Source organism: Apodemus sylvaticus, chromosome 13, assembly GCF_947179515.1.
Source record: "Apodemus sylvaticus chromosome 13, mApoSyl1.1, whole genome shotgun sequence".
NCBI classification, from domain to species: Eukaryota; Metazoa; Chordata; class Mammalia; order Rodentia; family Muridae; genus Apodemus; species Apodemus sylvaticus.
In genome coordinates this window covers 39,101,159-39,245,337 of record NC_067484.1, presented here as the reverse complement: position 1 = coordinate 39,245,337, position 144,179 = coordinate 39,101,159, and the positions used below count along the sequence as shown (strand labels likewise).

General features: G+C 39.9%; 1 protein-coding gene and 1 non-coding gene across 2 annotated transcripts; one reads left to right on the top strand and one right to left on the bottom strand.

The window, feature by feature from the left end:
• Positions 1-54,727: 54,727 nt before the first annotated feature.
• Positions 54,728-120,003, top strand: Slc27a6 (solute carrier family 27 member 6). The gene is made up of 10 exons (XM_052155847.1): positions 54,728-55,664; positions 70,798-71,001; positions 84,851-85,009; positions 87,377-87,501; positions 102,607-102,801; positions 109,124-109,214; positions 112,108-112,306; positions 114,817-114,914; positions 115,888-116,018; positions 119,171-120,003. Exons 1-10 carry the CDS (start codon positions 55,184-55,186, stop codon positions 119,345-119,347), a joined length of 1,860 nt encoding a protein of 619 aa, XP_052011807.1. The 5' UTR covers positions 54,728-55,183; the 3' UTR covers positions 119,348-120,003.
• Positions 120,004-122,598: 2,595 nt separating this feature from the next.
• On the bottom strand, positions 122,599-122,730 carry LOC127664256 (small nucleolar RNA SNORA17). Its single transcript, XR_007973121.1, has one exon. It is a non-coding gene; the product is annotated as a small nucleolar RNA SNORA17 (small nucleolar RNA).
• Between the last annotated feature and the right edge of the window lie 21,449 nt (positions 122,731-144,179).

Sequence of the window (144,179 nt, the reverse complement as noted above, 5' to 3'; positions counted from 1 at the left end):
ACTTCTGTGCTGCTAAGTGGCCGGTTCTGGGTAGTAAAACGAGTGGGGATTTTCTTCAACCTCTCTTCCTTATTCTCTGGAATTCTCTGGAAACGATCCTCTAAGCATTTAACAAATGAATCAATTTGTTGAGCAATGAGCTGCTCGTTTTCCTCATCTCACTTTGTCATCCTAATATTGCACCCAGACGATGCTTCCAAGGACCCAATGGCTCTTCTATAGAGGTCGGTGCATCTTCTTAGCAGGCAGTGAAAACTTTTCTCTTCCTGTCCCAGCGACAAGTTACAGAGACTTACTTACAGGCCAGTGCACCTGAGAGGAGGCGACTCCTTCTTTCAACCAGCTCCACTACAGGGTGGATTGCTTTTTTGCCTTGGTCACGGCAAATCCTGGATCCTCAGTAGCCCTGCCTTAGCTTGAGAAGCTATGGTTTCCAGTTGACAGTGGCAAGCTGGCATCAAAACCCTCCACCCCCTCTTCATCTAGTGGAATTGGCATCCAGAAAAAAGCTCCTGACTGGAGCTTCAGAGGGAGATGGGCCGGGCCCCAAAACAGAACAACTGAAACTCTTCCTGAAGGAATTGGCTTCGTGTGCAAAGGAGCCCGAAGAAGCTCAAGGAGACGCGGTCATAAAGGTTGCCACAGTGAAAACTAATGAAGAAGAGGTCCGCCGGCTCATTGGGCCCAGCCGGAAAAATCATCGAGTCGTCTCAAAATATGTAAATAAATAAATGAAAGGGGGGAAAAGAGAAAAGAACAAAAAGAGAAAAGGAAAATACAGGAAAGGATATGGTATTCTTCAGTGGAGAAAATACAGGAAAGGATATGGTATACTTCAGTGGTGAAAATACAGGAAAGGATATGGTATACTTCAGTGGCGCTGCACTTTCTCAGCTAGCATGAAGCCTCATGTTTAATCCATTGCATTACAAAGTAGTTAGATAATCTATTTAAGGACTAGGAAATCTGAATACTTGCATAAGAATTCTGCCGACAAAACAAAGCTTTTATCATCTGGGTTTCTGAGCAACTGTGTGTTTCAGAACAGTGGGGAGATCAGCAGAATAATTAAAGAAAAGGGAAGGAGTGGAAATATCCCAAACCAGGGTGGCTGTGTGCACTGGGTGTTCCCTGGGTGTGCACTCAAACTCTTCTCTTTACAAGTAGCCTTAGAGATAGTGGGTAGACATCACCAAACTTTTTCAGACAGTTGCTAAACAAACAAGCAAATAATAGCAATACCTAGGGTGGGCTCAGGAGAAGCACGTGCTAGATTTGTGTGCTGGTCAAATGTCCAGTTTCTGATAAAAAAAAATTTTTGAGACATGCCAAATCATATAACAAACCTTGAGACGTCTTTTGTTCCAAACACTGTTCCTTCACTCGGTGCTTGCAAATGTCTAATAGGGAAATGAGAGCGGGACTTAATCCAAATGAGCGTGTGAGGAAGATGTCCGTCAGGAAAGCCATCCAGTTCAGAGAATTTAGAAAAACGAACGTAGCCCTAAATGTGTGGAGCGCCAGGGATCCACTCCTACACCTTGAGTATTTTCCACCACAATGGTCCAAGAAGCATCCACTTTTACCCTTGACAGTGCGTCACATGACTTTGTAATTAACTCTACCCTGCCTTCTACCATTGCTTTCTGTGTCTCTTCTGATGTCCTTTGACGGAGACTCAAGGATAGAGAAGCCGAGGGAGAACAGGATGGGACCCACTAAATACCTTACAAAGGCTTTCTTACTTCACAAGATTCTCACGTTACTAGATTTCTTGAATCAAAAATTTTCATTTTCCTTTTTAAATAATCTCTATCTATTGAGTATATTTTCTTACCATCATCTTTTGAAGTCTCAGTTAAATTCAGCTCTTAAAGCCAATCTCTACTGACTGCACCCACGCCCTAACATACAATCTGTAAATCAAACAAACTGTTACTAGAATCCTAGGCCAGAGGACCATTTATTGAGGTCCAAATAAAGCATGTTTATCCACTTATTTAAAAAAAATCATTATATGACTGAAATATTCAATGGTGATTTAATATTGTGTATATTATACATATTTAAATTCTACCTGATTACCTTATATCAGTATTACTGATTTAAGTATCTGGTTAATGTTAGATATTGATTCGTGTCATATAGTATTGTTTAGACAGTTACTAAACAAGCTCTTGGACTATCCAGAACCTCACATGTATTTTAAGAACGCCTGAAGGTGGGGGTGAAGGCCTTTCTACTCTTAAACATGCTCTTAATGGCTTATTCCTTCTGATTATGATCTCTCATTCCACAAACAGAAATACAAGAGGTATTCCTGTCTAGAGTTTGGTTAATCCTTCATGTCTGCGGTTCTCAACATGTTCATTACCCCTTTAGGGGTCAAAGGAACCTTTCACCGGTATCACCGAAGACCAGTGGAAAGCACAGCTATTTACCTTATGCTTTATAACAGTAGCAAAACCACAGTTATGAAGAAGCAACAAAAATAATTGTATGGTTGTGAGTCACCACAGCACGAGGAGCTGTAGTAAAGATCTGAAGCATTAAGAAGACTGAGAAGCACTGCTTTGGGTGACTCTGGATGTCTTCATGTTATGTCCTTCCTAAGGTCTGGCAAAGACAATTGAGGAATAGATGATCCTGAGGGTCAAATGCACAAAGATGGCAGAGTGTGGGAACATTAGACGCAATGCCGACCACCTCTAGTATTTATAGTCTACATAGGCAAGGCCTTTTGAAAACTAATGGCCTCTTTTGGTGAAATAATTCCTATTTCTAAATTCACTTGCTCCAGGTTTAGTTCACAATACTATTGAATAAGCAAAGTCTGGGGCAATGATAGAAACCCCGCAAGGAAACATAATGTTTTGCAGTAAAAGCCTTATGCACTAAAGCTGTCAGAGCTATACAAACAGAAGCTCTGTGGCTTTCTGCTTAAGAGAGGAGCAATGGCAGAGGTAAATCCTTACAAGAAGGCCTGGGTGCTTAAATTCTAACAAGGTACACTGTCTAACCTGTGAACTGTAAAGCTCAGAAGGAAAGGATACCACATTGTGAAGGTGTGATCCTTACAAATAGGCCGGCAATGAAGGAATTTCAATCCCAGTCAAAGCCTGCCCTAAGATATGTCAACTGCCTTATGCAATGCATCGATAAATACTACAAGACTGCATTGCTGCTAAGAGGTCATCCCAGCAACTCTGGCATCAGGAATAAAAGTAACAAACCAGTGTCATAAAACTATGATGTCTGAGCATCTACATTGACTGTATTTCGTTTTAAATTTTCTCTTGGCTAAACCTGCGCAGAGGAGGGGCATCTGTCAGATCTCTGGTAGTGGGAAGGGTCAGGAGGCAGATTACTGAGGCCAGCCATGAAGGATATATAGAAGGCAATGAGTCAGATTCGTGAGAACAGAGTAGTCTAAGAGGAAGATGTGAGATGCACAGACCCTAAGAGTGAAAATAATCATGGGGTGCATACTGTCTGCATGTGCACATATGCATGCCCACTTGGGTTCCTGTGTGTGTGTGTGTGTGTGTGTGTGTGTGTGTGTGTGTGTGTGTGTAAAGATAAGGTTTGAAGGCAATACTGGTTACAACTGTTAAGGGATGTAACTAGAGATGTTAGGTAATCTTCAACTATCTAGTAATAGCCCACAGGGCTTCCAGCAAAAGCACAGTTAATAGAAATGATAAGAAATGGATGTCTTCTATACATAGTTCAAGAAATAATGTCAAGAGATTGTTGTTGATGATGGTCATAGCATTAGACACCGGAGTCCATCATCTGTCCTGATATATGCTTCAAGTGTCAGGAAACTAAACAGAGGACACACTTGGTGGGTGTGCTTAGGAGGAGATGGTGGGGATGAGAGAGATCAACATTACTAACACTTTTACACATTTCTGTTTACTGTTTATAAGATACACAGTTTCTAGATATTTCTTCATCTCTGGTTGTTTTCACACAGGGCTTGGCCCTTAAACTTGCATTAGGTAGACTCTGGTGGGAGAATCTGGGACACATGCATATGAGCTGCTGGAGGGTCACCTACGTCAGCGAATGGATGATGAAGGGCTCACTGAGCATGGCCCCAGACTCTGCCTCTTTACTTGAAGTATTTCAATAGAAAAAGATTCAAAAAACGAAAAGGCATTTTCTATTGTTTGGCTAATATCCTCAAATCCTTCCTTTGTCGGATGCATGCAGTCAGAATGCAGCTGAAAAGCTTTCACAGAGAAAAATGGCTGCTTAAAAATGAATTTCTTTTATCTTTAAAGACAGAGAATCCGCTTTTCTAATCGCCATGGTTAAGATAAATCTAAGGTCCTCAGTCATATCCAGAATATCCAGGAACAAAACAAAACAAAACAAAAAACAAAAAAAAAAATAGCATTTTACATACCCTTGATGGTAACTTAATGTGATCTTCAGAGAACTGCCTTGGCTATTGCTGCAGTGTGTGTTAAGATGTCTGAGGTTTGAGAGGAAACAGATCATCTTGGGAAATCACTCTGGCTGACAAGGGAACTGTAACTCAAGCCTTCAAACTACATCAATCATGGGGGTGCGGAGCCCAAGCTAGTGCCATATGAAAATAGTTGGGGAGTTGCCAGCTCCTGAGTGAAGGCCTGTGGCAGTAATGCAATGTTTAGTTTCAGGGGTGGGACTTTTCTTTTAAAACAGTCTGAAAAGACACGTCTTTTCCTTATATTGCTCTGGTTGATATTTTTAAACACTTGCTAAGAACATTAGCTCCGGGAAAGAGTTGTGCTGTTGTTACAGGATCTTAAAGGTTTGAAATAGGAAACACATGCATGCTCTAAGCATTACTGTAGACCAGTTATTTTATGTAAATGAATTCTGTTGTTGGGGATTGTTCTTCTCAATGATTTGTGATATTTGCAAATAATCTAATATATTCTTCGTCTCCTAATGGCAGAGGGAAGGAGGGAACAACAGGAAGGGAGGAAGCTAACAATAGAAGAGAGAGAAGAACACAAACTGAATATCTAGGGACACAGTGGGTTTAAGAGGTGACAGTCTTCAAAAATATTAACCCAGAATTCCTCCTGACAAAAGGAACTGCAGGGATGGAGTGGTGCAGAGACTGAAGAAAAGGGCATCCAAAGATTGTGCCACCTGGGGATCCATCTCATCTGCAGACATCAAACCCAGACGCCTGATGCCAAGAAGCGCTTGCTGACAGGAGTCTGGTATAGCTGTCCCCTGAGAGGCTCTTCCAGAGCCTGACCAATACAGATGCAGATGCTCGCTTGCAGCCAGCCATTGCACTGAGTACAGGGACCCCAATGGAGGAGTTAGGGGAAGGACTGAAGGAGCCGAAGGGGTTTGCAACCCCATAGAAAGAACAAAAATGTCAACTAACCAGATCCCTCCCCCACAGAGCTCCCAGGGACTAAACCATCATCCAAAGAGTAGATATGGAGGGACCCATGGCTCCAATGGCATATATAGCAGAGGGTAGCTTTATCTGGCATCAGTGGGAGGAAAGACTCTTGGTCCTGTGAAGGCTTGATGCCCCAGCGTAGAGGGATACTAGGGTGAGGAAGCAGAAGTGTGTGCGTGTGTGTAGGGGATCACTCTCATAGAAGCAGGGGGGGGATGGGATGGGGGTTTATGGAGGGGAAACTGGGAAAGGGGGTATAACATTTGTAAAGTAAATAAATAAAAATCCAATAAAAAATAAAATAAGAAGAGGTAACAGTTATGAGCACAAAGTGACAGCAGGAAGATGATTGGAAAGGAGGAAGAAAGAACATTTTAAAAGCTGATGATGTCACAGTTCTCATGGCACTGAATCGAGAGACACTAGAGAAAGCAAAGAGTTGAGTGACTTGACTTAATTTCCAATATTAATGACCTTCCAGGTGCATAAATATACACTCTCTCAATACTTACTACTATCTCCCTGTACACACAAAGTATGGTGGCCAGACACAGTATTATGTGCAGCAACAAGCAACAGCATACCCACCCTTCTTTGTAGGTTGTGGTCCACACATCTGTCAAATAAAGTTCCTTTATCATTACAGGTCCTGCAGTATGTGGCTGATAACACTTTGCTTTAGGATGACCGTGTACAAACCACATTTAAGAGCAAGTAGGCCTCATGCCCAGCAGAAAAATGGTCAACACAAAATGAACTCAGTGGAATCTTTAAACATTCTTTGTGTCCTAATTTTCTTTTAGGTCTGGGCATTTAAAAACAAACAAACAACAACAAAACCTTACAGCTCCTTAGAGTATATATTGTGGCTTCTGATTTTGCATTTTTGTGGGATTCTTGTGTGTACAGGCATGTGTGTCTTGGCATCTGTACTAGCTGGCTTTGTGTGTCAACTTGACACAAGCTAGAGTTATCAGAGAAAGGAGTCTCCCTTGAGGAAATGCTTCCATGAGATCCAGTTGTAAGGTATTTTCTCAACTCAGGGCTTGTAGTCTTGCATTCAATAAGAAAGCAAGCTGAGCAAGCATGGGGAAGCAAGCCAGTAAGCAGCACACCCTATAGCTTCTGCATCAGCTCCTGCCTCCAAGTTCCTACTTTGTGTGAGTCCCTGTCCTGACTTCCTTTGGTGATGAATAGCAATGTGGAAGTGTAAGCTGAATACAAGTTTCCTCCCCAACTTACTTCTTGGTTATGATGTTTTATGCAGGAATAGAAACCTTAAGACAGCATCTATATGTGTTTCTTGCCTTTTTTTCTTTCTTTTAAAGATATTTTTTATTCTAGATTTAATACACACACACACACACACACACACACACACACACAAAGTAAAAAAAAAAAAAAACCCAAGAGAAGCAGAGACCCCATATTTTACACACACAGGAATCCCCCCAAACCGCTGAGCTCTCTTCTGTTCAGTTGTTTTCACGTTGCTTTATTTTATTGTATTATTCTTTAAATGCCTGTTTTAGAGACAGAAAGGGCATGGACTCAGATGAAAGGGGAGGTCAAGAGGGTCTCAGAGGAGTTGCTGGGAAGAAACTGTAATCAGAATATATTATTTGAAGAAATTGTTTTAAATAAAAGAAATATCAAATACATATGCATCAATACACACATTTGGCATTTTATGAGACTCTAAAGTGGAAACTTTAGGGTTCTTTGGGAAGTTGTTGGATGGTGTTTTGCTGGAGCAAACATGTGAAGGAATGATCCCTTAAAGTGGACACAGGCATGAAAGGCTCAGGCAGACTCATGAAGGAATGTCACAGACACAGGAGAGAGGATGTTTTGCTAAAGCAAGCACATGAAAGGACATGTGATGATGGATACTTTGCTAAGGACAGGCATGTATTGGTCTGCCTTACATTGCATAGTTGAGCTACATTTGTTGGGACTCCGTGGGAAAAAAAAAACTTCTGGTGGAGTGCTGTAGCTTGTTGCTGCTTCCAAGGCTTTGGGCTGACTGGATGCATGTGCTGAGGCAGGACCAGCGCTGAGGTAAGAGACATGGAGGACACGTGATGTTGGGAGGGTGTAGATAGGACTCCACAGACAGATGGAGACAGAGCTCGACTTGCTGGTACAGTTAGCGGTGCAACGCTTGTGGATCTCAGGTCTTTGCAGGTCTTCTCTTCCCTGAGAGAAGCACAACCAGGAACTTCTCCTGGTGTTCCTGCCGGTCCTTCCTGTTGACTTGAGCCAAGGCTGAGGCCTGGCTGTCTCTGCTCAGTCATGTCACCACTGTTACTAATCGGATTTTACCAAACCGGACTGCTGGTGTATCCATAAAGTGTTTGGGAGTGGATCGAACTACTGCTAACCTGTGAACTGACCTGCCAATTACCAGACAGCACAGATGGGAGTTGTTCCAAAGAACCTTTCTCTCTCTTTTTTTTTTCTAAATTCTTTGTTTACATTCCAAAACACTTTCCCCTTTCCTAGTTCCCCCCTCCCCATATGTCCCATAAGCCTTCTCTACACCCATACTCCAATCACCTCCCTCCTTTTTCTCTGTCCTGGTACTCCCCTACAATGATAGATCAGGCCTTTCCAGGATAAGGGCCCTCTCCTTACTTCTTCATGGAGTCATTTGATATGCTACTTGTGTCTTGGGTATTCAGAGCTTCTGGGCTAGTTAATATCCACTTATCAGTGATTGCATTCCATGTGTATTCTTTTGTGATTGGGTTACCTCACTTAGGATGATATTTTCCAGTTCCAATCATTTGCTTACAAATTTTATGAGTTCATTGTTTTTAATTGCTAAGTAGTATTCCAACCCTGAGATTTCACCTCACACCAGTCAGAATGGCTAAGGTTAAAAACTCAGGAGACAGCAGGTGTTGGAGAGGATGTGGAGAAAGAGGAACACTCCTCCACTGCTGGTGGGATTGCAAGAAGGTACAACCACTATAGAAATCAGTCTGGAGGTTCCTCAGAAAACTGAACGTGACACTTCCGGAGGACCCTGCTATACCACTCCTGGGCATATACCCAGAGGATTCCCCAGCATGTAATAAGGACACATGCTCCACTATGTTCATAGCAGCCTTATTTATAATAGCCAGAAGCTGGAAAGAACCCAGATGTCCCTCAATGGAGGAATGGATACAGAAAATGTGGTATATATATTTACCAAAGAACCTTTCTAAACAGGTCCAATGCACGACCATTATCCTACCCTTTGTTTTCCATTACCTCTGGTGGGTGGTGGGTTACAAGGGAGGTTAAAACATTTAAAAATCATCACTAGAAATAAGAATATTAAAGTGACAGATTCACTGCTAATATTGCAAGGTGCCAATCAATGGTGATATTATTTAATACTTGGCATTGTATTCATTTTAAAACATTTTTTCTTAATATTATGATCGTGTAAAAATAGAGGAGGAAAGTTAGCAGTCATTTATGGCTTTGTTCGAGGGAGATGTGCAGCTCTGAAGGGATAACCTATTGCTTCGATAAAGTCGTGTGTGCCCTAATCATGTGAAGGCTGAGAGAATTCTCCATTATGCACACACACCAGAGAAGATCGGGCCTACTATGGTTTGGGCTTATAAATATCCCTGCATGGGAAAAAAAAACAGACCTCAAAAGTAAATGTCAGAGTCAGATCCTGTGCCGTGTGAAACAAGTGGTCCATCTCTTTGTGGTGGACAGTCCCAGAGAAAAATATGTAGCATTTCTAAATAAGCATTAGGTCAAATCTGTAAAGAATTGTGAGATTTCTTTTCACTGTCAAAGAAATCAACAGAAAATAAGAGCCAGCATGTATGAAAGCTAGAGTGCAGAAGAAGATCACTGTTAAATGAACTCCAGGAAAGCTGGAGTTTGGATTCAGGGTTTCAAAGACAGCAAAATATGAGTGTGCAGTTCATTCTGGACTATATATATATATATATATATATATATATATATATATATATATATCAACTAGAACATCGTTGCCATGAGAAGTCCTCTCATGATAAGTCCCCAAAGATCACTATCCATGCTGACTAACTTTAAAGAAAACTTAAGATACAATGCTTCAATTAGATTTTCACTCTACATTTTGATGATTTTTTATGGTGATTTTCTTTAATTTGATCAAAAGAGGCTGCAATACAAATACCCTTGACATATTTTACGGGGAAAGCCTGCTCTCCCTTTCCCTCTCTCTTTCTTTCTTCCTCTCCCTGCCTTCCCCCCTCCAACTCTTCCTCTATCTCCATGGCTATGCAGTTAACCCTACTTGTCTTCTGGGAATGCCTTGGGATGATTTATGAGTTTATCAGTTCCTTCAAACGGTGTTTGTACTACAAATCCATCTTATGTATGTTGGAGATTTGGTGTGGTTGGTAGTTAACGGTATCAATATTAGTTAGCTGTGGCAGTTTTATTTGGTTTGTTTAACACTACTTTTCTTATTATAAGAGTAATAACTTTTCCTTTCAGAAAAAGATTATCAAAAAGTAGAAAGTAGTAAAAAGATCTTCTCAGTCTTGAGGCAATTCTGCAAACATTTTGTGAACCTTTTCCCTAGTTTAAAACATTTACACGGGTGTGCAGAGTCACTTGTAGCTATACCTGAGTGGAGAGGAGGGAGTTAGAGCACCACAGTAAGCACAGTTGACGTCATTCCCTGAAGAGAAATCTCCAAAAAACAGAAACGCATGTGCAAGAGCTTTATGGGTACATTGTGGGTGGAGAGGAGTGGATTTTTGTTTTCTCTTTCTTTTTTTTTTATTTTCTAAATTCTTTGTTTACATTCCAAATACTTTCCACTTTCCCAGTTCCCCCCTCCCCATATGTCCCATAAGCTTTCTCTACACCCATTCTCCAATCACCTCCCTCCTTTATTTCTGTCCTAGTACTCCCCTACCATGCTGGATCAGGCCTTTCCAGGATTAGGGCCCTCTCCTTACTTTTTCATGGGAGTCATTTGATATGCTACTTGTGTCTTGGGTATTCATACCTTCTGGGCTAGTTAATATCCACTTATCAGTGATTGCCTTCCATGTGTATTCTTTTGTGATTGGGTTACCTCACTTAGGATGATATTTTCCAGTTCCAACCATTTGCTTACAAATTTCATGAGTTCATTGTTTTTAATTGCTGAGTAGTATTCCATTGTGTAAATATACCACATTTTCTGTATCCATTCCTCCATTGAGGGACATCTGGGTTATTTTCAGCTTCTGGCTATTATAAATAAGGCTGCTATGAACATAGTGGAGCATGAGTCCTTATTGCAAGCCGGGGAATCCTCTGGGTATATGCCCAGGAGTGGTATAGCAGGGTCCTCTGGTAGTGTCATGTTCAGTTTTCTGAGCAACCACCAGACTGATTTCCAGAGTGGTTGTACCATCTTGCAATCCCACCAGCAGTGGAGGAGTGTTTCTCTTTCTCCACATCCTCACCAACACCTGCTGTCTCCTGAGTTTTTAACCTTAGCCATTCTGACTAGTGTGAGGTGAAATCTCAGGGTTGTTTTGTTTTGCATTTCCCTAATGACTAATGATGTTGAACATTTCTTAAGGTGCTTCTCACCCATCCATTTCTTCAGGTGAAAATTCTTTGTGTAGATATGCACCCCATTTTTTAATAGGTTTATTTGGTTCCCTGGGGTCTAACTTCTTGAGTTCTTTGTATATAATGGATATTAGCCCTCTATCTGATGTAGGGTTGGTGAAGATCTTTTCCTAGTTTGTTGGTTGCTGTTTTGTCCTTTTGACAGTGTCCTTTGCCTTACAGAAACTTTGCAATTTTATGAGGTCCAATTTGTCAATTCTTGATCTTAAAGCATAAGCTATTGGTGTTCTGTTCAGGAACTTTTCCCCTGTGCCCATGTTCTCAAGGGTTTTCCCCAGTTTCTTTTCTATTAGTTTCAGTGTGTCTGGTTTTATGTGCAGGTCCTTGATTCACTTGGAGTTGAGCTTAGTACAAGGAGATAATGGATCAATTCACAATCTTCTGTATGCTGACCTCCAGTTGAACCAGCACCATTTGTTGAAAAGGCTATCTTTTTTTCCACTGGATGTTTTCCGCTCCTTTGTCGAAGATCAAGTGACCATAGGTGTGTGAATTCATTTCTATATCTTCAATTCTATTCCATTGGTCCACTTGTCTGTTGCTGTGCCAATACCATGCAGTTTTTAACACTATTGCTCTGTAGTATTGCTTGAGGTCTGGGATATTGATTCCCCCAGAAGCTCTTTTACTGTTGAGAATAGTTTTAGCTGTCCTGGGTTTTTTCCTCTTCCAGATGAATTTGAGAATTGCTTTTTCTAACTCTGTGAAGAACTGAGTTGGGATTTTGATGGGGATTGCGTTGAATCTGTATATTGCTTTTGGCAAGATGGCCATTTTAACTATATTAATCCTGCCAACTCAAGAGCATGGCAGAGTTTTCCATTTTCCGAGGTCTTCTTCAATTTCCTTCTTCAGAGACCTAAAGTTCTTCTCATACAGATCTTTTATATGTTTGGTTAGACTCACACCAAGATACTTTACATCGTTTGTCAAAACTCAGCATCCTTACATGCTGAAAGTCTTGGAAAGAGCAGGAATTCAAGGCCCATACCTAAACGTATTTAAAGCAATATACAGCAAACCGGTAGCCAACATCAAACTAAATGGAGAGAAATTTGAAGCAATCCCACTAAAATCAGGGACTAGACAAGGCTGCCCCTCTCTCTCCATATCTTTTCAATTGAAGGTCTCGCTAGAGCAATTAGACAACATAAGGAGGTCAAAGGGATACAAATTGAAAAGGAAGAAACCAACTTATCACTATTTGCAGATGACATGATAGTCTACTTAAGTGACCAAAAAAACTCCACCAGAGAACTTCTACAGCTGATAAACAACTTCAGCAAAGTGGCAGGTTATAAAATCAACTCAAACAAATCAGTAGTAGCCTTCCTATACTCAAAGGATAAACAGACTGAGAAAGAAGTTGGGAAATAACACCCTTCACAATAGCCACAAACAATATAAAGTATCTTGTTTTCTCTTTCATATGTGAGAAAGTGTGGAAGGTTAGCACGCTAAGCGGAGCAGCCATTGCAGCAGAGCCTCAGGTAGTTTATGTGCGCCCCCTTCTGGTTCCTTAGAGATATCTCACTCAGAATAGGGCAATAGTTTATCTTTAATGTTGGAGGATATATCTTGACATACACTATTGTCAGACTCCAAAATTCATAACTGATGTTGCACTCCCTTAATTTTTTAAAGCTTATTTCTTACCTAGTTGATACAACTTGAATCCCTTGAAGATGTACACTGCCTTTTGAAATTGAATACTGAACAATAAGGTGTAAGATACTCAGTGTCTCTTCTAAAATATCTCTGGAAGGACTGTCTCAGCTTTCTGCTTAATTTTGTGGGCTAGAATTTTTCCATTGGCTATACCATGAGTCTGGGAAGTCACTGTTCATTCTGGCTGTCAGATAATTAGTGAGGATTTTTTTTTCTCTTAGTGGATAACGCATAGCCACTAGACATCTCTGTCATAAGCAGTGAGCCCACTAAAACACAGCATCAAGGATCTACAACTGGGGAGTTACTGTTCAAAGTCAAAGGAAAACATAATACATTCTGACATTATAGAAATATCTAAAGATAGTGGTAAGTCATGTGGCCATGCTGGGTCCTGAGCCGGTGTGGGAGAAGGAGGCTGTGGGTGTTCTTCGTGTTACACAAGTGTGAGCCATTGTGCGTTGGAAGGGCTGTCTCTGCAGGACACTCATGAGATCATGGAGTCTCACAACTTTTCAACGTTACAGGCCTCATTAGGATGGAAAATAAGTTAATTCTTTGGTGTCACAAAAGTATGATCTATCACACCTGTTTTCAAGAAAAATAAGTTAAAATAATTCTACCCTGGCGGAAGTCTCGTTTTGACTCTCTGGAAGACAGGGTTACTCTTAAGGATAGGTTGATGCTCCCCTTCAGGCAGCTTCCCCAGAGGAAGCCTGCTCCTAATCACCTGACTGTTCAAGCTAAACTGTGCAAAAGCTGTGGACCATAGAAGAATGAAAATTACCCTTGTGTATATTAACAAATGTGGAGAGCAATTCCTCCAGGACGGGGAGGCAAGACTTTCCTAAGTGCAGCAACAAGTTGCAACGATGGTGATAAAACAATGAACTTAATCTTAAAATTGAGCATGTGAAACTTTGTGCAAAGAAAAACCCTCTTACATAGTACAAAGTGGGGGGGGGGAACCCAAACTCTTACCTATTGTATTTTATGGTGATACTAATGTCTTGATTTTGACAAATTCACCTTTAACTAGTTTTATACAATAGCACTTCCATTTAAAGAAATTGATCTTAACATTCAGTTAATTGTGGAATGTGTCTAGTTAACATTTTCCATCTGTGCCACTAGGTGGCAGCACAAGCAAGGAGGCGTTTTGATGGAGTAGCCCTCCTCTGAATTAGAAACATAAAAATTTGCCATTCAAAGGTTAAACTTTCATATCTAGCTTGGAAGAGGTTAGCAATTATTTCTAAATCCAAGAGTAAAATATGTTTTCACTCCATAATATCAAGTTTGTTCTTTCACAAATTAAGCTATCTGATTAAAAACAACAACAACAACAACAACAACAAACAAAAACCGCTCCTTTTTAAATCAATAAGAACATAGCTTCATACAAATCTCGTGTGACTTCTCTGAGATGCTGACTCATAAACTAAACACATTCATATGAGACTGCTAAGGTGTCCTAAAGCTATGCTCAGATTCAGCATTGGCTATCAGCATTTTGAATTTCTGTATTCCATGACTACTCTGTTAAAAACAAGGAACTAATAGCTCATTTTTCAACTTTCACATGTTGGCTTCTTCGCAATCTTTAGGAGCCGATCCACTGTATAAATTGGTTTTATCCCGTAGCATATACCTCCATGCTGCAGAATTCAAGGCACTCCCAGAAGCGTGGAAGTATTTTCTCTGTGAAAGGGAACTGTTTGGTGAATTGATGCTCCTTTCCCAGAGGTGATAAAAAATTCCACCTGCTGACAACACCAGTGTGCTGACTTTTGAAGCTTTGGTGCTGAGATGTGTGGGTGGGCATTGTTGTCATGGTGACCTGAGCCCTTTTTATTGATTGGTCCTAGCTGCAGGCAGTGTAGTTTCTGGTACAGCTGATCAATTTTCTTATCATGCATCTCAGATGTAATAGCTTTGACAGAATTCAGAAGCCACGGTGGTGTAGACTGAGCACTAAACACTAATCATAACATTTACTTTTTTTGAAGCAAGTTTGTCTTTAGGATGCGTGTTGGAGGTTCCTCCCCCATTCAACAGCTCACAACATAGGTTGTCCTTATGGTGGTTTCGGCATTCACTTCTTGTTCAAGTTGAGAGCTCACAGAGAAATAGTTTGTCCCTGTTGAGTAGGACAAGATGACAGTTCTAAATTATGATTTTTTTAATTTTATTTTTTAGTCATCTTGCAAGGCTCTTACTTATTTTTTTTTCCGTCTCTACAACTTGATGAAAATACCAAATGAGGTCCCCACTGAATTCTTTAGTGACTCCTCAGGAAGTGGTAAGACAATCGGCTTCCATGATTGCTTTTCATTGGTTGCTGTGACTTCCAACAGTCGCCTGTATGCTCGGCCTCCTTGAGGTTCTTGTCCTCTTCACAAAACTTCTTCCGTTTTAATTTTTAGTTGAATAATTTATTGCGTGTTTATGTGTGGGTGTGGATGTAAGATTGCCACTGTGTGGAGGTCAAAGGGCACCTTCAGGAAGCAGTTGTCCCCTCCCCCTTCTTCAGGCAGGGTAGCTGGCTTGCCAGGCTTGCAGAGGACTCCTCTGTCTCTGCCTGTGCAGACACTGTGGAAGTTTACTACTGTAGCTGGCTTTTTGCTCGCGTTCTGGGAACTTAACCCCGACTGCCCTCTCTGAGCCAATTGCCTGGCCTCTCCCTTGCAGAGTCTTGACCTACCTGCTCAGTATGTTTACTAGCAGTTCCTGAGCAAAATTTCTTGTGGGTGTTGTCTCTAGCACTTAACAACCCATTTTTGATTTCATTAAGATAATCGCTTGACATGGAAGCTGTTAAGTCCCTGCCCAGAGAGAAGAAAGACTCAAGGTTCATCTGCTCACTCACCTCAGCAGACAGTAGCAAGCCCATATCCATTTGCAAACGAGGAAACAGTTTTATGCATAAGGCTGTGCTACACCATCTTGTCACAATTACTAACCACCATGAAAATGGTAGAAATGTGACTTGCAAAGTAACCACATTGCAATAATTTCCTCTCACAGGAAAGATATGAGAATTCAGACTTGATTTCTAACCACTATTTTAGTTGTCTTTTTTAAATTGTCAGAAATGTTGTCTGATAATTTTATTACATTTCAGACACTTTAAATGTTCGTTTCTATAAACAAACGTTAGCTATTATGTGAAATACACACAATAATATTGGCTCTTCAGGCACGGCCATCTGTGGCCCGTAAGCCACATGTGATCAAGTCCAGCAATAGATCCAATACAGCACAAAATCATAAACTTACTCAAAACACTAAAATAAAAAGATAGTCACTTGAAATTTTCTTTTGGTCTAATAGTGACTCTAAATCATAAAATGAAGGGAAATGAACAGCAAGTGAGACCACATTGGATAAAACATCAAGTGACATTTTCACATACAAATGATATTTTTTTTTTGAAAATGTGTTCCAACATCAAACATCCGATTTCAACAATATCAAAAACCACAATTACTCTTGCATTATCCTACTACTTAACAATTTTTATTATATTTCTGTCCCACCCAGATAAAAGGCCACAGGAAATAAGCTCTGTCAGACGTCACTGTTATATGTCTGGCTTTTGGAACAGCCCTTGGACATAGTGACTGCTCACTGAATGTGTCCTGGCTGTATCGACATAGAAGCTGGGGTGACTACTCACAGTGCGGTTGTGGTGTATTTCATCAGCACAAGTGGTGTGGATGGAAGGGCCGAGAGGGTGACAGTGCTGTTCCCATCACTGCTGAGGACTCCTGCTGCAACCACATAGTCCTTGGAGTTCCATTGATTCCATGTGTATAATAATAAGATGGTTTTTGGTCATATCTTTGCCTCTATATGAATCATTGGTTAGACAGATTAGACCATGTTTTAATAATCTGAGATCACACAGAAGAAAAGTATCCCCTTCTCGCCAATCATGGTTTTCCTAACCACTGATTAGGGAAAAATCTTGCCTGGGGACTCTATTATAATGGCCAGTCCTCAGCGTCTTGCCTGAGCCTCTTCTGAATGGATTTTCCTGAGCTTACTGGCTGTAGCAGGAACCCTGGGGAGAATTGAGCAAATGCAGACACAGGAAAGGATGACGCGGGGACAAACTCTGACCCTATTTTCCACATATGGAATTTTTTTAACTCTGGTGGGGAAATACACATTGCGTTATACTTTGATTGTATGTGGTAGTAAGTTTCGTAAGGGCAGCAAGTTAGACCACATTGGATAAAAAAACATAAAGTGAAATTTTCATGTAACAATGCAAACCAACATTTCATTCAAGTACATAATGTCCTTGAGGCCACCATGCAAGGAGTGTACAGGGTGGGATCCGTGGCTCCAGATACAAATGTAGCAGAGGATGGCATTGCCTGACAACAGTGGGAGGGGAGGCCCTTGGTCCTGTGGAGGCTTGGTGCCCCAGCCCGTGTAGGAGGATGCTGGAATGGTAGGGCAGAAGTGGGAGGGTGGGTGGATGGGAGGGGAAACATCGTCATAGAGGCAAAAGGGGGATGGTAGACGTAGGATGGGGAGGTTGTGGAGGGGTAACTGGGAAGGGGGATATCATTTGAGATGTAAAGGAATGGAATGATTAATAATAAAAAATAATGTCCTAGAGACAAATCCCTGTCACATCCCGCATCTATAAACATGCATGAATTTATTTCTCCCTATAAAATCCGAGGCCAACCAATGAGCGATAGCAACACATCTTTCTAAGGTTGTCTTAGTTGTCTCCAGTTAAGTTCATTTTCTTAAAAATGATATAATTTTGGATGGAACACTTCCATTGTTTATATGGTCAATATATTTTCTTATACATTCTTCTGTTGATGGATTCCTAGGTTGGTTCTTTAACTTAGCTATTGTGAATAGTGAAACCATAAGCATGTTTACACAAACACCTCTGTGATGTGTTGACTTGAGTTCTTCTGGAAAGCATCCAGGAAAGGTGCAAATTATCCACCTATGGTAGATCTATTTTGAGTTTTTAAGGATCATTTATCCTGGTCTTCATCATTTAGCATTGTGGTGGAAAAAAAACTTTTAAAATTATTCTTCATTCTTTCTCAGACCTTGTGACAGGTCTGCCAATGTCCTCCAAACTTGTCAACTCAAGAGAATGCCAACTGCTTCTGGAAGGTTCGAAGAAGGAGGCAACCATTCTGATCTAATGTTTAGGACCATGAGGAGTACAAGTCATAAAATGAGTGACAAAAATCTTACTGGAGATGTGACATGATTAGAAAAGTCAGGCTTGTGTTCCTGCTGACAGGCAAAATGGTAAGAATTCTGAGGGAGTCAGAAGAGAGGATTTCAGTGGCTGGTAAGGGATGTGGTACACCATCCTATCTCTAACGATCTCAGAGGAATCCCATAGATGACAATTAACAGAGAATCACAACTGGCCCTGTTTGTCTGATATTTAGGCACGACGTCTTGTGATTGGTGTTGGTTCCCTGTCTTAGCCATGCTGCCTAAGCAATTGCTGACTGCTTTTCTTCATGTTCAGTGTTGTCACTGGGCCCAAGACACACTTGTTTCTCAGAGGAGATCGTTCCCCTGTTTCCTAGCTGGTCTTGTGATCTTGTCCTTGCCAGAGAGTAGTAGGCTTTGAATCCAACACCCAGGGTGGCTTTTGTATGAGCGTATCATGTTTTAGCTCCCTAAATCTAACAGATAAATGTCTTCTTACTTGGTAGACAGAGTAACAACAGCAACAAAACAAGTAACAAACCTGGAAACGGATGGATTCAGTGCCTAGTCACATACATATAATGCCCTGTCTCATTCATCGGCTCCTCTTTTCTCTGGTGTCCTTTCAGAGGCCCTCTGTTCACCCTACTTCATTGCACGGGGCAGTGTCTCCTGCCCTCTTGCAGATTAGTTCTTTCCTGGGCCAGACGCCTTACTTCTTCTTAAGTTTACCTACCAGTCAAGCTTCTCCACAAAGGCTTGTGCACCTTTCTGGACTGTTTGCTTTCGATACTTGCTCAGTCTAAGCACTCACCCTCCTGAGATGGTGTCCAAGCTGTATTTCCCCACATAGCGCTCTCTGGTATTATTTGCAATATTTGTTTTACTTGTTGGTTTTGTTGCTTTGGCTTACTTTTTTCCATTTCTTTTCTTTTCTTTTCTTTTCTTTTCAGGGTCTGGGGTGGGTAGTACTCAGTGCTTGGAGTTGAACTTGCAGCCTCACACATGCTAAGCAATCATTGTAACCCAGACTACACTCTGAGTTCTCTTCCTTTACAATATGCTTCCTTCCTTAAGGTGGTTCTCAACACGTGGGTGGTGACCCCTTTGGGGATCAAGAGATGCTTTGGAGGGTTGCATATCAGATATTTACATTGTGATTCACACCAGTCACAAAATTACAGTTATGAAATAGCAATGAAAATAGTTTTATAGTATGGGGTCATCATAACATGAGGAACTCTATTACAGGGTTGCAGCATCAGAAAGGTTGAGAACCACTGCCTTGGTGGAACCTAAAACCCATAATGACGAAGTGTTACTTTAGCTTTCTTTTTTAAAATATGGAAGTTGTATTCAAAAGGTAAGATTCACATCTATCAGATTCAGTCATTATTGTGTCACTGAGGGTCAATAGAAGTTGACTCTCCTACAGAACTTACATACATAAGCTATTTTAATAATTTAAAGAACAGTATCCTTAAGAGCGAGCACATTTTATTAAGTATACAGTATATACTTGAAAGTAATGTAAATACATGTGCAATTGATTGCATAATATTATTATATAATGTGTAGTTTAAATTAATGTAAACATGGGTATAATTAATTATATGGTATTTACTTTAATGTAAATATATGCGCAATTATTTTTATAATGTGTACTTGAAAATGCTGGGTTGGGTGTGTGTGTGTGACATTTCTCCATAGCCTTGTGTTTTTGAACACTTGCTCTCCAGGTAGTGAAACTCTTGAGGAAAGTTGCAGATCCTTTAGGAGGTGAGTTTTGCTGGGGAAAGTGGGCCACTGGGGTGTGGGACTTGCCTAGCGTCTGGGCTGCTGATGTAATGTGACTAGCTGCCTCTAATCCTGTGGTTTCCCATTGAGATAGAAGGTATGCTCTGGATTTGTAAAAAGAACAAACCCTGCCTGCCTTCGATTGTGTTACACAGACATTTCATATCAGCAATGAGAAAAGTAACCACTCTTCATACTCATGTCTATGCACTCGTCCACAAGTATGTACATATATTAGGATGTGTCTAACGAAATCACAGCATGAAAGACTAATAGGCTAAGAAGAAAGAGCATTCAGAGGGGCGTGGAGGTTGGCTGCTGCTGCTGAGGTGGGCTGTACCGTACTGTGCAGCCTTCTCTTGGCTTTGTGTCATGTCGTACCTTTGCAACCTATCCTCTTCTCGCATGGTTTTTCATTTATTTTATCTTATCATTTTATTTTATTTTCTCTGCAGTACAGCAGTTACTTCAGTGAGGGTTAGCTTTGTTAAACAGTGCTATGGTCAAGAAGAAGTTTGATGCTCATCTGTCAAGGATAATCACAAATCAAATATTAAGAAGTCCCACGTATGACTGACTGCACTTAAACCATTCAGTTGTAAAGTAACACATGTGTGTCCTCTGACTAGATGTGATCTGCCTCCAGTGTTTCATTTCATTCCCATCCCAGGGTGGCTGGAAGGTGATGTTTAGTAAACATTTTCGCTGAAAGAGACATTATAAAATTGCATGTATTCAAGGCTAGAGAGATGGCTCAGCGGTTAAGGGCACTGACGGCTCTTCCAAAGGTCCTGAGTTCAAATCCCAGCAACCACATGGTGGCTCACAAACATTTGTAATGAGATCTGATGCCCTCTTCTGGGGGTATCTGAAGACAGCTACCCAGTACTTAACATATAATAAATAAATAAATCTTTAAAAAATGCATGTATTCATAGTACTTTAGAAAATAATCATGATTCTAACAAAGATAAGAGAACACAGAGCCTTTTGGATGCGTGCTAAGGATTGAACCCAGGGCCTCAAACACAGCAAGCACAGGCTTACCACTGAGCCAGATCTCCAGCTCGAAGGGATTTTTTTTTTTAAATCTTGATTTGTTTCGTTGCACTTTCAAATCTATACTGTTTTATCATATAATTTATTATGTAAATGAATATCTTAAAATAATAAATATCTTTTTTCTGAAATGCAAACATGAATTATAACAAATATTATTATTCTAAGGAGTCACATAGCTGTGGGATGGCCCGAGGACTCTCCTTGCTGATGTCGGCAGAGGAGACTCCCCAGGAGGATGCAGGGGACTTCTCTGCAAAGGCTTTTTTTGAAGATGGGTGAGTGTTTGTGGCTAATCTTAAAAGTAAGGAAAATTACAGAGTGCCTCTCCAAACATCAAAGGGTTCCTTTCTATGAAAGAATTTGCTTTAGCAATCCACTGAGACAAATTCAAAATTATAATTGTCTGTATGCAGTGACACTCCCTTTGAAATACATACAATTTATAAAGACTGTGTCTGATACTGAGTTCTCAAAAGGTCAAATGCTGTTAATTACATATAATAACCAAGTTCAAGCTAATATTTAATAACAATTAATATGGCTCATAAATCACCATACACAGGTACACATCCTTTGAAAAAATGACCCAGATTGATAGACATTTCTAGTTCTCTGTGTGGGAAACAAAACCAGCCAAGAGCTGATTCTTTTTTTAAGCCCATGTTATTCATTTGATTTCCCATAACAAAGATTATCCTGACGTAGTACACTGTATTTGCAAGTATTTTATCATCATATAAAATTTATCTGTGATGATTACACATATCAAAATCAAAATTAAACTTTAAAATTAGGACTTTAAAAATTAAAAATAGCTTTAATTTCCTGCAACTGCAAATAATAAGTATTAATTATTTTTCAGGGTTAGGTATTATTATAATTATTGTTAGGGCATAGTGACTCAAAATAGCATAAATACCAATTCAATAAGAACTACTGAGATTAAAAATGACCCTTTCCTGGAAATAATCTTTCATGAATTAATAGAGCTTTTATTTTTCTTTGAGTTAATACTCATAAGAATGGATATTACTAGTGAAGACTGTGGTATCCTCTCCATCCTGCTAATGATGAGTGTGGTACCCTCTCCATCCTGCTAATGATGAGTGTGGTACCCTCTCCATCATGCTAATGATGAGTGTGGTACCCTCTCCATCCTGCTAATGGCAAGTGTGGTACCCTCTCCATCCTGCTAATGGCAAGTGTGGTACCCTCTCTGTCCTTTTATCACCATAGATATGAGCACTGAATGCAAATCACACATAAAATCAAAGTGGGAATGAAAGTCAGCTAAAGAGTTTAATGAATTTATTTTTTACTAAAATATGGCCAGTAGAAAAGTAACACCCACCAATGATGTAGATTGTTGTGTTTTACAGACATGATGGGCTGTTTGGTCAGTTTTATTTCTAGGGCTCTTGGCAGTCTTTTCTTCTCCTTAGCCCAAGTCTATCTTGTCTGCTTCTGCTGTTCCCTGCTCCACCAGTTTCTTTCTCCTGACAAAGCTGTTTCTCACTCAACTATGAAGGACTCAGCTAGCTGCCTTGACACTAATACAGCTCCATCCACTGACTGGATGTGTTATCTCTGCTACTGCTTCATCCCTTATCACAAGAGAAGGAGAAGAAAAACAAAAGAACAAGAAAAAGAATACCGTAGAGAAGCCATTTATAGGCCCTGATAATGCTTACCAGGAAAGCCATCACAGGAGTGGCTCTAACTGACTAAGCCGTCCTCCACTGCCTGCTTAGGTAGCTAGGGAAGACGTTTTTTGGCCCATTCTGATCATATAGCATATGCAAACGAAGGCTTGTGTTTAGAGCAATCACAGGAACCCTTTCCTAAGCCACTGTGGCAGGTGCTCCCCACGTGGCCTACATAGAAAAGCTTGCAGGGTCATCTAGAGTTCAGTGAGGATCGTAATGGTCAAATAGCTGATAAAAATACTGTTTGAAACAGGCTTGCTTTCAGGAGCTGAAGCAATCCACTGTGATCATTGATTACTGCAGTTTCCTGTAGGCTCTGGCAGCATCAGAACAGCCTGGCTGGCTGTTTGACTGATAGATCCCCTTTGGCTTCAAGGCAGGCAAGGCAATGAGGAGATCCAACAGCTGTTAATGAAGGAAGCTAGTTGCTCCAGCCCATATCTTTACTTATACATAGGGAACACACAGCAGGAGGCCTTATATATACAAGGCTTAGTAACTTGTCATTAACACTGGTGATGATTTTAACAATGTTTCAATGATGCTCCCCTCTGTGTATCACAGACCCTCTTCTTCTGTTTCAACACCATGCCCCTAAAACCTTTTCCCACTAAGGTATTGCTACAATTCCAACCTGCCCTTTTGTATCCTAGATGAACAGATACAATAATTATTATGCTTATTACTCGGCCTTTTACATGAGTAAAACTTCTTTTTAAAATTATCAAGTACATGAAAAGTATCTCCAGCCTCACACTACAAGAATTTTGTAAGGTGTTACCTTATAACCAGAAAAACTACAACAAATACTTTGGGTACTGAAACTATCTTGAGTAAACTGGTCTCTAGTCATGTAGACCAGCCAGAAACTCACTGACCACAGAGAACAGCCAAAAATTTCTGTACAATATGTCCCTGACCTCCCGGTTATAAGAACGGTCTGATCACTTAACTGCTATCTTTCTGCATCTGTAAATGACGCTTGTTTGCCACAGACGTCCACGGCTGCCTTTCTGTATATATCACAACTGTGGTATTTTTGCCTTTTAAAAGCTGAATAAATTGGGGGTCATGGGTGCTTCCTGCCTCTCCCCTTAGGGAAGCCCCACTGGCAATGAACAAAGGCTCCATATAACTTGACTCATTCAGGTGTCTCTGTGACTGTTTTCCTCAGGGGCCCCACACATTATTACCATCAATATTTAGGTAATATCCTAAAGAATCAGGGATCAAGTATGCTTTGCTTTATTTGAGAGGCTTCAAATGTCATGCATGTGGTAGATCTTAATGTATGAAATGAAAATTATATTTTTTCATTACACATATTTATTTCTGTGTGTTTGTTACTACAGTGCATGTGTTCAGGTCACAGGACAGCTTCTGTGAGCTGATGCTCTCCTTCCCCTGTGCCGATTCCAGGGACAGAGCTCAAGAGCTCAAGCTTGCCTGAAAGCATCTTTGTCCCTGAGCCTTCTCCCTGGTCCAGAATCACATTTAATAAAACAGCCCAGCGCTCTTAAAATGTTCTTGCTTACTTAATTTCATGTCAAACTATAAGCACAAATTAACTAGTCTGCAATTGCCCTAGCCCATATCACTCCATTATTAACCTGAGGGGGAGGGAAGAGAGCACATGGGACTTTCAGGGAGTGGGGAACCAGAAAAGGGAAAATCATATGAAATGTAAATAAAAATATATCGAATAAAAAAAGGGGGGTGGGAGAACTCTTACAATATTATATTGTATCTATCCCAGATTTTTGTTTTGTTTCTTTTTGAGACAGGGTTTCTCTGTGTAGCCCTGGCTGTCCTGTAACTGTTCTGTAGACCCCACTGGCCGCAAACTCACAGAGATCTGCCTGTCCAAGGGCTGGGATTAAAGACCACACCCCAGCGCCTTCCCAATTTTAAGGAAAAGAGGAAGAAAAGCACACCTGGGTCATGATCTGGGTCGTGCTCCGATCACTAAACACTAAACATCCACCAGCATCTTCTACTATCTGTTCCATACAGCCCTGTGTGTGTGTGTGTGTGTGTGTGTGTGTGTGTGTGTGTGTGTCTGTCTGTGTGCGTGTACATGCATGCATGCACACTCTTGTACATATGTGCATGTGATGTTTACATCATATTTTAAAGTATCTTTAAGTATAACAACTGTGAGACTTAAAGCGTTTCGAGCTCCGCAGAGAACACGATCAGGTCCGAATCTATCCTAGATAGTCAGGAGGGAGACTGTGTCTAAGCACTGAATGATACATGCTATGGATTATTTCTTTGAATCTTGGCAGGAGTCAGCATAAGTTATTTTTATTTTTATCTTTTATTGAAAATAGTTTTTTTTCTTCATATAGTCTATGCAGATTATGGCTTCCCCTCCCTCCACACCTTCTGCTTCCTCCCTATCTCTCCCCCTGTCTAGATCCACCCCTTTTCTGACTCTCATTAGAAAATTAGGCTCAGCTGGAGAGATGGCTCAGCAGTTAAGCTGCTCTTCTCTCCAGAAGAAGAGATCCTGGGTTCATTTCCCAGCACTCACATGGCAGCTCACAACTGTCTGTCACTCAAGTTCCAGGGTATCCAATTCCTTCACACAGATATAAATGTAGGTCAAACATCAATGCGCATAAACTAAAAACAAATGACTTATTTTTTTTAAGAAAATAAAACAAACAGACTTCTAAGGTATAGTAATGAAATAAAAAAAGATGTGCTCCAGCCAGGGCTAAGGCAAGTATTGCTTGCGTTTAGGGTGAAGGTGATACAGCAAAGAGGCTTATTTGAGTCATATTGGAGCTGGGCTTTAAGAGGAGGGCTCTTGTCCAGGCCGTGGACAGCGGTGTGCCAGGAAGCATGCTGAAGCAGTGAGTGGCTTAGTTTGGCAGGAATCAGCATGAACTAAGGAAGAGAGAGGTTGGGGGGAGGGTGAGAAGTAATAAATCTTGTGAGTGATTTAATCTACCTTGCAGAGTAGCTGGCTGGAAATTCAAATTATCCATTCATTTCAATCACCACTGGATAGTCTAGCAGCTAAAGAGCTTCTTTGGTTCTTAGAAAACGTTTTGGGTATCTCTTGAGGATGCACCAATAACCCCAGCATCATTCTATTTCATCTCTTGAGATGAGCAACCATACATCTACTTACTATAAATGCTAACTGCAAATAGTCTTAGAAGGTTTATAACTTGTAAATAATGCACCACTTGGCTTCCATAGTGATTAGAAATGGATTGAGTGAAAAGAAAGAAAATTAGGTGAAATAATGGTCAGTTAATATGGTGCCTGCTTTCCATTTCAAGAGTTGATGCTGTGGGCGCTTACAGAGACGAGGGAGGGTGACTGACTCAGGACTGTGGACACAGCAGAAAGATGGAGAGAAAATTCTATAGTTTATCCTGTATTTGATAATGAATCAAATTATCCTATTGAGCTAATAGGGCTCCTACAGCAGTCTTATCATGTTGGGATTTGTTTTCTTTTGTTGTTGTTCAGTACAATATGGTTTATATATAAAACATATATTATATATGTATATATATAAAACAGTATTTATTATATATGTGTATATATATATATATATATATGTATATGTATATATGTATGTATGTGTAAACAAAAGTAGCATGGCAAGGCTATTATATGAGCCCTGAAGCTTCGATAGGATAATGCCCCAGAAAGGGAACCTATGAAAGACCAAAGTAATGATTGCACCAATGATAGAACTGAAGTACAATTTAGTTAGCCAGTGAAATGTGTTGGATTACTAGCAGGGGTGTGAGTGAGCACTTACTCAAAAGGACATGGATAACTCAGAAGGCAATTGCATCACCTGGAAGCACATTTCAACAGGGGCAATGACTTCAGGGTACTCTGAAGGTAGCTTGGCAGGTCTGAGAATCTTCCCTCTGAGGCTTGCTCAATCTCTTCCCCAAGCCTCTGGTTACTTCTCTACAAAACTAGAAGATGTCCTCAAGAATCTTCCAAGTTTCAGAGGTATCCCTCAGAATGGGAAGCAAATCTTTGCCAGTTATATCTCTAAGAGATGGCTGGTTTCTAGAATATACAAAGAACTTAGAAAACTAAGTGTGATGAATATTAATAGTGAAATAAACATTAATAAACGGGTATAAAGCTAAACAGAGAGTTCTCAAAAGATGACACTGAAAAGACTGAGAAACACTTAAAACTGTTCAACACCCTTAGCCATCAGTAAAATGCAAATAAAAGCTACTTGGAGATTTCACCCAAGTCAGAAAAACTGAAAGAAATGACACCATATGCTGGCAAGGATGTGGAGGAAGAGGAACATTTACTCAGGCCTCCGTGGGTGTACAAGCTGATACATCCAGTATGACATCAATGCAAAGGTTCCTCACAAAGCTGAGAAGATATCTACCACAAGATCCAGGTATCATCTTCCTGAGCATAAGTCCAAACATCTCTGTATCTTGCTGCAGAGATACTTGCCCATTTATGTTTATTTCAACTCTGCTCATAATAGGCAGAGATTAGAAACAGCCTAGATGTTCAACAACTGGTGACTGGATAATGGAAATGTGGAACATTTACACACCAAAGTATCATTCGGCTATTATGAGAAGAATATTATGAAATTTGCAGGTACGTGGATAGAGCTTGAAACAATCACTAGTGGAAAACCAAGACCCGGAAAGAGAAACATTGTGTGTTTTATTTTAGATGTGGATATTAACTTGTAGTCTTTGGGTACATGTGTTTCATTCAGAACATCCATAGTAGCTAGGTAGTTTGCTAAGGGACCAAGGAGTTGGCGGGGAGAGGAGGGAAATGTAGGGTTATAAAGGAACACAGAAAATTAGAACAGGAAGATTAACTGAGAGGAAGAAGAGAGGGTGGAGTAAGGAAGAGAATTCAGGGAGGGCAACCAACACTAAAGCCCTTTAAAGAGCCACATGGAAACCTACTACTGTAGAAACATCCTAAACCACGTTCATATTAAAAGGAATTTAAATGGAGTTACCTTATAATAAGAAAAACAATGCTCCAACTAGACATTATATGCCATCAAATAAAACCCCCAGTGCCAGGAATGGATTACATATTTTTTTTTGGATTTGTTTTTTTTTTTTTCAAGACAGGGTTTCTCTGTATAGCCCTGGCTGTCCTGGAACTCACTCTGTAGACCAGGCTGGCCTCGAACTCAGAAATCCACCTGCCTCTGCCTCCCAGAGTGCTAGGATTACAGGCGAGCGCCACCACTGCCTGGCAGATTACATATTTTTGAGTTACTGATCAAAGAGGTTCAACAAACCCTTCAAATATTACTGTCTACTTCCATTGCTTACCTGATGATAAGATTCTATTGTTGGGGATATCACTTACTTAGATTATTGAACCTGTCGCAATTGTGCTGGTACTCATAAAGAAGCAACCCTTACTGACTCGCATCCCGAGTCCTGGAAAGTATTGTGGACACTACTGAAGGAGAAAAGCAATCATCAACATTACCCAGATACAAACCCTGAGAATCACAATAGCAAGTTTCCTGAAAAATACGTCCACCAGTGCAATAGTGGTACAAATGTTACAGGAGTAACCAAACACTTTTTAAAAATTAGATTTGAGGCTTGCTCCATTAGACCTATCCCTGACACTGTCAATGAGAACTTATGACTAACTAGGCTATAGTTCCTAAGGGAACTACTCCTCTTCTGTTAGATGAACCTAGCTATAAAATGCCTCCAATGGTACATATGCATTGACACGGACAGCACTCAGCTTTCAACAGAGAAGTCTCTTCTTGCAGTATGGTATTATCAGAGATACCCACAACTGAATAGTGGGCAGAGTACAAGAATATTTGGACCGTCCAACACGGCATGAGTGTCTTTATCACACCCCTTCCCTCAAGGCTCAGGAGTCTATGCTCAAGAGGAAAGGTAGAGGTAAGGACCAGAGGTGGTGAAAGATTTCCAAGGAAACAATGTTTCAGACACAACAAGACTGGTGGACAAAGAGCTCAGGAGACAGGATGCAAAGGGCCTGTACAAATTCAAGCCATTCACATACAATCTCAGCTCTGAGAGGGGAACACAGGCACAAAGTGTTAACCCTAACCAAGATGCTGTTTGCATTTGATAATTGCCGGGAGAAGAAAAGTCCGTGTTTTCTGATTTTGCTTGTTCATTTGGTTGTTTTTGTTGTTATTTTCTTTTGTTTTTGTTTAGTTTGGTTTGGTTTTGGGGGGTTATTCATTTTGTTTTCTTTTATCTTTTTGTTTTTGTTTTTGTTTTTATTTTTTCCTCAATAGAATGACACCAAGTATGTAGATCACACTCCAGGGTAGATCTCACTCTTTTTGAACAGTTGGTCAACACAAAAGAGATTCCATGTTTTGTTTGAAGTTTGGTGCTGTTTTTCCTTTGGTTGTCTGGGTTTTTATTTATTATCATTATTATTATTATTAGGAGAGAGAAAAACATGAAATTGGATAGATAGGGAGGGGGAAGGAGTTGGAGAAGGGGAAAGCTTGCAATCAACGTATAATGTAGGAAAAAATCTAAACTTAAATTTTTAAAAATATTCCAAGTTTTCACTTCCTTTGGTGACCTTTGGTTTGTCTACTGAGCCTTCTCCTCTCTGCTGGGGGTGGGGGGGGATGTTTCAGTTCTGAGGAAACTGCTGTGCACTAGGTCCCTGCACATACTGAGATACTCTTCACAGTTGCAGACAATTGCTGAGGGAGAGAGAATCCCTTGATTGACAACACAGAAGCTGGTACATTTCCATTCTTTGATGGATGGCTCATATCCATGCACTTATGGGCAGCTCTAGCTGGACTTAATGGGTTATATTTTAAAGGCATAAAGTTGAGAAAGGTCATGTTTTGGGAAATATGAAAGAAGTTGGAGGGGAGAGGTTTGGGGTAGATATGTTCATATCTCGTTGTATACATGTAAGAAATTCTCAGAATTAATGGGGGGAAATTTTAAAACAAAACAAAACAAAATTAGGCTTCTGAATAGTCTAATTTGTTGAGTAACACTGTTTTTGATATTTTAGAATCTATTCCAATACACACACACACACACACACATATACATACATATATATGTACTTCTTTTATCACTGGTTTACTAAACAGTGCTTGAAAATAATATTCAATGTACATGTTTATTGAAAACTTATTTAGTGTAAAACTGTTCTCGCTACCACACAGATCCCAAACAAGTTTGAAACTCTTTTCCTTCAAAGGGGTGAACATCAATTTCAAGGGAAAGGAAAGCATATAGCATGATAATAAAATCTACACTCAGAGTCCTGTGAAATCAGCTGTGTAATTAAAGAAAAGACAATTTCATGTCTTATGTCACAATAAAATAACCTTCTAACTTATGAAAAAGTGTGTTATTCAGTATTATAGTCCATAAGCTAAAACTCCAATGTACCAATCCTGGAGACTCTCACGAGTAAGATATAGGACAATGCTCTACTAGATTGGTCTTTAAACATCTTCTAATGACCCATGTGTTATAGATTCATTCCTCAGAGTTGCTCTACATGGGAGTGGCTGAACCTTTAAGATATGATGTATGTTGGAAGGTCTTCACATCACAGGCCAACCCTCTCCCTTTACCTCACTTCACATCCAAGCCATGAGGTGACCAGTTTTATCCACCTTGATAGTTTTCCATGATGTGATGCCTCCCAACAGACCCAAGGCAACAGGACTGAATGATCATGGAGCGAGACAGACTTTTTCTCTCTGCCTATTTATTTTCTCAGTAACAAAAAGCAGATTGACACAAGGGAGTGTGTAGTTTCCCTTTATCCACGTTTTGATAATTATTTCTGTGTCTCTGGTGACATTCTTGTGGTTCCCTTTCCTTCCAACAACACTTTACTAGGAAGAAAGAAGAAAGAAGGCCCTTCAGCTAAGTCACTGGGATGAATTCTCAGCTGCCTCTAAACTGTGAGAAATAAGTCTTTCTCCCATTTCTGTCTAAAAAAAAAATCCTACAGAATTTTTGTGAAGATTAAAAACTTGATAAATGCTGAAGAGAAAAGTAGCTACCAATTCAAGAGTCTCTTATTAAACTCTATGTTTAACTCAGACACAATGATTTAAACACACACACATATACACACACACACACATACACACACACACACACACACACACACACACATTCTTTACCCTCAGAACATGCATATGCATTTTGGTTGATGGTTTTATAGTAATTCTTTCTTGCTCTGTGAATCCTAGCACACAGCATGAGCCCAAGTAGTGGAATGACAATTAATCAGTAGATAATTTAGTGTTTTCTGCAATGGCACAAAGAAAAGACCTAGTGTGGTATATTGGAAGATGCTTTGTAAGACATGCTCACCTCTATAGACCAAGATCAGCCTGGCTCTCAAGACCTTCAAGTTAGTGACACTCAATCATAGAGAGAGCTAAGAATGAGAAGCTGAGACAATGTGATGATGTCCGTCTTTGCTGTGGTCTATAAAACGCTGACTTAACTTTTGGAAGCCCTTAAAAAGACTTTCATTTTTTGTGTTAGAGAACAAAAGGATGAAGCAACTTCTGGACATCTTTCTACTGCTGCCCCATATGTTTGTGTTTAAGATGCTTCCCCTTGTGCCCATGTGGCTTTTCTCCACCCCACTTCTACTGAAGACTATTTGAGGAAGTTGCAAAATGATTGTGAATCAGTTGTTTTGAAACATGTTACATGTGCAGCCTACTTAACAGCGCTCCTAATGTAACAGTTGTGACTGTTGATCCTACCGCAGTATGGAAGTTTTCTCTGGAGAAGTTTGTAATGGATTCCGATTTGATATGCAGTACCCCATAACTGTACCACTTCCTCAAGTGCTCACTTTGATCAGGCAAGACTATTCTTTCTTCTGGCCTAGGAATCAGGAAAATGAAAATGAAAACTTCAGTGGGCAACCATGTCATCTCAAAATACCTTTACCAATTAGACAAAACAAACAAATGAATGTTGTAAAGGATGTTGGGGAAAAGAGACTTTCATGTGGTGGGAGTTGCATTGGTAAAATTGTTATGGACAGAAGGATGGTGCTTCCTTAAAGAACTGAATGTAAGATAACCACACAGCTATCCACTTAGTAAAATTGATACATGTATTACATTTCTGTTTCTGTGATTGGATGTCTCCCACAAAAGTAATTTAGGGGAGAAAGGATTTATTGAACTTGCAATTCTAGTTTGTAGTCCATCACTCTGGGAAAGTCAAGGTTGGAACATGAAGCTGATAATCACATCTGCAGAAAAGAGCAGAAAGTGCACGTGTTTCTGCTGCTCATCTCACTATTCCCACTCTAATCCAGTCCAGGAACCAAACCCAAAGAATGGCGGCCACATTAACAGTGGTTTGAGTGGTCCCACATTCTATAATTAATTTCCCAAGGACATGCCCACAGGCCAACTTAATCTAGAGAATATCTTGAGGTTCTCTTCCTGGGAGAATCTACATTGTGTTAAGTGGACAATTAGAACTGCTATCACAAAACAAACAAAAGATGTAAACTCATTCTTTAAAAGAAACAGTTGAGTTCCCCACTCATTGTGATACACTCATAATGGCAGCTCAGAAGTGAAACCAGCCCATCTGCCCAGGATACATGGTTAAAGAGAATGGTTTATGTACACAATGGAGAAATAAATCATAAAGAAAAAATCCTGTTGCTTGTAGCAAAACAGATTGAATCAGAAGACATTATTTTAGGTAAAATATGCCAGACACAGAAAGACTAACACCACATGTTCTCTCTCATATGTAGAAATGGGAAAGGGCCATGAACTCATTGACACAGGGGGAAATTTCTTAAACTGAACTCCAATGGGTCACACTCTAAGATCAAGAATTGATAAACAGGACCTCATAAAACTGGAAAGCTTCTGAAAGGCAAAGGGCAAAGTCAATAAGACAAATTGGCAGCCTACAGACTTGGAAAAAAAGTCTTCATTAAGCCCACATCTGATAGAGGACTAATATCCAAAATATATGAAGAACTCAAGAAGCTAACCACCAAAAATCTAAACAACCTAATAAAAAAATGGGGTATAGAACTAAACCGAGAATTCACAACAGAGTAATCTCAAATGACTGAAAGCACCTAAAGAAATGTTCAAAGTCCTTAATAATCAGAGAAATGCAAATCAAAATGACCATGAGATTCCACCTTTTACCAATCAGAATGGCTAAAATTAAAACCTCTGGTGACAACACTTTGGTGATGTGAAGAAAGAGGAACACTCCTCCAATGCTGGTAGGATTGCAAACTGGTACAACTCTGGAAGTCAATTTGGAGGTTCCTGAGAAAATTGGAAATGAATCTACCTGAAGACCCAGCAATACTACTCTTGGAAACATAACCAAAAGATGCCCAGGGGCACATGTTTCACTATGTTCATAGTGGTCTTGTTTGCAAAAGCCAGAAGCTGGAAACAAGTCAGATACCCCATGACAGAAGAATGGATACAGAAAACATGGTTCATTTACACAATGGAATACTACTCAGCTATTAATAATGAGGACATCCTAAGTTTTGCAAGCAAATGAATGGAACTAGAAAATATCCTGAGCTAGGTAACTCAGACCCAAAAGGACATGCATGGTATGTACTCAGTAATAAGTGGATATTAGTCAAAAAAATGTACAGAAGACCCAAGACACAGTCCACAGAATTCAAAGGGTCAACAAGCTGAAGGGCCCAAGTGAGGATGCCTCAGTCCTACTTGGGAGGGAGAAGAAAGCAATCACAAGTGGAGGAGGGAGGGAGGGAGGGCCCTGGGAGGAAGAGTGGATAGAGGAGAGGCATTGGGGGTGGGGAGAGAGGAACCTGATCTGACACTGGGGGAGGGAAAAGGACTAAAGCCCTGAGGGCCAGCAGAAAGAATGGAAACAGGCGGTAGGAGGTTGGGGGGGACCCTCCAGAATGCACCAGAGACCTGTGAGGTGAGAGACTCTTAGGACTCAAAGGGAGGGACCTTAGATGAAATGCCCAACAGTAGAGAGAAGGAACTTTAGAGCCCACCTCCAGAAGAAAGACAGGGAAGTGAGAGAAGGAGTTACCATCCCACAGTCACAACTCTGACCCATAATTGTTCCTGACTGAAAGAACTGCAGGGATGAAAATGGAGAGGAGCCTGACAAAAAGAAGGTCCAATGACAGGTCCAAAGTGGGATCTAGTACAAGGGGAGGCCCCCAAGGCCTGACACTATTACTGAGGCTATGGAGCGCTCACAAAAAGGGACCTAGCATGACTGCCCCTGGAAAGGCCCAACAGGCAGCTGAAAGAGTCAAATGCAGATATTTGCACCCAACCAATGGACCGAAGCTGCTGACCCCTGCGGCTGAATTAAGGAGAAGCTGGAAGAAGCTGAGGAGGAGAGCAACCCTGTAGGAGGACCAGCAGTCTCAAGTAACCTGGACCCCAGAGATCTCTCAAACGCTGGACCACCAACCAGGCAGCATACACCAGCCGAAATGAGGCCCCCAACACATATACAACAGAGGATTGCTGGGTCTGGGTTCAGTCAGAGAAGATGTACCTAACCCTCAAGAGGCTGGAGGCCCCGGGGAGTTTAGAGGTCTAGTGGGGTGAGGGAGGGGGTGGAGACATCCTCAGGGAGACAGGGGGCAGGGAGGAAGTATGGGATGTGGAACAGTTGGAAGGTGGACCAGGAAGGGAATAAAAGCTGGAGTGTTTAAAATAAAAAGATGTTGACAATTACAATAGTAGTTATTAGAACCAGTAAGAGAGTGGGGAGCAGAGAGAAGAGAGAAGAGATGGATACATGCTATGTGCGTGTAGGGAAATGTGCAGGGATATTGTCAATATGTAATAAACATGTTAATAAAAATGAGAGTTAAGTTCCAGCCTCTGGCCTTGGGGAAAGGGTAATGGGAAGGATTCTCTCTGGAGAGTTCTCTAGCACATCCTAATTAGATTTCTTACAGAGACCTGAAAGTAGCTGAGATACTCCCGATTCCAGTCCCAAGCCAGCTCATTCATGATCTTGTTCTGTTTCTTCTCCCCACTACTGCACTGTGCCAGAGCTGTTCTCTAGACACTAAGCATGCAGTGGTCGGAAATAGCAGTTTTCATTGCTTGTTTGCTGTGATCATCAGCAATAAAAGCATTTGATGTCATAACTTAATGAGTACTTCCCTCCACATTTACACACTAAAACAACTGCCTGAAATGCACGTCAAGCCTTTGATAACTTTACTTTATTCCATTAAAAATATACTAATCATAGCTTATGAGCTGATTTCATGACTGATAGATGGGTTGTATATCATAGTTTATGAAAAATATGCTCTGCTGGGCCTGAAAAGATGGTTTGGTAATTAAGAGCACTTGCTGATCATTAGAGAACCAAAATTTGATTCCCTATGTGCCTAGGAGATTTGATACCATCGTCTGGTGTCTGCAAACATGCATGCGAGTACACACACACACACACACACACACACACACTCACACACACACACTCACACACACACTCACACACACACACTCACATATACACATTCACACACACACACACTCACACACATACACATACATTCACACACACATACACACACACTCACACACATACACACACACATACACACACACACACACACACACACCACAAAAGTAAAGTAAGTCTTTTAAAGAATATCGCAAAGGGCACTTTGTCTTTTATAATTTAAAAATCTGGTAAAATATATTTTAAAAATAAAACAAAAAATTTTCAGGCCATCCTCTCCCTGATCAAGATGATAGCTACTCTTGAACACTTAGTTCAGTGAATGTTTAAACTTTTTTCTTTTTCTCTTGTTTCTGGTTTTGAGAGGGCAGCCACCTCTGTAGCCCTAGCTGTCCCTCAAATATGTGACTCTTTTGTTCTACCTTCCCAACAGCTGGGATTACAGGTGTCTGCCTCTCAGTATGGGAGTGTTTTGGCTTTAGAAGTTCTTCCCATGAGAAATGAAACTCGGAGAATCGTGTGTTCTTTAGCCACCAAAGATTTCCGTAGTCCACACCCTTTTCCTCTGGTGCCCAGAATGAAGAAGGAATGAGACTCTTTGAAGCCTTTGGCCTGGACTAACAAATCTTTCTGGCAGCATAAGGCAGCATTGAGAGAGGCCCAGCGTGCACTGCACACTGCCAAATGGGCTCAAGAGTTCCAGATGCTGTACCCTATCTATCATGTGAGGCGGTAATGTTTGCATGAAATGGTTTCAGTACTGCGGATTTCACTGGCTTCATTCCATCCAGCTCCTTCCATTCTTGTCTTGCCTTGGTCTGAGTCTCCAAACTTCATGATAATCTGCTTCGGTTTCTCTTTTTGTAATCAATTGCAATCATTTCCCCTGAAGTTTAGCTAAACATTAGAAGCTGTGTCTCAAACAGAAGGGAGCCTGAGAGGAACAAACTTAATTTATCCTTAGATAATCCTGAGAGGATTAATATGGATTGCTGATGAGACAGGAAGTAGAAGAATCCTTGTTGAGTTTTCCCCAGGGTTCCTTTTTTTTTTTTTAAGTAACTTCCTCATTAATTCAGCGTCTATCATCAGAAACTCATGTTGGGAGACTTGAAAGACTGAATGAGGAGAAAGGGAATGCAGTCATAGACAAAGGGAAATGGAAGAACAGCACCATGATGCCTTCCTTTCTCATGTTCAAGGCCGGCCCAGGGTGGCTTTGGCATGAGCAGCATGCACAGTCATGTGTGAAGGCATGATACATGGGAAGACATATATAGTGTCTCTCCATGCATGACAGTGGAATGAAAAATGAGATCTGGTTGAATTCTTCCTTATCAGCAGATGTGTGTGCAGTAGTAGCCCTCCAGGCTGAACTACCCAGTGGGTGCCTTCATTCTTCTGTCATGTCCCTTGAACAGGATTGGAAGAAGGAGAATTTCCAACCAAAAGATGCAGATTAGAGCTGCTTGTTGCCTTTGTCTTTGTAACTCATGTTTTTACATTTCAAGCATTGGTTTGCATGGGCCATTTCAGATCAAATATAAAGTCAATGAAGGCATACTCACACACAACTAACTCTCAAGCAGAATATCACCAGCCTACAAAATCTGCACTGAATTAACACACATGTTGTGTCAGTGTTGTGATTTCTTATGTATACCGGGAAGCCAAGTCAAGATAAATATCTCCAGCAAATGAGCACATGGGAAACATTTGATGAAATAAATATGAGGCACAATTAAATAAGAAAAAAAAACCCAAAACAGAATAAAACGTTGGGCAACAGAGATGATTTGATGGTTAACAGAGTCTCTTATGCAACTTTGAGGATCTCCATTTGAATGCCAGGGATCCTTTCTCAAGAGAGTAAATATGGGTTCCCAACACCCTTCTTTAGCTTCTATACATATGTACAGATATGGATGCCCACACACACATATACAAACACCACACACACACATATACACGCACTATTAACACACTTAAATTGAAAACAAAAATAGAAATTTAAAAACTTTTTAGAAATTGCTTGTGTGTATTGGCATGCATATCCAAGTCAGAGAACATCTTATAGGGGTCAGTTGTTTCCCTGTACCATGCGCATTCTGTGGATTTAGCCAGGTTATCTCACCATAGTCATTGGGTCTCTATCATTCCTTTCTTATCTGGAGGTAGGCATATCACTTGCCAGGCCTGAGAAATTTTCTAAGAAATTTGTCCTTTTTCAACTTCATTATGATCACAAGAAACCAGTAGAGATCACAGACATTGTTCGTATAGTTCTTATGCAGTAGAGATTTCCATAATGTCAGTTAAGAATTAATAGTCATCGCCTATAGTTTCAGACTAGAATATGTTCAGGATCAACGTCTTAGTGTGTCTATGGCTTTGGTAAAACACCATGACCAAAAGCAACTTTGGGGAATAAGGGGTTTGTTTCTTCTTACAGCAATAGTCCATCTTCCAGGGAAGTTGGGGAAGTATGTATAGAAGCTAAAGAAGGGTGTTGGGAACCCATATTTACTCAATTCAAGGTAGGAACCTGGAAATGGGAGCTGATGTGGAGGACATGGAGGAGTATTGCTTACTGGCTTGCTCCCATGACTTGCTCAGCCTGCTTTCTTATAGCATTCGGGATCATTAGCTCAGGGTTGGTACTGCCTAAGGTGAGTTGGATTGTCCACTGTAGTCATTAATTAAGAAAATGCAAGACAGGCTGCCTACAGGCTAGTCTGATGGAGGTATTTTCTCCATTGAGAGTTTCCTATTTCAAAATGACTCTAGTTTGTGTCAAGTTAATATAAAACTATCACGCACAGCCGGTGCCTCTAAGCTTGGTTTTTGGACTGTGACGGAGCAGTGTGAAGGGGGAACGTGGTTTACTAACTTCTGTACTGCTGAAGTCTTAGGGTTTGGAAAGAAGAGTTCTGACTCATGAGTCAAGTATTAACATTCGCACCCATAAATTGAGAACCAGGAGGAAAAAATTAGAAGAGACAGTTTTTAATCTTTTATCCAAGTAATGAACAAATAATTGAAGTTATTCATGGTAGCAAATGCCTATAATCCCAGAATTTGGGAGCCAGATGTGAGAGAGAGAGCAAGAGTCCCAGGCCAACCGTGACTACACAGTGACATTCTTTCTCAAACAAGAATAGTGAATTTGGAAGCTTAGCACACACAACACGAAGGCTTTGAAGTCTTCTCTAATCAAAAATTCCAAAGTACTTCCATAGTTAGAAATAGTTACCCCAAGGCATAAGCCTGTTTAGGGGTTTCTTTTAAAGAAAGAAACTTGAAATCTGTTTCCAGAGAACTTCTGAAGAGACTTCATAAATTATCTCTGGTGATTAATTACCTGTGTAACCATGGCTTGCTGGCATCTTTGGATCTGCTTTTCCTTATCTTGGAATCCTGAGCCAAGTGGCACAACCATCCTATATAGTTAGCCAGAACAAACAATGGCTAATTTATACTAACAGCTTATTATGTGGCTGAGGACATTTTCCTTTACGTGTGTGTTACATTGTTGAGTGTCAGCAATAGCTGCTGCTAAGATAAAATTCACAGGCCTGCCTCACTCTGCCATACCATGCCAAGATCAGATGATATTTCTGTGCCCGTGCCTGAATCACTTCTCGTCTTTGAAAGTAAAATGAAAAACTCAAAGAAACTCATTTCAAGTATTGTTTCTTCTAGTAAGTTTGCTGAGTTTCCCCTGCAGATCAGCAATATATGTTTATATTGTATATTTTATTATATAAGAACTTTCCATTGAATAGAGGCAAAAGAGATGATACAGTATCAAGCTGACATTCTAAAACTACCTATCTATCTATATCTATCTATCTATCTATCTATCTATATCTATATATATCTATATCTATATATATCTATATCTATACCTAGATATAGATATAGATATATAAAGATCTTTTTTCATTCAAAGGATATATCAAGAAAATGAGCAGAAAGTTAACAATCGACAGCCTGCGAATGTGTGTGATAAAACCTTGAGTCTGACCCTCCTTAAGAGCTTCACATTTATGAAAACTGGTTTCCAAAATACTGAAGATCAAGCAATAAAGAATAGTAACAATTGCTAGGGCACAAGAGGAGAAAGAGGTGGGGCACTAAGACTGCCTTCCTTCGTTTGCTTACAGGGGAGTTTTGGCGAGCCATGCATTGGGAAAAGTAGACATTTCCGGAAGCTTCCCTGAAATGAGCGATGGAGCTCAGAATCCAGGGAGACGGTCATGGCTATACACATCCAGGCACGGTGAGGTGAGAGGCTACCCAGAAAGGACATAATCTGCAGTGTTGTTTAGACCACAGCTGAGTTCAGATCAGTCCCCATACAAGATGGACCTACGTCTGACAACAGTCAAACCAAAGCGTGAGAGGGGTCAACAGTCCATACTCAGATAAGACCTGAAACACTTCTCTCCTAGCCTAGCATTCAGAGTGGAAACCCCAGCACTCACCAGATATTGTGCTGATCGATGGTCAGAGAGGTTCTACCTGAGTACTGCAGATTCCATACAGCACAGCATTGCAGGTTTTCTCACTGAAGCTTAAAAATTAGTCTCAAGAGAGCTGGAGAGATGATTTAGGAACCTAAAGTTTTAAAATACATGAAGCAAAAAATAATAAAATGATGAAAGGAAATGTGCAGCTGTAGTTAAGGATTTTAACAATCCTCCCTCAATAAAATGTATAGAACATAGCATATTATTATATTATATTTTGTAGGACAATTAGTTTGAAATGCTATATAAGGCTTTAATGACATGATTAGACATATTGACCTAATTGAGATTTTTTAACTCTCCATCCACTTGTAGAAGAAGACCTGTTTTTTCTTAATGTCCTTGGAACAATTATGGAGCATAGTTTGTGTCACAAAATGAGTCTTGATGACTTCAAATGATTCCAATGATCAAATGTGTGTATTTATTTTTTTATCATAGTGAAATTAAATTAGATATTATTTGAAAAGCTAACATGGAAACTGCACATTTGTAGGAACCAACAACACTTTAAGAAATAAACCAGAGGTCAAAGATGCAACCAACAGGGAGTTTTAATGTATTTTGAATTATAATTTCAAAAGATGAAGTTACAAAACACACAGAATAGAACTATAGCATCTTCTAAGCAGAAAGCCAAGCAGCTGGAGTTCTTCTTCAGAGACAAGCCAGGAATAAAAGAACAAATTAGATCCAATCAGGGCTCCCTGCTGTAGGCTCTTCATCTCTTTAGTAGTAAAATTAAGCAACAGACTTGGGAGGAGTCCTGAGAACAATTCTATTAGGGTTGTGAATACCTCAGATCTTTCTGTGTATAAATGTTGATTTAAAAACAAAGTTTCCCTTCCCGCTCTCCAAGATATGGTCTCTGCAGCACAGGCTGGCCTTGGACTTAGTAGCTAGGGTGGGCTCAAAGTCATGACTGCCTTGTCTCAGCTTCTTTAGTATTACGATTACTGGTGTGCACTACTACGCCCAGAAGAGTCTTTATTTTTTAATCTCAGTTGTTATAATCAAGTATGAATTTTCTCAATAAACCTTCCCTAGTTCAATTCTTTATGAGAGTCAAACAGTTTGTGAGAACATATGAGGAAATCATCCAGGATGGTCCAAATGAGACAAGAAGTCGGGGTCATAAGTAGGATACATGGTCATAATGTACCAGCCTCAGCCTGGCATTTCAAAGACGACCAAAACTCGATGATGTAATCTGCATTTTCAGCTTATAATCTGCCTTCCAAACTCCACTGAACCCATATCCTAAGCCCCCTTACGTTGTCAAGTAAGTAAGAGGTTCTGCCATGTTGAACAATACACATTGACTCAGGACGTCACCCATTTGGGGATTCCTCTGCGTTCCAAAGGCAGCTATTGTCATTATGTGAGGACAGGATTATTATGCCACTGAGTCTCGACTTCTACCCTTAGTACTGAGATTCAGGAAGAAAGGGGAAAGAGGAGACCGGGTTTTATGTGATAGTACTAGAAAGTGTGATTATAAAAAGAGAAATAGGTATAAGAATATGTTCTATGGAGGTGTGGGGGAAGGGGGTGCCTCAGCAGGTCCATGCCTAGGCATCCCTTCCCACTGAGGGATCATAAACACACACACACACACACACACACACACACACACACACACACACACGATGGTAGAGTATAAAATAAAGTTTATTTAGGCATGGGGAGGCGAGTTAAGTGGGTAGTAGAGGCAGAGAAAGGCAGAGAGAAGCAGAGAGTAGAGAAGTAGAGTCTGGCCATGACCATGTGGAGAGAGGGGGGAAGGGAAGGGAGAAGGGAAGAGCCCAAGAGGGCAAGAGAGAAGCTAAGAGGGTATGAGAGGCAAGAGAGAGAGGAGGGGCAAGAAGCCCCTTTTATAGTGGGCCAGATCTACCTGGCTGTTGCCAGGTGACTGTGGGGTAGAACTTAGACAGAATGCTAACAGAAAGAACAATGGAGATAGCCTTGGGAGAAGTGTAAAGACATTACAAGCCAATCCTTTCCTGGTGGACCTGAGTATCAGCCAGGAAGGCTTTTTAAATATTTAGTACTAGGTCCAAGCAGAATGATTGCTGAGAGATAAGAGCTAGTCACAGCTCATTCCTACCCAGGATATGTATGGACATAAAAGCTGTACGATTATTGACCATAGTTTGTAGGTCTGGCTTAACTTCCCTTCAGATATCATGTAGCATCTCTAAATCCTGGTCAGAGCATGCTGAAGGAGGAGTTCACAGCTGATAAGAAGAGAAATGTATGCTCATGTATGTGAGCTTGGACATGAGTACTGTGTATTTGTTTAGATTAAAAGAAAATCTATCAAGGAAAGAATATCATTTGAGCTTTGGGGTCTTGTGCCATGTGACCTTGGAAGTCAGACAGGAAGAGCAACAGAGAACTAAATTTTCCATAACATAATTAGCTTGAGCCAGCCTGCCTATTAGGAGTGTGAATATGGACATGTTATATGGAATAACACAGAGACTAAACCCTCAGTGTTTGGTAATCAGGAGTAAGCATATAAAAAACCCTTTTCAATTCCATCCAGATAAACAAAGACCCTTACGTCCTGTGAGCATCATAGATGGTCCTGAAGCTGTGATTCTGTGTGCTTGATGGTACTGGACCATGCCAGGCATAGGCGTAGGGCAGACATGATTTTGTGTGGCAAGATGACACTTAGCTAATTAACATTCCTTCAGGAGGCTTTAAAAAATTCATAAATACATCCTGTGTCTAACCTTGGCCTGAGAACAGTGAGGTCTAGCCTTTGCTGCTCCCTCCCCCAAGTAAGTCCTCCAACCTGATGCTAGAAGACATTTGCTTGACACTCTACCTCTCTCCTTCTTTGTCTCTTCTGCAACAGCACCATAGCAACTAGCTTGGACTCTGTTTCTTGGAGACCCATAGCAGTGAGGGAAAAGCAAGCTGGTCTTTTTCTCAGGTTTTATATATATATATATATATATATATATATATACACACATACATACATATATATATATACACACATACATACATATATATATACATACATATATATACACACACACACACACACACATATATATATATATATATATATATATATATATATATAATTATTGGCACAAGAATGAGAAACTGAATTTGTAATTCTATTCATGACATTGCTACATTGAGACAAGTTCAGAGTGAACCCTTTGAGAGGCTCTCTGAGTTCCGAAGCTGGTTCTGGAAATCCGCAGGTTTGGCCTGATGTCAAGTGTCAGATATCTGTTGCTGCAACTCTATATTTTAATTTGGTGTTGCACTACATAGCTTGTGTGTATCGCTGATTCATTGAGCCAAACTTTCTACATGGCTCCTGTGGCAGATCAGGAGACACACTCACTCTTACAATCGTTCAAATAACAACAGCTCTTTGAAGTGTGTGGCCTAGATTTTACGCCATGTTACTGCCCTATCTCATTTCCGGAAGATTAGTTTGTTTAGTTTAAGTTTTGTTTTACATTTGTCTTTCTAATTTGGTATATAAATACATGTAGGAAATTTAGCTCTGTGAAAAGAATAAAGCATACGGAACCTTAAAAATGGACTCAATCCTCTTAGACTCTGATGCTTCACTAACTAAAGCTTATATAAATATATAAATAAAGCTTGGTGATTTCATGCCAACCAACATTTTCATTGTATACTGGAAAACACTTTAATAATGTTTTTAGAACACAAAATCAAACCCTGTGTGTGTGTGTGTGTGTGTGTGTGTACTTGTGTGTGTGCATGCGCATACTTGTGCTCAAGCACATATAATATATAATATATATAATGAGTACATATACATTATATAAGTGTGTATGTGTGTTATTTAACTTGCACAGACATACATATAGGAGATACAATGGATTTAGGTTCAGGCCACTGTAATAAATGCATTATTGTAGTGAAGTGACTCATAGGATTTTTTTCTTGTGGTTTCCAATTCAATATGAAAATTTTAAATTTCATTATACCGTTGACTACTGTGTAATTATTTAAGTAAAAAACAAACATACCCTAATTAAAAATAACTCATTGCTAAAAAAGTGCTGAAGTTTTGCTGGTGGACTTCTTACTTCAGGGTTAATTGCTGATCGTGATGAGTGAGGCAGGGTAAGACAGAGGCGGTTTTGTTATTGCTGAGAGACAGCAACGAAGTTGTCAGCATTGATTAACTTCTCTTTCCGTGGAAATCTTTGCTGTCACATACAAGCTAGTCAACAATATTTTCATCATTGTGGAATCTTAAAAATGAACTCAATCCTCTTAGACTCTGATGCTTCACTAACTAAAGTTTATATAATATTAAAATATTATATAATAATGTGGCTCTTGTCATTTAAGCAGCATCTCCAGCAGCTCTGCTTGGGGAAGAATTAATGAAAATAGTGTGTGTGTGTGTGTGTGTCCATGTACACGTGTATGTGTGACTGTGTGTGTCTGTGTGTGTGTCTCTATGTGTGTCTGTGTTTCTCTGTATGTCTGTGTGTCTGTGTTCACAAGAAATGACGCTCTAGCCACTAAAGTTTTTACCATTAGTCATTGCTTCACGCTCCACAAGAAATTCCAGTTTTTCTGTCATTGGGTCACAAGCAGGGTAACTTCTTGAAATGAAGTCACGAGACCTCTCAAAAGTTGCTCGTGACTTTAAGTCATTTTCGTTAAAACCCCTTTTAATGTTGATATTTTATCCTCAATGAGTACTGGATGCTCTTGGGACTTGGGAAGAGAGTCTCACTCTAAAGGTTTTCAACTTACTGTTCCAGACCTGTCAAGTGAATCATTGCCCAAGACCTTACAAAATGTCGCTCTTAAATAACAAGACCTGAAAATCCATAAAATAGCTTATAAAACAGAAGCTTTGTTAACTGACGTTCTTATATTTACTGAAATAAACATTGAAAATGTCAATTAAAAACATGCACATATGCTAAGTACAAGAGGTGGAAGGAGTAAGATTAGCGGCAGAATTTCTGAGTATATCTTCTAATTTTAAGACTGAATGATTTATGTATTTAAAATGCAATATATAGTTTCAAGTTTCTCAATATAACTTGAAAATAAACTACCTTATGTCTCAGCTCTACCACATCCTAGTCGTATTCTAAAAGGACTTTAAGTCTTCCAATAGAGACCCTTTTCCCTTCTGCTCTCTTCTAGAATAAACATAGATGTCTACCAATATATGAATACATAGAGAAAATGTGGCATATGTGTAAATGGAATATTATAGAGCTGTAAGAAAAGTAAAATCATTAATTTTTCATGTAAACTGTGAGATGAAATGTCAAAACATCTTATCTTTGTAATGACTTAGGATGTTGGACCTTAAAGATCCTTATTAGTAATTCACATATTTCCTTTGAGAGTTTTTCTGTTCAATTAATTACCTCATTTATTGATTGGCAGTTTTTAATTGCATTTTATTTTATCAGTCATTTATAGTCGAGATATTGACCCTCCAACTGATGTAGCCAATGCAAACTTACGCAGAAAGAATGCTACGGTACATAACTCCATACCTGACCTCAAATTATGCTGTAGAGCCACAGCGACAAAGTCAACATGATATTGGCATAAAAACATTAATGTTGACTAGTAAAGAGAATATGAAGAAATAGCACAGCTAAGACCTTCTAAGTTTTTTTTGTCAGGATGTGCCAAGCACTGTACTGGGGATAAAAACTATCCTGTTAAACAAATGGTGCTGACAAAACTGGATATACTGCAAAAAAATGAAACTAGATTTTTCTGTCTCTTGCTACTTAACAATCAATTCAAAGTGGATCAAAGACTTTAATTTAAAAGATGAAATCCTGTAACTACTAGAAGAAAACATCAAAATATATATCAAGTGTCAGGAGCCATAATGGGACAAGCTAATATACTAGCAAATGATCATCCTGAAATGCCTGTCTTGGATTATTATATAATCTGCGACAGGTGAGCCCCCATTCAGCAAGGCTGTGGGGGACTAATTTTAGGAAAGATTCCTGCTATTTATATGCTTTTCCTGTTATTATCATACATTTATAATAATCAATAAGTAATAGCACACTCCTTTGGAGCAGCTCTCTGCAGATTCACGAAGATGTATTTATTGTTTTATAGTGGTGCTATGTAGACAAATAGATGACTTAAGTTTTAATGATGATCCTATAAGAATTCCTAAAATTTTATTTATGATTATTAAGCTCTTTTATAATAGGACTGCTACTAGGTCCTTTTCTATAGTCAAACTGCAGTGAGAACTCTGCAGCCTCCCAAGTGTCACAAGTTAATTGCTCTTAGATGGCAACCAGAAGTTCTCCTACTCAGAGCACATTCCAAGAGGTTGTAAAACAATTAACTAAAGGTCATAAAAAGGGAACTTATAGGTCTTAGGACAGAAAATAAAATATTGACTGGCTTTATCTATACAAAACTTCACTTATAACTTAGTTATGGTTTTAAACTTTCTACGAACCTGTAGAGAAGACAAATGATAGCTAGATAATTACTCCTAATGGATATGCATGTAAACATTCTCTGTTGTAAACTTCTGCTTCAATTTATGACTTGGTATTTTGTGTGAACTTATGATGAACTTTGGAACATGTGATTATGCATTCTGAAAGATGTTTAAGGGCTAAGGATAAGAGAAATCAGACCAGAAGAATTGAGTGAGAGGAACAGAGCTGAGAGAAGAACTGAACTGAGGAGAAGGTTTTAGTCAGAAGAGATCAAGATTAGAAGGAAAATGCAGAGTGGAATAACTTAGAAACTATAGGTAACATAAAATAACTAAGAGAACAGTATGCAGGAGGCAGAGAGAGAGGAAAAAAGAAGATGTTGCAGAGAGCAGGAGCAGGCAGGCTTCTCCTTACCATGGACAGGACAGGTCCCATGGTAAGGACAAGGCAGGCTTAGTCTTATTAAGAGAAACAAAGTCTTTTTCTTACAAACATGGATTTAATTTATTTAGCATTGAAAGGGTAGAAGCTTTTTCTTTCTCAATGCAATAAATATTGGAGTCCATTTTTCATCCAGAATGAGTGAATTCTTTCTGCACCGGTGTTTGGTCTTTTGCTCCATATTCATATGTAAGTATGGATGTGTGTGTAAGTATGTAATTGTGAGAATGTATGCATGTGTGTGTGTATGAAATTGTGAGAATGCATGCAAGCTGGACCCAGCTGACTGCGTGAAAATATGTATGAAGCTGTTTGTATGAATTTATGTGAGATTATGCATATTCACTTATGTAGAAGTTTTTCTTTCTGCAAGTGTTTTTCTCTTCTCCTGGTTCAATAGAAACTTATTACTCCTAACTTCCCCCTAGACTGACAAGCAAGAGGCATTTGGACAATAAGGAAAAGGTTCTAGCAACTAATCTTTTACTTAATCTCCTGCTGTTTTAGGATGAGGTGCTAAGTGCCTGAGACTGCAGTCTCTGGCTTCAGAGGAACGCAGAAGGCAGGTAAGCTCCATTAGCCTAGTAACTTAGATTTAGATAAGTAAACTTTTTATTATACAATAACCCTAAATTTTTCGTAAGAAAAAGTCTGCCCCCCCCCCCCCGATGCTCTTCCCCCCCCCTCCACTGCCTCAAGAAGAACCAAGAAGAAAAGAACATCTTGCTGGGGCTGGCTTCCAGCAATCAAGACATGTGGATGCAAAACCTTTCTGAACCATATTCCAACAGCACCAGGATAGTTTCAAGAAATAACAAATGGACTAAATTAAATTTGAAAGTTTCTGCACAGCAAGGTAAACTATCAGATGATTCAATAGATGGTCTACGTAATGAGAGAACTTCTTGGACTATTCCTCTTAAAGAATACATCTTGGGAAAAGGCAAAAGAGGTTGTGACAGGGACTATGTAGATTAAACTTTTTTCTAAGCCAGGGCTGATTTTAATTCCTCCAAAGCCACAGCAACAACAACTAAAACTGTTTTCAGAGGGATTACATATGGAACATTAGAGGAAGCACTGATTTTTAAAATTCTTACTAGATGTGATTACTATCATCAGTGGAAGAATTTAGCAAATAGCAATTTTCAATTTATTTGCTTCCTTGTTTGTCTTTGTATTTGATTGGTTTTTAGACAACTTTCATACTGTAGCCCAAGGTCACCTTAAATAATCTTCTTGGCACAGCCTTCCAAGTACCTAAGCTATAATTGTGAGCAATTACAAATAGCTACAATATATTTACTACTGCCTAGTGTCCATAATATGATACTGGAATGTACTTTGAATGCTACCAGAGGAGAAAGGAAAGCACCAACAGAGCTACAGACTCTTTGATCTGCAGTGGTGTCCTGCCTGCAATATATGCTGGTACAGTAGTGGCACAAAAGTTGTGTGGATAATCAACCACTATCTGATTGGATTTAGTGCCCTCTATATGAGATGGAACCATGCACAACTGTTGGGTGGTCAATGACCTGGCACTAGCTGGGCCATGGATGGGGGGTGGGGACCATTTACTAGTGTTCTGCTAAAGGAACACAGTAATAAAATGACTCCTGAGAGCTTTCTACTGTGCTTGAATTCAGTGATTCCTCCTGCAGTAGATGGAAACAAAACCAGAAACCAGAAACTGAGTAATGTGGAGAGAGAGGGGAGAGAGAGAGAGAGAGAGAGAGAGAGACAGAGACAGAGACAGAGACAGAGACAGAGACAGAGAGACAGGGACACAGACAGAAAGACAGAGACAGAGAGAAAGACAGAGACAGAGAGAGACAGAGACAGAGAGACAGAGAGACAGAGACAGAGAGACAGACCTCAGACTTCGGAAGATGTGTTCATCAAATCCCTCCCCTTGGGACTTGCGGAACTCTGCAGAAGAGGAAGCAGAAAGATTCTAAGAGCCACGGGACCGGAGGGCATCAAAGAAAGGAGGGTTTCTGAGCACATCCGGGCTGATACACAGGAAATAGAGACTGTGGCAGTATGCACAGGTCTAAGCCCAATGCCCTCCCAGTGCTGAGAGGGGAAGTGGACACATTCTGCCATTCCTAGCCCAGAAACTCTCTCTCTGATTGGCAGCTGTTTGGAAAGGAAAAAGGATTTGCCAATGAACCTTCACTGGGTATAAAACCCACCCTTAAAGGGCAGCTCAATTATAGATGGCCAACACAAAATAAATTCAAGGGTATTTTTTTAGACTTTTCGTCCCACAATGCTTTATCTGGGCCTTTTTTTAAACCTTATAGGTCTTTTGCTTATATATTATAGTTTTCAATTTTGAGTTTCTATTGGATTTGTGTATGTGTGCAAATGTGTGCATATCTCTGCATCTCTATGTGTTCCTTGCACATTTTTTTGGCTAATATTTTTTCTGTTTGTTTTCTCCTGTTCTAGTTTGTATTTTATTTTATTTATTTTTATATACTTGCTTATTTTCTAATGTATGTGAGAGAGAGAGACAGAGACAGAGAGAGAAAGGAGGAATATGGATTTAGATAGGTGGATAGGAAGAGAAGATCTGGGAGGAGCTGGGGGAGAGAAACCACACCCAGATATATTGTATGAGAAAATATATTTTCAATTTTTTCAAAAAGGAAAATCTCTACTTCAACACTTAAAATGAATTTTTAAAGTTCTAATTATTGAGTTAATATATTGTTTATTGATTCATTATAAATTGCCCCTAAATTTAGTGTCATACAAAAAAGGTAGATGAAACAAATTGAGCATAACAGTGGCTATAAACAGGCCAACATTTTTTATTATTTCTACTATTATGCATATTTGAAATTTCTGAAGTAATAGAAACCTACAAAGTTAACACTGAAACCTTGAATCACTGACTGACATGTCTTTTCTCAGCTATCGCCCTTTCTGATGCTCATGAGGATGAGACCTGGAGCCTGGATTTTGTGAATGTCTGTGACTGCGAAGCCAGCACAAGGTGACTTTGGCAGAACCAACCATGGACTACTTAATTATCCACAGGAAAAATTATTGTTATATAATTAGAAAACCTTTTTTTTCTATTTACAACTGATTTTTTATTACTTTAATTTATTTACATTTCAAGTGTTCTTACCGTTTTCCCCCTCTCCTGGAAACCCCCTTTCCTAACCCCCTCTCCCTGCGTCTATGAGGGTGTTCCTTCACCCACCCATCCACCCACTCCCACCTCCCTGCCCTCGATGCCCTACACTGGCGCATCTATCAAACCTTCATAGGACCAAAGACCTCTCCTTCTACTGATGTCTGACAAGGCTGTCCTCTGCTACATACACAGCCAGAGCCATGTGTACTCCTTGGTTGGTGTCTTAGTCCCTGGGAGCTCTGGGAGGGGTGGGAGTGGTTGGATGATATTGATGTTCTTCCCGTGGGATTGCAAACCCCTTCAGCTCCTTCAGTCCTTTCTCTAACTGCTCCATTGGGGACCCTCACACTCAGTGTAATGGTTGGCGGCAAACCTTTGACTCTGTATTCATAAGATTCCGGCAGGGCCTTCCAGGAAACAGATATATCAGGCTCCATTCAGCAAGCCTTTCTTAGCATCCACAATAGTGTCCAAGTTTGGTGACTGAATCCAGGATGAATTTCCAGGAGGGACAGTCTCTGGATGGCCTTTCCTTCAGTTTCCGCTCTGTACTTTGTCTCAATATTTGCTCCTGTGAGTATTTTGTTCCCCTTTCTAAGAAGGACTGAAGCACCCACACTTTGATCTTCCTTCCTCTCGAGCTTCATGTGGTCTGTGAAACTTTTTTTTTTGTTAAGGAGTTATAAATTTGAAGAGTGCATAAAATGGAGCAAGCAGCATATTAGATTTTAGAAGTCTCTGATTCTTCCACAGATTAGGACTAAGTCATAGCCCTTGTGATATATTTAAAAACAGAGGCCCAGGGAACAGTCCCCTGCGACATTTAGAGCATTGTGGATGCCTCGTAGAAGTTGTCAGAGAGCTCTCTGATTTGCTTTAGTAATGATCAAATGACCTACATCCACACAGGTGTCGTATAAACTAGAATGAAGTTCCACAAATGCTCTGTCAGTCATAAAACTGTATATAAGTATCTTTCCCAGAAAGTCAATTTCACCAATAGTAAGAAAGGGGAAAAAATCATAACTAGCAGTATCTGGATCTAAAAACAAGCCATGTGTAAAACACGTGTGTAAAGTATCTCCTTAGGACTTTGATTCATATAAATTTCTGGTTACATTTACAATTAGTGGTGAAATGATAGTTAAATATTTAATGTGTTTGAGAGTTGCTCCCAGAACTATTATTATGGGGTGGTTTCGTTGGCACCATAAAACATTTTTATGTTTTAAGATGTGTTTGATGTGTCTAAGACATGATGCAATGATAATACCCCCAACTCCAATAGCACTCCTTGGCTATTAATACTGTTTGTTTCCTGAGGCTTTGTGGGGGAAATGTCCTAAACATAATTATTCACTAATGCAAATAAACATTGAATTACAGGAAAATTAAGCCTTCCACCAAACCCCAACTTAGTATCACATCCTAAAGGCAGTCATTACAAAGTGTGAATTTTGTAATGCTTCTGGGTGGAATTATGAAATAGTGAGTTCTGCAATCAGTATTTTCAACTCCCATTTGGAACATCATCATAAGGGAATATAGTACCTGTGTCTCCCTGCTTCTGTAGAAGGGTAGGAACCAAACTTCCCCATGAGCACCTTGCTCTAAGTGGCAGATTGCCTCATTGTGAAGATGTGAGCTAAGTTACTAGTCTTTTGGGTAAGACCAATTAGCCAACATACATAGCCTTTCCCCTCTGCCATCCTCAATAACAGATCTACCAGAATATTTTCCTCACACTCAATCAAGGGAAGCCTACAAGAAATGAAGCCACGGCTGAAACCTAGCTAGGAAAATTGGTCAGTGAGCCATCAGTAGAGATGGGAGGTCGGGTGAGCTGAGCAGAGCATTGTCATGGCTACACAGGCCTGAAAGTTTCCTTCTCTAGACACGATCAACCAAGATACACCATACATGATCAACCAAGATCTGCAGCTTCTGTAGGACTGCATTCTGGGGGAGAAACTGAAAAGGTACAGCCCTTCATTTATAGAGGCGTGCACAGACTTCATATATATGATGTTATCTGTTTCCCCTTTTCTTAAGTCCTGGCTGTATGAAGTACCGAGCCTGTTGTTTCACTGAGAGCATCCACTGCCATGATGCTTTTTGTCAAGCTTGCATCCCAGGAAATCATTCCCAGAACCCTTGGGTTTCACCCCAACATCCCTTAATCCTAAGGCTGACTTGCTGCAGAACTGCGTTAGAAAGCACAGGGGAGAAATGGCAATTGTGGCGGCCATGTTCTGAGGAAGTGAGTTATTGTCCAGCCTATAATGCCGTTTATTCAGGATGACGTTGATCATGTGCTATAGTTCATCCTCAGCAGAACTGAGCGTGCAGAAGGGACTGGAAGAAGGCGGTGCAAGAAGTGTAGCGAAGAATGACAAATCAGAAGTGAAGAAGAGGTTAACAAGAGTATATGGAGACTGGGAAGACCCTTCTCTTCCTGTACCGACTTGTATTTAACCATACTGATTTTGCTTTCATTCCCTTAGAGGAAAAAAAAAACCAATAATATTATATATCCTAGAGGGAACCTGTGTAGTATTACACTGTCCCTGGTCAAAAGAAGTCTCTGGACAAGTGTCCAGATAATTTCCGGAATCTTGTTTCTCTTTCTTTTACTTAAATCATAGATCTCTTCACTTGTAGCTATTGCTGTCTAATAGCCACTGTACAATAAGTTGGTATTGTGACTTAAGTTAGAGCCATCTTTGGTAGCTGTCTTCGATAATATTGAAAATGGATACAAAACTCTGGGGTGAGATAACCAATTCACATGCAAATACAGGAACGCACATGTCTTGTAAATGCTTCAAGATGTTCACAGAGTCCATCGTCCATGGGGAAGAAGTACACAGAAAATATGCCTGTGTAAGTTTTGATAACCTGAGCACAAAGATCTTAGTATGTTAGAGTCTAACTTTAACAGTCTGACTGTCTCGCACTGATAACTTCGAACATTCTCTAATCTGATTTGTATTGGCTATTGATGAAAATTAAGCTCAGTCTTTTGGCATGGTGTTAGAAGTTCATAGAGAAAAATAGGCATGTTTCCCCGTGGGAGGAGAGCAGCTTTACCCCGTCAGTGGGCCAGCCACCCCAGACACTGACTCCTCTGTACTCATTTTGTAACTCAAGGGTGTTTTCCAGGATGTGACTGGATCACTGAGCCAGGAGGCAAGCAATGCTGTTTCAGACATGCTCATCAAGTCTGAAATGCTTGCTGCTACAGCCTTTCTCTCCCACCCAAAAAGATCTTTTAAATTCAAAAGACCAAAGCTCGTATATAAAGTTAGAAAAACGTTCTCTTCATCTACGTGGGAGGACCTCAGAGTCTGTGAGTTCTGAGATCTTTCCTGTGACTTCTAACCAACCAGGGCAGCCACAGCCTGCGTTTGGTTTTATTGAGGGTCTTGTCATCTCATTTTTTGTTTTCTTTGTTTTCTTTTTCTCTCTTTGTTTTTTTTTCTTAAAGAAATCTGAAGTTGAGCTAGAAGTCAGCTGACACATGGAAGAAAAACCAGACATAATAAGGCACTGATAATTATTTAAATATACAATTAGCCTTGCATATATATACCTTTAAAGTGGGAGAGCTGGACTGATGGCGTCTGCTAGAAAAGAATTTATTAGTAAGAGCTAAGGAAATGAGTCAAGCTCCTTCCCAAGCAGCATGAGAAGAGTTTAGATCCCCTGCATTAATGTGGAATGCCAGGCCAGGTGCCATGAGCCTGCGGTCTCATCATTGGAGAACCAGAGACCAGAAGGACCAGCAGGCTTGTTGGCATGCCAATCCTGCCCATTCCACTTATATTCAATGAGGGACCCTGTATCATCATCATCAACATCATCATCATCATCATCAAACAATAATATTTCCATATTGATGAAGTCGCCTGACATCAACCTCTATCCTCCATACCAAGTGTACACACCAGTATGAGTGCAAGTGTGCATACATGAACACATACAGGCTTATAGATAATTGCTGTGTATGTAAATATGCAAAAACACATAATTTTTATAATTATACACACATGTATAATTAATGCTCCTCTGTGTTTTATTTTTAGTTGAATGCTCCTTTTGCACAAAAAAAGTTTGTATTCTTTTAATATAGCTGTTACCTTCCTACTTCAAGCATACGTATGAAATCCTTTGAACTTTGACAATTTTTTAAATGGCTGCTCTGGAGGGAAAATCCTAATGCTTATTCTAATCTTTCTTTGACAATTTCGTACATGTAATTAGTGCATTCTGATGACTGCAACTCCGCCTGCTCCCATGCCTTTCCCTTCCCTGTTACCCACTTCATCCGTTCATGTTCCTTTTCCAAAATCACAGGATATGCACCATTTCATACATTAAAAAAATATGGATGTGACTTAAAACATTAGATCAATATTTTAAGAAACTGGCACTCTAAGGGATAGTGTGACAAGGGACAGGCCAACACTAACTTAACCACACACTTTAAAAAACGCCTTTTGTAAAAGAAGAAAATGTAAGTTTTCGTGAGTGGGTCCAAACATTCCTCCTTTTTCTCAGAAAATAATCCTTCTGGGACCTAACTAGTTCATAACTGTATGCTCTCCTCCCTCTCTCAGCTGATTTCCCTTCGCTTATTTGGAGCCTTTACTGTGAATCTCATCAATAGTTTTCTAACTCTACTAAAGACCCCCTCGGATATCATTCTTTCACTTCACCAGTCTCCAGAGGCCCCTCATCACGCCTGAAGCAACGCCAGTAGTTGGGTGCCCACGCCATGCTTTCCGTCTTACTCTAGGTGGGACTGCGGGATGTCCAGCCTGAGGTCAGGCTTGAGGTGCGAGCTGGCCACTACACTCCCGTGTGGAAGGGGTGGACCATTTGCCCAACAAGAAGCCTGACAGTCCAAGCAGTCACTGTCACACTGGCTCGGGACTGGGGGGGAGGCGGAGGTAGGAGGCGACATTCCCAGTTCCAAGGACACTGGGAGGAAGGACACTGGATCGCTGGTTTTGGTGCCCAGCAGCTCCTTCCAATAGATTTGAGTTTGTGTAGGAGGGAAGGCAGAGCCTTGTCCTGGGCGGGGCGAGGCGCTGGCTGCCGAGTCTGCGTCGGACTAGGGGCTGTGGGGCGTGGCTGAGCAAGGGAGGGAGCCAGAAGGAAACCGCGGGCTTTCTCAGCCATCCCGGCTCCAAAGCAGATCCCAGATCCTGGTGCTCAAAGGAGCGAAGCTTTGCAGGGTTCTTAGAGCGAGCAAGGGGTGTCAAAGACATTCCCAGTTTGAAGCCCACGAGCCTGTTGGACAGTCGTGGAGGGTGGGTGCGCTAAGTACAAAGGTTTTTTTTTTTTTCCTTTTTTTTTAATCAAAGAAGACTCTGCTCTACAGCTGCCTCGCCCAGTGCCCCAGGCCTTATCACCAGCTTTCTGTAGCTTTCTTGGTGAAAACCTTTGATTTCTTTCACGGGATACACAAAGAAATCCCGAGCCAGAACTACAGGTGCCAGCTTTGAGGACAGGCGTCTCCAGTGAAGTTCTTGGCAAAGAAAGAGACACTGCTAGGACCCATCGGGTCAGCTGGAGATCTGGGCGCCCATGCTTCTGTCATGGCTCACAGGATTTGGGGCTGGACTGCTCTCCCTGCACTTGGCGCAGAAACTTCTGTTCCCGTACTTCTGGGACGACTTGTGGTTCTTGCTGAAGGTGGTGCGCTACGGAATTCAGATGGAGATGTACAAAAGGAGGGGGGAGCTGGTCACCGTGCTGGATAAGTTCCTGAGCCACGCCAGGAGGCAGCCGCAGAAAGCCTTCATCATTTATGAGGGCGACGTCTACACCTATGAGGACGTGGACAAGAGGAGCAACAGAGTAGCCCACGTCTTCCTGAACCACTCCTCCGTGAAAAGGGGGGACGTTGTGGCTTTGTTGATGAGCAACGAGCCCGACTTCGTTCATGTGTGGTTTGGCCTGGCTAAGCTGGGCTGCGTGGTGGCCTTCCTCAACTGCAACCTTCGCTTAGATTCCCTCCTACACTGCATCCGCACCTGCGAACCCACTGCCGTGGTGGTGGGCGGAGGTAGAGTATGGGCTGTGGTTTGCTATATGCAAAGCGAACCAACCTATTTCCTGCTCTCCCCTTTCTGTCCATACTTCCTGCCTAATACTTTGAGGTGGGTGATAAGGTATGTAAGTTATGCATATGCAATAGTTATTCCATCCCCATAGCTTAGCTTAGTTCCTCCCACGCCTCCTCCATCAGTTTGCTCTAGATAAGCAAATAGCAATACAACTAAAAAAATGTATTTATAAAATTTCTGCTTCTTGCTATTTTAGGGGGAGGGGCTACTGGTACTTTCGGTCCCTTCAAGAATTCAAAAGAGATAGGGTTGAGTCTCTTATTTTATCAGCTTGACAAAAATGTCTCATGAATAAGAAAGCTATCAATTTTTTAATTGTTCCCTCCCCCGTAGTAAGTAACTATCGAGAGAAAGAGTGCATTTGGATAAACATGAGGCTCACACATTTTTATAGCCATTCCTGCACTTCCTTTATACTCTGCAGGCTAGGATTTGACAGAGCAAGGATGGGCTGTCTGACAGTCAGAGGCAGGCTCTTGACAGACAATAGTCCTTTCCGTTGTTTTATTCTCCCCTTCGTTTTCCTTCTGTTACGTTCTTCTTTCCTGATATGAGTGAATATGTGTTCCTATTACACATATTCACAATGAAAAACATAAATCTCTGGTTTAATGAGTAATTAGCTAAGGAACCAGGGAGGCAGGCTACTCAATAAACTGAAATAGCTAGCATGAGAGTAGCTTGGTATGACTTACAAGGTTTAGACCATTTCTTCTTGTATGGAGTTAAAAAAAAGTCATGAAGATGTCCCTGGTAAAGAGCTTGGTAAAAATACTTAAGTAGCTTGCATTAATTGATATATACCAGTCCTTCATATAGAGTCCCATAGAGTACGGAACATAATCTAATTTCTGCTCCATTGATGACAAAAACTAGACATTTTCTGTTTGCTTTTCCCACATGTTCACACATAGCTGTGGACACAGGAAGGGCTGGTGGTCAGCACCACCACTCTTCTATGTCTCTGTGTCCTTCCAGCCTGTCTGTGGTTCAATCAAGTCAGGAAATGCTTATTGTCAGGCACAGGTTTCAGCTAGTTTAGGGCCGTAGGACCAGAAAAGCCAAAAATGTCCCTCGAGTGCTGTCTGGTGATCTCCTCAGCCTTGTGTTCCATTTCACTCTGTTAAGAGGCTTTATGTCCACGGAGGCTTCAGTGACCTATGGTAAGGAGTAGCATCAGCGAATCATGCAGAATTTTGACACTGTGGCTAAACAGTATTTAACAATCGCTACAGCTATGAATGTAGCAGAAACATAAGCAATGTTTATTGTCTGCAGACATACTCTGACATTTTATCCATGTGTTGCTACACATCAGGTAGCAGCTCTCTTCGCCAACTTGTGCTAGAAAATGTTACCTCCCTCCAGAAGGGCAAACTAAGAGGTTTGTCACACTATAGTGTGACAAGATCTTTGTGGCCAAGATGCTGAGCTCCGCATGAGAAACTCCTCTAGAGCAAAACACTAAGGAGTTCTCCTAAGGAACGCAGTACAGATCACCTCTCAAGCTGGCATGCAGACCTGGCTGTAGCATGAGGTGTTCTTTAATCATGTTCAAATAATGGTCCAGTCATGTGTTCTAGCTTTTACTCGGTTCTCCAGTAATTAATACATCCCAGCATCCCCCACCTCGTTTCTAGTACATAAAAGCTGAGACTGGGGACATAGTTGAGTCCAGCAAAGTACCAGACTAACACAAACACCTAAGGCTGATTTCCAGGACCCAAATTTAAAAAGAAGTAAATAAGTAAGAAAAGCCGTGTGTGGCAATCTCAGAGCTGTGAGACAGAGGTAGGTGGATCCCTGGTGTTCATTGGCCACTTAGCGTAACCTACTTCCTGAGCTCCCGGCCAATGAGAGACTCTCAGAAATTGGTAAGGGGGCACTCAATGAAAGAACACACAAGGCTGACCTCTAACCTTCACACAAGCTCATATACATGCATGTACTCACACACACACACACACTCATACACAATTATACACAAAATTATGCACACACAGGAACACGCATATGCATTCACATATCCACACACATTCATACACAAAAAATACACACACCCAAGCATGCACACACACAAGCATGCACACACACAAGCTTGCACACAAAGACTACTGCTTTGGGTTGCTGGGATTTTACGTCAATACTACGTAGTGAGTTTTTCAGCAAAATAGTTAACTAGAGAAGTTAAGCTTAAGTCTCACTAACCATTCATTTTAACATATCTCAAAACACAAGTTACATGAATTTTAAAGATGTGATAGTTCTATTTTAATTAATGTATGGGTGTGATAGTTCTATTTTAATTGATGTATCAGTCACTTTGTTAAGAACATCCTAAGTCCTAGGAAATTGTGTGCATTTAAAGTTTTTACTGTGAAATACTGTATTCTTTTCAGTGGCATTTTAAGCTGCACTGGTGAACAACATACTCATAATAATCAACTTTTAAATTTAAGAATTGTCAGATTCTGATCAGCTGTTCCTAATGGGGACTCATAGAATCCTAGAGCGAATGTACCATAGTGGAATGATGAATGGTTTAGACAGAGCAGCCAGGTAGACCTGACTGAAGTTCATGTATAGTTAACCTCTTTGTAGCTGGTGGAATCTGTTGTGAGTATCACTTTACTATAAGTCACTTCGTTATAAGACAGCAACAAGGACAACTACTTCACAGCCCAGTTCTGAGGATTAAATGATCTGGCTTGCATGACTTAGGCAAGTGCCCCATAGGTAGGAGCTAGACACTTAGTGGTTGAAAGTAATATATGATGTGCTTACCAAGCCTCTTACGCCCAAAAGAACAACAGGCAGGTTTTTTTTTTTTTTTGAAATGGTACTTTAGAAAAGTTATATACATTTTTTAGGGTGTGTGTGTTTGTATGTGTGCAAGAGTGCCTGTGAGAGTGCTCATGTGTGTGAATGCATGCATGTGTGTGTGTGTGTGTGTGTGTGTGTGTGTGGACCACAGGACAACTTGTAAGGCCTTTTCTTCATTTGCTATTCACATTCCTTTTGAGACAGAGCCTCTCTCACTGGCCTGTACCTCATCAAATAGACTAGCCTAGCCAGCCACTAAGCACCAGGGTCTGCCTGTGTCTCTGCCTCCCCAGTGCTGAGATCAGAAATGTGAACTGCGACACCCAACTTATAAAGATAGGCTACGAGGGATCGAACTCGGGCTCTGTGCTTACTTTGCCAAATGTCTGAAGCCCCACAAGTTATACACAGCATTAAACAAGTGTCATGGGTCAGGTCAGATACGGTGACAGGTACAATTTCCACCTTGGTTTAGCTTTTTGACCATCTTCAGAAGGAAGCCAAAGGCAAAGTATCAATTAAGGCATCAACAAACCTTGTTCAGTAACTCTGGTACCATTTCTCAAGCCTGACTCCTGTAATGTATTCCCAGTGGCCCTGAGAGGCATATGTGGTGATGCTAGGCACAGAAATCAAGTAGCTCAGTTGAGTAACTCCAGTAGATTTCAGAACCAGGATCCAAATCTTGGCTTTGATTTAATCATAATTCAGCTGTGTAGGAACCACCAGTTACATTGCATATAGCCATAGAGCCTGGATATCCAGGCTCTATAAAAAACATTACAAAATGGCAACCTCAAAATATCAGACTTTTAATACAGGATAATTAGAAAAACCATGTAGGATACTATTCCTTCCAACAAAGCTGAAGACTCAAATATATTTGCAAAGGAGTCTCCTCTCTACACTCTGGTCTAGGGGTCTGGATCAGGTTCGTGTTCTCTGCTAATCAAAGAATGAAAATGAAAAGACGGGAAAAATCTTAGGCCGGACAGGCGACAGCCTGGAGATTCTCAATACAGCAGACAGAAGCTGCTGTTAAAACAAACAAAAAAACCTTGATTAGGAAAGAAGAAATGCTACCCTTAATAAAAAATGCTGTGGATCTACCAGGTGTCCATGGCTTCCTTGTTACTCACCGTGTGTGTATGAGTGTGTGTGTGTGTGTGTGTGTGTGTGTGTGTAGCGCACGCGAGCACTACAAACAGATAACATTAAAACTTCTCCTGCTAGCCTGGTCTCCTCTACTTTAAATATGCTAGTACTTACTGTGTGAGTTTATTTTAAAAGACTTGAAATTTCTCTTCAAGTGAAGTAACTACTTCTGCTCACAGTAATGGTTATTGCCCTGCCCAGGTTTTATGAGCAGTTGCCCCCAGGCCGTGCAGAGGAAATGTTCAGGTTAGCCATTGAACTGTTGCAATCCTGCAATTACCCTCTAGCCATAAAGGCAATCCTTCTTAACATACAACAGGAAGAGAGGGGGAAAGGCTCTTTAAGTTTTATAGAAAATGATATGTATGAAAGTACAGAAAACTAAGGAATCCTATGAACGTTATTACCTACCTTGTACTCTGTGATACCCTCTCACAGGACATGGGAACATATTTTCAGGACATTGCTTTTTTTTTTTTCTTGTAATTATTAGAATGGCTGTGACCACATTCTTATTTTTCCCCATCTTGGATTTAGCAGGGTCAAGAAAGTTACCTTGCTACAAAAGAAAATAATTTTATTAATTTAAATGTATACTGTAATTTAAAAAGAAAGAAAGAAAGAAAGAAAGCTAGATAGAAACTGAGTGAAACAGAATGGCTCAGACCCATCTCTTCTCAACAGAACGGGAAAATGACTTAACACATCATGTGGAGACTGCCAAATGTGAAAGTCAGTATAATGAATAGGAATGGAGAAAGGATGCTAATTTGTAGAGGGTGGGGGTAGGGGTGAGGGGATAAATGTTGAAGTCCAGAGCACCTGAATTTAAAAAGGGCATTAGTGCTGTGCATGGTGGTGCACGCCTGTAATTTCAGCACTTGGGAGGCAGAGGCAGGTGGATTTGGGAGTTCAAGGCCAGCCTGGTCTACAGAGTGAGTTCCAGGACAGCCAGGACCACACAGAAAAACCCTGTCTCGAAAAGCCAAAAAAAAAAAAAAAAAAAAAGTTGAAAATTTTTGCTCTCATCTATACCTATAATCCTTAGCTTTGGTCTTCTCATTGTGTCCTGGATTCCTGGATGTTTTGGGTTACCAGCTTTATGCATTTTGCATTTTCTTTGACTGTTGAGTCAATGCTTTCTATGGTGTCTTCAGCACCTGAGATTCTTTCTTCTATCTCTTTTGTTCTGTTGTTGATGCTTGAATGACTCCTGAATTCTTTCCAAGGTGGTCTATCTCCAGAGATGTCTCACTTTGTGATTTCTTTATTGTTTTTACTTCCACTTTTAGATCCTAGATGGTTTTGTTCAGTTCCTTCACTTGATTGTTTGTGTTTTCCTGTAATTCTTTAAGGGATTTTTGTGTTTTCTCTTTAAGGGCTTCTGCCTGTTGACCCATGATCTCCTGTATTTCTTTAAGGGATTTTTGTGTTTCCTCTTTAAGGGCTTTTACCTATTGGCCGATGTTCTGTATTTCTTTAAGGGAGTTATTTAAGTCCTTCTTGAAGCCCTCTTATCAGCATCATGAGATATGATTTTAAATCCAACTCTTGCTTTTCCGGTGTTTTGGGGTATCCAGGACTTGCTGTGGTGGGAGAATTGGGTTCCAGTGTTGCCAAGTAGCGTTGGTTTCTGTTGGTAGGATTCTTGTGCTTGCTTTTCGCCATTTGGTTATCTCTGGTTCTAGTTTGTCTTGCTGTCTCTGGCTGGAGATAGTCCCTCCTGTAGGCCTGTAAGCCCGTGTCTGTACTCCTGGGAGACCAACTCTCTCATGGCAGGGTCTGTGCACAGAAGGCCTGGCTCCCTGGTACAAATGGCAGCTCCACTGAACATGTGCCCTGTGTGCTCCTAGTTGTTCCCCTACAGAGAGAAGGTGGATATCTCACCTCCATGCTCAGAAGTGAAACCGCTGCTGGGAGATCACTCTCTCTTGGCATGCTGTGCACAGAAGACTGTGGAGCTTCCTGACTCCCTGGTACAAATGGCAGCGGGAAGACCTCGTTTCATTTCTAAGACAGGAAACAGCCCTCACTGCTTAAGTGCTCTGACTTGTAATAAATGATGTTTATGAAAGTATACATAAATAGCTAATAGATTATTCATAAGTAGTATAAATATACATGAATAGCATACACTTACTGAGAGTTCTATGATTTATAATAAACAGTGTTCATAAAAGTGGCTGGACCACTACTGAGACCAGAGTGAGTTTCTGGGCCTCACACAAAACACTGGTATGAGAATGTCTGTATAGTACTTTAAGACATGGCTTACTTCAGCATCATTTTCTTAAAAACCAGAGCCTAGCCACGCATCTATAACAAGGCTCTTGAGCTGTTCTACACGGGAGAGTGATAAAATCTATAATCTCACTACAACTTCTTTGTGAACATTGTTTTGCCCTTTAAAGGTCATATATTTAGAGTTGATTTTCATATTGGGTTTATTGATGGAAATCAAACCATGGACCTTACCTTGAGATTTCTATAAAAATGTAAAGGTAAAATACTTACCAAGTATCTTACCTTTACATTTTATTTCATAAAAGATTTTATTTATAACACACACACACACACACACACACACACACACACACACACACACATATATATATATATATATATATATATATCAATTGACACCTTTCCCTAACATTTGATAGTATAGGTCTGTTAAATGTAGAACAGACCTATATAACAAAGACTTTTTGCAACATGCAAAGCAGAATTCATATGGCAAGTTGGAGGGACATGTGAAATTTTTGTTATTGATTTTACAGTCTCAGAAATGTGTCTAAGAGGTGCAATAAAGATGTAAGAAGGAGGAATCATTTTGTACTAAGAGTCCCAAAGGCTCACACACAGGAATGTCATTTACTCATGTTTATACTTGGGGTTCTCCCTAATGCTGTGCTTCAAATGTGCGAGAAAATTGTGCATGTTTCTTGAAAGACCCTGCTGAAAAAACAAACAAACAAACAAACAAAACCAGTAAGCCAAACAAGCCAGATACATTGAGCCTTCTTCTGCTTTGGGCTTTATTAATCATCACAGGAGACCTAATTCACTGATGTTCTCACACACTTCACTCTTAGGATCTGCATCTAGTGTAGCCTCCCAAGCATAGATCCCAGCTGCTTTAACCAGAAATCTATGCAGAGCATATGGTGTGCCTGGCAGGTACACTGAGCAGCAGGAAGAGGCTTTGGGCACTTTGTTAAGGTGTCTGCAGTACAGCAGGCATCAATGGTTTGTACATTAATGTATTTAAGCAGTGATATTCTAGCAGCTGCTTGTACAGGTTGGGCTGCTCTCCCAGAGGACCCACGTTTGATTTCCAGCACACACACAGCCTTGTCTATAACTCTAGTTCCAGTGGATCTGAAAGGAGGACACACTCTTTTGACCTCCACCAAGGGAGTACATGGTGCAAAGACATACATGCTAGCCAAAGAGCCACAAAATAAAATAAATGTAATTAAGCAGTATTCTTTTAAGTGATATCAGTATTTTGAATTTTCTTTCAATATCCAGGAAGCCTCTTTCATATTAAAATTGATAGTGATAAGTAATTAGCAATTCTGTATTCTTTCTTATAAGACTTATTTTCTTTTTATGGTTTGAGGTTAGTAAACCCAAGGTGTATGTGTGTACCCTCAGAGGCCAGAAAGAGCCCTCTTGGAGCTAGACATGCCAAAAGAGTACTGAGAACTGAATTCTGGTCCTCTGGAAGAACAGGAAATCCTCCTAACACTGAAGCACCCTCCAGTCTCTCTTTCTCCTTCCTCACCCTTTATTTCAATGTCTGTTATCACTGTTAACCACTGTTGAAAGAATTGTATTTGAGAATTCTACCTCAGCTGAATTTTAAGGATGTGAAATCATGTTTCCTTTGAATTTTGCTCACTTCCTTTATTCTTATAAACACAACTACTCTTTGTAAACCCTCACTACTCCCTAGACTCTATAGTCTCAGTTCCCAATCATACTGAAACTCCATACTGACATCCCAGTTCATTAAGAAGCTATAGAAGTTTAGCCGTTGACTTATAATTCCAGATGGCCAATTTGAAATTATGATAACAATAAGTAGTTGAAAGAATCAGTAAGTTCATATGCCAGAAAAAATAGTTTAAACAAAATAAAGAACTATTGTTTTGAAAGGCTAGCTCCTTTGTGCTGTCTGTGTTTCTTCTTGTCTTTCCTTCCTGCCATCCTTATGGGCTTTCGTGACTGCATGAACTAACCAGAACTCACATTTTTCCTTGTATACTTACATTTTGCTTTATTTGAATTTGTGATAGAAATAAACATTAATAAAACACGTTAAGTCCTAACCCCGAGATCCCTGGTGATGTGACACCCTGTTATTCATGTGTTTGTCTTGGGTTTCTTACAGATTGTATTTATGAGTTACCTACCACCATTTGACTCAATTTTTATTAATTAATTTCATCGGAAAAGACTTTTTCATAGAATACATTTTGTTCATGTTTTCCCTCTCCCTCAAATCCTCCTGACCTCCCTAACTTTATGTTCTTTATTTTCTCTTTCTCAAACAACAACAACAAAGAAAACCAGGAAACACACACACACACACACACACACACACATACACACACTCCAAACACAATAATGAAAATCCAGACAAACAAGCAAAAGACAAAAGAACAAAAGAGGAAGAGAGAAACAAAACCAGCAAAATGAAATTTTTTTAAAAATCCACAAAATACTATTGCGGTTTTGCTTTTTTCCTGGCCAACCACTTCTGGTCATGAGGCTCGCCCTGAAGTGTGGTTGCCACACCCAATGAGAGTCCACTGGGAAAAAATGACCTTCCCTTTGCCAGCAAACATCAACTGGAGATAGCTTCTTACTTAGACCTAGGACCCTGCAGTTACCTCCCAGTCTCAGTGCTAGGCCTTAGCTAAGCCTGAGCTAGGTCCTGTGCATGCTGTCACAGCGCCTGTAAGTTCATATGTGCATCAGTCCCACTGTGTCTGGAAGACACATTTGCTTGGAGTCATCCTTCACCTCTGGCTTTTATAATCTTTCTGCTTCCTCCTTCGCTTCCTCCTCCATGTAAATCCCTGGGAGGTGAGGGGAAGGATATGATGAAGACATTCCATTTAGGACTGGGGGCTCCAAAGTCTTTCACTCTGAACTTTGTCCAGTTGTGGTTGTCTGTGTTAATTTCCATCTACTGTAAGGCGCTTCTCTAATGTGGACTGAGCAAGGCACAGATCTAAGAGTATAGCAGAATGTTGTTAAGAGTCATTTTATTCCTTCAGCAGAATCATAGTATTAGGTTTCTCCCTAGGTCCAGGGCCCATCTAGCTCCAGGTTCTTGGCTACTTTAGCAATTATGGGTATGGCTTCTATTGAGTGGGCCTTAAATGCAATTTAAAAAAATGGTTGTTATCCCCATAACATTTGTACCAGCACTGCACCAGAATATCTCGTAGCCAGGTTACTGTTGTAGGTCACAAGTTTGTAGCTGGGTGATCTTGTGCACCTTTCTCTTTTGGTGGTGTTCAGAGTATCTTTCATCACACAAATACTCGTCACTAGGGGAGAAGCTTCTAGTTAGACAGTGACTCAACGTTTGTAAGTTTGTTGACATAAGTGTCATGAGGGCTTTGTCATCAAGTTATGGACTCAAACAATAACATTGGCAATAGCGTGTGATATTTGAGGATTTATATGGGGTCCCTTTGTACAATCACTCAACTAGATTTAATCAACTCCTGCCACTGGAGGTGTCACCTTGTGAATAAGATATCTAGTTGGGGCTTTGGCACCACTATTATTTGGTTGCTTAGCCTAGAATGTGTGTGTGTGTGTGTGTGTGTGTGTGTGTGTGTGTGTGTGTGTATGTGTGTGTGTATGTGTGTGCATGTGTGTATGTATGTGTGTGTGTATGTGTGTGTATGTGTGTGTGTATGTGTGTGTGTGTGTATGTGTGTGTGTATGTGTGTGTGTATAGAAGCTTAAGCTTCTACAGCAATAGATTTTCAAATGGCTTTTAGTTTTATTTGTCCCTCCCCATATTCCTTTGTTTACCCTTCACTCCCATATTCTTCCTTATTTAGTTCTCCTATTCTAGATTCTTCCTTCTCTCCATAACACTAATTTTATTTTCCTTCCATGGAAGATACTTTCCTCTCCTCTGGTCCCTTACCAGCTACCTAACCTCTGTGCCTATTTGGTTTACAGCACACATTTTGAAATCTTAAAAACTAACATACACACAAAACAGAAAAGGTAGAATACTTGTACTTTGGTTCTGGGTTACCTCATTCCAGTTGATTTTTCCCATAGTTCCATCTATTTAAAAACAAATTTTATAATTTTATTTTTCTTTGTGAATAATATTCCATTGTGTAAATGCATCACATTCTCCTCATCTAGTCATCAGTTGATGGAAATCCAGGCCATTTCTAAGTTTTGGCTATTAGAAATAGGTCAGTAATGAACATGGTTGAGCAAGAGTCTCTGTAGTTAATATATACTTGAGTCCTTTGGGTATTTGCTCAAAGGTGGTATAGCTGGGTCTTGAGGTAGTTCTATCTCCAACTCCCTGAGAAACTGTGACAAGGATTTCCGCAGTGGTTACATAAGTCAGCACCACCACTAGCAATGACTGAGTGGTTCCCTAGCCAGCACCTTCACCTGTATGCACTGCTCTTTGTTCTATTGATCTTGGCCATTCTGAGTGGGGATAAGAGGTTTAATCTGCATTTTCCTGATGGCTGAGGATGTTGGACATTTCCAAGAGCTTCTCAGCCATTTGTGTTTCATCTTTCCAGAACTCTCTCCTCAGCCCTATACTCCATTTTTAAGTTGTGTTATCCATTTTCTTGATGTTCAGGATCTTTTGTTTAAAGTTCTTTATATATCCTAGATATTACCCTTATTGTATGTATAATAGATAAAAAAATTTTTTTTCCCTTTCTGAAGACTGCTGCTTTGATGAAATGATAGTAACCTTTACATAAAGAAGCCTCTTAGCTTTGTCAGGTCATACTTATTGAGTGTTAATGACAGTGGTGTTGGTGTCCTGTACTATCAGTATCCTGTTTTAGAAAGTCCTTTCGTGTACCATAGGTTCAATCTACCTTTTACTTTCTCTTTTATCATGTTAAGGGTCTGGATCTATGGGGAAAGTCTTGATCCATTTGGGGCTGACTTTTCTACAGGGTGATAGACATGAGTCAGTTTTAGAACTTGCACATACAATCATTCGGTCTGAACAGAACTGTTTGTGTAAGATTCTGTCTGTTCTCCACTGTATTTTTGTCTCCTTTGAAAAAATCAGATTCCATAGATGTGGATTTATGTCTGGGTCTTCAGTTCAATTCAGTTGATCAATATGTCTATTTTTTTGCTAATACCATCCTGGTTTTATTACTACAGCTCTGTAATACAACTTGAAATCTAGGGTGGTGATTCCTCCAGGAGTTCTCTTATTATTTGGAATTGTTTTAACTCTCCTGGGTCTTTTGTATTTCCACATGATGTTGAAGATTGTTTTCAATGTCTATGAAGAATTATGTTTCAGTTATGGTTTTCTTATGCAAGTCTTTTAATTGCTTAATTAGAGTTATCCCAGGATTATTACTTTTTATTATTATTTTTTATTGAGGCTATTGTGAAAGGTTGCTGTTGCTATGATTTCTTTCTCAATCTGTCATTCATATATATGAAAACTACTGATTTTTGAGTGTTAATTTTGCATCCTGCTATCTTTATGAAACTGCTTATCAACTGTTTTGAGAGGTCTCTTGGTGTCAATGACTGTTCTAGCTCTTATTAGGTAGGTGATCCACTATGTGGTTGACAGCCCCTACTCTGGATCAGAGGCAAATGTGCTGGGTCTAGGGTTCCTGGTAGAGAATAAATTTGTTGGTTGGTAGGTGACACAAAAGAATAGAAATGGGCTAGGAGAAAAGGCTGACATTTGTGGGGAAAGGAAGGTTTACTGGAGAGAACTAAGGAGGCCTTGGATCAGCACCAATGGGCAAGGTCTCCAGAAAATGGGGGTAGGGTAGGAGAAAAGGCTTCTCTAGGCAGGCTGCAATAAGATGAAGAGAAATGGAGAGACAGACACGAAATATGACTCTTGCCTGCTGTTGCTTCTTTATAACTCATCTGACTTATAGAAATCTAAATTATAGAAACACCAGGAGTGTTTCTAAGTAGGTTGCAGTGCAATAGAACTGAACAGAGATTGACAGCTCTAATCACACAATCCTTCATGCTTCACATTCTCATTCAGGAAAACGTGTAACACAATACTATGGATTCAGATTCAAAACAAGATAGAGTTTGTGATTATGTTTCAAGTTTAATTTTAAGAATTGAATAACATATCGTGGCTTTTTATGTACAGACTAAAAAAAATCATATATTCTAGAGCACTTGACCAGGGTCTATTGTATATTAAACGATATTATTCTTAATCACTGTATTTCTTTGAAAGATTTTTTAAAGCATGTATAATTTTGTGTGTCTCTGTGTTAGGGTATATGCATGTGAGTAGAACTGCCCAAAGATACCAGAAAAGGGCCTCTGATCTTAGGACCTAGGTTATAGGGCATTGTGAACCTACTAATGTGGTTGCTAGAAACTGAACTCAGGTCTTCCACAGGAGCAATACATTCACTTAACCTCTGAGCCCAATCTCTCTAGACCAAATCATTGATTTCTTTTATGATGCATATATAGTTTTAGAATTATTCAGTTTGATTACCTGTTGCACTGGGTACCATTTTGAGACCTTGTTTTAGTAGCTTTCTAGAGATGCTGTGATAAAGTACCCTTAACTGGGAGTTTAATATAAGAAATGTAGTCTGCCCAGTTATGGAGGATAACAGTCTAAAGCAAAGGAGTTGTTGGGGTCATATTCACAGAAAAGTACAGAATCTTTCTTCACTTCCTCTGACTCTGGTTGCATCAGCTGGAAAAGGCCAGCAGGTATCATCAAATAGCACTACAAAAGGTGTTGTGGTAGATGCTAAATTAAAGAAAATATAGCATGAAGAAATTCCTCACACCTTGGAAATATTGAAAAGAGCCTAGCAGCTATAATAAATGTAAAATTTTGACTCTCAGAGATTCATGTTAAACTATGGCATAAATACAGTAAAAAATAATGTAATGAACATAGTTCTCTCTATGTTCTGGGAAGAAGAGTTTTCAGGAATGATGGATTTTGTTTCTTGTATGTACTGTTGGGTACTGGGTACCTTAATATCTAATGCTCCCTCATGAGGGGCTTATTACTCCCTCATCTTCCCTCTCTAGAGGATAACACTCTATCCTATCAAACTCTATCAAAGTTTTTAATAAGTTAGTCCCATCTCACACCAGCCATTGCTTTTTGTTTTCTTAATCCTGGAAAAAAGAGTTTCTTAAAAAAAAAAAAAAAAAAAAAAAAAAACCATAAAAAAACCACAACAACAACAACAGTATCCTGCTTCCTTGAACTGACTATACTCCAAGGCTTTCCAAGTGTGGAGACACGAGCTCTCGGGATCGTCTGTTCTCTTGTCTACTTGATTTGGGGTCTGTCCTTGACTTTAAACCTCAGGCTGCTGCTGAGTTCCTGGTCATTACTCCACTCTCAGCTGCCACATTGCTCCCTGCATGGAGAACGTTGTTCCTTTTCTGGAAGTTAGCCTTCCTCCCCCTGCACCCCCCACCCCACTGCTTCAGGGATTTGCAGCTTATCAGTGGTGCCAAGAACAGTCCTCTTTCTAAATTCACTTAACCTTTGGCTTCAAACTGGCTTTAAGATCACAATGGTCCTATGACTTCCAGAGCAGCCAAGGGATTTATCCAAATATGTTTTATTAAGGTTGAGTAATTAAGCACCCAGATGGACTCCCAGAACAATTAAGTACCAAGCTGTATTTAAAAGAAAATGTCTAGTGCAGTATCCTAAATTTAGATTTGAAGAGAATCTGGAAAGTAGGATTCATCCCACTGGGTGAGAATTAGACCTTACCACAATTTGGAGACAAATTTGAAGCAAGTTTAATTAAATATTGGACTGAGACCAAATCCATTTCTGGGTTTCCAGAAAAATGGCAAAGAGTCATGTTTTGCTTAGGCTTAAAATGAGAAACCATAGGGCCACCATATTTCCCCTAGAGTTGTACCAGGGACAAGCGTGTATCCTGACATATTTCCTTCTGCCTACATCCAATCAGGGGTAAGCATGCACCCTGATGTGTTTCCTGCCTTCTTACTTGCCATCTACATGTGATCAAGCATATCAGGCTCAGTAGGGACAACCTTGTTTAAGGGAACAAAAGCAGGTGGCCTGCTCTCTCTCCCAAATAATTCAGATATTTCAGGAAGTATCTGTCCTTGGGCAAGTGGGGCTTAGCTTATAAGTTAACTTTGACACTTACAGTAGTTTTACTTTAAGACTGAAAAAAATTATAATTTTAATAATAAGTCTTTTAGACTATTTAAAGCAGCTGTAAAGAGACATAAGGCAGGAGGAAGTAAGGCTTGTCCTGACTTTAGGTGAGACAATGTTTCTTCATGATAGGGGGTACTTGGGCAAATGGTCAAAATGTCTACAGAAGAAAGATGGAATCTTGCCCCTTATAAGGACAGAAACTACTACCACACCACAGTCCCTCTCTTCCAGATCTGACTGGCCTGGCCAAAGGAAGATGGGCAGTATAGTCTTTTAGCATAAAACTATCAAAATGGCCAACATTTATGTGACTCTTCTTCGTGTTGTTCAATCAGATGGTGAAAAATTGCTGTTTCAGTTACAGCTGTTAAAATAGAGCCACGAGGCCTGGAATGGTGACTCATGCTTACAATCACTGGATTTTCCAAACTGAGGTAGGACATTACAAATTCAAGGACAGACAAGGCAGATTAGAGTGACAGGCCACAAAACAAAACAAAATTTCGCAAACCAAATAGAAGCATAAAACAGCCTTGATGCCGCTCAATCAGACAGAGATACTTCGTTTCCATTTTATCTCTGTCCTAAGACAGGAAGGAAACCCAAGATGAAACATGTGAGATTTGAGTTTGCTGACCTGTTTCTAATCTTTTCTTTCTCAGATTTGCTTGGAAGCATAGAAGAAATCCTTCCCAGCCTCCCGAAACATGTCAGAGTTTGGGGAATGAAGGATTCTGTCCCAGAAGGTATAGTTTCACTCAAAGAAAAACTGAGTCTTGCTTCTGAAGAGCCAGTACCCGCAAGCCATCATGTCACCTCAAGCCTCAAGTCTACTTGCCTCTACATTTTTACCTCTGGAACAACAGGTATGCCCCCCCCCCTCTCTCTAGTGTTGTGTTGCATGCATGGATGTTTATGCTAGTGCATACATGTAGAGGCCAGAATAGGCCGTCATGTGACCTCCATTGCTCTCTGCCCTGTTGCCTTGAGGTAGTTCTGCCATTAGACCTTTTTGGGTAGATTTACTGGCTCTTAGATCTATCTGGTATGTACACGTGTGTCTGTGTACAACCAAAGCTCGCTCATGTTACAGGCACTGCACAGACATGATGCACATAAAAGTAATTAAAAATAATTATATCTTAGATCTGATGTGTTAGATCTCAGGTTCAGGACTAAACTAACTAAGGAACCTATTTAATGCATCACAATAGGCATGTCTGCCAGGTTCTCCCAATACCTCTCGGTTCCTATTGCAGAGTCACTCCTTCTCCTGCTAGAGAAGGGACTCCAGCAGGCCTGAACTTGGCAAAGATGACTTTGGCAGGCCTTGTCCTTCCTCCATTTTCTCTGCCTTGCTAAAATCTACTAGATTATATTCCTAAAGCTAGGCACCAAGGTTTATTCTATTATGTGGCCACTCCTCCTGAGGCTGACTACCAAGGCCCAGCTATCAAAGGGCAATCGAAAGCCCCCTTTGGTTACTTTAATTAACCTGTCCAATCAAAATTAAACACTTCATCCTGACACAGTGTTTCCCCTTTTATCCCCACAAACTCTCATTTGCCTATGGGCCACCCCATCTCCTTCCCATCTAGAGGCAGTCCTTTGCACTTTCTTGTACTATTTGTACAAATACTCATTCTCCCTTCACCTTTATTCCTTTACCCCTCTTCTCCTCTATCTCCTGTGTTTGTCTTTTATTCCCTGCCCTCTGTGCCTCTGGGGCAAATAAATCTCCTTTGTCCTGAGAACTTTGTCTTGGGCAGTCTTGTGCTGGGTCCTTTCAACCCTCGCTGGAAAACTGCCCCTTACCCTGAACTCTCCAGCCTAGGGACTGAGTTGGGCCCCTTCCCCAGAGTCTCTTCCCTATACAGCTCAGGCACTTTGGTTAATTCCAGTCTCTAGTCCTCAACTTCATTCTTGGTGCTCTTTTCTCATCTTAATTTCCCCCTCCCCCATCCAGTCTGGGCTATTCCAGATGCCTCTGGGTATGTTTTCCCTGGTATGTCTTTCTTTTTGTTTTCATTCATGATATAGTGCATGCCTTTAATGCTAGGATTTGGGAGACAGAGGCAGGCAGTACCCTGTTAGCTCAAGGCTAGCCTAGTCTAACTATGAGTTCTAGGCCAAAGAGGGAAACATAATGAAATGCTGTCAATATATTTTTCAGCCATATGTAACAAATTAACATCTGAGAAAGCATGTATGCAAGACCTAAAGTTCTCTTGTACGAGCGCCCTCAGATGTAGATGGAGAGTTAATTGCTTTGACTTTAAAAGGACAGTTGTTTCCATTTTGGCAAATCCCCATTCTCATTGGCTTTAATCTCATCTGAGATTTCCTTAGTATATAAGATCAAAGGACACTAAAATTTTTGAAGACATTCATCCACCCCGAAAACTTCTCAAATTTAGTGTTGAAGGGCCTCTCTTATCACTGTCTGTAAGCCAACATGGTTAAGTCCATGAGAATGTCCACTGGAGGGAGGTTTGCTTGTGTGAGGCAGGTGAGACATGATGAAGGATGGAAGCAAAAGATAAGAAAGAGAAATGAATTACACAGGTCTCAGAGAGGTGAGGGATGCCAGCAGGAGATCTAGCTCAAGTGCTGTGTGGGAGAGGGGACAATGGGCCGCTATCCCTTAGATTATAAAGATCAAGTATGGGCTAGATTAAAGAAAATACTCACAATGAAGGGAATTTTCATGTCTCTGGTGTTATCGTTAGATTTCTCCTGGTCAAAACTTACAGATTGTGAGGGTTTGACTCAGTAACGTGGGGGACATGTTAGTTACTGTAGCACACTGTCTCATGGTAATAGAAAGTTCTCTGAAGCTAAAAGGGACAACTGGGTTCCCAAAGAAATGGATCCTAAGATAGCAATTATATTGAACTAATTTGCAATATCACCTCTTCCTCAAGAAGGACACACAGCTATAAATAATCCCATGCAGTCTATCAAGGTGATTTGGGGACATCCCTGTTCCAGATATCCTTTCTTCTCCTTTAGTCCTCTCCAGCTGTCCTTGAGTTTGTTCTTTGCCACCACCTTGAGAATTCCTTCCACGTTTTCTTTACTTGGTACCTGACTCACTGGAGCATCAGCTATTTTATTCTTCTGTCTTTCCCAGCCCAGTTCTCCTAATAAGGGATACATAGAAAGGAACATTTTTACAAATTCTTTTTTTTTTCTTTTCCTTTATTGGATATTTTATTTATTTACATTTCAAATGTTATCCCCTTTCTTGGTTTCCCCTCTGAAAAACCACTGATCCATCTCCCCTCCTCCTACTTCTATGAGGGTGTTCCACCATCCACCCACTCATTCCCTCCTCCCTGCCCTAGCATCCCCCTATACTGGGGCATCGAGCCTTCACAGGACCAAGGGCCTCTCCTCCCACTGATGCCAGACAATGCCATCCTCTGCTACATATACAGCTGGAGCCATGAGACCCTCCATGTCTACCCTTTGGTTGGTGGTTTAGTCCCTGGGAGCTCTGAAGGTTTCTGTGTGGTTGATATTGTAGCTCTTCCTATGGGCTTACAAACTCCTTCAGCTCCTTCAGTCCTTTCTCTCGCTCCATGTTGGGAACCCCATGCTAATTTCAGTGGTTGGCTGTGAGCATTCGCCTCTGTATTTGTCAGGCTCTGGCAGAACCTCTCAGGAGACAGCTATAAAAGGCTCCTGTCAGCAAGCACTTCTTGGCATCTGCAATAATGTCTGGGTTTGGTGACTGCCTATGGGATAGATCCCCAGGTGGGGCAGTCTCTGGATGGCCTATCCTTTAGTCTCTGTTCCACACTTTGTCTTCGTATTTCCTCCTGTGAGTATTTTTCCCCCTTCTAAGAAGGACTGATTCTTATATATTCCATAGCATCTTTTATTCTGTCCTACAGATGGAAGACTGTTTGTAGAACTGTAAGTTGGAAATTATTTTTATTCAGGATTTGATTTTTGATTTCCTGTGTGATGGAACTAGGCAGCAGGTTCTAACCAAATCACACCGTGCAAAAGGTCTCACATGGGAAGTGTAGTTGCTGCCTCTGCAGGGAAGGAAGGGAAGAAGAGAAGGGGGAGGGAAAATTTGTTTTTTTGTATTAGGCACATGCACAAGAGGACAGGCAGCAGGAACAACAGTGTGTCACTTATGGGCAGCTAGTGATGATGCTTCTTGTCACTGGGGCCCCGGGAGCTGGCTGTGGAGATGCCTAATTGCCAACATTGTCTCGGAGTCTCTTTCGGGCTATCCCTGGAGGTGCCTGATGGCTAACACTGTGTACATGTTGATAAGTCTTTTATCTTTGTGTCTCTCGTCCTCAAATCTCCAGAAGTTCATAGTATGCTGATGACACTATGAAGGGCTTGTCTTCTTTAGTTATTTTCTGTGAAGCTAATAATTATTTTCAGTCTAGAAATTAATGTCTTGCAGCTCTATGTGTTTTTAAAATTTAATAAAAAAATAAAATTTAAAGCAAACAAACATGTATTTCTCCTCTTTGTTTCTGCTCCTCTTCCATCTTTGTTCATTCTTCCATCTTTGAAGCCTTTCCATTTCTACAGATTGAGTCTCTTGGATCAAGTCATAAATTTCCTATATTTTCTATTTTCCTTCTCTTCATTTTTTATTTACTTTTTGAGAGATTTATTTCCCCATCCTGTGCTCTTAGAATATTCTTTGAAACCTATTATTGTACTCTTGATAATTTATTGTGCTGTATCTTTCAAGTGTCTTTAACTTGTCTGGTTTACCCACATTTTTTAATGTTTTAGTTTATATTGCTTTGTTTTATGCTACTGAATTTCCTTAAATATCGGGTTCCTTTTGACTGCCAGTTCATGCTTAAAAGTGTAGGCAATAAAACCCAAAACAAGGTAGACAGCAGCAGAGGGAGTGAATCCCCGCGGCCATCTTTGCTACCTGCAGGGGCAGAAAAGCATCACTAGGTACTGTATTATCCTGAGCTTAAGATCTCTGGGGGTGCAAAGTGCCAGGGGGGCTGCCTGCGCCCAGGACCTGAGCACATAGGCAGTTGTCTGTCAGCCAGTCGGTCATGGGGCCTGTGTCCTATGAGGAGAGCAGCAGAGGGAGTGAATCCCTGTGGCCATCTTCGCTACCTGCCAGGGTCGAAAAGCATCACTAGGTACTGTATTATCCCGAGCTTAAGATCTCTGGGGGTGCAAACCACCAGGGGTCTGCCTACACCCAGAACATGAGCACATAGGTTCATCTGCCAGCCAGCCTGTCATGGGGCCTGCGTTCTACATGAGGATCAACAGAGGGAGTGACATCTTCGCTCCATGACAGAGCAGTCGGGGAACACCTGGTTCACTGAGACAACCCAAGTATAAAATTGCTTAAGGCAAGACTCAGCAGGGCTCCAAAGGCACAAAAGAGGAAGGCAATCTGTGCCAGAGGAAACCCAGTCATCAAGTGTCACAGAAATAACCTTAAAGGTCCACAGGAGGTTGAAGCACCAGCCAGTGACAATAAGACCATGTAACACCAGTGAGAACCAGATGGCTAAAGGCAAACTAGGAATACTACTAACAAACCAAGGTATTATGGCAGCATCTGAACCCAATTCTCCAACAACAGCTAGTCCTGGATACCCCAACACACCAGAAAAACAAGAGTTGGATTTAAAATCACTGGTCAGGATGCTGTTAGAGGAACACATGAAGGACATAAATAAATGTCTTAAAGAAATTCAAAAGAAAAATGATCAAAAGCTAGAAGCCTTTACAAGGGAAACACAAAAATCACTTAAAGAAATTCAGGAGAATATGGGTCATAAGTTAGTAGCCAATAAGGAGGAAATGCAAAAATCACTTAAAGAAATACAGGAGAACTTTTATCAACAGGCAGAAGTAATGAAAGAGGAAACACAAAAATCTCTCAAAGAATTAGAGGAAAACACAAACAAGCAAGTGAAGGAACTGAGCAAAAACATCCAGGATCTAAAAACAGAAGTAGAAACAACTAAGAAATCACAAAGGGAGACAACTTTGGAGATAGAAAACCTTGGGAAGAAACCAGGGGCCATAGATGCAAATACCAAGAACAGAATACAAGAGATAGAAGAAAGAAAGAATCTCAGATGTTGAAGATACCATAGAAACCATGGACTCAACAGTGAAAGAAAATGCAAAATGCAAAAAGCTTGTAACCCAAAATATCCAGGAAATCCAGGACACTATGAGAAAACCAAACCTAAGGGTTATAGGCATCGATGAGAGTGAAGATTTACAACTTAAAGGGCCAGCAAATATCTTCAACAAAATTATGGAAGAAAACTTCCCTAACCTAAAGAGAGAGATGACCATGAATATACAAGAAGCCTACAGAACTCCAAACAGACTGGACCAGAACAGAAATACTTCCCTCACATAATAATCAAAACCCCAAATGTACTAAACAAAGAAAGAATACTTAGGGCAGTAAGAGAAAAAGGGCAAGTAACATACAAAGGAAGACCTATCACAATTACACCAGACTTCTCACCAGAGACCATGAAAGCTAGAAGAATCTGGGCAGAGCTCATGCAGACTCTAAGAGGACACAAATGCCAGCCAAGACTACTATACCCAGTGAAACTCTCAATCACTATAGATGGAGAAACCAAGATATTCCATGACAAAACCAAATTTACACAATATCTTTCCACAAACCCAGCCATTCAAAGGATAATAGTAGGAAAACACCAATACAAGGAGGGAAACTATACCCTGGAAAAAGCAGGATATTAAACTTCTTTCATCAAACCCAAAAGAAGATAACCACACAAATATAAAAATAACATCAAAAATGATAGGAAGCAATAACCACTACTCCTTAATATCTCTTTACGTCAATGGACTCAATTTCCCAATAAAAAGACATAGACTGGATACATAAACAGGACCCTACATTTTGCTGCATACAGGAAACACACCTCAGTGTCAAAGACAAAAACTTACCTTAAAGTAAAAGGCTGGAAGACAATTCTACAAGCAAATGGTCTCAGGAAACAAGCCAGTGTTGCCATTCTAATATCAGATAAAGTTGACTTTCAACCTAATGTCATCAAAAGAGACATTGAAGGACACTTTTTGCTGGTCAAAAGAAAAATCTACCAAGAAGAACTCTCAATCCTGAACATCTATGCTCCAAATGCAAAGGCACCCTCATTCATAAAAGAAACTTTACTAAAGCTCAAAGCACACGTTGCTCAAAGCAAAATAATCGTGGGTGACTTCAACACTCCACTCTCCTCAATGGACCGAACAGGAAAACAGAAACTAAACAGGGAGACAGTGAAACTAATTGAAGCTTTGGACCAATTGGATTTAACAGATATATATATATAGAACTTTTCATTCCAAAACAAAAGAATATACCTTTTTCTCAGCATCTCATGGTACCTTCTCCAAAATCGATCATATAGTTGGTCACAAGACAGACCTCAACAAATATAAGAAGACCGAAATAATCCCATGCCTCCTATCAGATCACTATAGAGTAAAAGTGGTCTTTAATAACAGTAAAAACAACAGAGTCCACATACACATGGAAACTGAAAAATATTCTACTCAATGATACCTTGGTCAAGGAAGAAATAAAGAAAGAAATCAAAGATTTTTTAGAATTTAATGAAAAGGAAGACACAACATACACAAATCTATGGGACACAATGAAAGCAGTGCTAAGAGGAAAACTCATAGCTTTGAGAGCCTCCAAAAAGAAATTGGAGAGAGCATACACTAGAAGCTTAACAGAACAACTGAAAGCCCTAGAACAAAAAGAATCTAATTCACCCAGGAGGAGAAGAAGACAGGAAATCATCAAAATCAGGGCTGAAATCAATCAAGTAAAAAATAAGAGAACCATACAAAGAATCAACAAAACCAGGAGCTGGTTCTTTGAAAAAATCAACAAGATAGATAAACCATTAGCCAGACTAACGAAAGGGCACAGAGACAGTATCCAAATTAACAAAATTGGAAATGAAAAGGGAGATATAACAACAGAAACTTAGGAAATTCAAAAATCATCAGATCCTACTACAAAAGCCTGTACTCAACACAACTGGAGAATCTGGAGGAAATGGACAATTTCTTAGACAGATACTAAATACCAAAATTAAATCAGGATCAAATAGATCATCTAAACAGACCCATAACCCCTAAAGAAATAGAAGGGGTCATAGAAAGCCTTCCGACCAAAAAAAGCACAGAACCAGATGGTTTTAGTGCAGAATTCTATCAGAACTTCAAAGAAGACTTAGCACCAATACTCTTAAAACTATTCCACCAAATAGAAACAGAAGGAACACTACCCAAGTCCTTCTACGAAGCCACAATTAGGCTGATACCAAAACCACACAAAGATTCAACTAAGAAAGAGAATTTCAGGCCAATTTCCCTTATGAATATCGGTGTAAAACTACTCAATAAAATTCTTGCCCATCAAATTCAAGGGCACATCAAAACAATCATCCACCATGATCAAGTAGGCTTCATCCCAGGGATGCAGGGATATTTCCATATTCAGAAATCCATCAATGCTATCCATTATATAAACAAATGCAAAGAAAAGCACATGATCATTTCATTAGATGCTGAAAAAACTTTTGACAAAATTCAGCATCCATTCATGCTAAAAGTCTTGGAAAGTACAGGAATTCAAGGCCCATATCTAAACATAGTAAAAGCAATATACGACAAACTGGTAGCCAACATCAAACTAAATGGAGAGAAACTTGAAGTAATCCCACTAAAATCAGGGACTAGACAAGCCTGCCCCCTCTCTCCATATCTTTTCAATATAGTTCTTGAAGTCCTAGCTAGAGCAATTAGACAACATAAGGAGGTCAAAGGGATATAAATTGGAAAGGAAGAAATCAAACTATCACTATTTGCACATGATATGATAGTATACTTAAGTGACCCAAAAACCTCTACCAGAGAACTGCTACAACTGATAAACAACTTCAGCAAAGTGGCTGGTTATAAAATCAACTCAAGCAAATCAGTAGCCTTTCTATACTCAAAGGATAAGCAGACTGAGAAAGAAATTAGAGAAATAACACCATTTACAATAGACACAAACAGCATAAAGTATCTTGGGGTGACTCTAACTAAACAAGTGAAAGACCTGTATGACAAGAACTTCAGATCTCTGAAGAAGGAAATCGAAGAAGACCTCAGAAAATAAAATAAAAAAAAAAAAACTTATATGCTCATGGATTAGCAGGATTAATATAGTTACAATGGCCACCTTGCCAAAAGCAATCTACAGATTCAGTGCAATCCCCATCAAAATCCCAACTTAGTTCTTCATAGAGCTAGAAAGAGCAATTCTCAAATTCATCTGGAATAACAAAAAACCCAGGATAGCTAAAAGCTACTATTCTCAGCAGTAAAAGAACTTCTGGGGGAATCAGTATCCTAGACCTCAAACATTACTACAGAGCAATAGTGATAAAAACTCATGGTATTGGTACAATGTCAGGCAAGCGGATCAATGGAATAGGATTGAAGACTGAGAAATGAACCCACATACCAATGATCACTTGATCTTCGACTAAGGAGCTAAAAGCATCCAGGGGAAAAAAGATAGTCTTTCAGCAAATGGTGCTGGTTCAACTGGAAGTCAGCATGCAGAAGAATGCAAATCTATCCATTCTTATCTCCTTGTACTAAGTTCAACTCCAAGTGGATCAAGGATCTCAACATAAAACCTGACACACTGAAACTAATAGAAAAGAAACTGGGGAAGACCCTTGATCATGGGTACAGAGGAAATGTTCCTGAACAGAACACCAACAGCTTATGCTCTAAGATCAATAATTGACAAATGGGACCTCATAAAATTACAAAGCTTCTGTAAGGCAAAGGACACTGTCAAAAGGACAAAACAGCAACCAACAAATTGAGAAAAAAATCTTCACCAATCCTACATCTGATAGAGGACTAATATCCAATATATAGAAAGAACTCAAAAAGTTAGTCCTCAGGGAACCAAAGGAGGTTAACCCTATTAAAAAATGGGGTACAGATCTAAAAAAAGAATTTACACCTGAAGAAATTCAGATGGCCAAGAAGCACCTTAAGAAATGCTCAACATCATTAGTCATTAGGGAAATGCAAATCAAAACAACCCTAAAATTTCACCTCACACCAGTCAGAATGGCTAAGGTCAAAAAATCAGGAGACAGCAGGTGTTGGCGAGGATGTGGAGAAAGAGGAACACTCCTCCACTGCTGGTGGGATTGCAAGATGATACAACAACTCTCGAAATCAGTCTGGCGGTTCCTCAGAAAACTGGGCAAGTCACTTCTGGAGGACCCTGCTATACCATTCCTGGGCATATACCCAGAGGATTACCTGGCATGCAATAAGGACACATGCTCCACTACATTCATAGCAGCCCTGTTTGTAGTAGCCAGAAGCTGGAAAGAACCCAGGTGTCCCTCAACGGAGGAATGGATACAAAAAATGTGGTATATTTACACAATCAGCCATTAGAAACAACTAATTCATGAAATTCTTAGACAAATGGATGGAGCTGGAGAACATCATACTAAGTGAGGTAATCCAGTCTCAAAAGATCAATCATGGCATGCACTCACTGATAAGTGGATATTAGCCTAGATACTTTGAATACCCAAGACATAATCCACATATTAAATGATGTCCAAGAAGTCCAGAGGAGTGGCCCCTGGTTCTGGAAAGACTCAGTGCAGCAGTATAGGGGAATACCAGAACAGGGAATTGGGAAGGGGTAGATGGAGGAACAGGGGGAGGGAAGAGGGTTTATGGGACTTTCAGGGAGTGGGGAGCCAGAAAAGGGGAAATCATTTGAAATGAAAATAAAGAACATATCGAATAAAAAAATAAAATAAAATAAATAAAAACTTAAAAAAAAGAAAGAAGGAAGGGAAGAAAGAAAGAAAGAAAGAAAGAAAGAAAGAAAGAAAGAAAGAAAGAGAGAAAGAAAGAAAGAGAGAAAGAAAGGAAAAGAAAAGAAAAAACCCAAAACAAATGAACTCATAAATAGAAACCCCAGCCTGGTGTGATTTAGTTACTAATTTGTTTCCTTGCCTAGGCTTTGCTCTGTATTTGTGTGTGTGTGTGTGTGTGTGTGTGTGTACACAAGCATGTGCCAGTGCATGTGTGTTGAGGAGGGCGCCCCTAGTTACTTGTCTTAATTTGCGAGCTATTCAGATGCCTCAGAAAAGAATATATAGCAACGACAAATAGCAAGTGTTAAAGGGAAGTGAGAAGTTGAGAATGTCTGTACATTTCCGCTTATCTCCCTGTTTTGGCCTCTATTTTTCTTGACATTTCCAGAACTTTTTGATTTCCAGAGGGGGAAAAAAAATCTTAGCTGTCTATGTGGTTGTTGGGAAAGCCCATGACTACTATTGATTCACAAACAGAACTTCCTGCATGGTCTCCTATTATGCTTACATGTTTATTGTCTAATCTTTGAGGGGGCTAACTTCCTTATTCACGATCCTTTCTGGGATTCTGCAGAGGCAAACAACTTTCTTTTGGCTTTCCCTTATGTTTAGCTTTGTTGTGTGGATTCTTTGTTTGACTACACTCTCATCTCTTTAAGGAAACTCCGAAGCTGTTATCTTCTGTATGTCTCCATTCTCCTTAGGGTCCCCACATATGGTCAGTCTCATTCTGCCATTAGGATTTGAACTTGAAGGGCTTGGATCAGAATTCTCTAATGAGGCCATCTCAGCATGAATAGAGCAGCTATATATCCAAATATTCCTGTAAGTCTTGGTAGAAAACCAAGACTTAGCTTATTTTCTGTGTCTGGAGCGAGCCAGTTGTCATTACCATAGAGAATTCCCTTTTCATAAGGTCCTTTCTCCTTGTGGACCCTCCCCTTCTTGCATCTAATATAATAAATAAATTTTTACAGTTATTCTCCCCAATCTATGCTTGCCTTGTAATTATCTTTCTCTTCACACATTCTAGCCCTTATCTGTGCCTTAGCTATCAAGTCACATGACATATCCTAACTCCTCACTTCCTTCTTGGTCCCTATCGCAATGATCTTTTCAACTCAAATTACATTTAAAGAGTCCCAGTGTCAGGAGTGATAAAAGTTTAAGTATCAAGAATTGAGAGCCCACCTAAGATAGCCTTTCTCAAGAAAAAGTTCGCCAGGAAAGATGGAAACAAGTGCTTTGTGACTGTATTGGTTTTTAAAACACCACTGATGCATTTTCCAAAGTTCCTATGCTCCTTAACATCTTAAGCTCTTTGGCTTTTTGTTTGTTTGTTTCCTTTCTCTCTTTTTTTTTCTTCAAGACAGGGCTTCTCTGTGTAGCCATGGCTGTCCTGAAACTCACTTTGTAGGCCAGGTTGGCCTCAAGTTCATAGCTTCTCCTGCCTCTGCCTCCTGAGTATTGGGGGAAAGGCATGTGCCACCAAACCCAGTGTGTTAACATTTTACCTTAGAGCCCTAATCTTGGTTTAGTTTATTCTTCTGCTTGTCTTCTTCATTCAAACCTAAACCCCATTTTCCGAGAAGTTCCTATATCTTGCCTCCTTTATCAAAAATTTTGCCATGTGCCTTCTACTGCTTGGGTTAAGTTCATGAATTTATTATACATGGAAAAACAATGAAACTATAAGTGTAACAGTCAAAAAATTCACTAAAGTGGCTCAAAAGGTGGCAGGAACATTAGATGTAGTGTTGCTATTTTTGGATGGGACTCTCTCTGAAGATCATTTAATTTAGTTTCTGGTTTGCTCTGAGCTGCAGGACATCACAGGGAATGGAGGATGTGGTAACTAATACATCGAGTTTCTATGTAGCAGAAAAAGCATGGGTATTTGCTCTCCTGGATGAGGGACAGAAAGCTGTTCTTTATAGTCGTGGCTAGAGATCGTCTCACTTCACATATCTATGTGGTGTTTTGAGGAGGAAATTTGGAGAGATTTTTAGTACAGACGGTAAAAATCTAACCTAATGGGAATAGCTACAAAGGTGTCTTTTGAAAAAGAACATGATTTTAAGTTAGTGGTAAATATTAGCCCAACTTCATATGTGAGGTCAAGTCTGATCCCATTAATGAAGCAGAGCATGAAGCCTGTCAGGAATTTCAGAGCTGGTAGACTTGATAAGGCAGACTTGAGAGTTCCTGGAGGGCATGTGAAGTCTCCATGGACTGAGACTGTCTTTTGATTCCTCCTGTGGTATCTCAGGCTTGGCTTCCCTGCCTGCCTCCAGGAAAAGCCCCTGCTTGGCCTCAGCCCCTTAACATTTTATGAAGCCAATGAGTTTATTAACGAGATCGTTTTTGTGGCTCCAGGGATTGGATCCGGGGCTGCATGCTCATGAATGCTAACGGAGGGAGCTCTTTACCACTAAGTAATGTTTCAAGCCACAGTGAGGCAGATATGAGGTAGATTCAATGTGGAAGCCCACGAAGGATATCATTTGAAAAACTAAGATACTTTAAATGCCAGGAAGAATAGGATACTCTAAAACCCAGTGAATTACTTGAAGTGATGATATTTATCAACAGAAAGGCAAGTTGTGTTCCATGATAGAGACATATAACTTGAAACACATAAAAATGTTAATGTTCAAGCATCATACTGTATCATACGGGCTAGCTTTTCAGATTTTTTTGGTGGATGAATTTCTTACACTCACATATGCAAAGACCATAACAACAAATTTGAAAACAATAAAGAAAGTATCAGTCTATAGATGGCAGTACTTAAAGCACTGTGAAAGATAAAAATATTTTGGATATTACTTGCAACTGTACATTTTCATGAGAGACATTACATGTGGAAGAAGGCTAGACAGAGAAGAAAATTCCATTTGGCTCATGAAATGTATGGAAGAGTTCCAACATATTTCACGAGCCTGAATTTTTAAAGGATCATATGATAAGACATGTTTAAACATGACGAAGTGAATGGTCCACAGTGAGAGTCCTATTTGGAGGAATTGTTCTCTGGACTTCTGCTTTACATTTAGATTTTATTATGATCACTCTTATTTGAGGACACATGTTTTCAGATGTTAGCATTTCTTTAATTATTTTAGCAGATTCGTCAGTTTTCTAGAATTTCCTATATAATGTGCTATTCTAGATTCTAGAATAATTTGGGATATTTTGTCTCAATCTTTTGTGTAGTTGGTATTAGGATAATCTTTCTTTCATAGATCTCTATATATAATATTATATATATATGACATAAAATAACTGCATGTAAAAGAATGAGAAATAGTTTATTCTGAACACAGTATGAGAGACCATGATCCTACATAACAGATTCAAGATACTCTGGAATCTATAAGTCAATCCATTCAGAAAACACAGTAGGGGCCTTAGACAGGGCTACAACAAAGCAAAGAAATTTTTTCAATATGCTTCAGATTTTATTTTAAAGCATTCTTAGCTGTAGGTTGATGAACACTAGAGGCCTGCTAAGCTTAATAATATGTTCCAAAAGGCTTACACAATGATCATGAGAAAATTAACTCATATACAAAGGTACACATAAATAGCTATTTTATAAAGCATTTAAGCTAATCGAGATAATTTTTTTCTTCTCCAACTACATTCCATCTTTTCATAATTATGATAATTTATGTTGCTGAGGTCAATTTGTATGATCTTTAACCTGGATGGCAGTCCCTCAGAGAATGTGTGTGGGCTACTGATTCTTTCTTTCTTTCTCTCCCAGGTCTACCCAAAGCAGCTGTGATTAGCCAGTTGCAAGTGTTGAAGGGATCTGTTGGGCTATGGGCATTTGGTTGCACAGCTGATGACATCATTTATATAACCCTCCCTCTGTACCACAGCTCAGGGGCTCTCCTTGGAATTGGTGGATGTGTTGAGTTGGGTAAGTTTTTTTTTGATAAGTCATCATAATATTTAATCAGATATTATGTTCATTAAAGTTAAAAGTTTATAGAATTTGAAGGAACTGTATGCATATTGCACAATTTCAATGTATTATTTGTGGAAAGGTCACATTTTCATAACACAGCATATTCTTAAACAATAAAGAACAACATCCTGGGCATTTGCCCTTGTGGTATAGACTCCTTTTCTGGTGTTTGTTCATTCTCTGGTAGACTAGTTCTCTGATTCCCAGACAGTCAGTCACTGTGAGTACATGCGTCAGCTGCATTACAGCTTAGAGCAATCTGACACCACGATTACCTCAGCAGCATTCTGATGAGCAAAACAAGTCAAAGCTCAGACAAGAGTCTAGATATCAACATTGGTAAAACAGACTCAGCCTCTTCCAGGCAAGAAGAACAAGCTTGCACTACACGGACGAGTTGTAAGGCCAGTTTCTTTTCTTCCTACAGTCTGTCCCAAACACACAGGGAGTCTTATGATAGAGTGTATGATCCAATAGATTCCATTTGCAGACATGCAAGATGATGTTTCCCTTGCTAGCTTCCAAATAATAGAGTTCGTTAGTGAACTAGTGTGTTCCTGATCTATGATTGCAAGTCATTCAGACTGTGATCAACATTCACATGAAATGAAATAAGTATCAATTGTTCAAAGTATATATATAAGAATATGTATAGAGACATACACTGTTGTCAAAATTGGATTTTTAGAAGTGTCAGACCATGGTCACTTCTCCACAGACACAGCAAGATGATTATTCATACATGTGCATATAAATCACCTTTGTGAGAGTTAAGGAAACTGGAGGACTGACCAGAGCACCTGACTTTAGGATAACAGAAAGAAAGAGGGTGGAAGGATAGGATAGAGAGGGATAGAGAGAGGGAGAGAAGGAGAAAGGGGGTGAGGGAGGCAGAGAGGAAGGGGGAAGGAGAGATAAAGAAAAAGAGAGGGACAGAGGGAGATGGAGAGAGGGGAGAAAGAGAGAGGGAGAGAGGAGGAGAGAGATCCTTTGTGGAAGAGAGGCATTTGACCTAGGTCTGTTCTTGAAGCCTAGTGCCAGAACAGTGTAGAGAAATCCATTGCTAGCCCCAGGAACCCCAATGCCACACAGTACCTGTGATGGACTGAGCTATGGAAATATGTTAGGCTGTATCTCTTCTTGAACAATCAGGGTCAGAGCTGGAAGCAAGACTCCATCCATTGTGAATCAGGGCATGGAAACAAGTGAGGGTACCTGTTTTAGAACTTGGAAGCAGTAAAACATGGGGTAGTCATAAGACCAAGTGATTCTACTCATGGATACATGTCCCAGGGAACTGAAATCATGAAGTCACACTTGGCCGTGGGTGTGCCTATTATTGTTGATGGCCAAGAGAAGAAGCAACCCAAATGCACACTGATATATTAACGAACAAAATATTACCTATTCATGGATATCTTCAACCATAAAGAGGATGAGGTGTTGATATATGCTACAAGATAAACAGACCCAAACCACATTTTATAGTAAATGAAAAGACCAGATACAATATATCATACTAGTCCAGGGCAGGAAAGTTTAGAGGCAGATGTTCAAATTGATCGCCAAGGGGAAGTTGGGTAGGGGGAGTTGGAAACTGGAATGACTGCTAAGGTGATGAAGGCCCTTTTGGGGAAATAAAAACAAATGTCCTAGAATTAGATGATGATGAAGACACCTTTGTGACTATATGAAAAAGCTCTGGATTGTATACTTTAAATTGCAAATTATTTCCCAATTAAAAATGGACTCCATGCTAAAATGTTATTAAAACTAGGTTCTATACCCATTAATGAACTTTTTGCTGATGGGATTTTAGAATGGCTTATTAAATCTTGACTTCAGGGTATGATGAAGCTGCTTTAAAGTCTTCACAATAAACTGAATGTTTTTTGTGTAAATATAGAGTGAGGCAGTATCATTCATCTCTGAGAAGGATGGAAGACCCTCCCAGTGCCCAGGGCAGTATACATGTGCTTCCAGTACTGTGGAAGTACACATACATGTACTTTCAATGCTGTGGCAGTATACATGCACTTCTAGGACTGTGGGAGTATACCTGTACATTCAGTGATATAGTAGTATTCATGTAATTACTGATTTTGGTTTCCATTCCACAAATCGCAACAAATACATTTGCCATTGATATCAGGTGACTACACTAAGACATGGCTCTTAAAGGTCGTGTTTCCCAATGAGTTTGTCACCACTGATGGAGGATGAGGCATGACAGCCTGGGAAGCGAGTGGATCTGTTAGGACAGGACAATCAGCTGTGTGTCCTGTTAACTTCATGCCTGTTTTTAATCTCTTCATGTAGGTGCCACGTGTGTGTTAAAGAAGAAATTCTCCGCAAGCCAGTTTTGGAATGATTGCAAGAAGTACAACGTGACTGTGTTTCAGTATATTGGTGAACTTTGCCGTTATCTGTGCAAACAACCTCAGGTAAGAGAGTGTTGCTGGAGATGCTGAAGGTTTCAGACAGAATATGCTTTTTGTGGTTTTTGGTGCATGATCTCGCAGAAGAGAATTTATCAAACACACACAGGTGCTTGTAGTATACAAGATAGAAGAAATATAAAAGTCCAAGAAGATAAAAGATGGGCCACCCCAGGAAGTATCAATAATATGCTTTGTCCTGCAACAGGGCCAGGCAGATCCATAGTCTGGTGCACTTCAGGGTCAAGCCAACTCCAGTTTGATTATGAAATTAGATGCATAGATTTACAGAAAAAGAATTCCAAGTTGAAAGTAGATAATGCCTAAAAATTCTGGTCTTTGAAAATGACAGCAATTCTAGTTTCCTAGTTTTCTTTTTAGTACACGATTACATTGAGTATATTCTTGCTCCTTTCTCTTCTTTTAATGTTGAAAGGCAACGTTATTCTGCACTCACCCTCTTCCCCTCCCCCACCCGAGCACTCAAGCTGACATTCTTTTGATCAGTTGCTGCTGCATGAAAAATAGGTGAGTGTGGAGATTTGACAGAGCCTGGGGTTTGTCTCTGTGGCTTATTTGCTTTTTTCTGTCCTTGGCTTTGTTCTGATCTCATTTATCTTCCTAAATGCTACCAAAAAAAAAAAAAATCTGACTTTCTAAATGCTCTTGACAACTAAGATGTGTTTTTCTTTTTTCTTTAATCAAATCAGCATGATCCCTTTCCAGAAGTTATAGAGCATGCTCCCCTTTGCGAGGAGGCACAGCAGAGCCATGGCTCTGAGCTGCACCTCCTGCCTAAGGTCCCTTTCTCAGCATGGTTGCAAGGTTTGGGTGGATGGTGACTGGGACAGCTCTTCTCTTCTTCCTGGCTAAAACATTAGCACTGCTGCTTCCACTCACTATGAACAATCCAGATGAAACGAGACTGGGAGCCCTAAATAAAAACATAATAAATATGTGCGATTGCACAGGACAGATGAACACAGGAAAGAATGACTGAGACTATGGATAGTCTGTCTGATCGATGGGAGGCTTTTGTTCATGAGCTTGGAGTTCTTCATGGGGAGACTTCCTGTCTACTTGTCTTCTTGTCAGAACCCATCTATATTTTTTTTCTCATCAGCAAACCTGTACCTACTTAAAAGAAACATTTGGTTTTAGTATCCTTTCTCATCATTTGTGTGTATTTGTGTGTGTGTGTGTGTGTGTGTGTGTGCACATGCATAAGGTTTCAAACCATAATCTATGAAATACTCAGTTTTGCTCCCATTCTGTAAGCCTACCTAACTTGCTGCTTGCACTATCTCAGTATATTATTGTAGTGTTTGCAAAGGGAGCCAACTGTTGGATGATTTTCCTTAAAGAGGCATAGGTGTGTGTTGGGGACATGCATGCATGTTACTGATAAGTTTAGGGCAAGAGATCTTATCTACAATAGGAGTGAAGGAAGCAAAGTCCCTACCATATTCTGCTTATGCTCTTAGATGTCCATTTTGGAATGAAACCCTATTTTCTACAGCAAGCAACTCTGTGTGCTGGGCTATAGGCAACGATCATTTGGGTTTTTTTTCTGTGAGACTTGCTTCTGCCTCTATATTGTAGCAATGAACATTCTCAGTTCCTTAAAACTTAAAGTTATGCAGAATTTTCTGCATTTCAAGAGAAACTTTGAAGTGTCAGTTTCTGTGGGCATCTAAAGAGGATCTTCAGCCCTGTTGTATTAGAGTTTCTGAGTTGGATGGAGTCTGTCTTCTAGAAGAATGAGACTGTTTCTGGGAAGGAATTGCTGATCTGGTAGAAGGTAACTTCCCTTTGGTCCGTGCTGCACCAGATAGTAGCATATCAAAGAGGGTTTTGTTGTTTTTGTTTGGTTTTGTTTTGTTTTTTTAAAAAGGGCAACCAGAGCTTCAACGTTGGTGTGATTCTTTTGTGGTTATGATCACACCAGTCTGTTACTTTGTATTGAAAGTCAAGATGGACATGTCTACCGAGAGCTAAGCCATAGGATATCTGTGATAGAGGTTCTAACAGTATCAGGAAAATATGTCTTGCTGTTAAGAGGGACTTTAAATGGCTGAGGAATAGGTATTTTCTCTGGTTCTTAAATGGTTCTATCTACTCTAGCATCTATATATCTATCTATAAATCATCTATCCATCTATCTATCATCTATCTAATCTGTCTATCATTTATTTACCTATTATCTATGATTCATCTATCTATCATCTATCTATGTATCTATCTATAAATTATCTACCTATCATCTACCTAATCTATCTATATCTATTATCTGTCTACCTATCATCTATCAATCATTCATCTATCTATCTAATCTGTCTACATCTACCACCTATCTACCTATCATCTATCTATCAATCTATCATCTATCTATCTACATCTATCATTTATCTGCCTATCATTTATCGATCTACAGCTATCACCTATGTATGTATCTATCTAATCTATCATCTATCATCTACTACTTATCTATCTGTCATCCATCTTCCTCTCTCATTCTTTCTACATGTGTGTGAGACTATTTAAAGACTTGAGAGTAAAGATGTAAAGGGTTTTTACTGTGTGCTTTTCCAGAAATGTAGGAGAAAAGCTGTCATCAGAGCTCATGTTTGAATGCCACCTTTGAATGAAACCACTGATCTAGTTATAGTAAAATGAAGGTAGACTTTGAGACTTTTACAAGTTTGTCTGCAAACAATTATAAATAAAAGTATGTAAGTGTCAGAGAAAAATTCCATAGAAATGATTATTAAAAGAATTTGAGCCGGGCGGTAGTGGCGCACGCCTGTAATCCCAGCACTCTGGGAGGCAGAGGCAGGCAGATTTCTGAGTTCGAGGCCAGCCTGGTCTACAGAGGGAGCTCCAGGACAGCCACGGCTACACAGAGAAACCCTGTCTCCGAAAAACCAAATCCAAAAAACCAAAAAAAAAAAAAAAAAAGAATTTGAATCCTCGTACAGTGTCATCATTAGCTCCAGTCAGCCTTCCCTAATTCAACAACAGGAGTCAGCTGCTTCTATGCATTGGTTGAGTGCAAATATCTGCACCTGACTTTTTCAGCTTCTTGTAGGAGGACCAGCAGTCTCAATTAATCTGGACCCTCAGGATCTCTCAAACACTGGACCACCAAACAGGCAGCATACACCAGCTGACATGAGGCCCCCACCACATACAGTAGAGGACTGCTGGGTCTGTGTTCATTCAGAGATGATGCACCTAACCCTCAAGAGACTGGAGGCCCCAGGGAGTTTAGAGGTCAAGTGGGGTGGGGGGTAGGGACATCCACATGGTGACAGGAGTGGGGAAAAGGTATGGAATGTAGAACAGTTGGAAGGGTGGACAGGGGTTGGTGGGATGGGGAATAAAATATGGAGTATCTAAAAATAATTAGTAAAAACGGGGAGGCGGGGTGAATTCATATCACTTTTCTAGATGCACACTCCATATTGAGAATCTTGTCCCCACCTACTATGTAGAATGGACACCGGTGGCCTTTGGGGAGGCCCATGCAGATTGACTGGAATGTTTATGGGAACATTTCCTGAAGAAATATGGTTTTCTTTTCTTACCTTTGGATACTGGAGGACATTTGTTATAATCACAGCATGCATTCTGGGTGTACAGTCCACATCCCTTCCTCTGGATTCTGGGGAACGCTTGTTCTCACAACTTCTTTCAAATAAACCCCTTCAAGTGACTGGCCTGACTCTCCTTCACAAAGTGGCCTGGGACAAGAGAGTGTTCTACCCAGTGCTCAAACTCTCAGGTTTCCCATCTCAATTCCAGAGTGACAATGAACTTAGTAAAGGTCTCTTTGAAAACTGTGCCACTTAACTAGATAATACTATTTGTGTTAAAATAAAGATTTTGTATTTTGAACTTTACTTCTAATGTAGGGAAAAAGACATCAATCTTGTTCTATAAAAATGCATAATAATAAATATTTTTATCTTCATGGATCCCAGGGCCTGTCTAACAATTACATGACTCTGCCTATGCATCTCAAAAATGCCACAGGTGATCTCCAAATAATGACTGTCCTTTATCAAAACATTTGAAACAAACACGTTGGCCAGTTGTGTTCTTTGAAGACTATAGCTTGCCAAAACTTGATTTAGACTTCATAATAATATTAGACACCTGTATAAAGCAAAATTTCCATTCATGTGCAAATAGAATTTTTAAAGCTTTCATTTTTTTCCTTTCCTTCCTTTTATATATGTACATATGTGTGAGAGTGATTAAGTGCAGAAGTGTATACTTCAATAGGATTCACTTTCAGGCCTGCTATATGGATTTGTGATGTTACATTTTCATTATTGTAAGTAATCATTTTCATTTATACACACACATTTCTATGCCAGCAGTTTGAATCATGGAAACAACATTGTGAATAATGATTGTGTTAACTTTCAATAATTAACTCAATGATCTGTGGAATAATAACTTTATGTCACTTAGGAACATAATTTTGCTATGTTTTACATCCAGAAATATGCTTGGATTTTCAAGTATTTGCTGAGAATAATTTAAAGGAGTTTTGGATATCTGTCTAGCAAGTCAGCTGAAAGACCGCTGAGCTGGAGAATGTCTGCATGCCAGACTTTCAAGTGCAGAATATAGATTTAAGAGTAGACTAATAGAATATAAAACTGACCATACATGATGTGACTCAGTCCATGGAATAAAAGAAGCCGCACCTTTGTTATACAGTTAACACCAAATGGATGTAATAGTTAAATGTGAAGAGGCAAAGAAAATGTTCTAGTCATTATTATTATTATTGCTACTGATATGATAGGAGTATGCTAATATTAAATGAAGGGGTATTAACAAGAGCAGAAAAGATGATTTTTAAATACAAAATGATTGATTATAATATTAAAAAGAAAGTAATGCTGAGAAGAGTTTTCATAGCTATTAAAATAGTGTACCTGTTCAGTATGTCATTAAGCAGAAAGAATTCAATGTGCTTAAACACAAACTCAACTAAGCCTGCAAAATACTATGTCTTCTTATGGAATGATGTTTTAAGTGAAAATCTTTAGCTTTGATTTGTTAAAGTGGTAATCATCTCACTTTCCATGGCAGACAGTAATTTAAGTAATTGCATCAAAGTCTTAGCAACTCACCTGTCTCAGGTCTAGCCTCTATGAAGTATTCATTCCTGGGATGGCAGGCATGAAGACAAGTTTAGTAGTATTAATAATGGTGAAGATTTGAAAATAATGTGCTAATCAGAAAATAAATGATAAGGAAATAAATCATGGAATAATTATCCAGTGATTGTATAATCATGGGAAAATGTGTACTTGAAGGATAACAGCTGTCATAGCCAGGGTTAATAGGCAACATGATAACATCTGGAATCACCTTAGACAGTCCTACCTGTGGGGGATAGTCAGAATACGGTCCAGGAGTGGAGTCATGAGAGGAGAATTCTGAGTACTTATAAGAAAATTCCAAGACAAGAGTCTTGTGACCTCAGTTTCTTCAAAAATAATGAATTGTTCTTGGGTTGGGTTTTCATCATCCTTTGAGGCATAGGAGGTAGGAGTGAGTTTACTTCAGGTTATTCATTACAACTAGCTATTGTTATTTGTTTATATGCCTTCCATGGAAAAACATGTCCTTGCCCCATGTGGCTGTCCTTGTGATTATATTCTTCTGAATTCATGAGAACTTACTCAGGTGACCTTTCTGAATCCTCAGAGTATAATTTCCTGAGGCTCTGAATAGAGCTGCCTATTGCATTAGAGTTTAGTCTGCCTTGTTTCTAGAGGCCACTTTCCCAGGTCCAGCTGTCAATTGGAACCGTAAACAGGGGATTATTTAGCATCTGGACATTCATTAGGCTAACCAATGTGGGAAGACCCATCTAACTATGGGCAGGACCTGGGTGGAGGTCCAGAAGCACATAAGATGGACTGAGCTAAGCATTGATGCACAGTTCCTGAACTTTCTGATTGGAGGTGCTGTGTGGCCAGCTAACAGTTTAGAACAATATTCAGAACACAGCCACAAAGGAGAATATATAACTACATCACAATGTGATTTTAACAGTGCATGTATATGAATCTGTAAAATAATATTATATAGCATGATTTTAGGTTTTATTTCCTTTTTTCTTTAGTATACACATTTTCTGTAGCATCTGTAATTTTATCTTTTTCTGCAACATTACATATCAGGTCCATTGATCTTTCTTTCTTCCTTCCTTTTTTTTTCCTTTGGTTTTTTGGATTTGGTTTTTTTGAGAGAGGGTTTCTCTGTATAGCCCTAGCTGTCCTAGAACTCACTCTGTAGACCAGGCTGGCCTCGAACTCAGAAATCTGCCTGCCTCTGCCTCCTAGAGTGTTGGGATTACAGGGTGCACCACCACCGCTCAGCTCCATTGATCTTTCTTTATACTCTCTAAGGACAATCATCTGTTTTCTCTTTGCCTGCTTTCTTTTTTTATTTGTTTTAACGGGTACAGATAGCTTGCTTGCTTGCATGTATAACTAGTTCATGCCCATGGAGACTAGAAAAGGGTGTCAGGTCTCCCAAAGCTGGGTCACAGACAGCTAGCTATCAGATATCACTGGGTGCTGGGTATCAAATCTGGGTACTCTGCGAGAATAACTAATAATGCTCTTAATTACTGAACCATCTCTCCAGACCCTGATTTTGTTCTTTTAAAGAAGATACAAGTAGAATAAAGAAGGCTTGAGCATCAGAGGAACAAAATTGATATTTTGGACCAAGAGGTTCTGGTGATCCTTTTGTTTCATTTGGCTTTCTATATGAGCTGGAACATTGGGATGATCTTCTCTCATTTAAAGATATATATAACCACAGCCCATAAAAGTTCAAGTCTGTGGACTCTGATTTACAGACTCCTTTTTGTTTTGGCTTTAGTACCGTGCCAATATATTTCACAATGAGTCTTGATGAAACCCATCTCGAACTTGAAAAGCATCCAAGAATTATGCCTTAGAAAAGATTGCTGTCTGCTCAGGCAAAACAAATCATAAGGCTTGCAATGTAACCGTCCTATTCAGAAAAGTGCAAAGTCTGAGAATTAGTTCCATTCCAGATAAGCAGTACCTCCAGGCTCCCAAGAGGCAGGACCAGCATCGCTGCTCTGGGCTGTGTGAGAAGGAGCTGCTCTCACTGAGTAAGCTTCTTTCCCCATCTGCAGAAGTCACCTGAAACTCCTTTGATCAACGAATCAACTACCCAGTGAGCATATTTCAAAGGATTATATGGTCTTTGTTCTTTTTATACTTATTCCTATTGTTTTTAAAATCAAAGCTATCTTTTTTAATTCAAAGATCGAAAGAGGAGCTGGAGAAATGGCTCAATCCGCTAAGAGTGGTGCACAAGACCAGAGTTCATTTCCCAGCAAATAGGTCAGGAGGCTCAAACCACTATTACCCCAGCTCTATGGCTTATACCCACATGCAAACAACTAATTCATTTTTAAAAAGTTAAAAGATGTTTAAAGAGGCGGTTCTGTGGGTAATATTGGTAGCAGCGGAAATAACAGGGCCTGAGATCAAATTCCTAACACTCTCCTACAAAGTCCTGTAGGGCCTCACCTGCCAATAACCACAGCATTTGGGACAAAGACACACAGACGCTGGGTCTTCACTTGTCAGCCAGCCTAGCCACATGTGGAGCTTCAGGTTCAGGGAGAAACCCTGTGTCAAAAAGATGAAGTGGAAAGTGATAAAGAAAGATGCTCAGCTGGACTGGGGAGATGGCTCAGAGGGTAAGAGCACTGAGTGCTCTCCAGAAGGTCCTGAGTTCAAATCCGAGCAACCACATGGTGGCTCACGACTTTCAGTAATGAGATCTGACAATAATAATAAATAAATCTTTGGACTTGAGTGAACAGGGCTGGCCAGATACAATTCCCAGCAACCACAGGAAGGCTCACAACCATCTGTACAGCTATAGTATACTAGTATATATAAAATAAACAAATCTTAATAAAAAGATAATTTTTTTAAAAAAGAAAGATGCTGTGCATCCTTTTCTGGTCTCCACATTACATGGTGCTCACCCACCCAGAAGTATGTGCATACACCATACACACATACATCCTACACTCAGTTGAAAGAATACAAGTAATTTTTAAATGAAGGCATACTCTGAAGATAAGAACCATTTCATCTTTTAACCTTTGATCTATAAGTGATTTTAATGTATTTAAGAAAGGTTTCATTCTTTGTTTTATTCATGTGTCTAAATAAAATATGCATTTTATTTTGTGATTTTGTTTCGGTTTTAACTGTCATCTACTTGGTTTTCTGTTCACGTATCCATGTGCATTCATTTGCTGTGACTACAAAAAAAGAAAGTAAGAAAAGCAATTTGAGGAGGAAAGGATTGGTTTCAGCTTACAGTTGTCTGCCTATCGTGAAGGGAAGTCGAGGCAGCGACTCAAGGCAGGAACCGAAGCAGAGACCACGGAGCATGGACCAATACTGCTCTCTGGCTTGCTCTCCATGCCTCAGTTTGCTTTCTTAGATGACTGGGGACCATCTTCCCTGGAGTGGCACCATCCATGGTGGGCTGGGTCGTCTGCATCAGTCATCAATCAAGAAAAGGAGCCACAAACTTGTCTATAGGCCAGTTTTGTGGGATATTTTCTCAGTTGAAGTCATCCACAGATAACTCATTTGTGTCAAATTGACAGAAAAGTAACAATCTTAGTATAACACCAGTACACTTAGAGTAGTCTTAAAATATTATCATTTAAAATTATTTAAAGGCCTGGAGAGATGCTTCAGTGGTTAAGAGCACCTCCTGCTCTTCCAGAGGTCCTGAGTTCAATTCCCAGCAACCACATAGTAGCTCACAGCCATTTGCAATGTTATTTTGTGCCCTCTTCTGGTGTATCTGAAGACAGCTACAGTGCACACGTAAACACAATAAAATTATTTAAAATATACGAATTTTTATAGCTGAGACACATACAATTTAAACTTGGCTCAATGACTTGTTCCTCTTATAATAACTATAATTTCATTTTAAACAGCATTATTAAGACGGCCACCAATTCTTCTATGCACTGTAGTTGAAATGTCTCAATAGGATGTCTTAACCCTTTAACTATCCTGATGAAATTTACTTACTTATTTATTTAAGACATTCCCCTGGAGATATTTTTAGGTATTGTCTTCACAAGCATGAATATCATTCTGATTTCTGGCAGCAAAAACTAGTTTGTGCTGTTCTTAAAAGCTGAAGGTGAACCAAGGCCCACACTGCTTCTGTGCCTGTCTTAGCACTGTCATGATATGCAGTTTTGGTTTCATTCATAGCCATAGTTCATTTTGTCTCGTGGCTTTGGAGTTGTAGGATACAGAAATAAAGCACTTCAGATGCTCTTGTCCTAGTTCTGCAACTTGTAAATATGTGCTCAGTAGGAACATTGGCAAAGGAGACCTTACAGAAATTACAGTTATGATTGCAAAATCGGAAGATTACCCTATAGATGCAACTCAGTGCCAAAGCTTTGAAAGGCTGCAAGCAAGAAAGTTTTAGCATAGCAACGTTAGATATTTTGCAAGTAGGATTTGGGGAGCAATGAGTAATTTCTGGACCCTATATGTAGAGGCCTATGTTACAAGACTAAAGAGAGGCACCTGTGACCTAAGACACACCACCTCCGAGTCCACAGAACAGAAAAGAGACCCACAGTACTACAACCTCAAGGAACTAGATTGCTGGGAACCTGAAGAGACTTGAGAGTGAATTCCCCCAACACCTCCAGATAAGGTCCAGCTGTCAACACCTTCATTTCAGCCAATGTCAGCTTATGGCCTCCATCAATTAAGAGCTAATACATTTGGAAGGGCTTAATTGGCCGCATCTGAGACATGTTAGGCAGTGATAGAAAGCTAATGAGAGCTAATGAGAGGTTATTATGCTAGTATAGGAGAATACCATAAAGAAATATGATTTAGTGTTGTTGGGTTTGGATTACTTACAAGACTTGATCTGATTCATGGTACTCTGAGTATTGGCATATTTATGCCAGTCTTTTAGTAAATTATGTACATATTTCTGATTCTGTATAATAAGGAATGGAGTTGATAGGCTGATTGCATACATGTGTCCAATATTAACACCTGTCACAAAATGCTTAAGCACAGTTGTGGTACTAATAATCTATGACCTTCTATGCAATCTGTGGAGATTCCCACTTGACCTGAATTCCTGCCAATGTTAAGTGGAAATTTTGTAGTGCTAAAAAATAGGTTGACATTTTTTTGATATTTATTATCAACAATGTCATTTTGATTTTTGTGTCTCTGGTGGCTAAGGATGTTCTCTCACACTCATTAGGTGCTTGGTTGGAAGTATGGTTCCCATTTAACTTTTTGACAAACACCTAAGCAAAAGCAAGCATGTGGAAATTTCATAAAACTGCAAAAGGAGCACTGAGACCAAATCAATTTACACAGGTTATATACCTCAGGACAGAGCAGGTCATGAACTTCAATTCATATCAACAAATATATGTCATCTTCTATGTAATGTCCTTGAATGAACAATTAAATAGATAGATACATAAACATATACACACATCTTTCTGTGCATGAATATATTTATTGATATGAGAAAGAGAGCTTTTAAAATATTTTTCTGTATTTCTTAGTTAAAAATGCTTCTCATTTCCATGGTAATTTTTCTTCTCCTCCTCAGTGGGTGTTTAAAATTGTGTTATTATTTGTAAATTTCCTAGATTTGTAATAATTGATGTCAGACAGTGCTTTGGATCAGTTTAGGACTTGCTCCAGGCTAGATATGATTGGTGCATTTTGCTACATGTTTTATGGGCACCAGAAGAGAGTATTATTGTTCAGTAATATCTCCTAATATTGTGTGCACATAAATCCGATCAAGCTGACTCATTTTCTCCCTGCTTCTTTGTTCCGGTGATTCTTTTCTCAGCTATCCCACCAGCACCAGAGAGAGGCCAGCAATGGAGACTACCCATTGCCTCTCTGTATCTGCAAATATATAACTTTATATATTCTGACTATGTTCCTTTGTGAGAAGGAATTTAATGTTGTTATCCTTCCGATGGCTTACTAAATGCTCCTCTCCATTTGCCAAAGTATTTGTGTCGTTACAGCCAACCCCACGGGACATTCTCTGCTCCTGCCAGCTTCTTTTTCCGTGAGAGCTGCAGGGTCCTCTTTGCCAGCCTGACTACTCTCGAGTTTTGTAACTGCTGAGATTGCAGCTTGTTACCCGCTGGTTGGGATAAAATACTCTTGAGGAAAGCAGCTTAAAGGAGAAGGCTTTGTTTTAGCTCACTCCAAGGTCAGCCTATCACAGCAGAGGAATCAGGCAGCAGGAGCAGCTGCTCACACTCTGCCCATCCTCAAAGAAGAGGTCAAAGCACGTCTTGTCTTTGCCTCCGAGCAAATGGCTCACTGATTCTCAGCATGTTCCACTCACAGTCCAGGATCCCTTGCCCCACAAATGTCCCTGCCCATTGTTAATATGGGTCTCCTGCATCAATTAGTGAATTAATACATCTGCTCACAGGCAGGCTAAGAGGCCTGTGTCACAGGCGAGTGTAGATTCTATCAAGCTGACAGCACTAAGAATGTTTCTGAGGCTTAAGACCTGTTTCTTATACATAATATGAAGTTTGTTTGATATATTTATGCAGTGAGAAACTGTTTCCAAAAAATTATATTTTTACTTAATATCTTTTCTGACATATTTAAGTCTTCTATGATGCTATAGGGTTTTTGTTGTTGTTGTTGTTGTTGTTGTTCATTTCATCTGTGATTGGCCCCAGTCCTCACTTTTCTTTACATGAAATTTTACTTTTAATTATACGTTCATTGATTGTCTCTTCAGATATATAGTCTTTCTTTATGTTGTCTTTAAATGTTTTCCTCTGGGCTACTGAAGTTGGCTTAGTTGGTAAAGGCGCCGTCTGCCAAGGCTGAGGACCTGAGTTTAATACCTGAGAGAGCTGATGTCTGTGAGTTGTCCTCTGACAGACACATGCCGGCTGTGGCATGCACGTTCACGCACACATACCACACACACTCACACACTCACTTTAGAAACTTAAAGGCTTTCCCTTGAGTCCCTTGAGCACTCTAATTACTTTAAATAGTACAACATCAATCTTTAATTTGTCACATGCTATCATAAGATAGTATTTTCCCACTTTACAGAAAATGCATTGATTTTTATGAAACTTTAATTCAGTCGTAGACCTTGAATACCAAGACCCTAGGTATTGTTTCTAACTGTGCACATTAAGGATTCTGTAAGCATTATCAACACTGAAGAGCATATGTTTATTCACACATACATGTGCATAATCCACTTCCTAGACCTGTTCTTTCCTTTTGGCTATTTGCTGGCTTGTTGTTCTACCCATAAAACTGATATTTTTTATGTTGAGGGCATCCTTTGTGTTCTGTCTAGTACCACAGTATTAAATATACATGCTTAGTTTTAAAAATCTTTGTAAACACTTTTGAAAATGTATGTGAATGTGTGTGTTTCTGTGTGAGTATTCTAGGTGTGTGTAGAGTCCTCAGAACCTCTGGCACTGACATTACTTAGGTTGTGAGTTGGCCTAGGTGCTGGGAACTGAACTCAGTTCCTCTGCAAATGATCTCGGGGCCTCTGGAAGAGCAGTAACTGAGCCATCTCTCTGACTCATGTTTAGTTTTTAGTTTTATGAAGGTATGAATTGTTTTTTACAGTTTTCAACAATGCTTTCATAGGATATAAAATGGCCAGCCATAGCCTCTTTGAGAATAATCTTCCTCCCTCTCTCTTTCTCTAGTTTTCCACGTCTCCCTTTCTCTCTTTTTCCTTACCAGAAAATGCTCAAGCACCACACTAATATTTATTATTTTTGATATTTCCAATCTTAAGTGCATAGCCTGATAGTCTCTCAAACCCTTTAGAAATTGTTCAGGTAAGTTTATTCTTTTTACTCTTTCTTATTGCTCTGCAAGAACATATATTTTTCTCTGGGACAGTTTTCACATGATCCACACATGTTAGACTTCCTTTCACACATTCCAACCTTTAAAACCCTATGCTTTTTTTTATTCGATATGATTTATTTACATTTCAAATGATTTCCCCTTTTCTAGCCCCCCACTCCCCGAAAGTCCCTTAAGCCCCCTTCTCTTCCCCTGTCCTCCCACCCACCCCTTCCCACTTCCCCATTATACTGTTTCACTGAGTCTTTCCAGAACCAGGGGCCACTCCTCCTTTCTTCTTGTACCTCATTTGATGTGTGCATTATGTTTTGGGTATTTCAGTTTTCTAGGTTAATATCCACTTATTAGTGAGTGCATACCATGATTCACCTTTTGAGTCTGGGTTACCTCACTTAGTATGATGTTCTCTAGCTCCATCCATTTGCCTAAGAATTTCATGAATTCATTGTTTCTAATGGCTGAATAGTACTCCATTATGTAGATATACCACATTTTTTGCATCCACTCTTCTGTTGAGGGATACCTGGGTTCTTTCCAGCATCTGGCAATTATAAATAGGGCTGCTATGAACATAGTAGAGCATGTATCCTTATTACATGGTGGGGAGTCTTCTGGGTATATGCCCAGGAGTGGTATAGCAGGATCTTCTGGAAGTGAGGTGCCCAGTTTTCGGAGGAACCGCCAGACTGATTTCCAGAGTGGTTGTACCAATTTGCAACCCCACCAGCAGTGGAGGAGTGTTCCTCTTTCTCCACACCCTCTCCAACACTTGCTGTCTCCTGAATTTTTAATCTTACCCATTCTGACTGGTGTAAGATGAAATCTTAGGGTTGTAAAACCCTATGCTTTAATAGGAGTGCAGAATGGTATTAAAATCTAATTACAGATGCCTGGCATTTGGCGTGTAAGTGTTCTGGAGAGGGTTTTGCATAGCCGAGGTGAAATCATTTCATGGAGTCACTTCCAAAGTCGATATCTTTTCTCTCAACTAATTTTTTGATCACTTCCTGCTCTTGTTCAAAATTGCGGATCATTATTGTGATCAGGGCAAGGGTATTTCTCATCTGAAATGCGTTTTCATTATGTTTCATAGCTTCTCAACCCACACTGGTTTCCTTACATCTGGAATTCAGAGTAACTTTCCTAGCATTTAGGCAATGGGAAGCAAGTAACAGAAGACTCCCCGACAAGCTTCAGAGTGCCCACATTCTTTCTCGTGATTTCTTCATATTGAGCAGCATTTCTTGGGCCCCCTCTTACAGGCTTAACTACCTACTTCCTTCTTCCATTCCTAGTCACATCTTTGATGTATTCACGTTTTAGCTTCCGAAACAGCTTCACCTTCATTTCTGGTTATCCTTGAGCATTTAAAGACTAAGCTGTTTCATTTTAAACCATATCGGTGGTGCTTATTTAATATTGCTTTTATGTATTACCCACAAGCGGTTCTGAGCAAATTATCAATTTACCGTGGTTATAATGGTAATGCAGTCTTAGTTGAACTGAAGGGTGCATTATTCACATTAATTGATGTTATGCTTATTGAAAATAGAATAAAATCCATTTCTGCTTTAATTCAAAATACAAATAAAAGTTGAGAAGATCGTGCATTCTCAATATGAATTATGTCGAGTTGTCTTGTTTTCAGTCAAATTGTCTCTAAGGACTTAAGTTTTCATTTTACTTCCCCTTGGAATTGGAGGTTTCTTGTTGGGTGCAAAATTATACAGGTAATAAATGAAAATAAATATTTCATAATCCTTTAAAACAAATCCTAAAATAAATTAATCCTTTAACATAAATCCGAAAATACAATTTCTCCCTTCCTAGGATGTCTATGCTATCAAAGGAGCCTTTGTGACTTGTAATTTGGAAAGAACATTTTCCTCCCAGATACGGAGAAGAACCAGTACCCTCCTACCCAGCCTTGGCTGCTGGACACAGTTCTCCAGCAGAACTCTGTGGTTTCCTTGTGCCTGCCTCTGTCTTCTGCTACTGCACAGGCTCCATTTACTTTCAGGGAAGCTCAGTTGCCAATATAAACGACAGCAAGAAAGAGTGGGGACCTGGAGTGACTTACATGTGACATCCTTTCTCCTAACAGAGAGAAGGGGAAAAGAGCCATCGGGTGCGTTTGGCAGTTGGAAACGGTATGAGCAGTGACGTGTGGAGACAATTTTTAGACAGATTTGGAAATATTAAAATGTGTGAATTTTATGGAGCTACTGAAGGAAACATATGCTTCATGAACCATACCGGAAAGATCGGATCTGTCGGGAGAGCAAACTTCTTCTACAATGTAAGCACATCACTTTCTCTATAGATAGTATGTTGAGGGCCACACTCTTGTCTAGCACTCATATTTCTATATTGTGAAAAGTCGTATTATGCTTTGAAGCTGAGAACATTTGCAAAGGCAGTGGTGGCTGTGGGTGATCTGTGACATGATGCTGTGAATTCTGCAAACCCCAGCCCTCTGCCATGTGCTCCCTCTGTGCCATGGGAATGACTGCAGGGTGTGGATGACTCACTGCTGTGTGGGGATGACTGCAGGATGGGGATGATGACTGCAGCATAGGGATGACTGCAGGGTGGGGATGACTGCAGCCTAGAATTGACTGACTGCTGTGTTGGGATGACTATAGCATAGGGATGACTGTAGTGTAGGGATGACCATAGTGTGGGGATGACCGACTGTAGCATGGAGATGACTGACTGCAGTGTGGGGATGACTGCCTGCAGTGTAAGGATGACTGTAGTGTGGGGATGACTACAGCGTGGAGATGACTACAGTGTGGGGATGACTACAGTGTGGGGATGACTTCAGGGTAGAGATGACTGGCTGAAGCCTGGGGATGACTGAAGCATGGGGATGACTGACTGTAGTGTAGGGGATGAGTGCAGCATGGGGATGAGTGCAGTATAGGGATGACTGACTTCAGTGTGGGGATGACTGCAGCATGGGGATGATTGCTGTATAGGGATGACTGGCTGCAGTATGGGAATGACTGCAGTATACAGATGACTGACTATAGTGTGGGGCTGACTGCAGCATGGGGATGACTTTGTTTTACTTTTGTTCAGTTTTCAAATTTAGTATTTAATAGTAAAGCATAAGTCCTGAATGAGTCTCTCTGTTCCTCTTGAGTATATCTCTTCACTGCTCCTTATCTTTTTGTCATTTATAACACATAAGTTATATTGCTCCTAGTACACAACAGTAATAGTATTTTAAGAGTTAAAGAACCAAAGCAAGGTCTAGAGAGTTGGGTCAATGGGTAGGATGCACTACAGCTCATCCAGAGAACCTTAGCACTACATCCTGCAGTAGCTCAGTTACCTAACTCCAGCTCCATGGGATCTGATGCCCCCTGCTGGCCTCTTAGGTACCTGCACATCCAGGACATTCACTCACATGAATAAAGATAATATACATAAATAAAGATAATTTAAAATTTTTCAGTGATGTTGGATATTTAAGCAATGCAATAAACTGCTTAAACTAAGTGATATATGTGGAACCTATATCTATTAAATGTATAACACCATTCATTTCAAACACTTGGGAAAAATTTATGACACAGCACTTAGGAAATTAAAAACAATTATATTCCTGTGGAGATCCTTTTGTGACTTCAAGTCATTGCAGAGTCTTCCAACAAGAGCGTGCTGAAAAGCCTTGTGTGTACACTGCTAGCCTGTGTTCACTATAGCTTTCTCCTGGAAGACTGCCCTCATGTCAGTAATACACAGTAGCCTCATTGTCTCCATTTGAAAAAAAAATACTGATTTTCAATTCATTTTAGTTAACTTGTTTATACCATGAAAAAATTAAAAATTGAACCTAACACCATATGAATTGTAGTCTCTCTTTTAAAAAAAAATCATTTCAGCTACCTACTGTCTGGTTATAATAATTTTTTCAAAAAAATGCAATAGTCATTCCATAATTAAGCAAAGGGATTTTAAGTATGTTTCTTAAAACTTGAAAACTTACTGCTCAGAAAGGAATCAACTTCCAACTAGAGAGCTAATGCTATGAGTGAAGGAGAAAGCATGTGGTGCTGGCCTCCTGTCACCCTGCATGGTTACAGCTGCAATCTCTGCCCCTTACTGCATGAGGTAAAAAGATGGAATCCCATTAACGTGACTGATGTAACAAAATACAAATCAGGAAACAATATCCAAAGCAAACTCAAATCAAAGTTAGGAGCAGCCATTATCTTTTCTATGGTAATTTCACCTGGGGAAATAATTTAGAAAGGTTAAACATAAAACCCATTGAAGGCAGAAGTCTTGAAACAAAGGAAACTGCAAGTAAATGCAGAAGGCAGATAGTGAGATTGCATAATAATAGTAAGTACTTCAAATCCCAAGACATGCTTTCCATTACATGGAAATAATTTATTTCCATGCGAAAAATATCACAATGGGATGCTCTTTAAAAATAAGAGCTCAAATGAGGGGAGGTTTCAAGAGAGACACAGACCAGCGAAGGGATTAGAAACTAAACATGTTTAACTGAAAGGGGGAAAGGTGAAGAAAAATGAACCTATAATAGAAATGAACAGCTCATGAAAAGTTTTAAAAACAAAGCAGATTGTAAACATCATTAGGGAGAATATGACTAGGATTGAGACGTTGTGCACAGTTCCGGCCTGTGCTCAACTGTTCTCGCAGGAAAGAACTGATCACAGGGAAACATGATTCCTTTAACTATAATAAAATGCTCATAAAGATTTGAGTCTTTAACCAGAGAGCATACTAGGTTCCAGAGGATGAAAGCATGGTGCAGAAGAAGAAACAGGAAAGAATATACAAGAGAAATGAATGAACAGAGTGTAAAGTACTCAGTCATGCTAAGGAGAGACAGACAGACAGACAGACAGACAGAGATGGGTTGTGCAAAACATAGCTTGGTTGATGATGGGGCATGGTGTAGGCATCTCTCAAAGGCAAACAGACTGCCAAAGGCCAGACAAAGGAACAGAAACATGAGCAGGGCGGTGGTGGCGCACGCCTGTAATCCCAGCACTCTGGGAGGCAGAGACAGGTGGATTTCTGAGTTCGAGGCCAGACTGATCTACAGAGTGAGTTCCAGAACAGCCAGGGCTATACAGAGAAACCCTGTCTCGGAAAAAAACAAACAAACAAAAAAACCAGAAACATCTTCATCCTTCATCTGGGGATTTTAATAATGGTTAAATTGCTCTCCCAGTATAGGAACAACAAAGGACTGTTCTAAAAATCTTACAAATAAGCAGAGAATAAGATACATATGTATTGTAAGAATACTGTATTTCTCTGCAAAATACATTGAATGAGCACATCTGCTCAATTTGAAGATTAAATAAAACTTAGAAGTCACCTTCAATTTCAATAGTTAGATGGTCAGTTATTAATCCATTTACATACAGGAAATTAAACAGACCCACTTTATGCCTCTAAGTGTAGTGGAAAGAAAATTTGAAAATACAAAATATGTGTATTACTAACATAAATAGGAGACAGCGGAGAGGAGGTCTTTCTTCCATAGTGGTAAATCCAAGGATATAATATTAAGATAAAATATGGGGTTGTCAAAAAAAACTATTTCCTAATACTTTCACAAGTTGCTTAATCATCTGAAGTGTAAGCATCTCCTTGCCAAGAGCAAAGTCGGAGCACATTCAACATAAGACCACCTACAGTTCTGACATCACGTGCAGGTCAGGAACCTCCAAGACCACCCTAAGGGTTGACACTTGACAAGGACTCAGCTCACTGGAGGCTGTCACACTCAAGGTTACAGCTAAAGGAAAGGCTAAATGCAGCCACAGGAACAGCGCCCAGGCAGAATCCTGCAGAGTATCAAGGGCAAGACCATGGGTCTTCTACTCAGCTGCCCACGAGACCTGCATTCCTTCCCGTGCGGAATGAAGATGGCACAGCTCAGCTACACCACTCTTGGTGTGGCTTAGAGATGCCATTTTAAAATCTCGCTGTTGTTATGTAGTTGGCCTAAGCATCTCAGGCAAATGAGTGCATTCCTAAACAGAATAGCATAGCGAGGTCTTCCAGACAGCCATAAGGCATTGAGGGGGAAGACCAGACATCATTCTCAAGGCAGAATTCTCAGACACAGACACAGACAGCTCAGCTCCAGCGTCAGCTCTGCTGCTATTGGACTCCACTACCTGAGCTAGTTGCTTTTCTTTGGGCTAAATTTTCCTCATGTATTAATCAAGAAAAGACTTTTAGGTTCCTTAGCAATATAGATATTTATGTATCTGAATATAGAAAGGCGTGTAGGTGGAGCTGGAGAGATAGCTCAGTGGTTAAGGGCACTGGTTTCTTTTCCAGAGGACCTGGGTTCAATACCCAGCATCCTCAGAGTGAGTCACGTGTATCTTTAGGTCAGCTTCCAGGAGCTGATGCCACTTCGGGCCTTTGTGAACACTACGTGCACATGGCGCACAGACACATATGCCGGTGAAATACCCAAACAAACAAACAAAAAAGGAATGGTATGTAAGTAGAGAGGGGACTCCTGGAGCCATTATCGAACCATGTAATTATGGATAGAACAGTTCAGAGGAAACCACTTACCAAATTTACAAGACTTTATATAGCTGTGCTCTGGATATGTGCGCCAAGATACATGCATGATTTAATCTGAATTTAAAGTGTGGTAACTTTTTATTTGTAACACTATAGCATAGCCATATGGTAACCTCTTAAAGATAGAAAGGAGGAGATGCTTCTAGTAACACATTTATGCTTTAATCCAGACTACTTTTCAGAGATATTATAATGTATCTAACTTCACATGGAGTTAAAATTACCTCTGCTGTCAAGTGCTATTTGCCTAACGATAGACTCGCTGACAATAATTCATTATGAAACGGCTCTCACTGGTGTACACTGTTGCCAAATTAACTGAAAATAAATATCAGCAAAACAGATATCCGAAGTTGCTGGGAAAGTGTTTCAAAATATAAAACAAGAGAAAAAAAAAGTTTTGAGAAAAGGTTCTCTTTCTTCCCTATTGGAACAAGATGATAAAGGCTGAACTGAATGTCTGGAATCTCTCCACTGGCCATTAGGCAAGTACAGCAATATTGTGTTATCAAAGCAGCAAATACCAGCACAAAACGAACATGAATTTTAATAAAGAGCCTTTATGTAATGAGGAATAGTATGTTCTTTGCAGCCGCTTTGATGGGTCCTTGTCTTCAAATGGGACGGCTTTAGTCACTCCCTCCTAAAGCAGTCCAGTGTTTAAAGAGAACTCTTAAGATCTTAGCACTTTGGCTTAGACTAAGTGCTCAGTTGACATTAGATGCTGTCGTTTAAACTGAATTAAAATGATGAATTGTGGAAGGGTGAGAGAGCTCATTGGGTAAAAGTGTCCATCCCGGCACCACATGGCCGAGGGAGAGAATCAACTCCCACGCACACGTGCATGCACACGCACACACACACAGCCACATGTACATGCTCACATGCACGTACACATGATACCATGTGTGTGCCCATACACATACACAAAAACACACTCAGTGTAAATTACTATATATAATTAAAAATAAAAAACCTTTAGATGTTGAATTGTGGTTCTGAGTACATGCTGTTTTTATTAAGACTAAAACATCAGATCTGGTTCTACCTATACCTTGATATTAACATATTTATCTTAGTGATTCTATTCTCATTAATTTACTTGTTCTCCTTTTGTACTTTTTAATTCTTGTTTGCATACTTTTTTTTTTCTCTTCAGCCCTTCTTCTCTTTCCTCACTTACCATCCCATGTTATTTTATTTCACTCCATTTCATCCCTTCAATATTAAATCTCTTTTCCAATTCCATTTAATAAGGCCACAGGTTTAAATGCCCCCCCCAAAACCTCACTTTTCTTATAGATGAAATAAGGGGGTTGGATTGAATTTTTAGTTCATGTTCAGGTCAGATGGAATGAATGCACCAGCATGATACTGTGATGTGGCCACCAGGATGAGGCAGCCAGGACACGGGGATGGACATCTAGTTGGGACCCTCTGAAGATGAGCAGATGGACATCCAGTTATCCTGGCTTCTGTCCAAGAAGGAGATTCTGTCTGAATCATCTTCTCATGCCGTAGTGATAGACAGACTACCATGCTAGTTTGAAGGAGTTAACCTGACAGGCCTAGAGTAAAGCCAAACTATTGACAAGTTTCTCTAGTTTCTAGGCAGTGGGTCATGTTTCTGGAGGCCTAGAGGAAAAGGACACTAACAAAAATCCTGATGTTCTGTTTAAAACTTGCCTTTAGAGAAGATGTTTTCAGAGACTATGAAATGGGTTGTCCAGCCCATGGTTAGAATAATGAATAAATCAGAGGTGCCTTCTGTAACTCGCTCTCACTCTTCCGAGGGTAAAGTCTAGCAGTGTTCAGGTGAAGTAAAGCTAAAGGAAATGAAAATGAATGCCACTTAAAGAGGCCTGCTTACCAGTGCCTCCCACTTCAATTCCAAGTCTTTCTTTAATTATTTTGTCAGTCAAAAGATTCCTTGTTTAAATTGAACATAGATTCCATTAACAGACCGTGTTCTTGCACAAACAGCCAAACGCTCAATTTTATTCTTCACTTTGGGTTTGCAGCTTTTTTTCTCCTTTGAGTTGATAAAGTATGACTTCCAGAAAGATGAACCACTGAGGAACGGACAAGGCTGGTGCTACCGCGTGAGAAAAGGTAAGATGGGTTACGAAGTTGCTGTCTTAGACAAATCATCTGAATCCACACATGCTGAGTTCAGGAAGGAAAGACTGTTGAATGTGGTTGACTTTGAAGTGTAATGCAGGTGCACTGGCTTAACTGTTGGACATTGATCCCTAGTTAGGTCGTAAAATAGTTTAGCGGTGTGTCTTTGACTTTTATTTCTCCTTATCTACATCACATATCACCAATAATACTAAATTAATATTACACCCTAGGTACAATGGTCAGACCACCTTTGCTTTACACTTTGGTTTTGAGACTTAGAAACCAGGCAGCAGTGGACAGACTGATTGATCCAAGACTCGTTTCCTTCCTATGTAAATAGGAAGGTGACATTACTTATTTAATGGGGCTCATGTTGACAATTAAGAGATGTGTACAAATCTTTGTGGCTTCCCCTTTCCTCTCTGCTCCCTTCTATTTCTCTCAAGGTAGACTGTCTAAAATTTTAGTTTAGAAATTTTAATAAAAACAAAGGCCTCAGTCACCAGCAGATCATCATTGAAAATAGAATGTATAGAGATATGCACTTAGGAATGAGTAGCTACTGTCTATGTAAATGTATCCCAAGTTACAGAATGAGGCAATACCTCATACTGGCTCACGCTACACCAGACATGGCTCCTAGATCTTTGCTTCAACATGTTAATGCAAGTTGTCAACCTGCTCTGTTTACATTCTTGTTATGCCTATCTTACTGCTACAGGGGAGATTATAAAAGGAAGAGTTAATTATCTCCCAAGCTCAGAATAGCCAATGTTGCTCCATGTCTGGGAAGATGACAGAGGTATTGCTCTTGCAGAGGACCAGAGTTCACTTCCTAGTACCTGTGTCACAACGGCTCACAACTGCCTGTTACTCCAGCTCCAGGAGAGTTGAGCCTTTGGTCTTCAAGGACACCTGCACTCAACTGCACTACTGCACACACACACACACACAGAAAGAGAGAGAGAGAGAGAGAGAGAGAGAGAGAGAGAGAGAGAGAGAGAGAGAGGTGTGTGTGTGTGTACACTAAAACTAATAAGATCAATATCAAATATTTCTTAATTCAACTCCACAGACACTGTCTAAGAGAAAAAAATGAGGGCTGGAGAGATGGCACAGAGGTTAAGAGCACTGGCTCTTAACCAGAAGGTCTGGGTTCAATTTCTAACACCCACCTGGCAGCTCACAACTGTCTGTTACTCCAGCTCCAGGAGATTCAGCATACATGCACACATGCAGGCAAAACACCAGTGCACATAAAATAAAAATAAATAATAAGTTGCTTAATAAAAATAGGAAAAAAGTTAACCTTTGGAGGATTTGGAGAACTTGAGGTCTTTCTTAGCATGCTGTTTAGAACCCTCATAAGATCTGAAACTGGAACTTAAATCTTGGGATGGTGCTTCTGTAATTTCAGCAATTCCAAAAATGCTGACTGGGCCCACTTGAGAGTTCTCATGATCACTTGAACTTTGTTTTGTGTTATAGCATTGTCCCTTCATTATGTCAACTCTGCCTCATCAGGAGAGACATGAACACACTGTGACCTATACAGTATTTACAATAATTTGTCAGAGGAAAAGCTAGTATGTACACCCTGAGAAGTGAGGATGAAAGGAATCTTTAAAAATTCTCTGCACTAATAAATGCAACCTGACAAGCTTCAGAGTGTGAGAGGCCTTGAGGGCTTGTGGACCTCATTCTGAACTGTGTACTCTGACTGGCATGTGTGGGGATGGTACGACATTGGCAGATTACATGGTCTGCCTCCCTTTCTGCATTGGTAAAGTGGAGCTGTCGTCCAGACCTTTCTTGGAGGCTTTTGATGAGGATGAGAGGATGCATGGGAAGGACTCTAAGGACAGGACTGCTGCGGTGATGTGTGTGGTGTAACTATGCTGATGTCAGCGGCGGTGGGGCTGGTGAGGCTGGAAAGGACGAGAACGAGAAGCAGTGGAGCTCTGTGGCAGCAGAGCGGGTGTCATTATACAGAAGGAGGTAAGGGGACACAAGTGACTGTATGGTGACTGAGGAGCAGCCCTTGCTAAGAGCCCTGTGACTACTTCATCCATCGCTGCAGCCAACCCAGGAGGTAGACATGGACCTTTAAGGCTGCTGCTGTGATCTCTGCTTTCCTTTGTGCTAAATGTAACCTTGCCTTGCAGATGGCCAAGCATAACCTCCATTAAGTAGACTTGACTGAAGTAATGAATTTGGATCAGTGTCTAAGCATGGGTGCCATGGCATTAATAAGTGTCATGAGGCAGGAGTTCTTTCTAATGCCCTCCCCTCCTCTGTCAAGGATTTACAGAACAAACCACTAACTGGGTCAGGGACCCTTTGCTCCAAAGGCTTCACTTGAGTTCCATATCTATTTCTCTTTCTGGTCTTGACTGCTGATTTCACCCTTCTGAGCATTAGTTTTTCTCTTAATAATATTATAATTGTAGTGCCAGTTTCAAACAATTGCTCAAGTTAAGTACAATGATAATGGCAGAGCTGGTGTGGTCACTAATATGTAGTACCATTACCAGATTATTAAAATTATTGAGTTACTTGCTCTCAAAAGTACCTGAGTTAAAATCTGTACAATTCCAAGAGACATTACCCTTCATCTGTCAAACCAGAGTACAAGAGAAATTAAAATCATATTTGCTTTTCATGCGATTCTTTTGCCATTCATATTTTTTGCAAGGTTTATTAACAGATGTGCTAGATGTAGGCACCAAGAAGAAATGCCATCGTGTAGCATGAGAACAAATATAGAGGAAAATAGGAAGCTACAGTAGCTGGGTTTCTCAGCTATAACTTAGGTGTGTGTGATGTCTGCACTGATCATTGTTGGAGCGCATGGCTCCTAAAACAGCCCCTTCTCTTGCAGGAGAACCTGGTCTCCTCATTTCCCGTGTGAATAATAAGAACCCCTTCTTTGGCTATGCCGGCTCATACAGGCACACGAGAAGCAAGCTGCTTTTTGATGTTTTTAAGAAGGGAGATGTTTACTTCAATACAGGAGATCTCATGTTCCAGGATCACGAGAACTTCCTTTATTTTTGGGACCGTATTGGAGACACTTTCAGGTAGGAATGGCACCATGAATGCCCAGCTGGCCATGTGCCTGTGAATCCCTCTTCTGTGGAAAGTGAGAGCTTCTACTTCTGATAACTCAGGACACTCAGGGGCCTTTCAACTCTCCAATGATTGCCCGCACAAAGATGGGCTCACCATCTGTTTCTATATGAACTGTAAGTTTAGTTCTGATGTTAAACTCCATAGTTTTTTTTTAGAAAAAAAAATGAACTAGTCTATACCCAATCAGTAAACTTTACTTTTAGTATATAAAAGTAGAAACAGCATGTGAAGCTAGAGTTGGGGATATACAGAGAGGCCATGGGGTCTAAAGTCATTTCTTTTGTTTCGTTACTTTATTTTTTCTCCCCTATTAATTTATTTATTTATTCACATTGCATCATGATCACAAACCCCCTCCTCCCAGTCCCCCCTTCACATGGCTCCCCACCCCGAAAGCTGCCCTCCCCTTCTCCTCTAAAAAGGCTGAGGTCCCCCATCAGTACTACTCTACCCTAGCACTTCAAGTCATTGCAAGACTAGGCACATCCTTTCCTACTGAGGGCAAACAAGACAGCCTAATTAGGGGATCAGAATCCACAGGAAAGCAACAGAGTCAGGTTTTACCCCTGCTTTAGTTGTTGGGAGACCCACACAAAGACCAAGCTGCATATCTGCTACATATGTGTGAGGTAAAGGTGATGCTTGATCCAGCCCTTGCATGCTCTTTGGTTGGTGGTTCAATCTCTGGGAGCCCCCAAGGGTCCAGATTAGACTCTGTTGGTCTTCTTGTGAATCCCTATACTCTCTGGTTTTCTCAATCCTTTTCCCTATCTCTTCCACAAAACTGCCTGAGCTCTGTCCAATGTCTGGCTGTGGGTCTCTACATCTGTTTCAGTCAGCTGCTGTGTGGAGCCTCTCAGAGTATTGTCATGATAGGCTCTTGTCTGCAAGCATAAGAGAGCACCATTAATAGTGTTAAGGGATTGGTTCTTGCCCATGATATGCATCTCAAGTTGGGTCACCATTGGTTGGCCATTCTTTCAGTCTGTTCCTTGTCCCTGCATTTCCTGTAGGCAGGACAAATTTTGTGTTGAAGGTTTTGTGGGTGCATTGGTATCCTTATCTCTCTCTCTCTGGGGATTCTGTTTGGCTTCAGAAAGTGGTCATGCCACACTCCATATTCCCAACTTCTAGGAGTCTCAGCTAGAGTCATCCTCATAGATACCCTAAAGCCTCCCCAGTCCCAGGTCTCTGGCCCATCCTAGAGATGCGCCCCCATCTCTGCCAATTTCTGGTCACTCTCCTGACCCTCTCTCCCTGGTTCTCCCTACACCTGATCCCCCGCTTACCATTACCACAGACTCTGCCACCAAGTTCCCTCCCTTCATCCCTGCCTCCATCTACTTCAAAGACAGTTTTATTTCTCCTTCTGAGTGAGATTTAAGCATACTCCTCCCTTGAGCCTTCCGTGTTCTTAGGCTTCAATGGGCATCCTGTACTTGTGGCTCATATCCACTTAGAAGTGAGCACATGCCATGCTCATCCTTTTGAGTCTGGCTTACCTCACTCAGGATGATGTTTTCTAGTCCCGTAAATGTGCCTGCAAATTTCATGATGTCCTTGTTTTTATTAGCTGATTAGTATTCCATTGTGTAAATGAATCACATTTTTTCTTTCTTCCTTATCACTGTTTTCCCTATTGGAGTGGGCGTGGGGGTGGAAATGCTGCACCATACATGTGACTTTGGGGAGTTGATTCTCTCCTTCTAACTATGTCTGTTTCAGGGATTAAACTCTGATTCAGCGACAAGTGTCTCACTACTCACCAAAATGTCTTACCAGTCCTGAGATGATCTTAATGTAATGGAAAAAATACTGAAACTGAGACCACACCTTCCCATTTTTTAATGTTTTATTTTCTAATTTCTCAAGCTTGTCTTAGCCTACATAAAATTTCATTTTACTTTGTTACTCAATGGCTATAAAATAGTCAGAAGCATAGAGTAAGTATTTAGCAAGGACTTGTGTGAATAGACAAATAAGGAATAAGTAAGAAGTATGTCAAGATCTCATCATATAGAATTGTCTTCATTAAAATAGCAGAAGTGGAAAGCAATACTTTACATGCCCAGAAAGTAAGGTGGGTTAAAATGCTGATGTGATTATAGTATTTCCTTAATTCCTACCTCCAAGGACAAAGCTTTAAACTTAATTTTTATTATTGCACACAGTAGTGATTTTGTACTGATATAATCTTCATCATTCAGTTTCTCTTTAAAACATTTTTAGTGAACAATTTATACCCACAAAACTCTTAAGTTATTTTATCCAAATCATAGCTGCTGAGTTTATTGAACTCTGAACATAAAGCTTTTGTAGATGTGGCATGGCTTTTGCTTGGAAACTAGTTATTTTTGGCCACTAGGTGCTTCACAGAGCCAAATGCAAGTCACTAAAACTGAAATCAGGAGCTGACTCTTCAAATGCATGTGCTCTTAAGGTTCCCTCTGTCATTTAGGTGGAAAGGAGAAAATGTCGCAACCACGGAGGTCGCTGATGTGCTTGGGAGGTTGGACTTCATACAGGAAGCCAATGTGTATGGTGTCCCCGTGCCAGGTATGTGACTGCGGTTGACTTTGAGAATTGTAGAAGAGAATGCCCATGTATGTCTTCTTTAGGTTTTTATCACTTTCTAAATCAACATTTAAAATTTTGTATATTAAAATTAATATTTTAAAATATTCTCATCTTGCCTTGACAAGCAATGCCCTTGAATAAGCTAACAAACTTTATGGACACATTGGGATAAAAGGTATGGATGAATTTTAATGTTTTGTCTATTTGGAAAATAGTTGAAGCTGATCTTTCCAATTGTCGTTCTTTTCCTGTTATGATATGTGCTGGCTCATTCCACTAAATAGAAACATGTTCTAGTTTAAATGTTTAATAATTCCACTTGTGCCTGAAGTATGTCCTTTTATGCGAATGACAGTGTTTCCCGGCTAATGCTTTGGGGTGGAGGGGAGGCCAGGGATTGGAGTGTCTATTTAGCACCAAAGGAAGAAGACAACAGACTGAGAAACTGTCTCTGAAGACTCGAGAAATAGGCCTGCCCTCTGAGGTCTGCAGATCATATGTTGGGCAGTAAGCAATGAAGACTGAATTTTCATTAATAAAAGGAAAATACCCATTTCTACTTTTCTTAACTTCAGATATTCCCTGTGATTTTTTTCATTAGTGATTAAAATATGCATTTTTACTGGGCTGTAGTTAGCCCTCCATATGCTTTCTTTCATAGTATTTATGTTGATAGGATGAAAATTATGTATAACGTATTGTCTTCTATTCAGTCTGTTTCAATTCTGTAGGACAGACAATGAAAGACAAGCTGTGCTTATCCCTACTGTCCAGTTACTTCTAGTGATTAAATCATACGTGAGGGAAAACGCAGACTCAGTTTATGCCACTGCCCCATGTTACCTCTGCCAAAGAATGCAGAATGGGCGTCTCTGTGACCGGCTGTGTTTGACAGGACTGAGTTTGAAAACTCACCTAGTAATACATGGATTTTATTTTGACCTTTCCCCAGGTTATGAAGGAAAAGCAGGAATGACTTCTGTTATTCTAAAACCAAACAAGTCTTTAGACTTGGAAAAAATGTACGACCAAGTGGTGACATCTCTACCAGCTTATGCCTGCCCGCGCTTTTTAAGAATTCAGGTAATTTTACAACCTCAGAATTTGTCAAAGGTAGGAGCCAGAACCAAAAGGTGGGTCAGTAGCAAAATACTCTTCTATCTTTTCGAGAATGTGCCCATCTATTTATATTAGATAACTTTAGGAATAAAAATCAGAGAAACAGAGACTTGGTGCTCTTGGGCACTGTGTTGGAAGTTGCATGTGAAGGAAGGATGATGAAGGGTTTTTGTCCTGACTGTAGAGTTATTTCTTTCTCTTTACACAGGACCTTAGAACAAAGTGATGCTCTCAGCAAGGGTCACAAGTCAAAACTGTATCTTGCACATATCTTCTTAAGACAGCGGGGCTATTTGCCTAAAAGTGGGTTTCACCAGGTCAACACCAAAGTGTTTGTATGCAGACATCCTATGTGTCTTTTACCTGCCTTAACACAGGCATATATGACATATCAGGACAGCACAATCCAAGTTCACTATCAATTTGCCCATATAACTTATGTACTTACATGTTATCTCCATTTCTTTCCTATGCATCATCTTCTGTATAGCTTCTATATAGACTTTTTCTTTAATTGTTAGTTTATTTATACATTATATATATATAAACAAAAATATATGTATTGCACATAATATATATTCCTAAATATATAATTTCAACCTGCTCAGTTAATATAATGTTATCTATGTGCATATTATTTCAGGACTGACCATTAGCGGACTCCTTCTTGAGAAAGTCTATTTCATCCCATCCTCAGAATTCCTTGGTTGCCTATAATTCTTAGTCTAGAGTTGGGACCCTATGAGATTTCCTCCTTCTGTGTTAGCATATCTGTCGATATCATTCCTGTTCAGGTCTTGTTTGGGCAGCCATGTTGTTGAGACTTCATAAGTATAACTTACCTGACATTTCCAGGAGATCTAATCCTGTTCTTTTGGTTCGTACATTCTTTTATTGATTGATGTTGATCATAGGTGCTGCAGTTGATAGAGAAGCTCACCAAGATGCTAAACCTTCATTTCCAGGGGTTCTGCCTTCTTGAAAAAGACTGACACCAGCTAGCTCACTCCCGTTACTTTATTCAGTCATTTTACAAGGTCAATTTGGGCTAGGAGAGGTTCCAACTACCAAAGTTATCCTGCTCTCGCTGCCCATGAGAGCAAGCAACCCACACACATCTCAGTCCCTTTTGGCTAACCACAGTCAAAGATAAGAACTCCAGGTTTGTCAGACTGTCTTAGGACCAAAGTTTGTACGGCTGCACCTCTCCTATAGCACCAAGAAAAGGTTCTCTAGAGAGAACATTTCTTCAAGGTTCAAACAGTCTCAAAATAATATCCCAGCTTCTACTGATTGATCCAAACATGGCAAAAGCTTTGCTCAAACATTTCACTCAAAGCCAGACACAAAGGCTTTCCTGTATATATTGCTACAGCCTTTCCTCTTCCTCTTTTGAAAGTGTTCTCTGAGCTAGAGGTACAGTAGTTGTGTTGCGGATGGGTCAGGTGACACTGGTATCTCATGATCACTGCTTTGGCATTATGATCAATTACAGCTGTAATGGTCCTCATCTCTTGCAAAAGAAGTTTCTTTGTTGAGGGGCAAGAACTATACTTACCTGTGGATATAACTAAATGTTTAGAATGCAGTTAGGAATTATCCTGGTTTAATAAGGTGACAATTGATACAAACTTTATAAGATCCAGGACCTCACTACCTCTCGGTTGTTGGATAAACTTCTAGTACAAGGCGTAGTTTTCCTCCTTTTGAGAAGTTCTTAAATCCAATTGTCAAGCCTTTGGTTGCCACTAAAATGCGAATGTCCTTGTTGCACTCTTAGGGTTACTGTGCCATGCTGCTCCTTGTTGGAGTTCACGGGCACCTTACTAGTTTCTGGTCAGGAAACCCAAGAGTCCTAAAACTCTGTAGGCTGATACTGTTGCCCTTGGTTGTCTCTCAAAGGTTGTAGGTAGGGCCTTATTCCTGAAGAGACCATATACTGTAGAAACAGGAGCCAGAGCATCTGAGCAAAAAGCCTCTTTCCTGAGGATTGTTTTTATGGTACCAGAAGGTGTCATGCAAGTTTCCAAGGGAGGGAAGGAGCCCATAGCTACACCACACCCATCTACCTCGTCCTTCTGTAGCCAAGCCTCCCTCCCCATCCATTCTTGCATTATCCCATGAGAAATATACCTTCATTGAATAGAACACAGATCTAAAGGGTGATATTTTAAAACTTTAATCCTAGCAAAATTCACTCTCAGAAGCAGAATATTTTTCACATTGGGCTATTCTAGAAGCCTGGGCCTGCACTATACACCTTTAGGAAATACTTTAATATCATTAATTTTCCAAACAGAGCATTGGTCATTACAGTTAGTGATTATTGTTCATTTGGTACAATAAACAGAAAGCCTAGCATTCTCAGATATGAAGTATTTATGTAGCTGGACTTATACTACACTTTAATCCTAGCATTCAAGGGGCAGAGACATATACTGGTGGATCTCTTTGAGTTTGAGGCCAGCCTGGTCTACATAGTGAGTTCAAGGCTAGGCAGAGCTATACAGTAATATTGTATCTCAAAAAAAATTTTATAACAAATTATAGCAATAAATAATCTGAGAAAATGCAGAACTAAAATTTCTGACCACATGAATAAAACAATAGCTCTGTGAAAATTTTCAGTCACATTTATAACAAGGTAGTTTTGCTCATAACAAAAAATTTTAAATGTGATAATACTCAATATTGCTAAAATTAATCCAACCTTATCCTTTTGTTCTGCTCTAGAGACACAAATTACCAGAACTTCCTGAGAAAACTTGCATTATAAACTTTATTTTTTTTGTAACTTTAACTCCTATAACAGTATCATATATTCGACATATCGTTTTGGTATTGCCATGAGCTAGGATATGTCTTTCAAACATGCTTAATTTGTTGGTCACAGTAATAATTATTATTTATGCAATAAGTTAACATTTCAATAAGGTTTATAAACAAATAAGTGTTTTCTATTTCTAATGTCAAATTAATACCAACTATAGAAACATTAATTAGGTATAAAATACAATAAGGAAATGTGGCCTATTTTGTTAAACATTTTGCTCATACGTAGTATCTACTATGAATACTAATAACTTGTTCTGGATATATCTGTAATTAATTCCTAGGACAAAATGGAAACAACAGGAACATTCAAGCTAAAGAAGTTACAGTTGGTGGAAGAAGGATTTAATCCACTGAAGATTTCTGAGCCACTTTACTTTATGGATAACTTTAAAAAATCTTATGTTCCCTTGACCAAAGAGATTTATAATCAGATAATGTCAGAGGAGCTTAAACTTTAAGACTGCATTTATGGGACTTTAATGGCTTCCTGGGAAAGATGGAGGGAGATTCGTGAGCTTCTTTGTGGCCATCGGGTGGGGGGGGGGGGAAGATCCTTTCATAAATCAATCATAAATTGAAAAAAATGTACATGAAGAAAGCGTTTTGTATGCCGAGCTTTCAAGGCCCACACGGTTTCCTCAGCACAGTGAGGCCTGAAGAAGGAGCTGTTTGCCTGAGGGTTGTGAGGCTGACATGAGGATGCTGCTTACAGCTGATGACCAGAATCACTCAAAAGCAGCACACTTCATAGCATGAGCCCAGAAGCAGACTACAGTTCAAAGTACATCGATTTCTGAATGCATTTGGGAAGAAAACCAAACCGGCCATAGTATCACCACCTGACTCCAGGACTGTCAGAAATGTGATGATTTGCTCTGAATCAAAGATGGGGAAGATGGGGGAAATGCAGGTGCTGCATTTCCATCGCAAGCAATTCCTTGAGTTTAATAAGGCTTAAATTTGCTTCCACTGATATAAACTTCAGCTGATTTTTTTATTAATTTTAAGATTCAGTCAGTAACTAAGTACTTACCTTAAAATTGAAGATTTTAAGTAGTATAAGTAGTTAACAGTTTACTCATTTAAAATACTTTCTATTATGTAAAAATTCTAGTTTTCAGTGAATAGTAAAATTTTTATTGAGTTTATTTTTATGTGATTTTAATTCAGTAAAATCATCTTTATTAATATGTGATTTGGTCATCTTACATTTTTTATTATTTATTTTATGTGTGTGGCTGTTTTGCCTGCATGTATGTCTGTTTGTGTTTGTGCCTGCTGCCCACAGAGCCCAGAAGAAGGCATCAGGTTTTTTCAGAACAGCAGTTGTATAGTTGTGAGTTGCCAGCATTGGTTGCTGGGAATCGAATCCCAGGTCCTCTGGAAGAGCAGCCAGTTCTTGTACCCACTGAGTCATCTCTCAGTCCAGCAATCTTTGTTGTACTGTTTTTTTGTTTGTTTTTTTATCCTTGTTTGGGTGTTTTTTTTTAAAAAAAGATTTATTTATTTATTATATGTAAGTACACTGTAGCTGTCTTCAGACACTCCAGAAGAGGGCTGTCAGATCTCGTTATGGATGGTTGTGAGCCACCATGTGGTTGCTGGGATTTGAACTCAAGACCTTCAGAAGAGCTCTTAACCACGGAGCCATCTCACTAGCCCCTGTTGTACTATTTTAAGTAAACTCCAATCAAAAGAACCTGACTGAAAATACATGTACTAATATTTCCTTCCTCTCAAAAATACATGAAAGGGACAAACAAATATCAAACTATAAAAGGCCAGAGCAGGGAAACGGGTGCTTCCACATCTTTAGAGTTGTTGGGCAACTGTAGAAATAGAAGATCAGCAATATATTCCCATGAGCCACAGGAACCAATAGTGATACTCAACAGCTGGACCAGAGCAGAGCTCTGGAGTTACCATCACAATCAAAGACAGAAAGGGCAGCCAGTCTGAACAGGAATGTGGGGAGTTACCTGCAACATGGGGCACAAGGACACTGCACAAGGACAGTGCAGAGATCAGTGTGCTGGACGCTGAGCCTTTGAACCCAGTACTGCCTTTAATCTAGAACCACAAAACATCCCTCCGTAAGGTGAAGTATCATCTGTGGGAGCGCGGCATGGATTGGTTGTGGCTTGAGTGTGGTTTGTCTTCCTCCTCCAAGATGGCCTGGGCTGGCCACTTGGTTCCCAGGGTACAATGTGGATGTGTTAGGATGTTTCAGAGGCAGGGCCTTAGTGGAAAAGACTTCAGTCATTGCGGTGGCCACTCTTGGATTAGTAAGAATGTATAGCTCCTTTCAGACTCCAGTTCACCCTAGGGAGAATGAAAGTCTGTGCTCAGCATCTTCTGAACATTCCTCTTTCTTTTGTCCTTATCCTCTCATAGTATGACACAGCCTACAGGGTCATCACTAGAAGCCAAACAGATATGGCCACCTGATCAATAACTTTCAGCCCCCAAACTTGTCAGCTAAATAAGTGTCTTTTCTGTGTAAGTATCCAATTTCAGGCATTGTGTGGTAACACCAGAAAATCCATTCTGTTAGATGGCTTTATAGAGGTTAGATGGCTTCATAGAGGAAGGCTAAGAAGAGGAACGGGGTGCAATTAGACAACCATATAACTGTAAACCTAGCTTTCTAAGAGAACACTTGCCTATTCATGTTCGCTAAGAAAACCCATATGCCAATACATAAAGGGAATGGGTGGTTTTCCTGTAGTTAAAAGTGTCAGTGACTATACAAACCTCTACTAATGTGCATAGCCATTTTTGGCCTTTGCTGTTAAGGTTTTGCTCAGGATATGTGCTTTAAAGATTGTAGTTATCCTTTTAAGTATTGCAAGTATGTTAGCGTGTTTCTGCTAATTTCCACCACTGTAAAAGCCAGGGAGAGTGAATTGAGACAGTAAACAGTGCGTTTGTGTTGCAACCTGCACCACTGTTCCATTCTTTTGCTAAATCCATACACGTGAGAGGCAGGTGCTCGAAAGAGACAATCCATTCTAGAAATGGAGAGAGGGGTAGGAAGGGTCCTAAGCTCAGAGAGCTTATGGGACCAGACGCTGCTGAGAAGCACAGCATATGAGATCACATGATCAGCTTGTGGAACACTTCCCTGAACACACACAATCTCACTCCTGACTGTGGAAAGCTGAGAGAACTACCACTCGGATGGACAAGTTGACTCAGCACAAAAGCAAATCCTAAGGAGGGTTAACATTTTTAAAAACCTTTTTATTGATTCTTTGTGAATTTCACATCATGTACTCCAGTTCTGCACAGCCTTCAGACATTAGCATGTCCCTAGCAGGCAGCCAAGACGAGGGGCATCCACCTGGCTTTTGGTGCTGCTGCAGGGCCAGGGAATAGATGTGGCCCCCAGTGGCATCACAGATCAGAACCCCACTGCGGTCCCAGGTGGCGTCACTGGCTACCCACATCAGGCTGTTCCTCACCACAGCTCTGCCTCTCTTCACAGTATCCACAACCTTTTGTTTCTCCACCACTTACTCGCTCCTCATAGTGGTGCCTGGGGTCTCTGAGTGGGGTCATCTCAGGAGCAGTCTCAGGAGCGCTATATCCTGCTCATGTAATATGGCACTGAGCAGGGGTCATCTCTGGCATGGTTTGGCGCCCCACCTCCCCCCAAGGCCTGCAACGTGCCAGACTAACAGTCATCTTAGGTGGGCTTTTCTCACGGATTGTTAGGCTACTGATCATTCAGATGTTCACATTTCAGAACACTAAGCATAAACACAGCCTCGCTCCTCTCTGCCACCTACTGGCGAACATGTGCCACAGCCGCCACTCCTGCACCACCTCTAGGAACAGGGAGGAAAGACATTTTTCAAGTGCTAGGCCCTCGGAGAAAATAAACAGAACCATCTTTATAGTATATGAATGAATAATTGCATTAAAGTTAATCACAGCTATGCTGCACAAACGCAAATTTTCCTAAAAATGTTTCAGAAGGCTTCCGATGTGAATGTAAATACAAGTCTGAAAATACTTATAGAGAGATGGATAGATGTTTATGAGAGAGGGTATAGGTGGAGGAGGAGAGGAATCTAGTGATTTCAAATCACAAAAATTTGACAACTAGAGTATTAGTTAACAGATTACTTGGCTTTGGAAACAAGAAAATATCTCAACAAATTAAGTATATTGGTCACATGAAAATATAATAGACAAAGTATGTCTAATTTATCAAAACTAAGAAGAAGAAGCACAAATGAAGATTGGAAAATACTATATTTTAAACACTCTATGACAAAGGTTCTCAACCTGTGGGTCATGACCTCTTGGGTGGGCGGGGTTGAACAACTTTTTAGCAGGTGTCACATGAGGCCATCCTGAATATCAGAATTATGATTCATAACAGTAACACAATTACAGTTATAAAGTAACAACAAAAATAATTTTATGGTTGGGTTCACTGTAATATGCAGAACTGCTTTAAAGAGTTGCAGCACTAGGAAGGTCAAAAACCACTGATCTAAGACTCAAACCAATGAAAATGTTTCCTAGGAATGAAGTTGAAGTGCTGTGGTCTCAGTTATGGCACCTTAAAAACAGCCAGGATCCTTTGTCTTGGCTTTAATATTTAGGAAATGTTGATGCATGTTCTTTTAAGACCAAAGTAAAATATTGCTAAAAGGAAGCTCCTGTCTTCAGAAAGGAAGCAATGAAGGCACCTAGTTGGGTAGAATTAAAAGAATTTTTCATTTCTTCTTTCAGTGCAGAAGGTGGTTCAGTGGGATTAGGCCTTTGAAGAGTAAGTTAGGATCCTAGCCTCTCCCCTCCCCTCTCTCTCTCTGATTTCCAGATGCCATGAAATAAGAACCCTTACTCCAGGGCACATTCCCAGCCTGAGCTTCTGCCTAGCACCTGGCCCTAAAGCAAGAGTCAGTTGGCCACAGTTCTAATAAACTAAACCCTTGGAGACAATAATCCCAAATAAACCTTTCCTTCTTTCAGTTGACTTGTCTCAAGTATTTTGCTAGTGAAAGCTGACCGGCACAAATGTCTGTTGATGTACAGTTTAATATCGATAAAAAGGGTCTATCATTTGCTTTTTATAATACTTTGACAAACACAAACATTTGGAAGAAAAATTTTTAATGAATATTAGTTAAGTGAAAAGCAAGTAGATGAGAAAAAATGAGATTTTATTTTATAAACTTTATTATTAAAAAGAACCTTATAAACAAATAAAAATATCACACAGCAAAACATCTTGAACTTCCATACAGTTAGAGTAGGAATCAAGAAAGGAGTTGCATTAAATGGATCAAGGACCTCCACATAAAACCTGACACACTGAAACTAATACAAAAGAAACTGGGGAAGACCCTTCAGGACATGGGCACAGGGGGAAAGTTCCTGAACAGAACACCAATAGCGTATGCTCTAAGATCAAGAATTCACAAATGGGACCTCATAAAATTACAAAGTTTCTGTATGGCAAAGGACACCATCAAAAGGACAAATCGGCAACCAACAAATTGGGAAATGATCTTCACCAATCCTACATCAGATAGAGGGCTAATATCCAATATATACAAAGAACTCAAGAAGTTAGACCCCAGAAAACCAAATAACCCTATTAAAAATGGGGTGCAGAGCTAAACAAAGAATTTTCACCCAAAGAACTTCAGATGGCTGAGAAGCATATTAAAAAATGCTCATCTTCATTAGTCATTAGGGAAATGCAAATCTAAACAACCCTGAGATTTCACCTTACACCAGTCAGAATGGCTAAGATTAAAAATGCAGGAGACAGCAGATGTTGGCAAGGATGTGGAGAAAGAGGAACACTCCTCCACTTCTAGTGGGGTTGCAAATTGGTACAACCACTCTGGAAATCAGTCTGGCTGTTCCTCAGAAAACTGGGCATGTCACTTCCGGAGGATCCTGCTATACCACTCCTGGGCATATACCCAGAGGATTCCCCAGAAGGTAATAAGGATACGTGCTCCACTATGTTCATAGCAGCCCTATTTATAATAGCCAGAAGCTGGAAAGAACCCAGGTATCCCTCAATAGAAGAATGGATGCAAAAAATGTGGTATATATACACAATGGAGTACTATTCAGCCATTAGAAACAATGAATTCATGAAATTCTTAGACAAATGGATGGAGCTGGAGAACATCATACTAAGTGAGGTAACACAGTCTCAAAAGATTAATCATGGTATGCACTCAATAATAAGTGGATATTAGCCTAGAAAATTGGAATACCCAAAACATAATCCACAGATCAAACGATGTACAAGAAGAACGGAGGAGTGGCCTGGTTCTGGAAAGACTCAGTGTAGCAGTATAAAGCAAAACCAGAACAGGGGTGGGTGAGAGAACATGGGGAGGGAAGAGGGCTTATGGGACTTTCGGGGAGTGGGGACCCAGAAAAGGGGAAATCATTTGAAATGTAAATAAAAATATGTCAAATAAAAAATTTTAAAAAAATTAAAAAGAATAGAAAAAAAATTGATCTTACATTTTCAGTGATGTGTGTGTGCGTGTGTGTGTGTGTGTGTGTGTGTATATATATATATATATATATATATATATATATATATATATATACTTATATATTACATTTCATTTGAGAGGTAAATTTTTTACTCTCATACTTTAAGCCTTCTTTTAGGTTGCCATTAATTTTTTTCAATATATTTTTTCAATATATTTCAATACATTTTTTCAATAGTTTTACTGGCTGGTTTTGTGTGTCAACTTGACACAGGCTGGAGTTATCACAGAGAAAGGAGCTTCAGTTGGGGAAGTGCCTCCATAAGATCCAGCTGTAAAGCATTTTCTCAATTAGTGATCAAGGGGGAGGGCCCCTTGTGGGTGGTACCATCCCTGGGCTGGTGCTCTTGGGTTCTATAAGAGAGCAGGCTGAGCAAGCCAGGGGAAGCAAGCCAGTAAGGAACATCCCTCCATGGCCTCTGCATCAGCTCCTCCTTCTTGACCTGCTTGAGTTCCAGTCCTGACTTCCTTTGGTGATGAACTGCAACGTAAGCTCAGTAAACCCTCTCCTCCCCAACTTGCTTCTTGGTCATGCTGTTTGTGCAGGGATAGAAACCCTAAGACAATAGTTAGACATAAATTCATCAGATTTTGACATATTCAAGAATGAAGAGCAACAAAGAGCTTCAAAGAAAAGTGCAATTTTCTTAAATAATTAGTAAGTACCAGTCTCAACTTCTTGAGGAAAGTCAACCTGCTTACTTAATTCTCCTGAAATTTTCATAAAATTTTAAGTCACCTTTAAGTGACTTAATCACAGACATGATGCTACTTCTGGACCGGTGATATTGCTCAGTGAAGGGCTTGCCCATCAACAGCAAGGGTGGACTCTGTCCCCACAACTCATGTCAAAACCTAGGTGTGGTGTCAGTGTTTATACTCCCAGCTCTGGAGAGGTGGAGAGCTGGCAGACTCCCAGGCTTCCCTGCCTAGCCAGACTAGAGTCTCTAGGCCAATGAGAAATCCTACATCCAAAATCAAGAGTGGAATCAAGAGGGTAAAAGATCCTAACCCATGTCCAGGTTTGAAAATGTGATCAAAACCCACCAATCCCTGAGCACAAAAGCCCACACATTTCCAAACCTGAAATCCCGCCAATCCCTGGACTCAAAATCTGAGCAATCCAGGCTTGGCTTGAAATCTCACCAATCCCCACCCTGGAAATCTCTACCCTGGAAAGCTCCTCCCCCAAGAAACCATAAAGACGGTCTCCTTCTCCTGCTTAGGTCCTTGCTGCTTCTTGCCTGAGCAGAGGCAGCAACCCTCTCATGTCTTTCCCAATAAATCGTGGGGGGGATGCAGGGGACAGGGGGCATGTTGTGTGGTGTGACTTTGTGGAGTTCCTTGGCTCCCGACTACCTGGATAGCTCTCTTCATAGTTATATCACATCTGCTAGAGAAGCTTTTCTATCAGAGCTGTAAATTACCACATCTCCTAAACTGCAACACCCAAGGTAGTCTGCAGGCCTCCAGTGACATAGGTCACCTTTGAGTGACATACACACCTTTGATGAATACACACACACATGCATACACACATAGACATACACATATATACCCATATCCACTCACACATACATGCGTGTGTGTGTGTGTGTGTGTGTGTGTGTGTGTGTGTGTGTGTAAAGACACATAGATACACACACACACAGACACACACTGTTTCTTTGCAAGCTTGTCACCAGTGATGATTTCACTAGTGAGGGGTTTTAGTGCCATGCCTGCAGCCTCTGTACTAAGTAGCCCTGGCAAGCATCATTGCTGACAGATTAAAGAGCAACATTAAAATGGAGTACTAAAAGTGTCTGTGGAGTTTATGTTATGAACTTGCAATCCTTTCTCTCCTCAGAACACTGGCTGCATGGTTTAGAGTAACTGCCACCTCCCGCTGTAAACCGTGAGACTCTAACACTTTTACAGGTCAGACACAGCTTTGCACTTGCTAATGACACCCGTGTCACAAGTTAGCCATGTGGTGTAAAGGGCCTAAGTCTTAAAAGACTTAGGTAACACACCTGACCTTGTGAACAGCAATCGGTCTTCCTTCTCCTTGCAATAATTGTAGTTTCAACAATAACTGAAATCTTTATAAGCTTAAGGCCCCTGTCTTTGACAAATATCAGATGTTTCTCCAACCTAGAGTGTGAAACAAGGTTTGTTTTTGTTTTTGTTTTTGTTTTTTGAAACTTTTAAAAGTGTTTCTGGGTTTGTCCAGATTTATTGAATCCAGAACTCAGTGTCTTGTAAACACTAATTTGTGACAATACCTCTATAATTCTAAGTTGTGGTTAGTGTTGGATGCTGTTTCTTTACTTTGAACTACATTTCTCCTGCCTCTCAAACTTTCTGGCTTGTCTCAAAGAGGAACCAGGCCTACAGCCTCTATCTGGAAAGACATGGGACACCCATTCAAGCTGCTATGCTTTCTAGCTGAAATCTCGGGTATTCTTTTGTCATTTACCTGTTTCTGAGAACAGGTAGGGCCTGCAATTTTGGGATCACATAGGAATGCCAGAGAACAAAGCATTGGTTAAATATATGTGACACTGTTAGTAGCAGAAGACAAAATCAACTAGAAGAAAGGTTTTGTGAACTCGAAGATGGATGACTAAAAGTCATCCAGAGGACCAATGAGAGAAGCTACATTCCGGGATACTACAAAGTCAACTTCTGGTATAGACTTAAAAAAAAACAAGTATTAAAAATGGCTGTTGTTAAGCTGTATTAATGGAGTCCCAATTTAAGGAGGTATGCATCATAACATTGAAAGCATATCATGTGAAAGAGAAGTGGAAAAAATGTGTTATGGGCATTCTCTAAGAAGAAGGATAAAAGAGATAACTTAGTTAAGTAACCGATGTCTGAAAACCACCAGCCAATCCAGAGAAAAGATCGGCATCCAGAACCAGGAAGCCCTAAGGACATAGAAGTGGAGCACTCATCATCATGATGTGATTATTAAATTGTCAAAGGTTAGATAATTTGGAAGCATCATCAGTAAAATGGCTAACTAGTCTCTACATGAGAACTTACCTAAGACTATAAGAAGACTAAGGGTTTTTTGTTTGTATGTTTTTGTTGTTTTTAGCAGATAGTGTGCAGGTCTTTTGGGATGATATACTAAAAAGTCTGAAAGAAAACTGTCCATCAAGAACACCCCACTTGGAAGATATGTTCTTCTGAAATGAAAGTGGAATACTTATTTTAGTCAAACAGTATCTAAGGAACTCCATTGCTATTGGACCTTACTTCTAGGAGATTTTCATTCAGTTAAAATGAACATGTGCTAGGCAGTGCCTCAAGAATATCCAAAAGCACAAGTGTCAGGAGTAAAATATAGGCAACATTATAAAATGGTGATAGGCAAGTTACCTTCACTTCTGGTATAGACTTACAAAAAACAAGTATTAAAAATGGCTGTTGTTAAGCTGTATTAATGGAGCCCCAATTTAAGGAGGTATGCATCATAACATTGAAAGCATATCATGTGAAAGAGAAGTGGAAAAAAATGTAGTGTGCCCAACTCTTAACAGTTAAAGCAGGGTGCTAAAATAACAATCTTCTTTTCATAGGCCACGCTACCTACAGAGATAAGATCTGTAGATGTTACACAAACGAAAAAAGAAAGGTGCAAAGCCCATCAGCACAAAGGTCAATGAAGTACAGAGCCAGCAAGGCAGTAAGAAAGTGGACTCTAACACTAGTAAAAGAGCAATAACACGTAAGTACGTATCAGTAATCCAAATATAAATGTGTTAAACTCCCCCCAGGGAAGCAGGCAGACATGTAAAGATTCAAGATCCAAGTGCATGTCAGTCATCGACAATGAACTTGTTTTATAGTCTAGTACATTTACATAAGCTAGAAGAGACAGAAAAAGAGATGTTGAGCGAAACAGGTGAAAGAGAGTAGCCAGACTATGCTTCCTGAATGCAAAACAGACTAGCATTGCAAACTGCTGCTAGAGAGAAACGTGTATAAGTAATACTAAAACAAGCACATCAACAGAAAGATATAGCCATTATAAACATGTATTATCTAACAAGCGACCATTCAAGTCAATGAATACTGACAAGTTTAAAAGAAGAAATTGGCAGTCATAGAATAATAGAGATTTTAATATTCCACTATCAATAAATTACAGAATATCCAGCCCTGAGTGGCCTGGTGCTCGTTCTGTGTCCCAGGCTGACCTTGAATTCCTGCCAATTCCTTAGCTTCAGTTTCCAAGGTGCCAGAGTTACAGACCTACCTCTCCACACCTGGGGTAACTTTTTAAACAATGGACTTTTGCATTTCATTAAGCAAAAGTATAAAAGTAAAATGTGTCAAAAATATAAAAGAAAATGGTTGCCAAGACAAACACATAAAATAATCCCTAAAATGTGTAAAATATTGAGCTATAAAAAGCAAAATATATAAAATATTGAGTATAAAAATATTTCATAGTTACAGGAACTCATGAAGTATTCTTCAACTCTTATCAGACTGGAAAAAAATCAATAACAGTTGGTGAAGAAATGGAGAAATTGGCTTTTTTTTACTTTGCCCATGGATCATTGCACTTTATAATACAAGGAAGCCAGTTTATCCATTTCTATTGTATTGGTTCTTTTCCTGTTGCTCTGATAAATCACCGTGAGCAAGGCAGCGTCAGGAAGGAGAAGTGTATTTTAGCTTATAGTTCTGGAGAGATGCAAATCCATCATGTCAGGAAGGTGCAGCAGCAAGAGGCAGGCATGGTGCCAGGAGCAGGGAACCGAAAAACTCACATCTTCATATGCAAGCACAAAAGAGAGAGCCATCTGGACGTGGCAGGAAGCTCAGTGATGTAATTTCCCCAGCAAGGCGCCATCACTACCTTAGGGTTTCAATAGACTTGAATCACCAGACAGTAGTACTAAGAGATACTAAGTAGTACTAAGAGTACTAAGCCCCAAACTCCTGCACTTCAGACATAATCCTTCTTACCTCCATTGTGAAGAGGCAATCCAATTTTTCCATTGTAATCTGCAGCTATCGCCACTCCTAACACTGATATTTCTTTCTTAGCCTGTTGGTTTAAGGGCATTAAAAGCCCAAAATGACCAGGAGGAAGTCTGAGCTTCCAGTTCAATGGAATGTTTGTTTTGGTTCATTGTGGCTCCTGGCAGGACCTCTACCCCCTCTGAAACCAAAACTTCTAGCCTAGCAGAACCTAGGGTTGTGGGGACAGGAAACAAAAAGTTTCCTAGTGGGTCACTAGGAGTGATTATTCCCTTTTCCACCCCTTGATTCCTGGACCCATGTATCCTGGCTATGGGAGAAACTGTACTATATATAGGATGCTGATTCAAAGCATATACTGCCTTCTGAAGAAGCCTGCCCCAGCCCTCCAAGCTGCTGCCACCTAATTGTTGCTGTAACTGTGTCTTCAAAAGGCCATTCCATCTATCAGACCAGCTGCTTCAGGATGATGGGGAACATGGTAAGACCAGTGAATTCCATGATCATGGGCCCACTGTCACACTTCTCTGGCTGTGAAATGAATTCCTTGGTCAGAAGCAATGCTGTGTGAAATATCATGTTGGTAGATATTCTGTAAGTCCATAGATAGTGGTTTTGGCAGAAGCACTATGTGCAGGAAAGGCAATCCATAACCAGAATAAGTCGTTCTCCAATAAGAACATAATGTTGTCCTTTCCACAAAGGAAGTGGGGCAATGTAGTCAATCTACTACCAGGTTATTGGATGGTCACCTCAATGGTAATGGTGTCATATCTGGGGCTCAGTGTTGGGCTCTGCTGTTGGCAGATATGGTCAGCAGCAGCTATAGCCTGTCAGGCTTGGTGAGTCAAAGTCCATGTTGTTGAGCCCACACATAACCTGCATCTCTGCCACCATGTCTACTTTGTTCACTGGGCAATGGCAGGGATGGCTGGGGAAAGAGGCCAACGCTCTACAAAATGGATCATCTTATCCACTTGATTGTTGAACTCCTCAGCTGAAGTCATCTTATGATGAACATTTACACGGGACATAAATATCTTCACATTCTTTGTCCATTTGTAGAGACCTACTCGCATCCTTCTTCTCCTTCCCCAGATGTCCTTCTTACTAATTTTCCAGCCATAATCTTTCCAAGTGCCTGACCATCCAGATAATCCATTGGTTACAGCCCATGAGTCAGTCAACAATCATACATCTGACCATTCTTCTTCTAAACAAATTGTATGACCATATATACTGCCTAAAGTTCTGCCCACTGTGAAGATTTCCCTTCACCAGTATGTTTCAGGGTTTTCCCAGAAAGGGATTGTGATGCTGCAGCTTCCCATTTCTAGGTTGTAGCTGCATAATGTGCCGAACTGTCAGTAAACCAGGTCATAAATACACCTAACGTGATATCACTATCTTTTATTCAACTGTAAAGACATAAACAGTAAGAGTAACTTGGTGGGATCTTGCTCTAAGGTCACCACTCCCTTAATTCCACTTAATATTCTAGAACTTGGGGTTAAGCTCCATTCTACTTTCCATTTGATGATAGATTGCTGCTGTGCACATTTTATTTCATGACTTGGTGGGTCTGGATAACACTGAGCTCACAATGGGCAGTTCACGTGGCATGGTAACTTTGTGTCCTATTGTCAAGTTTCAGTTTCAACTAAGGTCTAAAAGCAGGCCAAGAGCTGTTTTGCTAAGGGAGAATAGTTGTCTGCAGATGACCATAGAGTCTTGTTCCAAAATCCCAAAGGTCTCTTCTGTGATTTACCTAGAGGGACCTGCCAAAGACTCCCATCAGCATCTCTATCTGCCACTGACACCTTAAGTACCAATGGATCTGCTGGAATTTTCCTAAAATTTTCCACAAATCACCAACTTTAAACCAAGTGAACAAGTAAGGGAGCCTATGAAGGACATTTCTCATTCAAACCACCTTCCTAGTTAGGGTTTCTATTGTTGTGATGGAATGCCATGACCAAAGCAAGTCAGGAAGGAAAGGGTTTATTGGGCTTACACTTTCATACCAAAGGAAGTCAGGATAAGAACTCAAGCAAAGCAGGGACCTGAAGGCAGGAGCTGATGCAGAGGCCACGAGGGGTGCTAGTTGCTGTCTTGTTCTCATGGCTTGTTCAACCTGCTTTCTTATAGAACCCAGGACCACTAGCCCAAAAATGACACCACCCATAAAGAGATGGATCCTACTTGATTAATTATTAATTAAAAATGCACTATAGCCAGATATTTTGGAGGCATTTTCTCGATTAAGGTTCCTTATTCTCAGAAAGGTGGTGAGCATCCCACAGTCACAACTCTGACCCGTAAGTGTTCCTGTCTGAAAGAATTACAGGGACAGAAATGGAGAAGAGACTGAGGAAAAGAAGGTCCAGCAACGGGCCCAAAGTGTGATCCAGCTCAAAGGAAGGTCCCAAGACCTGACACTATTACTGAAAGAAGCTGAGGAGAAGGGTGAGGTCCAGTAGAAGGATGAGCAGTCTCAATTAATCTGGACTCCCCCCAACCCCCCCCCCGAGATATCTCAAACACTGAACCACCAAGTAGGCAGCAGATACCAGCTGATATTAGACTCCCATCACACATACAGTAAAGGACTGATACCAGCTGATATTAGACTCCCATCACACATACAGTAAAGGACTGCTGGGTCTGTGTTCTTAAGAGATGATGCACATAACCCTCAAGAGACTGGAGGCCCCAGGGAATTTAGAGGTCAGCTGGGGTGGGAGGTGGGGACATCCTCATGGAGGTAGGGGGGTGGAGAGGAGGTATGGGATGTGGAACAGTTGGAGTATACAGGGAAGGGGATAAAATATGCAGTGTAAAAAATTAAGAAAGAAAGAAAGAAAGAAAGAAAGAAAGAAAAAGAAAGAAAGAAAGAAAGAAAGAAAGAAAGAAAGAAAGAAAGAAAGAAAGAAAGAAAGAAAGAAAGAAAGAAAAAGATGTGGCCAAGCCAAATAGCAAGAGGGCCCAGCTTACCCATTCATTATAAGGAGATTATTAAATGGAAATTTACAATATTAAAAAAAAATCCTTCCTCTCAGATGAATCTAGGTTGTGTCAATTTGACATAAAACTAGCCAGCATGCTAGCCACCATGATCGACACTTTAAAAAAAAAGTAACATTAAACCAGCAATATCATTTCTTGGAATTTATTCAACAGATTCACCTAAACTTTTGTTTGCAAAAATATTTAACAGATCATCAATTTGAGAGCTTACATAGTAGACAATAAGGCTATTTCAGTAAGTTATAATAACATATTAAAAGTACTGTAAAAGTCAAGTGGTTTTCAGTGTACTAATTTTGAAAGTATCTCCCACATATAATATAAAAACAAAGACTTCAAATACAGAGGTGTGGAGGAGACCATAAACCATGCTAGATAACTCTGACTTTTACTCTATACCACACACAAAACCAGAGATTTTGCATTACCTGAAAAATAAGCCAAAACAAATGGAATACATTTCTTTGTAAAGTCCAAAGGACATGAAATCATGCCATATGCAGGAAAAAAGACACAACTAAAACTCAAAGCACACATTGCACCTCACACAAAAATAGTGGGAAATTTCAACATCCCAGTCTCAGCAATGGACAAATCATGGAAACAGAAACTACACAGAGAAACAGTGAAATTGACAAATGTTAAGAACCAAATGGATTTAACAGATATCTATAGGACATTTTACCCTAAAACAAAAGAATATACCTTCTTCTAAGCACCTCACAGTACCTTCTCCAAAACTGACTACATAATCTGTTGTAGAACAGGGCTCAACAGATACAAGAAGATTGAAATAATCCCATACATCCTATCAGATCACTGCAGATTAAGGCTGATCATCAACAACAAAAAACAATAGAAAGCCCACATACATGTGGAAGCTGAACAACACTCTATTAAATGATAATTTGGTCAAGGAAGAAATAAAGAAATTAAAGACATTTTAGAATTTAATGAAAATAAACGCACAACATACCCAAACTTACAGAACACAATGAAAGCAGTGCTAAGAGAAAAACTCATAGCTCTGGGTGCTTCCAAAAAGGAACAGGAGAGAGCATACACTAACAGCTTGACAGCACATCTGAAAGGTCTAGAACAAAAGAAGCAAGTACACCCAAAAGGAGTAGAGAGCAGGAAATAATCAAACTCAGGACTGAATTCAACCAAGTAGAAACAAAAATAACTATACAAAGAATCAACCAAACCAGGAGCTGGTTCTTTGAGAAAATCAAAACGATAGATAAACCTTTACCTAGACTAACCAGAGGGCCCAGAGACAGTATCTAAATCAACAAAATCAGAAATGAAAAGGGAGACATAACAATAGAAACTGAGGAAATTAAAAAAAAACCATCAGATTCTGCTACAAATGCCATTACTCAACAAAACTGAAAACTGTAGATAAAATGGACAACTTTCTAGACAGATACCAGATACCAAAGTTAAATCAGGGTCAGATAAATGATCTAAACAGTACCATAATCTGTAATGAAATAGAAGAAGTCATTAATAGTCTCCCAACCAAAAAAAGTCTAGGACCAGATGGGTTTAGTGCAGAGTTCTATCAGACCTTCAAAGAAGACCTAATACCAATACTCTTCAAACTATTCCACAAAATAGAAGCAGAAGGGACACTACCCAATTCATTCCATGAAGCCTATTATTACTCTGATACCTAAATAACACAAACACCCAACAAAGGAGAACTTCAGACAAATTTCCCTTATGAATATCAATGCAAAAATATTCAATAAAACTCTCACAAACCAAATCCAAGAACACATCAAAATGATCATCCATCATGATCAAGTAGGCTTCATCCCAGGGATGCAGGGATGGTTCAATATAAGGAAATCCATCAAGGTAATCCACTATATAAACAAACTCAAAGAAGAAAAATAGATGATCATTTTATTTGATGCTGAAAAAGCATTTGACAAAATTCAACACTCCTTCATGGTAAAAGTCTTGGAACAATCAGGAATTCAAGGCCCATATCTAAACACATTAAAAATAATATACAGAAATCCAGTAGCCAACATTAAAATAAATGGAGGGAAACTTTAAGTAATACCACTGAAATCAGGGACTGGATAAGGCTGCCTTCTCTCTCCATACCTATTCAATATAGTACTCAAAGTCCTAGCCAGAACAATTAGCCAACAAACAGAGGTCAAAGGAATACAAATTGGAAAGGAAGAAGCCAAAATATCACTATTTGCAGATGATATGATCATATACTTAAGTGGCCCCAAAAATTCTACCAGAGAGCTTCTAAAACTGATAAACAACTTCATCAAAGTGGGTGGATATAAAATTAACTCAAACAAATCAGTGGTCTTCCTCTACTTAAAGTATAAACAGACCAAGAAAAAATTAGAGAAACAACCCCTTCACAATAGTCACAAATAATAAAAAAAAAAAAATACCTTGTTGTGACTCTAAGTGAAAGATCTGTATGACAAGAACTTCAATTCTCTGAAGAAAGAAATTGAAGAAGATCTCAGAAGATGCAAAGATCTTTCATGCTCATGGATTGATAGGATTAATATAGTAAAAATGGTCATCTTGCTGAAAGCAATCTACAGATTCAATGCAATCCCCATGAAAATTTCAACTCACTTGTTCATAGAACTAGAAAGAGCAATTTTCAAATTCATCTGGAATAACAAAAAACCCAGGATAGCGAAAACTATTCTCAACAATAAAAGAACTTCAGGCAGAATTACCACCCCTGACCTCAAGCTATACTACAGAGCAATCGTAATATAAACTGCATGGTATTGGTATAGTGATAGGTAGATCAATGAAATAAAATTGAAGACCCAGAAATGAACTCACACACCTATGGTCATTTGATCTTTGATAAAGGACCTATGACCATCCAATGGAAAAAAGATAACATTTTCAAGAAATGGTGCTGGTTCAACTGGTGGTTAGCACGTATAAGAATGCAAATTGATCCATTCTTATCCCCTTGTACAAAGCTTAAGTGCAAGTGGATCAAGGACCTCCATATAAAACCAGATATGCTGAATCTACTAGAAGAGAAAATGGGGAAGAACCTGGAGCACATGGGCACAGGAGAAAATTTCCTCAATAGAATCCCAATAGCTTATGCTCTAAGATCAAGAATTGACAAATGGGACCTCATAGAATTGCAAAGCTTCTGTAAGGGAAAGAACACTGTCAATGGACAAAACGGCAACCAACAGATTGGAAAAAGATCTTTACCAATCCTACATCCAATAGAACTAATATCCAGTACATATAAAGAACTCACGAAATTAGACTCCAGAGAACGAAATAACCCTATTAAAATGGGCTGCAGAGCTAAACAAAGAATTCTCAACTGAGGAATACAGAATGGCTGAGAAGCACCTTCAAAGAAAAGTTAACACCAATACTCTTCAAATTATTCCACAAAATAGAAACAGAAGGAACACTACCCAATTCCTTCTATGAAGCCACAATTACGCTGATACCAAAACCACACAAAGATACAACAAAGAAAGAGAACTTCAGACCAATTTCCCTTATGAACATCAATGCAAAAATACTCAATAAAAATCTTGCCAACCGAATCCAAGAACACATCAAAACGATCATCCACCATGATCAAGTAGGCTTTATCCCGGGAATGTAGGGTTGGTTCAATATACGGAAATCCATCAATGCAATCCACTACATAAACAAACTCAAAGAACAAAACCACATGGTCATTTCATTGGATGCTGAAAAAGCATTTGACAAAATTCAGCATCCTTTCATGCTTAAAGTCTTGGAAAGAACAGGAATTCAAGGCCCATACCTAAACATAGTAAAAGCAATATACAGCAAACCGGTAGCCAGCATCAAACTAAATGGAGAGAAACTTGAAGCAATCCCACTAAAATCAGGGACTAGACAGGGCTGCCCCCTTTCTCCTTATCTTTTCAATATTGTACTTGAGGTACTAGCTCAGGCAATTAGACAACATAAGGAGGTCAAAGGGATACAAATTGGAAAGGAAGAAGTCAAACTATCATTATTTGCAGATGACATGATAGTCTACCTAAGTGACCCAAAAAACTCCACTAAAGAACTCCTACAGCTGATAAACAACTTCAGCAAAGTGGCAGGTTATAAAATCAACTCAAGCAAATCAGTGGCCTTCCTATACTCAAAGGATAAGCAGGCTGAGAAAGAAATTAGGGAAATGACCCCCTTCACAATAGCTACAAACAGTATAAAGTATCTTGGTGTGACTCTTACCAAACATGTGAAAGATCTGTATGACAAGAACTTCAAGACTCTGAAGAAGGAAATGGAAGAAGACCTCAAAAAATGGGAAAACCTCCCATGCTCATGGATCGGTAGAATCAATATAGTTAAAATGGCCATTTTGCCAAAAGCAATATACAGATTCAATGCAATACCCATCAAAATCCCAACTCAATTCTTCACAGAGTTAGAAAGAGCAATTATCAAATTCATCTGGAACAACAAAAAACCCAGGATAGCTAAAACTATTCTCAGCAACAAAAGAAATTCTGGGGGAATCAGTATCCCTGTCCTCAAGCAATACTACAGAGCAATAGTGTTATGCTACTGTCTCATTGTTAGGAAGCACAAAAGACAAAAACTTGGCCTTTTCTTTGACCTAGACACCCTGGACGTTCCTTACCTTGAGCTACAGAACCTATAAAAGCTTTACTAGTCAGGCAGTGTTGTGTGACAAAACTTTTATGCAGGAAAATACAATACACACACAGCACAAACATCTGCTCATCCCATATAGGAAGCCCATAAGAAACCAAAGTACAGATACCACCAAAGTCCAGTTTTGTAAATTAATTAGTTTTATTGCGGTTACTTAAGAAGTACGGGTGAGGGGTTACATGTCTATGTAGAAATGAGTCAAAGATATACATGTAACCAATGCACACTCCAGAATGGGTGACAGCTCTCAAAGCTGAGAATGTGGATCACACTGCATACCCTGAGCAGGTAGGTTAGAGAGAATCTTTTCTAGGTGACTCTGGTCTAAGCATCTTCTGGGAAGTTGGTTTCTGCTTCATCCAGTCAGCTGGTCTGGTCTCAGTCTTCTCACAGCTTAGTTTGTCTTAAAGGATTTTTCTTTTTAGCTTTTTCTAGTTATACTGGCAGGGAGGGGCCTAGTGCATCTGATAAGTTTTAGGGAGATCCTGGGCTATTTTCAGTTTTTTATGATCATGTTTAAGGAACTTCCCTACTAGACAGAATGCTTCAATCTTGGAGGAAATTTATAGCACCCTCCACCTCTTTTTCCAGATCTTATGTCTGTTTGTTTTTGTCCTCTGTTTTTAAGTGATTTCTGGGTTTTAGAGCATATAGTATCAGCATATAACCACAATCAGTTACTTGTTGAGGCTGACAACATTAGTGAGTGACCTATGAACACAAACACATAGGATTAGAGAGTATATTGACAGACACATTATATCCTTTTGGTAAAACATCAGAAGTTGTTTTTGCATTAGGCTTACAACTGTCTCAGCCATGGGTTTGTCCTGGCTTAGAGTACCAGATGTGAACTACCTCTTGTGGAGTAGAGCTCAAATTCATTCAGAAGGCTGTTGGTTTTTAACCAGGATCATAAAGCCATGATTGCACACGCAAGCCCAGCCTGCCTGGCATGTTAGTAGTTTAGCACATAGGGTCCTTAGTCAAACAAGAATGCTGGTAACAGTTGTTCATCAGTGATCTACATGACCCCTTTGGGTACTACAAAAATCAGCTAGTGTGGTGGAAGTTTTCAGTACAGTCCCAATTTAATTTTGTCATGTCCTATAATGTCTTTGGCAATAGGTCTTACCTTTTAGTTTTGCATACAACCAAAAGCAGTAACAATAGCCTTTATGATTTGTAGAACCTCAAGGATTTCTGTGGCAAACAACTCACAGGGAAGAGGATCACCCCTGGCATTGGGTTTTTATTTAATAACCTTACAGCTTCTACAATTGTCCTTTTCCACCCATGAAGGGTATCTTTTGAATTTTATTTTTAAATTAACCAAGCCCAGTAGGGTTGTAAGGCAGATGGAAATACCATTGTCCTGGATGTCTCTTCAATAGCTTTTTGAATTCCTAAAACATTCAAAGGTTGGCATCATGTTATCTATATAAAGCAAAACCTTTTGTAAAAGATGAGCAGTACAAAATAACATCCTAATCATGATCCAATAACAAGCATCAGTCACAAGGTTGTAAAAAGACAACTTTGGTGAAGCAGTCTGATTGTCTGTAGCTATCCAGTCTCAGCAAATGTTAGGTAAGCCCAATAGATCACAGCTTAAAAGACATAAAATAAGCAAGGCCTAATACATCTTTTAAATAGTCCATTTATTTGTATTATTTTCCCCACAGGTCAAGGTTGGCTACAAAGCATGGATAGGCAAACTGTAACCCTGAGTCATTGTCTCTAAGCCATTACATTTCTATATCTTGGAGCTGTTTTATGGAGCCTGCCTTCATTTTTCCACCCATGATGAACTCGATGGGACTGACTTAATCTGCTTAGACTTAGTTATGATAGCCCTGCTCTTTCTCGATGTGTCTGCTGCTCCCTGGGTCAGACTGATCCTGGGGAGGCACTGTGGCTGCAGCCATAACTGTTGCCTCTCTATGCATCATATTCTGTATTGGAAAACCATCTCTACCCTTAGAATAGCATTTTGCTGGAGCATAATGTACCCTTTGTAGTCTGGGAGAATGATTACCACACCTGGGATAGGCTTAGTTGTCTTTAACTGCACTATTTTATCATGGCTGGCTTTTCAATGTCTTCCAGCAGCTCCTTAGCATACGGTTTTGGCTTTTGATCAATTTTTCCTTAGGCTTTACGGCTCAACATAAGTCTTACCACATTTTTCTTCAAGTAACCCAGATAGCTCTCTTTCTCTGTTTTATCTTTTTTTTTTTTTAATCGTCTCTAGGTTGCTCTCTCTCACTTTATGGATACTATTTACATGCTATCTAAGTTACTGAGATCTGACAAAGACTTTTCTACTTTGTAAAGACCTTGCCCCAGCAATGGGCTTAGCAAAGCTAGTAAATTTCCATGCCAATCTCTAGGCCCCTGATGGATCAACCTTTTCTAAATCTCCTCTGTGAACACAGGTTTATCTGATCCTAGAACTGAGTTTGAGCACAGCTTGTCTCATTTCATGTTTCTTAATAGTGCCTTTCCTTTCTCCATAGTCTCCCATTCCCAGTCATTCTTGTGGAGACCTCAGAGAGAAATAAGGGAGTAATGGCTCTGATAAGCCAATTCACTCGGGACTAATTTCCTTCATACTGTCTCAGGTTATGCCTTAAGGTAGTTATGTTAGTCAGTTTTTCTGCCTCCATAAGAGCAAGACTGATTCCATCTGACGCCATGTCCCACAGCCTCACAAGCCAGGCCATGACAAGCTCTTTCATCGTTTTCTTAAAGGTCTTCCTTGATTTCATAAGTTTAAGCTCTGAGTATTTCCTAATTACCCTAGTTTCTTGTACTGGGCCACTATCAAGGCCCCCATCCATATGCTGGCTGACAGATTATCCCTCCTTTTCTTTTATTCCCTTATCTAACTTGTCAGATCAGAGGCTATCAGGGAGGATGCTAGCTACACCTTCCTTTATTGTTACAGTTGCTCTTTTTTTTTAATTTATTGATATATTAGAAACAATGAATTCATGAAATTCTTAGGCAAATGGATGGAGCTAGAGAACATCATACTAAGTGAGGTAACCCAGACTCAAAAGGCGAATCATGGTATGCACTCACTAATAAGTGGATATTAACAGTTGCTCTTTTAAATAACAGTTTCCTGCTTTACGTAAACAAGTTCCTGGTTAGCTGCCACATTGGCCCCAGAACCATTTCTAACTAGACAAAAAGAGGGCTGGCAACCTCTGCTGCTACCTGCCAACAATCTCTACTCCTGTATGCCAATCTCAAAGACTGAAAATTTCCTCTAAAACGTTAACTTTTTAGGGCATCTCCTTATTTATGTCATGTATTATTCTCATAAAACAGACATGTCACACTCTACAATATATGTGAAGACTGCCATGCTAGCTTGTCTTAAGAGATTTCTTTGCAGTTTGGGTTGTCTTAAAGTCTTTGTATCTTGGCTTTGCTTCTCTGAGCCACAACCTCAGCTTGTCTTGCTTATTTTGACAAAAAGGGGCCGCCTGTTGAATCTGGTCAGTTTTAGGGACTTTGTATAGCTTTTTTTGAGTTTAGTTTTTGCTTAAGAAATTTCCCTACAGGATGGACTATTTTACTCTTAGAGAAAACTGTAACACAACAGGAAGTCTGTTGAATATCTATAGTACCTTTATTCTGCTTTCTAAAGTACATGGAACTTATGAAGCAAGACTTCCCGTGTGTTTGCCAGCTTTTCATTGCCCTGGCTTGTTCTCAGTCACCAACAAACTTCCACCATGATTCCATTAATCTTTTCATGTATCAAGCAGTTAAACCAGGCATATGACAGAGACAATTCCCTTTGCAACATATATTTATGACTTTACAGGCAGCGTACATTTGTGCCATGTCACCTGGAACTTTTAATGTTGATGCCTACCTAAGCATGAAGTAGTGGAATTCTAAGGCTACTATTTGTTATTATTTAACTGTTGTTGGTCTTACTATATAGGTTATAAACCAACAACAATAGCAATGAAAACTAATAAGTATTTCACTGTGAGATAAGAACTGGGTTAATCTATAGATCCAGATATACCACTGTCACATGGACTTGCTTTATTCCTTATTTTTATTCTATTGAATGTGACAACTTTTATATTATAAATTCTTAACATATTAAAATTATTTTTCTGCTATACAGCTATAAGAAAATTTGAGTATTTTTTCCTTAGTGTGTAATTATTTGAGAAAATGGACATCAGTCCCCTGTGGAAAATCTCTACTGTGTGTCATAGCCAAGGTATTGCAATGTTCTTCCTCACTGGGAGTCACCCTCCTCTCCAGTGGAAAGGGGCAATCATGTATTCTTCAGGAGAATGGAAGGGGTAAGAGGATGAAAGGAGGATTAGCCTCCCTCATTATTTTTGTGCAGTATGAAAAGAACAAGAGGTCATAAAGTTAAGGAAGAGAATGTGAGAAAGAACATTCCTAACAAGATTCCAGATTAGTTAAAGTAGTAAAGTATTTGCCAAGCAAGCATGAGGACCCATATTTGATTTTAAAGCCCAGAGTGGTGGCACATGTTTGTGTCCCATATCCTGGGAAGGCAGAAGCAGATCGATCTATGTGGTTCAATGGCCATCCAGTCTAGCTAACCTGTGAGCATCAGGACAGTGAGAGATCCTGACTGAAAAATCAAAACAAGGAGAGAGACCCGAGGGACCTGAACAAGGACACCAGGGGTTGAGCTCTGGCTTCTACATGAATGCATCCACCCACGTGCAGCTGTGCTCATATGTGTACTGTATGTGTGTGTGTGTGGGGGGGGTGCACACATAAAGATGCAGAATACAGAGAGAGAGGGAGAGGAAGATGAAAAGAGAGAGGGATGGAGAGTGGGGAGAAAGAGAGAGAGAGAGAGAGAGAGAGAGAGAGAGAGAGAGAGATTTGTCAAGATCTAGTTTACCAAGACAGAACACACAGAACAGCCTTCCCAATCTTAATGAAAATAATAACAAAATGCAAACAAACAAAAATAAAACACACTTAGCATGCTTAGTAAATCATAGAATAAGAAGTTTTAAGAGAAATGGAGCCTCCATCTATACCAGTTCCTTTGGCTGTAGAGAACTGGCATATGAGAATTGATGAGGTTAGTTCAGAAGCAGAATAGCTCCCATGACTCTCTTGTGTTTTCGAGAAGCTTAGTGACTGAGGGTGAGGGACATTTTAGTGGCTGAAACTTTGAACAATTGAGAACCAAACACAACAGTGACTATTTTGGAGACAGTTGCAGAGCGTCAAATCTGACTCCTTTCTCCTCTCCAAATGTGTTCAGTTATTCTAAACATCTTAGACTTGATGTCCAAGAAAGGGAAAGACCATACTTGGCTGAATTCAAGTTTTGTTATAAATTTTTGACATGGAAATTAAACTTTTTGAGGTCTAGATCAACCTTTTATTTCCTGAAAGATAACTTTACAGTCTTAACATACAAAAAATGTTGCTAACTAAAATAGTTTCAGGGTATATATGCTCAGGCAATTAACTATTGACTGCACTTCTAAGGGTCTTCTCATATGAATCACAAGGCAGATCTCTTGGACTGAAAGACAGATATTACTCTTTCAATGCATTTGTGAATTGTGACTTGAATCAGTAGAACGACCTTGAAATTGCAGTGGATTCCATGTCCTTGAAAAGGGAACAGAAAGCTCAGACAGTGGAGGGGTCAGATGATGAAGTTGCATATTTTACTTCTGCCACCAAACTTGGAATGGATGTCATCATTTTCACCAGACTCTTGCTTTCTTAAATGTGTTTATAAGTAGATGTCTGAAGAACTAGTTTCTACCAATATGAGCTCTTTAAATTGTCAATGACATAATGACAAATTAAAGCAAGAGTTCCAAATACTAAGAGCTAAGGTGTACAGATCAATATTATACCATTATGCAAATAAGCTAAAATATTGAAAATGGCACATAAAAACTCTGCCAAAAAAGTAATAACATAATGAACAAATTCCTCTCAGATCAAAGTTAGCAAAAGCAATAGTAATGCTTTTCTATATTAG

Bases quoted from the DNA above. Each gene is read 5' to 3' on its own strand.
- Slc27a6 (XM_052155847.1), top strand. From the start codon at position 55,184: ATGCTTCTGTCATGGCTCACAGGATTTGGGGCTGGACTGCTCTCCCTG. The intron at 71,002-84,850 runs GTATGCCCCCCC...TTTCTCTCCCAG, and splicing joins TTTTACCTCTGGAACAACAG to GTCTACCCAAAGCAGCTGTG. The intron at 102,802-109,123 runs GTAAGCACATCA...TTGGGTTTGCAG, and splicing joins GAGCAAACTTCTTCTACAAT to CTTTTTTTCTCCTTTGAGTT.